This window comes from Talpa europaea, assembly GCF_964194135.1.
Source record: "Talpa europaea genome assembly, chromosome: 12".
In the NCBI taxonomy this organism is placed as follows: domain Eukaryota; kingdom Metazoa; phylum Chordata; class Mammalia; order Eulipotyphla; family Talpidae; genus Talpa; species Talpa europaea.
Genome location: NC_140079.1, coordinates 91,572,365 through 91,716,078, shown reverse-complemented (window position 1 = coordinate 91,716,078; position 143,714 = coordinate 91,572,365). Strand labels below are relative to the sequence as shown.

Sequence of the window (143,714 nt, the reverse complement as noted above, 5' to 3'; positions counted from 1 at the left end):
GCAGATATTTAAGTTTGCACTGAATTTTAATTTGGATTTAAAGTGGATCTGGCACATTGGAAGTGCTGAATTAAGAGTAACTATTATTAATAGTAATTGTGGTAATAATATGCAAAGAGCACAGCCCTAGGGATGGATAAAAAAAAGTTAGGACCTTTTTGCATAGCAATTGGGTAGAATAGTGATAACTCAACCAAATTTTCAACATGACACCCTCTCTTGCTCCTAATCAGCACTCTACCTTAGAATGTTTCCTAGCAAAGAGCACAAAATCTTTACCCATAATAGAAACAGAACATGTTGCAGCTAGGTGATTATTATTATTTACCATCACCACATAATTAGACATAATTTCAATAATTGCCCAAACAGAAAGTACACGAATAAATAGTCTTTAGGAAAACACAAATGAATGAAAAGAGAATCCAAGTTGGCTGAGAGGCCTGCAAAATTCAGAGGACATGTTCCCCTGCAGGTCAGGACGGGGTGATATGTACAGAGGAGAATCACCAGAGTTGCAGGACAGCTAGGGATTTGGGTCTTCTTGAGAATGGACTCAGGGCAGTGAGTTTCCTCTGGCTCGTCTCTAGCAAGGTGGCTTTGTTAATCAGCAGGAGGAATAATAATTTGGCTGAACTTGAATCTGCTTTTTTTTAATTAATAAATTTTATTTTTATATTCCCCATACAATTGCAATCCCCCCATTCTGACCCCAATCCCTCCCCTCCCGCCCCCCACCCCCCAAAAAGTGTCTCTGGTTCATAGTTTTTGTTGATTTTGATTTTCACTTTCTTATAGTTATTCATTTTCCTGGTCCCTTATTTAAGTATTCTAGATTCCTGCTATGAGTGAGACCATCCGGTATTTTTCTTTTTCTTTTTGGCTTATTTCGCTGAGCATGATCCCTTCCAGCACCATCCATGTTGCTGCAAATTGCATGTGTTTATCTTTTTTGATTGCTGAGTAATATTCCATGGTGTATATGCACCGCATCTTCTTGATCCAGTCATCTATTTTTGGGCATTTGGGCTGTATCCAAAGCTTAGCTATTGTAAACAGTGCTGCTATAAACATAGGGGTGCAGGTGCTCTTTGGAATGGATGTTTCTGTGTCCTTTGGGTAAATACCTAGGAGTGGAATTGCTTTTTACTGAACTGTGACTTTCTGTTCCAATTCTTTCCTTGCCTCTTTCCTCTCTCCCCCTTCTCGCTCCTTAGCTTCCTCCTTCCGCCAGGCACCCTCTCCTTAGCATCAGTTCTGCTACCAGGCGCTGTGGACGCTGTCCTAGGTGCTGATAGCACAACCAGGAGCGAGGGCACAACCCCAGGAGTGGAGCAAGACTTGTTGGAGTTTACAATGCGGTTCCCTCCTTTTCTTGGCTCTTGGAAGTGAGATCCAGTCTGTCATTCCACAAATTCACCAGATTTGTGACCCCTTACAGTCAGGGCTCCTGGTGCAGCGTAATCAGCAACAATCAAACCAGATACGGTTTTCCTCTCTTGGATTTCACCTTCTAGAGGGAGGAGGAGACCGATAAAATAATCACAAGAAAATAACACGAACTGACAAGTGCTATGATGAAAATAAAATGGAATTAGAGTAGACACAGTTACAGAGTCTCACTAGTGGACACTTCGGTTTTCTTCCCTCTCCAGACAGCCTGCAAGACTCCTTCCCAGTGGGTTCCATTCTTTGCTGCCTTTTTATCTTGGAGTCTGAAGTCAGAGAAATGTGGATTTGAAGCCCAGTTCTGCCTCTTTTATGTGTCCTTGAGCAGTTTTCTTAATATCTCCGAGCCTCAGTTTCTTTATCTGTGAAGCGTATGTAAGGAGAGAGGAATGATGAAATATTGCACATTGAGTGCTAATATGACTCCCAGCACATGTTAGGCATGTGCTCAGGAGATATTTATTTTTTTAAGTGAGTGATCTGTGTGTCCTTCTTGTGCTTCCAAGGTCAACAGAATCCTCACTTCCTTTGTGGAGAATTTTGGTTGCCTGTCCCTAGCTCTCATCACCACCACCACATGTAGTGCCTTTCCTGTTCTAGGGCCAAGTTGTGTATTGTTGATTTACTCTGTCTGTTAATTGTCTGTCTCACCAAACCTAACTAAACTTCTTCATTTCCTTTGCAACCCTACTCCCACGCACGGAGCACCCTACTGAGCCCTTGGCAGGCAGGCGCTCAATTGTGTTATTGATTGACAGCATGCATTGAGTTGATTTCTTTGTTTCGATGCTTCATAATCTTCCTCTGACCAGGTGAATGGGGAGATCTGTGTGTTGAAAGTTAGGATTTCATTAGGAACCCACTCACTCTTTATGAAGCTGCTGACTCTCACATGTGTAAGGCTATTAGGGCTACAGTCTTCAGAATTACAAGAACTGAATACAGTGGAAAACCCCACCTTTCTTGCATGAAGGAGAATTAAAGGATAATCGCAGGGCTTTCTTCAGCTCCATTTGTGTGTGTGAGGAGCGTTACACTGGCAGTAATTACAGAAAGGAAAGGAAATGGAATAAGTACCAAAGGAAGAATTAGTTGTACTCGACCTAATTAAAATCCTGTAGAAAGAATTCTCTTATTTGGAAGGGTCATCTAACATGACCTTGAAGTCATGGTATTAACCACTGTACTTTTCATTTTAAGGGGAATTAATGGCAGAAAGATCATTTAGGAAAGACAACCCTTCCCTTGCCTTTCAGAAATTAAATGACCTTGATTTCTGAACCACTTCCATCCAATGAAATTAAATTGCATTGAACCCTGTCAGTGAACAAGGGGAAGCTAATCAAGCCAGAGGAGTTTACCCAACTGATTGTTCAAGGGGTCTGGGCCTTGAGCAACACTGGCTGAGTTTTTCTTTTTGTTTTAAAATCACACACACACACACACACACACACACACACGAAAGGCAGCCTTTCTTCCTAAATGGTGCTGATACTTTAATATGTGTCTTAATGGTGGACAGAGATTTTTCTATAGTCTAGCACAGTTTGGAAAATTTGTATGAAGAATATCTACTCAGAGAGAGACTATTGCATTTGAGATACAACCACCACTACACCGCAATAGCTGTCATTTGTGTACTTCTGGTTGTACTAGGCTCTTTGTACACTTTGTCTCATTTAATTCTCACATCTATTCATACTAGCTGCTGTCATCCTCCCTATTTTTCAGATAAGAAAATGGAGGCTCAGAGATGTGAAGTAATTTGCCCAAGGTCACGCAGCTTAACTGAATGACAAGGTTGGGGCTAGAATCCAGGTTTGCCAGATTCTAAAATCACCATTGGTCTATTGTCCCAATGAAGCCATGTGCCCAACAGGAATATATTTTCCTCAGGCGAGATGTCAGAGCGCATTAATCCCTCATGGAAGGTGTCTTTGGCCCACAGTGCTCTGGTTTGGTAATGGTGATATATTCTGGATGATTGTTGGGTAGAAATTGGCAGGTGTGTGAGAAATCCCTTAAGGTTGAAAGAGACAAGATGACTCATCCTTCTGGGCTGATAACAGCATCGCCATTCAATGCAGAGAATGGAGCTGACAGCTGAGGTTGCTGAGAAGACATAGCTACTATGGCAGCATTATGAGTGTGGGTCTTGGGGTCTGGTTGCCTGAGATTAATCCTGGATCCACCTCTTTGTAGTTGTGCAACTTTGGGTAAATTACTTAAGCTTCTTTATCTTCAGAATGGATAAAATAATAATGATAATGACAATAAGTCTTCCTTACAAGGGTATTGCAAAGATTAAATGAGGTATTTATATAATTAGCTCACAGTAAGCATCTAGTGTTTGTTAGTTAGTAAGATGCAAACTTTGGTCCCTTGTCATGAGAAAACCTGAGCTTCTGGAAGAAGACAAATGGTCAATTTGCTGGAAGCTGATCACCCAGGGAGTATTGTTTAGGGATGGGGTAGATCTGACAGAGGGAGAGGCTGCTGCACAGGAAGCAGAAGCTAGGAACTAAAATGTGGAAGGGTTCACCTACTCAGCAGGTGTTCCAGGTAGATGTCTGTGAGAGAAGTCCTGCTAAGAAAGCCACTTAAGAGAATGCCTATGTCTTTTTATCCTTCAGTCTATCCATCTTGTCATTTTTCTATGCTTTGATCCTACCCTTCCATCTACTGTTCATCCATCCATCCATCCTTTCATTTCAGAGTCTCCTTTCTCTATTTCTGTTCAGCCTTCCATCATTGCATCCCTTCAGCATTCCATCCACCCAACCATCCATCCACCCACCCACTGTAAGGGGCAGGAATGGACACAGTGCAGGTTTCCTGATCCCATGCAGACTGGGTAAAGGAGGAGTCAGAGTCCTCAGCGGTTTTTTGCAGGTCTTTTGTTGGGGTTCACCAGACATATGGCAGGCAGGGGTTCTGGGGGGCCAGGAGGCTGGCACGCCTCCCGGCCCCCAGCAAGTCTTCACTCTATCTGGGCTCTCCGGCCTTCTCTGCTTCTCTCTCAGCTTCTGCTACTTCTTTCTCGGCTTCTCTTTCGGCTTCTACTGGCGTCCCCGTGACGCCGCCCTTAAAAAGCACAGTCTTAGCTCAGCTGAATCCCGTCTACCTATGCCCACACCCTATTCCAGGTGCCCACCATCAGGCATGCATTCAGGACAAGGATCCATCATCTATCCTGATGGCGGGAGGGCAGAAAAGCCTGACATTTTCTTTACCCTACACTTACCCACCCACCCACCCATCCATCCTTCCAGCCAGCCCCTTTGCTGTGAGTACTATACACTGGTTAAGAGGACAGATAGTAGGGATAGAGAGCCTGGGCTCTAATCCTATGTCATTTGCTGCTTTCATGACCTTGGGAAAATTCCTTAACCTCTCCACCCTCCAAGTTGCCCACTGGCAAACTGGGACTGCCTTCTGAAGGCCAAGGGGAGGGACTGGAGGGTTTTGAGCAAGCGTGCAGCACAATCATACTTAAGTTTTTGCAACTTGCTCTGTCTGTTGTAGGGAGGATGTAGTAAAATGGGGGTGAGACCAACAAGGTAGGTCAGATGGAAGGTGTTGCAAATGAGGCAAAAGATGATGTGTGTAAGTGAACCAAGTAATGACAGCTGCCCTTCAGTGGGCACATAGGTGATGTCAGAGGTGGTGCTCTGTGGTGCTCTTTGCCTAAATGATCTCGCTGAATTTCCTATTAACTCTAAGAGTTAGAAAATTTTCTTATTTCCATTTTGCAGATGTAGAGAATGCAATTTGAAGAAACTCACAACTGTCCAGTAGCTGGGGTTGGAATACAGATCGCTTGAGCTACCCCTCATGCAAGGACTTAAGAAGTGAGGATGAGGAAAGAGATCATTTCCCTGAGACACGGCTGATGGCAGAGCGTCAAGATGACCTGGTCAGGGATTGAGCAGGTGCTAGTGTGCTGGTAAGCTGTCTCTTGGGAAGGAAAAAAGCCCTGGTTTGTAGAGTTTGCCAGTTTGTAGGGTATAAATACTTTCAGCATGGCAGATACAAAGCTACTCAGCTGTTGAAACCAAATGTAGAGCAGGGAAGGAACAGTGGGGGTTAGACAGACAAAGGGTTACGGGCACCTCAGCAGTTTTCGGCTTGTAGCCAAGTGCAGACAGGTGTAGTTAACTCTTCAGGAGGGTTTCTAGTTTTCCTTGGGTCAGAGTTTTCAGAATCCCCTGAAAACTGAGAAACTATGCCCCAGAAAATCACTTATTGTCACAAACATTTCACATTTTTTATTGCCATACCAAAGCTCTGATGCTACATTAAAAAATTCAGTATCCTACTAGCATTTAATAAACAAGTCAGCCACAAGCACATATTTAACACCTGTATTTGTGACTATTTGTGACTGAGACGGGGTCCCATGGGTCGAGGCTGGCCATGTGTCTCTCTTCCTCCTGGGACTGGCAGGCTGCCCCAGGCAGGTCACGTAGCAATGGCAGAAACTCTTCACCCAAGAAGAGTTTGTCTCCTCAGCCCCCGGCTTGTCCTGGCACCTGTCTCTTCCACCTCATGCTGTTTGCCATAGCAAGTTACCACAGTCAAGGGGTGTGGCAATAGATTCCGTCCTGTTAGTGGAAGGAAGTCAACTCCCCTGGCAAATAACACACATAGGAAGGTGTCGGGGTATCATTGAGGCCAATGACCCAGTGTACCATGGGAGGCTTTTCCAGGGCAGCTGGGCCTGCGCCCTCACTCAGGAGACAATTTCCTCCCAACTTTATGTCTCTGTGCCTCCAGCCTTTACTCACTTCTCCTGTTCCTTTACCTTGGGGACAAGAGGACGGAAAGCCCTAGAGTCTTGGGCCTCCTCACTTTCCTCCACTGCTGGTAGGCTGGTTTGCTCTGCAGTTGAGGGACCTGAGCATTACATCATCTCAGCCATTTTGACAAGCCAGCGACTTTCCCCCACTCAGGGTTTCGAGCAAGCCCTTTAGAAAGGTGCTTGCAGATGCAACTTTCTCTAATGCATCTTAAAATTAGTGCCTTTTAAAAAAATATACAAATAGGCCTTATTTATACCATGCACACAACAACAACAAAAAAGGGAAGATAATTAGGCACACACACTGCAATCAAGCATACTGGGTTCGTTGGAATCATTAAACTTAATTACTTTTGCTTGTTATTCCTGGGGCTATAATATCAGTATTAAATGCCAATGGGATCTGCAGTATGTTTGATTTAGCTGAAACAAGGATTTGGTAATTGACTGCCTCTTTGAGAGATTTTTGTCAAAGTGAGGATATGCTGAGTGCCTCCTCTTGATTTTCACGGGACCTGCTTAAACACCTTTGCTTAAAGCCTGGGATATTGTCTGGCAAGCTGTCCCCAAGCCCTGCTAGAATCTCTCCTTCAAGAGCCTCTTATTGCCAGGTGGAATGAATCCCAAGTGCTGACACACTACTAAGCCTTCATCATGGGCAACTCTTAAACCCTAATCATTGCCCCCTTTTTGCAGGAGAAGAAACGGACTTTCCACCAGGCTAAGTAATTTGCCCGAGGTCCTACACCTTGGAAAAGACAGATCCAGGGTCTTTGCTATTAGGGAAGGTTCCTGAGTCCAGGATTGGTGTTATCATTTCTTTTGTGATTCCCAAAATTTTGGTGTTAGTTCCTCCTCCAACTTCTCGATAAGTCTTGAAAACTCTCTCAACCTGTTCTAATTAAAACCAAGATTCATGAATATGGGCCATGTGCCTGCCACTGCCCATCTTATGCAATCCTCCAACAATGCTCTATACTAGAACATACCATCAAAACATGTGGCTGTTATTATCATGATCGCTTGATACATTTATACATCTGTGTGTTGGGCTGTATCAGGAGTGCAGATGGCAGGTCAGAGCTGGCCACCAAATAGGGCTTTGTTTTTCCACACAACAGCAGATTCAGGCATTTAAAAATTTTATTTGTTTGTGCATAGAAGAACTGGGGTGCAGGCCAGAGGTGGGGGTGGTGGTGAGGGGATTCACCAGGAAGAATGAGGAGCAGAACAGGTGGGTCTACTGAAATACACTGCTGAGCGGAGCAGTGGGCGAGGCAGGAGAGGTCTGCTGTGCCATGTGGGCCAGCTCCCTGGCTGGGGACAAACTCAGTGATAGCACTGAGACTTAAACCCTAGGCCACCAGGGAGGCCCCAGATCCAGGCAGTTACGACTATTCACAGTGCCAGCAGAGATCCAAATTCCTTCCATTTTTAAGCTCTGAGGTTAAGTTTCTACTTCATAGTTTCAAAATGGATGCTCCACCTCCAGGTATTGCATCTCACTTCAAGAGAAGAAAAAGGAGGTGGAGGACTGGAGGCAGAAGTGTCCTAGCTAGTGCCTGTGCAGGGCAGCTCTCTCTGAGCTCTGCTGCCCACATCCTCTGAGCAGTATGTCAAGGGGTCACTCCTTCCTCTAGGGAGTTTGGGGAAGACATTTTATTTTAGTTGCTTACCTGGATGCAGTGAACAAAAGCAGAGTTTCTATGCTAAAGAAAAGAGGAAACAGGATATGGGCAGGAAGCGTGTTCTAGTTGTCTCTGGCATAACACCCTGGAGGAACAGACCAACAGGCTTTGCTTATCAAATGCAGGCTGAGGTTCTTCCCCTTGAAAAGTTTCATTTCACTCTCCATCATTTTCTTTAATCCTCAAGCAACCTTTTGAAGAAGTTAATCCACTTTCTTTCCCAAAAGCTCTCCAAGAACATTTCCTAGTCTTTTTTCTTCAGCTGCAGAAATGGGGAGTAGGGAGCAGGCAAAGGAGTGTCTCTGCTATAGACAGGCCTGAGCAGGGTTCATACCTGCTCCCTACAGCCCATCAAAATCAGAGTTGGCCAACCAGGGACAGCCCTTTGAATTGGGTGCTGGGATGGAGGATGGGTGGAGATTTAATTACGTGATTAGCTAGGCTGGAGTCAAACCTCTCACCATGCTCCTAATTAATTGATCAGATGCACCACCTGCCAACCTTCTTGCTTCCAAAGTCTCCCAGAATGCACTTGGGTGCAGGAGGAGGCAGAAAATCTGCTCACACTTGGGGAATTGGGGACTTCCCCATTAAGTGGGTATGCAGTCAATTAATGTAGGAGCCCAGGGACCCTCTGAGCATGCCTTGTAATGATCAATTAGGGTGAGTAGGTGAAGGCTGCTAGGAAGAGAGAGCTGTCTTAGTTTATTGATTATGTGTGTTGTGGGGAGGAGGGTTCTTGGTATATGGTAGTACTTTCCAACAGCTATTTTCAGCAAAGATAAATTCTATATTCCAAGGAGCAATGGGATAGGGAAAAACAGTAGCAACAAGCTCAATTATAACTGATACGTGTCTGAAGATTTGGTTTTGTTTAAGAATTTTCAGTCATGAAAATTATGTACACTGCTAATAACATATCATAGCATTTCCTGAATGGTTGCTATGAGTGAGACACTGCTCAATGTCTCACTCATGTTATCTCACTTAATGCTTACAAGAGTTCATGAGAAAGCTAATGCCCCAAATTTCAGAGAAGGAAAGAGACTCGGAGAAGTGAAGGAACTTGTTCATGTCACACAGCTGGAAGCAGAAGAGCTAGAATTGGAACCCAGTTTTATCTGACTCCAGAGCTTGTATCTTTAAACACTAGCCATTCTATCACCAACTCCTGCCATTTTAGGAAAATTGCATCATGCTCACAATCATAAAGAAAATAATCATCCATAATCCCAAAACAAGGGACAGTGTGTACGAGACATACCAATCTTTTCCTCCCACCACCTTCTTAGACTGCAGCCCCATTTTTACTTCCCTTTCATCCACCCACTCCTTTCACTCTCGCCAGCACTGTATGAAACAGGGGTAAATAGCTGACTCAAGCTGGGCCAGTTATATCCCTGTCACCCAGACTTAGAAGAGGCACAGAGACCATTAGTGGGGGGAAGGGCAGGTTGATAGAATGCCTGCAGACCCATTGTGAAGGGTGCCCCCAAGGAATCGTCACTGTGGCCTTGGTGATGAATCCTGTGGAAGGTGATGAAGGAGCAAAGAAGCTGGTCTGCAGGGGAGGAAAAAGGAGCAGATAGTATGAGAGACACACTTGAGACAGCACCAGTTTCTAACAATGTGAGGTGAGAGAGTACCCGGGATTACAACTCTGAGACCACAACTCTCTACAGCTGTGCCCAGAAGACCTTTATTTACTTACTCGATTCATTATTATTTTAAATTATTTATGTTTACTTATGCGTCATTGGTTTGTAATAGTACAGATTTCAGGTGCACAGCATTATAAATCAACATCTGCACATACTATAATGTTTGTCATCAAAAGTCTAGTTTTGATCCATACCACTGGACCCCTTTGATACCATTAACTCAGTCTCCCTGCCCCCGGTCCTTCTAGTAACCACTATTTTGTTTTAATCGTCAAAAAATATTTGTTTACTTTGTTTTATCTTCCACATATTGTTAGCGGAACAATGAGGAACAAACTTGGAGCCAGTGAGAGACGTCCTCAGTGGCTCCACCCCCATCTCCATGCGGATGAGATCGCAGGAGCTGAGGATTACAATTCCCAGCATGCCATAAACTGGACTACCGGAATGGGAGCTGCTGAGAAGGAGAGAGTGAGGTGGCCTTTTTGTGTGAATGGGGAGAGGGAATGGAAGGCCTGTGGGCGGGGTTCTCCTGGTCTTTACTCTTCTGGCTTTAATGCTTTGGATCTGGCTCTCCAGAGACAGCACGGCCTCATCTTGACTTTGTGGAGGATGATCTAGCTTGGATCGTACATTCTGAATTTCTGGTCTCTCCTTCTCTCCCAGCCCTCTGAACCTTGCCCAACTGATTGTTTATATTCCCCTGACTAGAGGGGCCTTGGACTTGTTCTGGCAGCTCATGTCTGGGCCCTGCCTGCTTGGCTGGGCCTTTGCCCAGGAGTGTGTGTGTGATTTCAGAGTTTGATGGGGAGTCTGTTATTTGAAATCCTTCTCATCTCTGTTCTTCTTCTCTCTATTAAAAACCTTTGAGCTGAAAACACTAGAGTCTGATTACCTTGCTTTGAGGTATGTGGGTGATACAAACCCTTAGAACAGGTAACATTGTTTTTTCCTTAGTGATTTGGGGTCCCTGGGTACCCCAAGGTTTTGTCTGGTACCAATTTTGTTTCCCTGACCAGGAATGAGCCTCCAAGTAACAATATGAATGAAATAATATGGCATTTTCCTTTTTTTCACTTAGCATTATTCCCTCTAGGTTCATTCTTGTTAAGACCAACCCTCTTTTAATTTAAGCTTCCTTGAGTGGATTTTTCTCTCTCTGGTAACCCAATGATCCCTGGCCAAATTACAATTCCTGGTCAACATTTTGGAATATTTCCTTATAGTGTTGACCCTCTTTCTTCTCTCCTTCTTTTCCTTCCTCCCATTTTTTCTCTAACCTAAGATGCAGAGAGCCGAATGCCTCGTCTTTCTCGTATCACAGTGTGTCATTCCTGGTTTATGCAATGTCCCTCTCATTTTACTAATACCCCAACTGAGTTTGTCCCCAGTCCCTATTCTCAACCCCTTTCCTCATAGAATGCCTCTTCCAAATGCATGTTTAGTTGTAGAATATGCAGAGGTGGCTTTTTCTAAAATGTGTATGTGGTTTGGATATTCTTAAATTATGGAATGTGTGATACATCTCAATCAGTTTTCTTCCCTTTTTTGTTGTTGACCCTGTAAAGTTGTATTGCAGTTTCCCCTCCCCCCATGTATCTTTTTATGATTTAAATCACTCTTCAGAGAGAGAATTCTGGGTCTAACATCAATTGAATTCTCCTTTGCTCTTCTACCTAGATGGCTTGCTGACTTGTGACTAGATGATAGAGACTTTACCCAAGCCTAAGCTTGGGCTTCTAGAAGTTCAGGGATAAGATTAGAGAATGAATTGATCAGGACTATGTTGATTGGCATGGTAGAAGCCCCCTTCAAGTTAGCTTAAGCTAAAGAAGGCATTGACTGAGTCATGCTCCTTGGTGCACTTGGTAGTCTGTGATAGTGCAGGTTTTGCACCTCACTGTGTACAGTGTTGAATATGAACTGAGAAGGGGATTGGGGGCTGCTCCCTCTCTTTGCTCTGCTTTCTCCATATTGACTTCATTTTACAGTAAGTTATTTCTCAAGAGAGGCAGGAATAGCCATGGGCGTCTTCAGACTTACCCTCCATCCCTTTAGCAATGCCAGGCAATAAAAAGAACCTCTTTTTCAAAAAATTCCAGCAAAAGCTCTTAAATTCATTCTGATTGGGCTGAGATGGATCACATGGCTTTCCCTGAACCAGCCAATAAGATTGTTGGGTCTGGGACATGAAAGCTCTGAGCATGTGGGTAGAGAAAAGTAAAGGGGTGGCTGGTTCTCTTACAAGAAGAAAGGGAAATGGGTGGTACGTAAGTAATATGTCACAGGTAAACATCAGCATGGACCAAGAGAAATGCAAAAATGTTCTGTATGTGAACATGTGAAGCATGTGAACATCCAGGAAGTAGGAAGAATAGGAATAAGAAGTAGCAGGTTGAAGCAGATAAGGTGGGACCTTGAATTTCACTAGCTAGTCTCTACTAGTGAACCTATATGGGGACTCCTTGGGGGAGTCCCCCCCTATATGGGGACTCCAACCTAAAGGCCAAGGTCAAAAGGAACCCAAGAATAAAGTGTAGTATTTAAATTCAAGTATTTAAATTCAAACAGATCTGCACTCAAATTCCTTACTATTTGACTCAGGTAAGTCACTTCCCTTCTATGTAAATTTTCTCCCTCATAATTTTAAAGTGAAGAATCATATGTAAATACTAGACAGTGAAATAAAGACAGAACAGCATAAAGACAACCATAGACTCAACTGTTATAGATATTGGCCTTTCAACATCGATGCCACTTAACATAACCTATCAAAACTATTTATTTGTGTATTTATTTCCCTCATTTCAGTCTGAGTGCTTTAAAGGAAAGAGCTATGGATAATTCATTTCTTTCTTGCCAATACTGAGAACATAGTAGGTTTTTAATATATATTAATTCAATAAGTTAACTTTGGGCTTTGACTCTGGATTAATTAGATGGGAGGCTAATGATGGGAATGACCCAGATAGTGTGATTCCTTGAGAAATTCCATCTAGCTATCATTTTCACCTTGACCAAAGCTTCATATCTTCACTTTAATCCAAATCTAAATCCTACCCTGAACACAACTAAATGCCAAGTCCCTGGTGGACATTAGCCAGTCCTTGAGATTTACATAGAGAAAGGTCAGATAATAGTGAAATTGGGGAGGGTTTAGACATAAGCAAGAGTGTAAGCAGTATTTTATGAGAACCCATATAGAGACGAGTACTTTTTGTAAATTTAGCATGGCAAGATTTTAATAAATGAGGCCATTGGGATGTGTGGGGCTTTATATATCATGCCCCGTATTTATATTCCTGTCAACTTTCCTCCTCCAGGCAATATATTTATTATAGTCCATTTCACCACTTCTCACAAGATAGATACTGTATCATGTCAGATAAAAATAAGTGAGGTGCCCTGTCCCTTCCCTGCTACAGTATACTGGTGTCTTAGGGAGAGAAATTCTATGAGGACAAAATCTGAAGGGGTGGGGGGAAGCAAATATTGTTTTTAAAAATAATAATAATAATAAAAGAGCTCATAAGCTCACAGCAAATACAAAAAAAAAAATCAGTGAGGTGGGCATGGGTCTGAAGTAATCAAAAGGCTAGCAGAAAAATTGGGAGCAGAAGATCTGGGAGCAGTTCATGTTTTAAAAAAATCATTCTCCTTTTTGCTCAAACTGGTAGGACAACTGTGAGCCTGGGTGTCTTACTATGTGGTCCCAAGAAATTCACCATCCATCAGCCCCTCACCCTCTTAATGTTGTTTTCAGTAAAGGAGAGGTTGGAATAATTCTCTGATAAGGGCAGCAAAGGTAAGGACTGTCTCCTTCCCTTAAAATATTAACACATTTTCTACACAACTTCATCACGTTCCTGAAGCCTGATTGGTCCAGCTCCAGTCAGGTGATCTCCCAAACGAATCAGCTGTGAGATCAAATTGTAAGCTTCTGACTGTGGCCATATGAGGATGGTGGGGCCTGGAGAGAGGGCTGAAAGGTTTCTAGGATAACAGGAGCTTTTGCTAGCAGCATAATTCTCTAGGCATCATCTCTAAAGTGTTTCTCATCAGTCTCTTCCTTCATCTCTCTCTTTATTCTCCCAACCCTTGAAAATGCCACCTTCCTAATTTCCTAGTTGCATTGTTGTGACATTGTGATTTATAACAAAAAATATATAATGTGTTTATTCTCATTTTTGGCACATAGTTCCTAAAATCCTTGGAATTTCCTAATAAGGATAGCAAATGGTATGTCTTTTGTTATGTTAATGGGGTGACTTTTCTTTTAAGAATGGGAGCTGGTTGCTAAGAGGACTGAATGTGTGATTGGAGGGTTGGAACTTTCAGTCCCTCACCAGGGAGGAGAAAGCCTGGAGGTTGAATCAATAGCCAGTGGTCAATGTGTAATGGAGCCTCCACAAACACCTAAAAAAGATGGAATTCAGAGAGCTTCCAGATTGGTGAACATGTGGGGATTTGCAGAGCGTGGTGTGCCTGGAGAAGGGCTGGAAGCTGCCAACATGCTTGCCTCCTGCACCTCTTGCGTCTGGTTATTCCTGACTTTTATAATAAACCAGTAGTTTAGTAAGTAAGATATTTCTTTGAGTTCTGTCAGCTGCTCTAGAAAATTAATTGAACCCAAGATGGAAATTGTGGAAACTGACATCTGAAGTGGGGAGAGATTAGTCTTGTAAACATGAGCCCTTAACTGTGGAATCCGACACTGTCTCTGGGTAGTGTTAGAATTGTGCCATATTCCTGGACACCCAGCTGGTATCTGAAAATTCCTGGTGATGTGAGGGGAGTCTGTTCCCCCCGGGGATTATTTTTGTCATCAGGACATCAAAACAGTAGTGATATGCTCCCCAACCCACTAAAACAGCCATTTCTGTCTCCCCTTTTCAATTTGCCCTTTTAAGTTCCAGACATAATGAACTACCTGGACCCGAGTTGTCCTTTATCCTTTATGCCTCTGTCTTTGTACACGCTTTCCCCCATGCTTCAACTACTGACAATGCTTAAAATAACAAATGGATTGCCTAGTTCAAAAATCCTTCCCTGATCGCTCTAATTCTCTGTCTTCTCACACCATACAAAAGCACCATATATCCTTAGTATTGCAATTATCTGTCTATTTATCTATTCCTCCTATAGACTATAAGCTTCTTGAGGTCAGGACTAACCTTTGTCTTTATCTTCAACACTTAACTGAGTCCTGAACACATACGAGCTTAATAACTGTTCATGAAATAATGAAAGACCTTTAGAACCCTTGACAGATCATAGGGGAAATCAGAAATTAGAATTCAGAGCTAGGCACCAAATGATGCAGGAATTATGACCCTGTAATATTTAGTGGAAAATTTTCAACAAGATCTTCTTTGGTTTCTAATCAGGGGAATTATGTTAATGAGTCAACTTGCAAAATCCCTGATAATCATGTTCCAAACTTACCCCACTGGGTCTCATTTAGATGGAAAGGATAACAGAAACACTCTGCTAATGAAGACAATTTCTGTCCTCAATTAGCACGTGCCGCCCTTATTGCACTCTGAGGACCTCCTATCCGCTGGACACAAAGAGCGAACTCAGCAAATCACAGACTTGGGGCTTTTCCAAGTCCACTGTTACCTTTTCCATTACAGTTACTAGGTTTCCTCACTCTGAGACTCACTATGTATTTCGCTCACTGATAATCTTTAAGGGTCTGTCTACTAATGATGTCAAATATTGATTCTTTGACTCTGTCTCAACACAAGGTCATTGAGTGAACCCAGGATCTGGGGTGATAGACTAGGGTCACCTGGAAGCTTTGATCTTCAAGGCATCGACACATGAATATTAGCCAGAATGCAAGATGACAGGTAAGGATGTGTAAATTCACTTATTCATTCATTCTGTCTTTCTGTTTTGTAGGAGGCATCTAAGTTTGCCCATTTAGTTTTATTATAATGTTCTTATAGGACTTTGGCTCCCTGACCACAGTGGCTTAATTCAAAATCAGCATTGAACTTCCCCAGGCATTGATTAAGAGAACCAAAATCTCTCCAGCTGTGAACATTGTAAGATACTTCAAGAGCAGTCACAGTGAGGATGAGTTGACAGGCAAAGAGAGCTGAGATAAAGATGGAGTTCCAGATGCAGGTGAAGTCAGGGTGTCCCTGCCCTTCATGAAATTGAATTTTAGGGATTATATGAAACGGTCAATTGCCTGGCCTTTTTCTGGTTGGGATCGTTTTCTTCTGACCTCCATTCTTTCTTTCTTCTATAAGACCCCTAATTTATAGCTGTCCCTATATTGCCCCAAATAAAGACCATATTTCCCACCTGCCCCTTGCAACTGGATGCTGATATGACTAAACTCTGGACAACATGAGGTAGCAGAAAGCTTGCGTATAATTTCTGGGGTTCCCTTGAACTAAAGGAATGGATCTTCCCCTTGCTGGTTTTACTTTTCTCCCCTCCTGCTGGCAGGAGTGTTGATGTGATAATAATCTACCTGGCATCATAAAGATGAGGACAGCACCCAGGGGATGGTGGAGAATGAGATCAAAAGAATCTGGCTCCCTCACATTGTCAAGCTGCTGTGTCAGTCCAGACATGCTTACATCCAGACTACTACAAGTCAGAGAAGAGAGAAATCTTTAAATATTTATTTTAGTTGAGCTTCTGGCTTGCTGATACAGTAGGTGAAATGATAATCTATTCTAAGTAATAGAGTGAGTTTCTGTTTGTGATCCCAAGAGACCTGAATAATTCCACCATTAATTGAGTTTCTAGTACATTTCAGGTTCTGGAGGGGTCTAGGAAAGAAGGAAACAAACTTGGTCCCTGTGGTCACAGTTTAGCAAGGGATGGAATCAACTAGTTACATGAAGAGTTTTGTCATCACAGTTGAGATCTATGTGATCAAAGAAAAGACACATTGAGAACAAACATCAGGAAAAGCTGAAAAACTTGGACATGAAGTGTCAATTTTTAATTGAGAGTTTGTCAAGCAAAGTCAGGTCTTGGGATCTATACAAAGGTCCCAAGAATGGAAGGACTTCCTTCAAGATCCGAGGAAGTTGAAGGAAGGAAGTTCAAATCATAAGGCTAAGGATAGTGAAGGTGGGAAGGTGATGTGGTAGGCCAGAGCCTTCAGGGCCATTTAAGACAATGTTAAGAGTTTGGGCTTATTTTAAAAGTAGTGGAAAGTCACAGAGCTTTTAGGCAAGGTCAGGTCCACAATTAAAAAATGTGACTCATGCTAATAGTGTATGGGATTAGGTTTAAGATGTGGGGAAAACAGGAGACTGTTGCAGTAGCTCTGTCAAGAGATATGGAGTCTTAGATTAGGGTGGAGGTGGCTGAAATGGGTGTACCTTGACTTATAAGGCCTGGAGAATCTCTCAAAGATGTCCAAATCAAGGCTGTACCTTGAACTCTCTATAGTGGGTGCCACTGACTGTCTTTCCTCACCCCCTCACTCACACCCTCCTCACCCCCAATATCCACTTATACCATCCTAGCAGACTCAATTTTGATTGGCTTCCCCTTCCTGACCCAGGCAGCACCAGGGGGATGCTGAACCCCATCTCAACACAAGAACTGAATCTGATTGGTCCAAGGGTAATTCTGTGACCCAATTAGGGAATCATTCAGAGTGAACAAATGACACCAAAGTAGCCAATAGGAGGCAACAGGAAATTTATTATATACTTCCAGGTAAAGATGGCAACTCCTAAAGGAAAATCACCGGAAGTAATCTTTCTTTTTCCCCTGATATTTATCATCTGAAAATAAGTAGCACCAACCTGAGGATGCCCATCCCCAGCATGACTAAGGGGAGAATTGAAAAGCACCTGAGTCCTGACAACACTACTGACTGGCTGAGTCAACCACTCCTGGAGCCCATTTTCTCTGAGATGCCCTCTTGGGGAGATGAGACATTTCCCAATCATGGAAGCCAGCTGGAGCACTGAATTCTCTTACTTGTATTTGAGATCACCATAATTGACACATTCCAAACACACACCAGGGAAAAACTATTGGGCACCCCAGGACTGTTTTGGTCAAAGACCTGGGTTCTTTCCCCCAGGGCATTCACTTTGCCAGCTCAACTTGTCTGAAGAAGAGATGAAACAGGAAAATGTGAGGAAATAGGAAAAGGAGGAAGGTTTAGGGTCTACATAGAAGGCAATGAGCCCTAAAAAAGTTATGAGAAGCTAACAGCAGGAGAGAGCTATGTCAGACAGACCAGCTGCAGGCTGGCATGGGGGAAGTTGAAGGGGAAAGCTTGGGAAGAGGATGGAAGGAGCTGAGGCCATAATGAGTATGAGGTAATAAGGACAGGGACTGAGATGGTGGCTGTGAGGGGAAAAAAGGTGTGGGTTTGAGAAACACACTGGTCTCTTTCATTTCCTTCTGCAGAAACAGTGAACAAGAGAAATGAGCTCTAATTGCTCTCGGAGATTCCCAGGGTCTCAGAATGCTTGAGCTGATCTATGTTTAGAGCCTTCTGGCTATTTAGGCAATCTCAAATACTCTCTATCTCAAGAAGATCCCCCCCCTCCCAGTAAAATCTCACTTATTCATGAATTTAATCTTTTAGTGTGGGGGGGGGCACTCTAACAGGAAGTACACACATAGTGTTCTTGTTATCACTCCTGTTTCCATACCCGCAGCAGACATCACTAATCAATTGTCCTTTTCTTTCCTGAGAAAATCAGACTCCTTCCATGATCACCTCCGAGGCACTACCAATTGATCTGAGTTGGATGAATGTGGTGAGATCCAGTGGTCTCCTTGACTAACACCTGCTCAACCATGGGCAAAGCCCTCGTGTCACTCTGGCTGCTATAACAGATGACCATATTGGTGACTTCAAACAATGGAAGTTTTTCCTCTCACAATGCCAGATCTTCTACCTTCTGTGCCTCAGTGTCCTTTTTTGTAAAATGGAGCTGGCAGAACGTTCCTCACTGGGCCATTGGGTGTTAAAGGGTAAGGGCTCAATGAACATTGGTGATTGGGATGGGTAGTAGCTCTGAACTACCAAACATGTCCTTGGGAAGCTAATCAGGGAAGCCAGTCTGATAAAGCACCCCAATTGTCTCAACCCAGCAGTTCCAGAGAGGGATAGGGGTGCTGCTGCTATAAGCAGATTCTAGGTGTTGTTTGTCCTCAACAGAGCTGCCATTAGTAAAGCATTCTGTGGAAGCAACCAGCTCGTGGGACTCTGAGAATTCACCTCCAGATTCGAGGACCCTTTGTCCAACTTGCAGGCAGGCCGCCTGGGCACTGAGGAGAGCCAGGCGTATATGCAGGGACTAGGCCGGGGTTCCATTTCCATTCTCCCACTTTTCCTTTGCACCCTCCCTCTCCCCCTCCCTTTCTGTTTTCCCCACCTCTCCCTCCTCCCGCCCACCAGGGAGGCAGCCGGCTGTGTCGGAGACTGGCGTATTCTCTTTGCATCTGCCAAACTGAAGCAGCATATTGAGGCTCGCCTGCAAATGTGAAATAGATGGGAAGTGTTTTGCACTTCAGTGGAATAACAGGTGTTACTTCTCCATGGATGGTGGAGGACGGAGCTGACACGTCTCCTGGGGTGCAGGGGAGGTGAAGGGAGCCTGCCCCTCACCTGGGCCATGGGTGACTTCTGGCCATGCATTGAGTACTTACAGTTTGCTTAACACTGCACATGTGGAAGCTCATTGGATGCTCTCCACACAAGCCTCCTGAGGAAGAAATGGTTATCTTCAAGTTCAAAGATGAGTAAGTTAGGGTGCTGCAGAGAGGCGGTGCCAAGTGGGGATTTCAGTGCAGGTGCACCTGAGGGCAAGGCCTTTCTCTGGTCCCCACGCCCCCTTGGCTTTGGGGAGATGTCTCAAAGGACTTTTAACTTTCTCAGGATATGCCAGATGACACTACCTTCAGGAGCTAGATCTTTCTGTAAAGGGCCAAATAGTCAATATGTTAGGTGTTTCAGACTATGGTTTCTGTCCCACCGCTCTGCTAGTGGGGCAGAAAAGAAGCTGTAGACAGTGAATGAGCAGATGGACATGGTTGTGTGCCAATCAACTTTATTTCCAAAACCAAACACCAGCTGGCATGTCGATCTCTGAAGCCAACCACCCAACCACCTGAGCTTAACACCTGTCTTTTGTAGCTACCAGCTGTGTGACCTTAGCTAGCCCCTCTGTGTCTCAGTTTCCTCATCTGTAAGTTGGGAATAATAACACCTCGTCAAAATCATCAGAATTGCAATGCCTCCTGAGGCTGTGAGGGTGAAATGAAAGCATGAAGAGTTCCCAGGTGTGTCTGGGAAATAGATAAAAATAGAAATAGATAAAATAGAAATAAAAAATAGAAATAGATAAAATAAAATAGATAAATAAAAAAATAAATAAAATAAATAGATAAGGTAAAATTAAAAATAGAGATAGATAAAAATAATGGTGCTGATGCCTACAGGTGAAGGCGGGGTCTATGCCAATCAGCATCAGTAAGCCATCATCGTGACCATCACCTTAAACACGTGGGAAGGACAGAGCTGTAAATGGGGGCAATACCTGCTTCGCAGGGCTGCGGCGAGGATGCAGTGAGAAAGGACAGAGGAACAATTAGGAAGATGTGGCGTCTCTACACAATGGAATACTATTCAGCTATAAAATAGATGAACTCATTTGTGACCATTTGGCTGGAACTGAGAGGCTGGTGCTAAGTCAGAAGGAGAAAGACCAACCTGGAGCTTTCATTCATGTGTGGAATACAGAGAAACAAAAGAAATAAAGTGGCAGAACTAAACCAGAACAAACCCTAGAAATATAACTGCAGAATTGAGGCTGCTGGGGTGAGGGGGGTTCAGTGGTTTAAGGTAAAGGACTCTGGGTGCTGCTGTGGGGAGTGTATGACATACATCTGAGGAGGTGGGACCTATTCCCCTAAGTCATGTACAGTGTTGTAAACCCATATTTTATCTCAATAAAATAAAAAGTAAAAAGAAATAGATAAAAATAATGGTGCTGATGCCTACAGGTGAAGGTATTTGGAATATTCACTCTGTAACAGATGGTGTAGGTGTACTGGATCATTTAATTCTTACAACAACCCTAAGAGGTAACAAACATAAGCTCCTCGTATTAGTTTCCTGAGGCTGCTCGAACAAACCACCACACATTTGTGGCTTAAAAAGCCAGAAAGCTAGTGCCTCCCTGGTGGCGCAGGTGGTTGAGTGCAGTGCTGTGAAGCTGTCCGCAGCCTCTGCAGTGCCGGTTCGATCCCCGTTGGCCGCGGAGAAACCCACATGGTGCAGCAGACCTCTTCTGTCTCGCCCGCTGCTCCCCTCAGCAGTGTATTTCAGTCAGTCTGCCTGTTCTGTTCCCCGCTCTGTCTCTGGTGAATCCTCTCACCCTCCTGTGCCTCTGGTCTATACCCCTGTTCTTGTATAAATAAATAAAATCTTTAAAAAAAAAACCCCAAAACCAGAAATCTATTCTCTCACAGTTTTGGAGATCAGAGTCTAAAAGCAAGGTGTGGCCAGGCTGTACTCTGTCTGGAAGCAAAGGTAAGAATCTCTCCCTTTCTCTGGCTTCAGTGGCTGCTCATATCCCTTGGCTTGGAGCCACATCACTCTGGTCTTGCTTTTCTGGTCACAGTGTGTCCTCATCTGGGTCTGTCTCAAACACCTTTATGAAAAGGGCACTTATGATGGGCTTGAGGGCCCACCTGGATGATCCAGGGTAACCCCTCACCTCAAGATTCATGATTTAATCATAGCTGCACAAACTTTACCACATGAGGCAGCACTTTTCAGGGAGGACCTGAGAGCTTTGGAGCCACATGCTGCCCACTGCACCCCCTTTGTAGGTTTCACAGGAAGTAGGTGGCAGAGTGGCCTGGCTCTGAGTCTGCACCCTCAACCACCACCAGGCTGCTTCCTCTGTGCTGCCACTCACGGCGGTTTAAGGATTTAATGACAGTGCACTGAAGATCTTTAGCACAATGAGGATGAAAGGTCAGGTGAGTGAGGGGTGGGGTAAGGGTCTGGGATGAGGCCTGATGTGCATTATTGACCTGGTAATGAAAAATCAGAGCCATGGAGGCTTTGCCAGGAAATCCCCACCATCAAGTCCAAACTGCAAGTACGTGGAGACCAGTGAATGCTGCACCCACGTGTTGGAATTGCTGTCACTAAGCTCTGCCGACATCTCTTCCTCTCTGGCAGTATCCTAACAGATTTTTGCAAGTCAGAAAACTCCAAAGTCACAAGATAAAACTCTCTTCCCCTCCTGACATCTTGTCTTGGCCTCTGCTTTGGTCTCCAAGCTCCTCCGCTTTTGGCTGAGAGGAAATGACTTCAGCCATAGGTGCTAATCCATGTGCATGAGACCGATGCTTTGGCATCAGAAGTCTCTTTTGCCCTCTTAGTCTGTCTCACCATATGCTCCACAGGCTCTGCGACCTGGTGTCCTCAGCAGACAGCCATGTCCTTTGGGGTGTGATGTGTGGCGTACGTATGAGTAAGACTGACCCCATCCCAGGTCACTGTCGGTTCCCTGAGGTCAGACACAAACCAAGAGCTTTGGGGTCCCTGGCATCCGGAACAGATGTTGTTCTCACATTAATGCATAACATTTCAGAAGAGGGATTTTCTGTTCCTGCTCGCTCCTAAGTGCTGCTCCTGCAGCATCCCGGGGAGGACCATGTGTTCCAGACATGAGGAGCAGCCAGCCAGGCATCGGGGACATAGAGATTCCTGGGGCTGGTATTTGGGAATATCTGAGTACTTTCAACTCTTCTGACCTCAGCGTCTCCTAGAGACAGTGGGTCCAAGTGGGTGGAGCGAGCATGCTTGGGGAGGGCCCCAATGCACCCCTGTAGCCCAGATGTGACAAGTGACACTAGTTTGTGGCTTGGATGCCAGCAAATACACAGGTGTTTCCCCCACAGGTCAACACTCGGTGTGTGTCTATTCTCAGGTGTTTCATAAAGGATGGAAGGTGTTAAGGCATTTCTTCTACAGAATCCATTCTGTTGGACATTTCATATGTCTCCTTGAAAGCAACAACCACTCAATGTATAGGGTGGGGCCGCTGTAAGTCCAAGGCCTACTTTACACAGCCACATGCGTCATGGACACACTGGCATCCACTTGGACAAGCAGGAGAGCAACCAACAGGAATGAAAATATGAAACACATGCAGTGTGAAGTCTTTGTAAACCGCTGATCACAATAGATGTGCGATCGTAAGTGCTCATTCACAAGCGTTATTGGGTCAAGGGGATCATATACCCATGCCAGGATGTGAGTGAGCATTAGCAGCATCAAAAGTAAAGCAGTGAAGTGACTAAGACCAGGCAGGCTCAGGTTCAAACCCTGATTCCACCAACCTGCATGGATTGATGGTTGGCACTTGACAGTTATGCCTGCAGAGGAGGTTTGCTGTCTCTAAGAGTGAGCTCGCCCTGGGAGGGGCAGTCTCTGCCAGGTCAGCAAGGCCTCGAGATATCAAAGCATCATAAACTACAGAAAATTAAAAAAACAACATGATTAATAGAACCGTCCTTGGTGGAGTCTCAAAGAGACACAGCAATTCTTGTACCCATGGGGCTTCCAGAGTAGTTGATATGATTTATGCCTATTTGCAATACAACTAAGACCATGAAGTACAGTGAGATGATTTTAGCAGCAAAATCATCTCTTCATAAACAATTTCAGGTAGAAAATATACGCAAAAATCCCCAGCGACTTTGCTATAAATCAGTAAAATTCGATAATAAAATGAACTTAGAATGTAATTCTGATCTCCACAGAAAAGTAAGATACCTAAACATAAACAATAAAATGTGCCTCTTCCATGTTGTGTGAAATTATAAATCTTTATTGAAGGAGATAAGAGGTAAATAAATGGAGCCCATATCTTCAGTATTGGGGTACATGCCAATTTATTCCAAATTATATAAGCATTTTGTAATGTTGTATTCTTTATTATTTGAAAAGATACTGAAAGAACAGCTATTTGAAAATAGTCAAGAATTTTTTCATTCAAGAGCAATGAAAGGATTGTTCTATTTGACTAAGAATGTATAAACTTGACATAAATATATTAGTAGTTTAATATATTTTAAATGTGGTATTTCAAATCAGAGGGAAGGGTTAATCATACATTAAAAGGAGCTGAAGAAATGAATTGACTTTTTAAAAAATATTTATTTATTTATTTATTTATACAAACACTGGGTACAGTCAGAAGCGCGGGAAGGTGAGAGAATTCACCAGCGCCAGAGCAGGGAACAGAACAGGAAGAGTGATGAAATACACTGCTGAGGGGATCACCGGGCAGCAGGAGAGGTCTGCACACCATGTGGGAACCTCACCCGCAGCCGGGGGATTGAACCGGTGCTGCAGAGGCTGCAGCAGCTTTGCAACCCAGCGCTCAACCGCTGCGCCCCCCGGGGAGGCCCTGGAAATGAATTAACTTTATGTAAAAAAAAAAAAAGAATTTAGATCCCTACCTCATGGCTTATACCGAAATAAATGTTATTGTTTAAATATTTATACAAAAATAAAATCAATATAAACTTTATGTAAAAATATACAGGTGCAGGCTTTCATTCTCTTGGGAGAGGGAAAGGCCTTTTGACATCTGAAATCAAAGTGAAAAAGCATGGTGGAAAATTATTGGGGCTTTGTTGGAAAGATAGATTTGAAGATGTAACTCTTGAAATAAGAACAGTGCTGTTGGGCCTCCCCTGGTGGCGCAGCGGTTGAGCGCTGGGCTGCGAAGCTGCCCGCAGCCTCTGCAGCACCAGTTCGATCCCCGGCCGCCAGTGAGGGTCCCATATGGTGTGACAGACCTCTCCTGCTGCGCCCGCTGCTCTCCTCAGCAGTGTACTTAGTCACTCTGCCTGTTCTGCTTCCCGCTCAGGCTCTGTTGAATTTGCTTACTCTCCCGCGCATCTGACTGTACCCAGTGCTTGTATAAATAAATAAATAAACAAACAAACAAACAAATAAATAAATCTTAAAAAAAAAAGAAAACATATTATCTCAATAAATACAATTGAAAAAATACCACTAACAAATTTTATGATCACACGAATTAAAATCTGCCTTGCAAAGGAGAGTTTAGTTAAAGGACAAAACACACATTAAAAAGGGTACTTGTAGCATACACATCTTTAACATTTAAAATGACATTACAGGGCCTCCCCGGTGGCCCAGCAGGTTGAGCACAGCACTTTGAAGCTGTCCATAGCCTCTGCAGCGTGGATTTGATTCCCTGTCAGTCAGGGAGATACCCACATGGTGCGGCAGACCTCTTCTGTCTCACCTGCTGCTCCCCTCAGCAGTGTTTTCGGTCTGTCTGCCTGCTCTACTCCCTTCTCTGTCTCTGGTGAATTCTCTCACCCTCTCATGCCTCTGGCCTGTACCCAAGTTCTTATATAAATAAAATAAATCTTAAAAAAAAATAAAGTAAAATGACAGTATATTAATTTACTCCCATGGGGGGAAAAGATAGATGTGCAAACCCATAAATGAAAAGATATGAATGCCTAATAAGCTTTTAAACTTAGTGTTAATGAAAACTATTAAAAATGAGATTCCAATATGCTCACCATTTTTTCTGCTATTAGATTGTCAAAAATTAGCTAACTTTCAGCAGGGGGGAAGTTATAGGGAAATATGCATTGTTGTGCACTGCTTGTGAAATAAAACTGGTTCTTTTATTGATGATGTGAGTGAAAAGACTTTAAGACACACATATCCTTTGAAGTAGCAATTCCACATCAAGAAATTTCTATGAAAGAAACAATAAGTGAACAATAATCATCTGTCTTTGGATGGAGAGTCACCACCAGATTGGTTCTTAAAAACGAACAAGTGGAAACAGCTTAAATGTACAGTGGTGATAGGAAATTGACTAGTTACGTCTGGGACTTTTATACCATGGAGTATTACACAGCCATTAAAACTTATAATGCATATTATACAAACATATATACACATACTGTAATTATAATTAGAAAGAAGAAGCCTGCAAAGCAGTATGCAAAATACAAACCCCTTTTAGTAAGAAATAGTAGAATCCTTTTTGGGAAGAAAGACCTAAAGACTAGACACCAATTTTTTCATAATTATTATTTCTGAGTGGTGGAATAGGGTGACCTTTATTTTTTCCTATATGCTTTTATATATAAATCCTGAACTTATTTCAAGGGACTTGCATTTTTTGCAATCTGAAAAATACTATAAATCTAATCAAAGGTAATTTTTCGGTGTGTTTCCCTTTAACAGGGGGCATTCAGATAATTGGTCATGGAGGGCATGAATGATGAAGCTGGGTAAAAGGATTTTTAGTTTCCTGCCCTTGATTCTAGTTGCCATCGACTGAAAGTCCAGAGAAAAATTCCTTTGCAGAGCATTCATTGCTTTGACCTTCACTGTTAAATGAAATTAGAAGGCCTGTTGAAAAGAGAATGTTTTCCCTCCAAGTTTGCTATAAATATTTAAAGTGGAAAATATGGATTATGTCAAATGTGGTTGAGGAGACCCACACAGAAAGCACAGGCTCTGTGCAGACACAAGTGAGAGGAGGAGGGTAACCAAGGCGAGACGCGGCCACCGGAAAGCTCAGCGGACTTGGGGTTACTGCCACAGATCAATGGTGCTGATGTGGGTGCGAAGGTGATAGATGCAGGTGCACAACCTGAGCTGATTATGCTCCACCATCAGAATCCAAGTTTCGAGCTCATGAGAGTAGCAACTGATTCATTGTGTTTTGAAACATCCCACTGGCATAATTATGTACCAGGACATGTAGAAGGGTGATTCCTGCTTGTCAAGTGGCATTAACTCCCCTAAGCCAGCCCATTTTGGTGGCCATCCACCATACCAACCTATTAGCAAGTTCTGTTTCTCCCAGGCCAGGCAGGCACAGAGATTAAGTTAAACAGTAACTCATCCCCTTCAACATTCCCATATATGTTTACAAATTAAATATCCTCCTTCCCAAATTGCCAGCTCAGCAGGTTTCTGGAATTTTGGGTGCCATTTTGCATTACAGGGAACTAAGATGCTAGAATGTTGGAAGCAGAATCAGAAAGAATAGCAAGGCTGAACACACCATTTTCTTTCTTTTTTTTAAAAAAAGATTTATTTATTTATATAAGCACTGGGGTTCAGGCCAGGGGCATGGGAGGGTGAAAGAATCCACCAGAGATAGAGCAGGGAGCAGTAAAGGCAGACAAACTGAAATACACTGCTGAGGGGAGAAGCCGGCGAGACAGGAGAGGTTTGCCACGCCATGTGGGAATTCTCCCTCGTCGGCCAGGAATCGAACTGGTGATGCAGAGGCTGAGGACAGCCACACAGCATGGTACTCAACCCACTGTGCCACCGGGGAAGCCCTGAACACACCATTTTTGTCTCTTGATGAGGCAAAGACTATGAGCCAGACACTGGAGCTTTGGAAATGACTGAGGTGTGATCCCTGCCCTCCAAGAGTTTATAGTCTAGTGAGGGAGATAAATATGTGAGCCAGTAATTTTTGCATCGTATGCTCAGTAAGTAAATACATACAAAATACCATAAACACAGAGAAGCAGGAGGCTGAATATGCTTTGGGGAAAAGGTGGTGTCAGACAAGACTTCCCAGTCGAAAGGATTTTGATGTGGATCTTGAAAGGAGAGTAAAGTTCATTGTGTTAAAAAGAAAGGCTGGGATTGGTGGCAAAGACACTCAAAGCATGAGAAGCACATCACCTGCTTGATACACTGAAGTCCACAGCATGTTTTGAACATACCAGAAATCCTAATAAACATTTGCTGGAGGGACGAGAGTGCAAATGAAGAAAGAGGTTGAATGAAGAAACAGTGTCTGAGGAGAGATTTGGGCAGTTGAGTCTGGAAAGGAAGTGTGAGGTCAAGTTGAGAAAGGATTTAAAAGCTCTTCTAATAAATCAGACTTTTCCTTGCTTTCATGTAAACAAAACTATACACTGGAAATCGGTGATGGTAAAGCCACTGCAACTTTCAGGTTCTCATCTGAATTTTTTGGATCATTCAGCCCAAATGATCTCCTAAACACCTCCAAATTACCACATTTGTGAGACTTTGAAATCGGAGATTGCATCAGTTAGTATAGGCTAGTGTGTAACAAACAGCCCCAAATTTAGTGCTTAAAATGGCAAAGATGTATTTCTTGACCACATGTCATTCATGGGTCACTGTCCTCACTTAGAGATGCATCCGAAAGTGGCAGGGACGTGATGAACTTGCCCCAGGCCTTCAAGGCACCCACCTGGGGGCACATTCATTCACCTTTCATTGGCCGCTGCGTCATAGGACCTCAAGGGGGGAGAAAGGGACTCCCATTCTATGCCAATGGGAACGACAACCAAAACACTGGTGAATGGTCCCTGTGAGCACCCAGAAGCAGGAGAACCTTTTCTTCTTCTTGACTGTATCATCACAGGCAAGTCACTGAAATCTGAGCTTTTTTTCCTTTTCAGTAAAAACAAAGTCCAGAACTTAAGGAGCTCCAGAATTCTGTTTTTCTCTCTCTTCTTCTCTCCCACCCTCTCTAAAAGTAAAGATGGGGTGGGAAGCGACTGGGTACAAAAGGGCCAGTGTTCTTAGAACACAAGCAGACACCCCTAGGAGCCTGGGAGCAAGTCATGAAACTTAACCTCAGCATCCATAAAAAATTTACAGAATTGCAAAGTGCCAAGCAAAAATCTGAAAGAGTTCTCTGCACTCCGGGAAATTATTGAAGCCATAAAGATTCCTGCTCTTGCAGATGAGGCAGTTGGTGAAGGGAGCAGAGCAAATCAATAATGTCATAGTTCTCGCCCGGATCAAAATACTCAAGGAAATGGCTGCAAAGTAAGAGGGGGACAAACTGTGTCTCAGTCAATCACAGCACTGGGTAATGCCACAGCAGAAACCAGCCTAATAGTCTGGCTTGGAATTTTAAAAGCCAGGAAAGCGCTTCATCAAAATTTGGAGCCATTGTAGATTCGAAAGGATAATTACTCAGCACTCTGGCAGAGAGAGGAGTCCTGGAGAAAGGAGCGGAGAAGAGGGGGTTGTGCATATTTAAATGGATGCTGGTTTCATAACTGTAAAGCATTCTCAGGTAAGGCAGGGGCAAGAATAATTCCCTTTAGGAGAGGTGAGAAAGGAGCCATCCCAAGGTGATGAATGTAACATTGCATGTGCCCTGCTCACTGCTGTGCCCTCTGCCTTAGCCCAGGCCCAGGCACATCCTTTCATTCATTCATTTATTCATTCATTCATCTTGCAAAATTGAACAGCTACTATGTGACAGCTGCATTTTTAAGAGCTGGGACACAGCAATGAGCTTGGTGAACAAGGTGCCTGACCTTCTGGAGTTCACATTTCAGTATGTGCCTTTGGGGAGGCTGCCCTGGAGGGGGCTATAGAAAATCAAAGGACAGGACCCCAAAGCACGCTGTTATGTGAGTATGGAGATAAAATTTTCATTTAGGCTGGGAGAGACAAAGGTCGGGGAGCCACAGTAGCAGTCTTCAGAGGTTGGGAAGCCCAAGTCTGATCACAGAGGCCAAAGGGCATAACTGAGCTAGCTGGATGGAAAGTAGTGTCAAGTTCAAACAGCAGAGGCTCTCAGAGTGGCTGGGAGCACTCAGCCAGGAGATACCCAGGCAAAGAAAAGTCACCCCAGAGCAATCTTCAGCTGGAAACCTTTGTCACTGGAGTCATTTCAGTGAATGGACTTGGGTGAGGGTTTCCCATTTTCTTGTGTTTCCCTGGCAGCACCCTGGATTATAGCATGAAGGTGGTCTTTGGGGGTGACTAGACCTGGATTGGACCCAGGTTCCCTTTCTTCACTGTGTGATTTGGGTGATTTCCAAATATTTTTAAAGCACAGTTTTTGTATCTGTTCACTGGAGATTAAAAATCTGCCCCACGGGATGGTTGGCGAGTCAGGAGGGATCATTTCCAAGTGTATGATCCAGATGACGAGCATGTGAGTGCCAGCAGGTTAAGCACCGTATGTCCCGACATGTCTCCCCAAGTACCTCTGGATGGAAAATAGTGTCAAGTGCTCCTCAGCCTGCTTCCTTGCTCAAGTTCCTTGGGGTCCAACTCTTTGTTTGTCAGAGTTGTTCTCTGTGGATGAAGCCTGTGTTACTCTGGCCTTGGGGAAGGGACACCGTTTTCACTCATACATTCATCCAACAAATTTTTATCAAGTGCCCATTATGTACCCAGTACTTTTCTAGGTAGTGAACACTGAGGAGTGAGAAAATTTGGACATGGCTCCTGTGCTGTGGTACTTAAAGTTTAGTAGGGGCAAAGAGGATGATTAGACAATCCCATGAATAAATGTGCATTAAAAGTCACAAATATGTTCCCTCGGGAGTTATGAGAGATTATCAAGAAGGACTATCAAGGGGGAGAGAAAATTCTGGGAGAGTTCTCCTGAGGAAGTGACCTTCTAGATTGCTCAAGATGAGAATGTGCAGGCAGAGATGGGGGAGGCAGGCATCCAGGCAGAAAGAAAGTGCAAAGGTCCTGTGGTCAGAAAGAATGTGACTTATCTGAGGAATTGAAGGGAGGCCAGAGTGGCAGGTCTACTTCATCTCAAGCATGGGACTGCCATTTTGTCTTCATTCCCCACATTAGAACGAAGACCAACATGTAGCTATTAACAAGCTTTTATTGACAATTTGGGACTAGTTGAAAGCAAACAGAGAGTAATTTACAATGACTGAACAGGTTCACATGTGTCCTCAGGGTCCCTTAATTGCCTGACTTTGTGTCTTTCACCTGCTTCTCCATGGTTGGACCTGAGTTTCTCCCTTCTCTTACAAGAAAGCTCCAGGCTTTTCTACATCGTGGAGTCCAGAGAGAGGAGACAATTAATCGTCATCCCTCCCTTTTAAGCTCTATTTTCAGAATCCTTGTTTCCTGTTCCAGTATTGACCGCCCTCCAGGAGGTTTGACTGTGGACACATCCTTTCTCCTCCCGCCCTCCCCCCAGCCCTACTCTCTACCCTCAGGATGATCTGACCCACCAGCAGGTTAAGCACCGTATGTCCCGACATGTCTCCCCAAATACCTCAGAGGATGCTCCTCAGGCTGCCTCCTTGTTCAAGTTCCTTGGGGTGCAACTCTTCATTTGTCAGAGTTGTTCTCTGTGGATGAAGCCTGTGTTACTCTGGCCTTGGGGAAGGGACACCGTTTTCACTCATTAATTCATCCAACAAATATTTATCGAGTGCCTATTATGTACCAAGTACTTTTCTAGGTACTTGAATGGGGGTACTTTAAATGTAATGGGGACACAGAGGAGTGAGAAAAGTTGGACATGGCTCCTGTGCTGTGTCTTTACTAAACTTAAAGTTTAGTAGGGGCAATTGTTCTGACCCATCCTGTATTTGGGTCATTTCGTATTATGTAGAGTTAGCCATAAGCCATGGACATCCCCAGTTGAGGTGAGACCATACCTCTCTGTTTTATTTTCAGCCTGTTCTTATTATAGATTCAAATATCCTGAGGTCAGGTCTCACTTAGGATCATCTTGAATGACACATATTGCTGGGGGTATCCCAATATCCCTTATTTTTTTCTATAGCAATAGAACCTCCGATTTCTAAGTGTGTCCATGTCAGCAGGATTAAAGGCTACAATTTCCAGCCTCCCTTGCAGCTGGGCATGGTCACTGACTGAATTCTGGCTGATGGGTAATGAGTAGCCATGCCACCTGAAGGTTCATGTTCTTAAAAGAAAGGACACATTCATGTTTCTCCATTCCTCTTCACAGAACATCAGAACGCACCGTCTTGGACAACGTTAATGAGGGCAACAGCTAAAAATGACAGAACAAGAAGACAGAAGGAAACTTGGATTTCCAATATCCTGCAGCTCCACATCAACCCTGCAAGAGCTAACTCTTTCACTGTTAAATGGAGAGTAATAAAATATCACTTATTTGTTGGAATGTGTGGGGGGTCTTTGTTTCAGTGACTGAACTTTTATCCTAAGTAAATATAATTTATTATTTTGTGAGATTCAAGGCACAGAGAAGGTGCTCACTAAATTATAGCTATCATTTAGTTCTAGAATTCTCCAGCTGAATGAAAAATGAAATTGCAGGCACTTTCAAGAGGTTTACAACAGGAATAAGCTTTAAAGGAGGTGCTTTAATGGAAATGGAGCAATATTGGATTAAGATAGATTTTTTATGGAAAAAATGCAAAAGACAGAAATACATTTGTTAAATCTGTGTGGATGCATGAGACATATTTGATGATGTAATGGGGATTTAAATATGAATTTCATCTCCAGCAAAATGGAAACATTGATTCTCTTGAAGGGGATTGGGGTTGGGAGGGAGGAAGTTGTGTAGACCGCAGGCTATTATCTTAGAGGCGACCAGTTGCTGCATCTGATGTCATAGCTCAGAGCATACCCTACTTTTCCCCAATGATACTAAGTTATGAAGCTATAACATCATCTTTCTGTTGACCTCTGTTTATCAGTTTGGGCAGTGGGCATGGTGAGAACTAAGGTTTTCTTACAATCCATTGCCTCTACGAGAAAGCAAGAAGGAGAGAGTTAGGGAGGGATTTGAGATTTTCATTGGTTTCCCCGAGGAGTCAAACACACCAAGGTGATGCTGGGCCTCCAGAATGGTGAAACCATCACCCCAGACCTTTCTGTGGGGGCAGAATCCCAGGCAGAGCTCTTTAACCATCACCTAAAATCCACTCTCAGTAGCTATGCACATAGGAATTCAGGAAGACCTGAGTTTGAGCAACTTCCCTATCAGCAGTGTGAACTTAGATAAGTAAATTCAGCTATTTTTTTTTTAGCTGAGTTTCTTTATTTGTAATATAGGATTAATAGCTTCTTTGTGTCACTGTTTTAAGTGCTTATTATTAACCCCCAGCTTAGTTTGGAAGCATGGAGTCTCAAGATAAATTGACCAGCTTATTGAAAATAAATATGCAAGCTTGATAGAGGATATGAAGTTCAACAGCACAGCAAAATCCATCATTGATCTTCCTTGTGAGAAATCAGGTGGGAATGGGCACGGACTTGGCAGAGAGACTCATTTCCATTCTGGACTCAACTGCCAGTTCAGGGCTTGACATTAACCATGTCCTTGCAAGCCCCTGCCTGCCATTTTCCTCATCTCTAAAATCCCTTCCATGATTCCAGCAAAAGCTGGGCAGGACTCAGCCAGGCTTCCAGAGAGAATTAGTAATGGTGAGCCTTGAGGCAAAGGGAATCCCACCTTTGCCCATGTCAATCCACTCCTGCACGCAGGTCACCTAGAGGTGGCTGACTTGCCAACACATCAGACCCACGAGATGACCTGAATCCCTTCCTTCTCAGCTAAAACCCTTGTTCTGTCAGGCAAGCAAACAATAACAAAAACGCCCATGAAATCTGCCCCCTCCATCACCTTCTCGGTGTCCTCTCTCTCTGCAGGGATGCTGAGGCCGCCAGAGAGAATATTTATTTACCCAAAGCTCTGAGAATCTCTGCATTCAGCCTGCGTTTTATTTTTTCTTCCTCTTTCAAATAGGCATTGTGCAACTGGGAACAGCAGAGATTGACTTTTGAAGGCAAAATTATATCCTAACAGCAACTCCAATTTTGTGCTACAAAAGAACTCTAAGGAGAGATGAGGCGAGCATTTCATTTTCTCATGGGGTGGGATGAGGAAGGGTCCAGCTCCTGAGTTTTCCCTCCGAAGGTCAGCGCCCTTCCTGCTGATGCTGGGCAGAGCCAGGCCTTCAGCATTCCAAGCAAGCTCCCACTCCTGGTGATCCTCATCATCTCATAACGAACCAAGCCAAGCAAGACCTGTCGGGAGGCAGCTGGCGAGATCTGAGATCCTGGTGCTGGAGGCCCAGTTTCAAAGCCTCTGCTGCAGGGAAGGGCGAGAGGGAATCAGGACACTTGGCAGGAGCCAAAATCTCCCAGGCAGCCAGGGCTGCTGCCGCACGATTGTGTTCCCTTTCCACGGGTGCCTTCCCGTGGTGAAGAATGCGTCCCTTCTCCCCACATCATTTTGCCACAATCAATTTCATCGACTGTTCCTCGTCCAAATCTCTGCCAAGAAGAAACTTCTTTAGAATCACTGGGTGAAAAATTAGGCTTAGTTGTTAGTTTGAAGGCTGGCAAATTTCACCATCTCCCTATAGACAATACATCAAACACAGCTACACGCGGGCTTCCCAGCACAGGCCCAGGAGCTGGTCACACACGTGGGACTGGCGGCTCAGACTGGGCTTGATGGGCAACGTCCTCTATAACATTTGGAGCATTTTTTTCTAGGCCCTGGTGGGGAATCGAAAGTCAGCTGCCTCCTTAGGGCATCCCAATCTTTTGGCTTCACACATTTATGGCATAGAAATCCTAGCAACCTTCTTCAGAGAACCCCAATTTGGAAATAATATACCCCCCACCAGCTGGTAAGTGGCCCAGCAAAAGGAGGTCCCTCCTCGCCATGCCATGCAAGCTACTTGGGGATCAAAAGAAACACCCCGTATGCCTGTCATGATGTGGTGACCTTGAAATCATTTTGAAAGTCATGGGGACAGCCAGGCTAAGAAGATGACACAGCGTCTGATTCCATTTATATGCAGTTTCTAGAAAAGGCAAAATTAGGGAGGAAGATGTTCTGTGGGTGCTTGGGGCTGGAGCTGGGAGTAGGACTGACAAGACGGGAGAGGGAGTGATCGAGGAGCAACGAGGCCATGTGATGTTTTCCGAGCTACGGACAGTTACTAAGACTTACTGAAGTGTGCGCTGCGGTGGGCTGTGCTATGCTATGTAAATTAGGCCTCGATGAAGGGACAGGACGACTTCAAAAAAATGTCCGGACTTTCTCTTTTTTCTGCATCCTTTCCTGGCTTTCTCCCACCTGGTCTTCCCCTCTCCCTTTTCTTCCTCCTCTGTCTCCTCCTCTCTTCTTCATCTCCTTCTCCCTGGCCCCTCTTGTCCTGCGCCCTCCCTCCCCCACCAGGCCCTCTATTTTCTGACTCTGCAGCCATTTATTTGTTTACTCATTCAGCAAATATGTACTGAGCATCTACGATGTGCCTGCACACACCTGGGCACTGGGTAGACAGCGGGGAATAAAAGAAAGGCCCTGTCCTGAGGGAGCGCCACTTTCATGGAAAACACAGACAAACTCAAACATCATGGCAGAAAGCCATGAGTGCTCTGCACGGAGAAGGACCAGAGAGAGGGGGTGGTCCATTTTGGACAGGGGTCAGGGGAGGAGATGGCACTTGAGCAGCTGCTGGAACAAAGCCAGGGAGCGAGCTCCATGGCTCTCTGGGAAAGAGCAGAGGGAGTGATCCGTGTTGAGCTGTGGGGCGGAGACTACCTCTGGGTGCCTGAGAACAGCAAGCCTTTGTGCCTGGCAGGAACAAGGGACAAGGCAGGCAGGGGCCAGGGTGTGGATCTTGTTCACCCTAGTAAGGGATTTGGGTGTTAGATTAAGAATGGGAGAATCATAAGATGCTTCAGGGCAGGGTAAGACCCAATCTGGCCTCAACTCTAACATGGATGGCACCAACTTTTAGGGTACCATTGAATTTTTTTTTAAGATTTATTTATTTAGGGCCTCTCCTGGTGGCGCAGCTGTTGAGCGCTGGGCTGTGAAGCTGCCCGCAGCTTCTGCAGCGCCGGTTCGATCCCCGGCCACTGGCGAGGGTCCCACATGGTGCGCAGACTCTCCTGCCGCCCGCTGCTCCCCTCAGCAGTGTACTTCGGTCCTTCTGCCTGTTCTGCTCCCCGCTCTGGTGAATTCTCTCACCCTCCTGTGCTTCTGACTGTACCCAGTGCTTGTATAAAATAAATAAATAAATCTTTTTTAAAAAAAGATTTATTTATTTATACAAGAACTGGGGTACAGGTTAGAGGCATGGGAGGGTGAGAGAATTCACCAGAGACAGAGTGGGAAGCAAAACAGGCAGATGGACAGAAGACACTGCTGAGGGGAGCAGTGGGCGAGACAAGAGAGGTCTGCCGCGCCATGTGGGTTTCTCCCTGGCTGACTGGGAATTGAACCTGTGCTGCAGAGGCTGCAGACAGCTTCACAGCGCTGCGCTCAACCTGCTGCGCCACTGGGGAGGCCCTGGCTTCTCCTCTAAATCCTTGTGTGCTGTCGAGCACAAACCGGAAGGCTTGGGGTGGGCACATGGAAGATGTTGGGCAGCTGGTATCTAGATGGGAGAGACTGGCAGCTTGTTGGCCCAGGTGGGGTGTGCTCAGAAATGAGATCGACTTTTGAAGGCAGGTTTGACAGGATTTGCAGATGAAAGAGCTAATAGGCTGGTGGAGGAAAAGTGCTGTAAAGGTGATGGTTGTAATGAACATTTATTGTGCCTTTTCTCTGCTAGACACGTTTTTCAATCCTCACTGTAATGGTGAGCTTGATGTTACCATTCGCACCATTTTACAGATGGAAAAATCAAGGCCCCCAATAAATGAAGCAACTCGGCCAAGGTCAAATCTCAAATAAATGGTATAGTAGGATCTGAAACCAGGCACCTCAATGCAGAGCGACTTCCTTGGCCATTCTGTCACGCTGCGTGCCAGAGTGGAGTGTGCACAGGTGTGTGGTTGCCGGCGTGGAAAGAAAATGGTAGCAAGGACTTCCTGGGGGGGAGAGCTTGGGTTGTGACTTGAAGGGAGGAGCCTCTAAGGAGCAAGGAGCAGATGCTATTTCAGACAAAAAGAGACATGTGCAAAGTCACTGGCATGATGAAGCTTCACTTGAACCTGAACCAGATCCAACAGGGGGGACCATAGGCTCCTGGAAATAATTCTTGAGAGGGAGGCAGAGTGGGTCTTGAAGGTTCTCATGGGCCTGGCACAGGAGTTTGGGGTGTGCAGGAGGCCAGTGTTCGCCTAAATAGTGGTTGCACGGCACAGGGGTTAAATAAAGTGGTTATAGGTGTGCAGGGTAAATGGCCGGTCAGACTTTCTTGCGCCCTCCTGCCACTGGCCTGGATCTGGGGCTGAGGGCATGAGCGCGGGGCATGTGCACCTGTAATCACGGACGCTTGCGCCCAAAGAGCACAGGTGTGCATGTGTAAATGTTTACACCTGTGCCTAGAGGTGAGGGGTAAAGGCAGCGGCTGCAGCATGGTGAAGAGGATCCCTCAGCAGTGAGATTATGAGACCACATAAGACTGAGAATGCCAGAGAAAGCCTGGAGAAAGTCTGGAGATTCTCAGGGAGCTGAGAGGATCAATTGCCTCCCGAGCCTCCCAGTGCCCCCATCTGGCCTGCCCGCCTAGCCTGCCCGCCCGCTGGCCTGCCTATGTACCTGGTTCCTGACAGAGCATTAGGGTCTGTGCAATTTATTGAGGACTCTGGGACTTTCCTTCCCATCTGCCTGAATCGACAGCGAACCTGCCCTGGGCATGCTTGCAGAAGAAGGTCACACACAGGCAAGTGCTTGGATTTAAATGGCTATGGAGTTCTTACCTCGCTGTATGATGGTGAGCTAGAAAAATATATTAACCTGTCAAATCTATGTCTTTGTAGATGTTACTATGAATGGTAGAAAAGTTTTTAAACAGTTGATTGAAAGCAAGACATTATCTCATTAACAGTATAACTGGAGGTTCATTTGTGCTGTGCTGTTTGCAATATCAAAAGATTCAGAACCATCAACTGGCTGAAAAAGGGGGCAGGTGAATACAAAACAGACTTTACAAGTGATGATGCTTTTGATTTGCTGACAGAGCACAAACGCTAAGGGGTATTGTTAGGTCATGAAAGTAATCGGTACAACATTATGTCTGATATGATGCTCTTTGTGTTTAAAGGGGGCTTGTGTGTTTGCTTGTGTGTGAGTAGACGGTCTCTGAAAAACACACATGGAACTGATAATGGTTGTCTTAATGTGCTCAAATTGCTGTAGCAAGTTGTCTGGGTGGCTCATATACAACAGAGTTTTATTTCTCATGGTTCTGGAGACTGGGCAGTGCAAGATGCAGTCCCAGCAGTGCCATGTTCTGATGGAAGCCCTCATCCTGCTGTGCAGCCTGCCCTCTCCCTATGTCTTCACTTGGTGGAAGCATCTAGAGAGATCCCTAGAGTCCCCTTTATAAAGACACTAATCCCATTCATGAGGGCTCCAGCTTCATGACCTAATCACCTCCTGAAGTCGCCATGACTGATACCATCAAGTTGGGAGTAAGAATTCCAATGTGAATTTTTTTTAGAGACATAGCATGTAATTATCCCGAGCAATGATGGCTATCTCGAGCAAGAGGACCTGGTTGACAGCTTGGGTGGGAGAGATTTTCTACATACCCTTCTGCAACTTTTGCATTTTGAACCACAAAGATACACTCAAAATCAAGTCCGATTATTTAATATTAATGAATGTAAGTGACATATATTGTGAAGATCATTGGGACAGAAGAGAGAGTTGGGTGTCTGAGATCTGTGTGGCAGGTAATAGGGCAGAGCAGAGCAGGTGAGGAGAGTTTTCTAACTGGTTTTCCTGAGTAATTGGTCATCTGCAATACTTTACACCACCTCTTCCTTCCACCATTTTTCACATCTATGTTCTCATTTTATTTTCATAAGAACACTATGGAGTGGTATTCTTATTCTCTGCAAAATTGAGCACTTTTCATCAGAGCATGTGACTGTGATTGGGCCTGAACAACCTTGCCACAGCCACATGGTCTGAGCTAACTGGCTCAGGACCTGGTTCCAGGCTCAGCCCTGCCTCTCACTTCCTGGATGAGGCTGAACAAGTCAATGCCTCCTCCCTCTTAAACCTCGGTTTCCTTTTCTGTAGAACTGAGATGAACACACTACTTCTTGTCCGAGGTTATTGTAAGAATGAAAAGAGGCAACCCATTCAAGGGATTTAGCACAGTTCACGGCAGAGATTGAGGATGCAATAAATCTCAGCTCTCGTGGGTTATGGCAAGTCAAAAATATTTCCTCCGAATCAAGAAACACTTGAAGCCTTACCGTAAGCTCTGTGTATACTTATGTAAGCATGTAGGAAAGTCTTTATCCTTGAGGATTTTGCAGTTTTGCTGGAGAGCTTGAATATCCTGCTGAAAACAAAGGGTGAGACATGAAACAAGAAAACTTGCAATGCTGTTGCCACTCGCAGGTCATGGCATTATTGCAGGCGCTGCCTGGGGAACCAGTGTGGCCACATCTCTCTCTTACATCTTCTTTGATCCTTGTGACAGGCCAAGGAAGAAGGCTCTTTCGTGCTTGCATGCCTGTAACATCCTTCTAACATTGCTGATCTCCTTTTCTAGCAAAAGGAGAGACATAAGCATTCCTTCTCACTTACCTTTTATTTATGGCATGGTTGCCATTTCTCTCGGCACATTTACCAGGTTATTTATGACTGTTTTCCTATAGTGGTATTGGATAAAATGTCCTTTTGAAATACATTTATATAAATAAACGGGAGAGAACATAGTTCCTTCAACTCTGGAGTTGGCATGACCCAAGTAGGGAAAACATAAAGGATGAACCACGAGTGGCAGAAGTAGGGGTGATGATCTGGGACCCCAGGAGGGACCCAAGGAAGGGGCTGTGGAAGTCAGCAAGCAGTCTGAATGGTCAACATGGGTTAGGACATATTTCTGAGTGGGGGCTGACTTGATGGAAGTGGTTGTAGAAGCAAGAGAAAAAGCATTCCAGGGGGGAAGTCAAAGTTAAGGCGTGTTTCCAAACCTCTCTGGACCTTCCCACCCTTGTCTCTGGATCCTTTCCAAAGTCATAGGCTCTGAGACCTCCCTCCGCCTTTTTTTTTTTTTTAACTCAGAGCACTTATCTCTATAATTATGTATTTTATGAGAAATGGATGAACAGGACAGCTGGTCTACTCTGCAGCCCACACCCCAGTGCATTATAAGTTTTCTAGAACAGTCGCTGCTTATTTTCTTGCCTGTGCATCATCACTGGTGTCCAGTCAAGTGTTTGGCACAAGCAAAGACTCACTTTATCTAATCCATCAATCTATGAATTCATTCGCTACAGGGTTGTGTTTGCCAAAGGGCAGGCAAAAGGGACCTGGCCCCTGGGGTGTGAGGCTGCTGCCTCAGGCTCCTAAGTGCAGAAAGAACAAGTCTTGGAGGCTTTTCTTTGCTCTTTGAAGTGTGTAAGCAGGTGGCATTCTGCGCCATGATCTATGTGTTTGCTTTAATCTAATAGTCATGTTTTCAACCACTCATTGATGAAATAATTTAACTTTTTCTCCCCTAAAACATCTTCTGGTAAATTGGCTTTCCAGGAAGACACAGCATCTTCCTCCTGAGGCGCCCATCACCCCACTGCATGCCCCATTCTGAGAAGCACATCCACTGGGACCTTTTAAGTTTTTTAACAGATTTCATAGCTGTGAAGCCAACGCACCCAGGGTCAAGGCCACAGTCTCCTCTGGATTCTTTAGGTCTCTTCTCCCCTCCCTCCATGTCCTGCCCCTGTTTTCTCCTGCTCTTTCTTTCTTCTCGCCGCTCTACATGGAGCTAGAAATTTTAGGGTCTTTGAGCTGGTCCTGTAGCCCAGCGGTCTTCAGCCTGGAGGATTCATCAGAATTCCCTTCACGCATCATTTAAACAGATCACCGGGCCCCACCTCCCACATCTCTGACTCAGTAAGTGCCTGGGAGGCCCGAGAGTTCGTATTTCTAGCACGTTCCCAGGCAAGACCAGTGTTACTGGTTCAGGGACTATATTTGCACGCTGGAGCTATCATCTCCACTCTGTACCTGGGAGGCTTAGAATGACCCAAATGTGCAGACTCCATCCCCCAACAGAGAGGAGACTGAATCACGTATGTGTTTTTTAAGGTCCCCTGGGAATTCTTTTTTTTGTAAAGATTTATTTTTATTTATACAAGAGCCAGGGTACAGGCCAGATGTGCAGGAGGGTGAGAGGATTCACCAGAGACAGAGCAGGAAACAGAACAGGCAGACTGACGAAATACATTGCTGAGGGGAGCAGCGGGGAGACAGGAGAGGTCTGCTCGCCTTGTGGGATTCTCACGGGCCGGGATCGAACTCGCAATGCAGAAGCTACAGACAGCTTCACAGTGCAGCACTCAACCACCTGAGCCACCAGGGAGGCCCCTCCCCTGGGAATTCTAATGCCCTAAAACGCAGAGAGGTTTTAGGTGTGGCAGAGGCCAGGACTCCTGTCTTTTAGAATAGCCTCTTCCCCTTACACCACCACGTACCTGAATTGCTAGACTGTCCTAGTGCATTCATGCTATAGCCTCACTAGCCAGGTGAAGAGGTTCTGAGAGGCCGTGACCCTTGTCCAAGGTAGCAAGAATGGGGCTGGCAGTCAGCACTGCCTGCTCTCAACTGCTGCCCTTCTGGGGACAGTATGAGAAGGACCCCAGTTTTGAAGGCAGAAACACATGGACGTGCATTCTGGTTCCACCACTGGTGGGACTTGGCGACCAGATGGACTTGACCTCAACTTCTTGTCTGTAAAATGGGACTCTCTGGCCCTATGGAAAGGAAATGCTCTGCTCCTCACAGACCCCATGTCCATCCCTGACACCTCACAACCCCCAAGACGCGCCCTTCCTAGTCTCCGAGGACCCTGAGATTCTAGAAGAAACCGCTTGCCTGTTTGCACATCAGAAGTCAGAGGCAAACTGTTTGAAGCTGCAGCTCCTCCAGCGTCTCATTTCATGCCTACAGCAGCCCTCCCAGGTGAACCCCCCTCTCCCCATTTCCAGAGGGAGACTGCTGTGTGGGGGGTTGTAGCTAACAGGCTGAACCAGACGCACGATCGCCTGACTGTGGAGAGCACGCTTTCAACAGGCACGTTCGCCACCAGGTGCAGGCAAATCTGTTCACTTTAAAGTCAGAGAAAAACAGGCTGCTTTGAGAAAATGTATTCAGCTCCCAAACCGAAGCCCCAGCAGAAGGCCACTGTGCTGTTAGTGAGCAGAGCCGCTGCCTGCTCTCTGCCAGCCCTCACCTCCAACCCCCTGCTCTGCTCCCCACCCCTCCCAGCTCCACCCACAGCCTCCAGGCACCTGGGAGTGCCAGCCCCTGGCAGCCTGGAGTTCTTGAAATCCCCAGGCTGGGGACACTGGAGGGCTGGCTCCTGCTCGCCGCCCCTCCTGGAAATGTCTACACTGTGTCAGCTCGCTCGGCTACACTGCAATGACCCCGTCCCTGCACCGGGAGGAGGTCAGACTTCAAAGGAAGTCAGAGGCCATCGGGTGGGGTCTCTGGACTGTGCAGTCTGAGATCTGCAGCTCCTGTTCTAGGGGAAGAAGCGCATCGCTTCGCAGGCGCAGTCGGGATGCAGGGATGCAGCGTGTGCATCCTCCCGGCTTCTTTTCTTTCTCCCCTGCCCCCTTCCCCATCCCCCCTTTTTTTCTTTGCTTTCCCTCCTCCCGCTTTCTCTCTCCCTCCTTCCCTTCTTTCTTGAGCTGAAAGTAATGACCAACTGCCCTCCTCTGACACACCCCCTTCAACTTAGGCTTGCTGAGTTCTCCTTCTGGGACCCCCCGGGAGGGTGAATAAGGTGGATCTTCAGGGTCTGACCAGCCTGCTCCCTGCAGCCTTCTTGGTCTTGACATGGGAGGCCGCCCCACCCCTCCGGGACAGGCCGCCCCGCTCGGCAGCCCTGCTTCCCCTGAGGACTCGGGAGTCAGAAAGGCCCAAGCTCAACCCCAGCCTGGTGCTGGGCCTTCGGTACAGCCTTGGCAATACACCTCGGCTCTCTGAGACGCCACTTCTGCCATTGAAATATGGGAATCCTATGCTCTTCGGGGCTGTCGAGGGGAAGAGGCCATTGCTTTTAGAGCTGGAAGGAACCTCAGAGAAAATCCGTTCCTGGCTGCCTGACCGGGAGGCAGTCTAGAGAGGAATTCAAACCCGAGCCTTTGACCCCCTGTCCAGGTGTCTGCGGCACTGAGGGGAGAAAGCGACACCTGGTTTCTGTACCACTGAGCCCTGGTGACAGCAGCCAGGAGGTTCCCCCAGCTCTCAGCAAAGGAGCTGAGGGGAGGCAGCTTTCGGTGCCAGCCCCCACCCAGCTCACTCAGTCAGAGGCTGTGGTGACCCTTGTCATCGCCCCGGGAGGCTCTGGGGTGTAAGGAGTGACCCCCCTCCCACACTCACACATGCCCCACTTGAGCCGAGAGGAGAGGGGAGGGGGTTGGCAGTGACTGAGAACTTCATCCAAGCATCGATCTGGCTCTCCGCGTTGTCATGGCAACAGCCTCTTCTGCGGGGAGAGATCAGCTCTCCACCACGAGGAGGAGACCTTCTTCAGCCCCTTCACCCTCCGCATGAGCCTCCCTCTCCCTGGCCCCCTAGTTCCCAGCCCCCCACTGCCCCAGAACCTCTCCCCTGCTCTTGACAAAGGCCCGTGCTGCCAGGACCTCCTGCATCAGGGCCCCCCACTCTTGTCCCTGCCTCCTCTCCCTGTGCTGGTCCCAAGTCCCACTGGCCACCCCTGACTGACCACTTGTGCTCAGCCCTGTAGGCCTTGGGGGCTGCCTGGCTCCTGGGCTCACACGCATGTGCACGCACGCACATGCACATGCACGCGCGCACACACGTGGGGGAATGGGAGAGGGTGGGACCTCTCTCTCAACCAGATGCTTCTTGTTGAGGCAGCTCCTCCTTCCAGCACCTGCCTCTTCTCCCTGCTCCCCATTCTGCAGGCCCCTCCAAGGGAGAGGCCCAGCTCCTAACTCCCGTTTGCCCAGGAGAGATGGGAGAGAAAGGAGCTCCCCTCTGCCTGTCAGAGAACTGGGGTGCTAGTCCTCCCCCCTACCCCCCTCCCCCGTCCCTGCCTCTGCCAATTCAGCTTTGCAACTTCTGGCAAGTGGCAACTTCTTTGAGACTGTGTTTCCTCAGCTAAAAAAGAAAAGAAAAATATGGCAACAGTTCCCCCCTCCACAATGGGGGGCCAATAGCAGCTCGCAGCTGTGGAGCCCTGGCTGGGTGCCAGGCTCTGGGCTAGGCACCTTATCTAGGTAAGTCAGTCCTTGGAAGGGGCCGCCTATGCTGTCCCCAATTACAGATAAGGAGCTAGCGCTCAGTGAGATGACCCGATTTGCCCAAGGTCACCAGCACGAGAGTCCTGAAGGCAATTTAATCCCCAAGAGACTATGAAGAAGGTTTTTCGATTCCAATGCTATGCTTGTCCCCGGTGTGGGGGAAGTGGCCTGGCACACAGTAGGAGGTGGATATAGATCAGGGTCTCCCCTGACAGTTCATTAATTAAATCACTTATTCTGTGCCTAATCTGTCCCAGGTGTTAGAAATACAATGATAAATTACGCAGAACTTTGTCCTTGAAAGCCTTGTGGGGCTGTAGCCAAGACAGCCCTGCAGACTCGGGCTAGGCGGCGTGGGGGAGCCCACACTCCCTGCGGCTGCTGCAAATGTCACCTCCTCAGGGCGCCGGCTGGGGATTGTGGGCATGTCCACAATTGTGGACCCTTCTTGTCTATACAATGGAGCCCACCTTCTAGACTTTTAAGAAGAAAGAAAATGTACTCATGATGTGGTAAAAGACCCATATGTGAAGTAGTCCCTTAAAAAGTCAGTATTTCAGGGCCTCCCCGGTGGCGCAGTGGTTGAGTGCTGGCCTGTGAAGCTGCCCGCAGCCTCTGCAGCACCGGTTCGATCCCTGGCTGCCGGGTGAGGGTCCCACATGGCGCGCAGACCTCTCCTGCCGCGCCCGCTGCTCCCCACAGCAGTGTACTTCGTCAGTCTGCCTGTTCTGCTCTCCCCTCTGGCTTTAGTGAATTCTCTCACCCTCCCGCGCTTCTGACTGTACCCAGTGCTTACATTAAAAAAAAAAAGGCAGTATTTTAAAATTTTATTTTTTCTTATTGAGGCATAAAGGACATATCATGTTAGTTTCAGGCCTGTGGCATAATAACCCAGTATTTGTATATTTGCTAAGTGATCACCACGAGAAGGTCACTGAGCGTCCATGACCACACAGTGATAAGAAATCTTTTTTTCCCTTGGGATGAGAGTTTTTAAGAACCACTCTCTTTGCCATTTTCAAATGTATGACACAGTACTGCTGGTGTCCCCCTGCTGTGCATGCCACCCTAGGACTTACTCATTTTATAACCGGAATTTTATACTTTTGACCCCTGCACCCATTATGTGCCTTGCCCTGCATGCCCGCCTCTGGTTACCACTAATCTGTTCTATGTGTCTATGAGCTTTTCCTTTTTATTGTTTCCCCTCATGTAAGTGAGATCAGACAACATTTGTCTTTCTCTATCTGACTTGATGCATAAAGGCAGAGTTTTTATTATCAGGTCAGTTCTGCTGGAATCCAGGGATGGGAGGAAGTGGTCAGCACTCTTGGGAGAAATCAGGAAAGGCTTCCTGAAGGTGGTGAGAGTCTTGCAGAATATTGGGAGAGGCCGTTTGCCAGGCAGTTGGGAGAGGCAGGTCATGAGGGCATCTAGTGTGTATGTGAGGAAGGACATGAAGTGTGAGCTGCACCTGCCAGCTCTTCTGGAGTATTTACTGTGCACCTGGCCTTGGCCAGTGGTTCTGCTGCCTGGCCATATATTAGAAACCCCTGCAGAGGCATCGGCCTCCTGTTTTAATATGAACCCTGGGCTCCAGCCTTGAGATTCTTATTTAATTGGTCTGGGGCGGCCCAGCCTTCAATACATTTTTTAAAACTCCTCAGATGATGCCAAGAAGCGACACGGGATTCATAAAATCTGTTCTAAGGTTTTAGAAGTATTAACTCATTTAATCTCTGTGGCAACTCCATGAAGCCACTACCAAAGCTCAGAGAGATTAAATATCTTTGTAGATCACACAGCTCAAAGTCATGAAGTTGAATGAAGGCAGAGCTGATTGTGGACTCTCTCTCCTGACCACCAGGCTGTGGATGGAGAAGAGGGGGTTGGGGGGAAGGCAGCAGTGGGGAGAAGGGCAAGGTAGACGGTGGGCAGGAAGGTAACAGGCACAGCAGGCAGCTATGTCAGGTGTGTGTCCCCACCTCCTCTGGGCTCCTTCTTTCCGCCAACACCTCTTGCATGTGATTCTAGAGATCAGGACCTTGGACAACTCATTGCTAACCACGGACTTCATTGAGTTGGATCGAATTTTAATGTATGTGTGAAACACTGGGAATCTTATTAAAATGCAGATTCTGATTCAGGAGGTCTGGAGAAGGGCCTCAGATTCTGCATTTCCAAAAACTCGCAGGTGAAGTCAATGTCTCTGACATACAGACCACACCCTTGCATGACAAGTGAATAAAAAGGCAAGTATAGCATGGCTATTCTGTCTGTGGGGGCCCACGTGTTCTTGAACTTGCAGTGACTACTGTCCTCTGCACGCCAAGGAAGCCTCCCCGGGCTGCAGAAACACCCTGCTTTGTTGGAGCTTCCCTGAAGTGAGACTAGTAATACGCACTAGTGATTCTCTTAGTGTGCATCTGGCAGATTGCTGGCCTCAGGGGCCTGAGAATTTGCATTTCTGATACATTCCCAGTTGCTGCTGCTGTTCTCATTTGAGGACCACAGCCTGGGAAAACTGCATCACGGCAGTACCTCCCGGACAGCACTTTCTTAACTGTGTCCACTGTGAGATGCTCTGATTAGATTCATTGTTATCCCAATGTCAGGAGCATCCAGTAGGAAGTCAGGATCCCTGGCTTTGAATCCTGACCATGCCACTAGGTCCCTTAGTGACCACATCCTTTACGGCTGCACATAATGGAAAATCCACATAACAATGGCTGCTATTTTATTTTTGTCTCACGTGACATAAATCGCAGATGTGGGTGATTCAGGGCTAATGTGGTAGGCCCTAGGTGTCATCAACATTCCAGACTCCTAATTTTCTGTTCTACTTCCATTAACATGTGGCTTCTAGCACCAAGATTGCCTCATGGGCATAAAATGGCTACCTCAGCTCTGCCCTTTAAACTCGTGTTCCAGGAGAAGAAAGCTGAAAAAGGCCAAGTATCCTTGCTCATTTATTTCACTATTTTAAAAATTCAAAAAATATTTCTAAAATAGTTTTTTAAGAAATTGCACTGAATGACTTTTCTTATTGTTGAAAACAAGTCCTGTGATCATCCCTCCCTCACACAGTCATTTTTCACCTGGATATACTCCTGCAAGCGACAAAATCTGGGTTCTGCTCCTGACAGAGAAGAGAGTGCTTATTGCTCAGGAAGCTATTGGTCCCTGCCACAGTGACCCTGGGCAAGGGATTTCCACTCTTGGGCTCCATACCTCCAAATAGAAAAAGTAGTTGGATTTCATGATCAAAGGGATCATGCAGTCACCATTCAGGGCCATGGGTATCACACTCCAAGACTCTGTGCCTCAACTGACCTATCAGTGATGCTCAGAGAACAGGAAAGAACCTGGTTATTACCCTCACACGAGTCCCCCACATGTCTAGCCTGATGAAATTTTGGGACATATCCTGTGCCTGTCCATTCATTCATCCAGAAGTGTGGATTGATATCAAATATAATTAAATTTATTTTTGAGCACCTACTGCTAGGTAGGTACTGCTAGGTACTAAGGTACTAAGGATGCAGCAGAGTGGATAAGACAGACATGGCCCCTGCTCTCCTGGCCCCCTTAGAGCTTACAGTTTGGCTGAGAACACAGATGTTGACAGATGCTACCAGTGTTCAACACACTTTTGAAATGAAGGGGAGGTACAACATGAGTGCTACAGAGAAAACATAAGGGTGTAATCTAGATGGGGAGGCAGAGAAATCTCCCCTAGAATTATTTTGAAGCTGGGATCTAAAGGAGGAGTCAGCAACGCACAAAGGCAGAGGAAGTGGCTTCTAGACACAGCACAGGTAGTTCAGACATAGGCCCTCAGGCAGGAAAGGGCTGGGCTCATTCTGGGAAGTGAGGGATGACCTGGTGTCTAAACATCATGGTGAGAAAGAGGCTGATATGAAATGAGGTTGGGGTGTTCATCAGATACCACAGCTTGATGGTCCACAAAGGTGCTAGGAAATAATTTGCAGTTTATTCCAAAATTAGTGGGAAGTCCTTGGTGTGCTTTAGGCAGAGGTGGGGCAAGGCTGATACATCAGATCTGCCTCTTGACAGTATTTGTCTAGAAGTTGTGCAAATAACAGACTATAGGGGAGGGGGCAGAGTGGAGGTGAAGAGTCCTTTAGGAGACCCCTACATGGCTGAAAATGAACTGATAATGGCTTGGATTGGGGTGGTGATGACAAATGGTCTCATCGAGAGTTATCTGAACATTCACCCATCTATCCACTCATCTATATCCATCTATGTACCCATCCATCATCCATCATCCATCATCCATCCATCCATCCCCACCCACTCACCATCTACTCATTCAACAGACATTTACAAAGTATCTTTAAGAGCTAGATACTATGCTGTATGTATTGAGTTCATTTCCTCTAGGAGTTCAGAGGCTAGAGGGCCAGAGTGAGGCACATAAACAAATCGTCACAGTCCAACACAGGCCATTACAGTAGTGAGATTCAGGAGGTGTGCGAAGAGGCTCCTACCAGTGGTAATCTGCTTGCCTCCTGTCTGTCGGAGGTGAAAAGTCACAGTGTGACTCACTGTCCTGCTGCTGAGGGTGAGGGCTTTTCTAGACTATAATGAAATAAACACTTATAAGAGCAAGAGCAAGATGAGGGGGATTGACAGCCTTGGAATTTAGCTTGGGGACAGACAAAAATCTCAAGGGGTGCGAGAAAGTAGACATGGCCAGAATGGACAGAGCAATCCCATTGAGTCGATCCTATAGGGTCTTTCTGCAGGAGTTTGAAACCTCCTAGTTGACAGCCCACTGATAATTTACTGGCTGAACTGCCAGTGGTTGTCAGTAAGGGCAGGGATGACTTGTCTCTGCTCCAGACACGAAACAAACCCTTCACACCAGAATGTCAAAGCACTGGGAGCAGAGAAACCATGGAGCTGAAAGCAGGTGGGTCCAGAATGGTAGTACCACATCATGGAACCCAGCTGGGGAGTCAAGCCTGCCTCTGCTGTGGTCTAGCGGTGAGTCTTGGCAAGTTATTTGACACCTGACTTAGTTTCCATCTCATGGAATACAACTGTGCCTTCCTCGCAAAGATTGAAAGATTTAATATCATTGTACTTAGAACAGTGCCAGCAACACGATACACACCATATTTGTGTTAATGAGGCCTGCCCTGGTATATATAGTTCTTTTGTTCAGTTCTATAGACAGACTTCCAGACCACATGCTCTTTGGCTCCCAGGACATTGGAAGTAGAAACTTAGGAATGAAATCCCAGGGGTAACTGCCCACAGTGCTGATATCAGGTGTAGAGTTGTGTCTGTAGGAAATCTGTATCTTTCCTTATAAAACCAGAGCTCCCGGAAATGGTTGCCCTAATGACCTTACTTCCTGCCCCCCCCCCCACCGACTCTAGGTGCCAGCAAGTGGAAAGTGAATTGCGTTGGAATAAGCTTGGGTTTGAGAGTCAGACATGTTTCAGACTCTGCTGAGTGGTGTGCAAGTCATTTAACCTCTCTGAACCTGAGTTTGGTTTAACTTTAAAAGAGTAAACTGTGCTGAGCTTGAGAAACTCTGGCATAAGGTCTCCAAAGCCCAAGTTCAGTCGCTGGCCTGTAGTTATGCAACAGGGTGGTCCCCAGGAAAGGGGGAGGTTCCAGGTTCCTGCCCCACCCAAGGGAGGGTGGGGCTGAGCAGGAAGAAGAGAAGCTAAAGAAAAGACTGAGAAAGGAAGGAAGCAGGATGGAGCCAGGAGACCTGGAGGAGGCGCATGGAGCCTAGAGACACGTGAAGAAACTGCGCTTGTCTTTTGGTCGTGGACTGGGTGACACAGATGTGGGTGAGACCCGTGGGAGGTGACAATGGCAGCTTTTATCTTGATGTTGATTTTGCTCTTTTCCTTCTGGGCTTGTCTGGTTGTTTCTGACCCTTTTCTGTGGGTCCCCCCTGGAAGATGCTTTAGACTTGGGGCAGGCTTTGGGGCCTTGCTCTGGGCCGATCCCATATGGATGGACTTTTACCCACGAGGGGACGGGTAACTTTGGGTGCTTCACTTAGAAACTAGACTCTTTGCCTTACCTGTCTTGTTTCCTAGTTTTATTAAAGTTCCTTCCCATTAAAGTCTCCTATGTTTTGTGTTGATGCGGCGGATGGCAGAACCCATGTAGAACAGGCAGGTTTGCGGGGTTTGGGCTGCCCCTCTCCCTGCCCTATAACAGATACTGAAGCAGAGGACGTGAGGGGACAGATGAAAATGGGTGTCTGGAAAGCGGGTGACATAGCAGCTGGCACTGAGGACTCTGGAACCTGACCTCTGGGTTCAGATCTTCCAGATTCCTCTCCTGTTCTACTTGGGTCTGGAAAGCCCTGTGCCCAAGACAGGGTGCCATGGTTGGGCCAGCGCCAGTGTGCTCTTCGGCCGTCACTCCTGACTTTCGGAGCATCTGGCCGAAGGTGCTATGACAGGTGAAGGGGGATCAGCCTCCTTTGGATTTGGTAACTGGGGCCTGTAGGATGAAAGAACTTGGGCCACCAGGTCCAGACAGTGAATTCGGCTACCAGCAGGCCACTAACAGTGTGATGGGGATGAAAGCTTACAAACTGGGTTTCATCCTTTTGTCTAGCTTGTCTTGAATAGAAAGTGCATGCCGCAAAAAGAACCAAGTCAGAATTTGGGAATCACTGTGAGCCAAGAAGAGGGATGCCAGTTGGACCATTTAAAGTTTATAACTAGTAATTTCAACCAATTTTCTTGATGGTCTGTGCTCGAAGTAACCTGGGTTCCAATCACTAAGCTACTTTTTTGCAGTTATCTGATTTTGGACAAGTGTCTATATTTCCTTGTCTGTAAATGACCTTAATTAATAATAATAATAATACCTACCTGGTAGGGTTGTGGTGAGGGGTCAGTTTGTTTACTTTTGTCAAAATGCCAAGCCAATGACTCGAACTCAGTAGAAACTCAATAAATGCTGTGTCCTTTCAGTCACAGGCACAACCTCCAGACTTAGCTATTGACAGTAGCAGATGATGAGCATCTTTGCTCAAATTGTCCCCCTCGCCCCAGACACAAAAGCCCAGGATGTTGCTAGGACCTCTGGCAGTTTTTTAAGTTTCTTCTTGACTTAGCCAGAGCGGGGTGGATTGCAAGGGCAACTGGTTATGAGTCTTACTCAGACAGACCTGAGTGGTAAAATATTTCCAAATTCAATTACCAGCTGAGCACTGGGGACATTCTGGCCAGCTGTGTTTGGGGGAGTCCTAGTTTGGACATATTCCCTGCCTTCTACTCTCTTCATCACCACTGCTCCCCCAAGACCTGACTCTTCTTCCAAGAAGTGGGTGGCATAATTTGGACTTTGGCAGTCAAGCGAACCTGAATTTGAATATTGTCCCTGGCACCTATTCTTTGTATCTCACTGAAGCTAACATGGCTTTGATTACAAAATGAATCACTGTGCTATGTATCAACAAGAGTGAAATAATGTTGCCCCCAAATTATGACATGCTGTCAGTTATAAGACATAATAGCATCAGAGATCAGAAAAGGTAAAAAAAAAAAAAAAAAGTGCTTTTAAGAGTCACTTTCCCTAATATTTTATAAGCACCTTCCTTAAATCAGAAACGGTTTCATTTTATCAACCCCGTGTGAGGTGGGTATTGTCCTCCTGTTCCCACTTTATAGAATAAGAAATTGAGGCTCAGAAAACTCTTCCACTTTCCCAGAGTCCCATAACTTAAGACTCACTGAGCTTAGAATGCCCAGAGACACTGCCTTCTCTGGATTGTCCTAGAGTGAGTTCCCTGTCACTGAGGGTAATCAAAGATAGGGTGGATGACCACGCGGAGACCATGTTGAAGAGGGGAGCTAATTAACAGGTGATGGTGCCATCATCTATAATCTTGTAAAATATAAACATGAATCCCTATTTTACAAAGGGAAAAGGGACCTCAAAGAGCTTAAGTGACTAATGCAAAGTCATCATTCGAGGAAGTAGACCGGCTGGGACTGAACACAGGCCTGTTGAGCTCCAGAATCTTTCTCTCTCCGAGTTCAGAGTTGGAGGATAGGAAGAGATCAAGCAGACAATAAATAAGTAGACAAATAAACAACATTGCTATAAACAATGTTCCTCCCTGCTGAGGAAATAAGCAGGCTGCTGAGATGGGGGGTGGGGGGGTAGGGTGGAGACTGAGATCTTTTTCAGTGGGGTGATCAAGAAGAAACTCCCAGGAGAGAGGGGGAAAGTGAAGCCTCAAACCAGCCAGGGCTTGAGGATTGAATCTGCTGTACTTGCAATGTGTTGCAGCACCCAGCAAGTCCCCAGTAATGGGTAACTTTTGTTAAAAAAGTAAAAGGCGTCCTCAACGATCATTGTAGAATCAAAGGGACGGTGTGTACTGTGTCTTCCCTCCAAAATCTAGTCCTTTGTCTCATGGAACCTGGGGAGGGAGGAAGGAGAAACCACAGGGCAGAGAGGGGCTTGGCAGACAGGGACAATGGCAGGCGGCTGTCTCCGCCAGAGCTTCACCCGCCCCCATGGAGCTCGGTCATCTCAGCCCCCACCCAGTAGCTGTGTGACCTTGGGCAAGTCGCATCTCCCATCTGGACATCTGTGAAATAAATGTTTGGGTCTTCAAAATGAAGGTTCCTTCTGGCTCTATCTCCAGTCTTGATGAGGGCCTCCCCTCTTCGGTGCATGTGTTCCCACAGTGCCCTCTGTTGGCTCTTCAGCAGACAGCAGGGACTGCAGCACTCAGGCAGAGGACAGGGCCTGGGTGTCTCCGACTCCCTGTCAGGGATTTTGAGACTTTGGGGCCACATATGGATCGGTCACCCGGATAACAGTCAGGAAATTTGACTTCCCCAAATCACAGGATTTTGAATGAAGGAAGTAGAATAAAAATGATTAGACACTAGAGGGCAAAGAATCTTAGAATGTTAAAACCACATGCCTGCTACAAGTGTAGCGTCTTTGGAAAACTGCTTGGTAGTATCTACTCAAGCTGAGAATATTCTCTTTACCAGAAACAGGTACCTGTGTTCCACAAAAGGCATGCACAAGAAAACAGCATGCTTCATAATAGCTGAAAACTGGAAATGGCCTGCATCCCATCAATAGGAAAGCGTCGATAAATCAGAAAGGTTGAGAAAGAGATTGTATTCTTCCAATAGAATAATGTCAGCAAGTGGGATGATCAAACTATAATTAAACACAACACGGATCAAGTTCATAAATACAACACTCAACATAGGAAGCCAGCTTCGTAAGATAGATACTGTGTGATCTCTCTTATATAAGTGCAAGAATCAACAGAACTACTCGATGGGACTAGAAGCGGGGATAGTGATTCCCTTTGGGAGGTGTAGCGGCTGGAGTAGCAAGGGAGGGTTTTTGGGAATGGGGAACTTTCTATTTCTTCACCTGGGTCCTGGTTGCCTGGAAGTGTTCATTTTGTTAAATTCATCAGCAGTTGTACACGCGAGAGTAGGGCATGATGTGTATATTCCACACCAATAAAATACAGTAAAAGCAGGTTACTATAAAGTGACATCACCTTTTTTTTATCATGATGCTTTTTTTTTTTTTTTTTTTTTTTTGCGGTGGTCACCACTATATTGTGAACAAACCCCTAAGTGCTACTTTGCCACCTGAGAAGTTCCTGCTGGCGGGAATCGTTGACAAGGTAACTAATTCCACCACATCCCCGAAGAGTGAAGACAGACTGGCCAAGAAGCTGCTCCCCTGGTTCTTCAGAAGCCCTTGAAGAACCAGGGGTGGGGGGGGAGTTTTCTCCCAAGTCCAGTCTGAGTTTGAACTGTCTCTCTGCCTGGCATACGAGGACCGAAGGTAGGGGGGTCTCCATCCATCAGTATTTTGACTGGACTCTTTAACAATTGTTTTCTCTGATACCTTTGCGTTTGGAAGTCCCTCTCTGTGACCATTGAAGACTTGATCGTTGATTGGCTTTTATATGTATTTAGTTCTCAATTTGGTCTCCCAAGCTCTTTATAGGTTTGGCCCCCCACTTCCCCAGATATTAAATTGTAATCACTCTTCAGCTTTTCTCAACTTGCTCTCCACCAGTAACTGCTGTATCAGTTCCATTACTGTCCTCCTCAATGAAATAATAAAAAAGTGCTCCCATTTCCAAACAACCCCCTCCATAAGTCACAGAAGATGGGAATTGTGAACATTATTTAGAACTCTGCTTAAAAGCGATTAGGAGGCTAGAAGTGGAGCGTCCATCAGTGCATGTGTAAATTGACAGCTGCAGGACACAGCATGCTGGCATCTTCTTTTCCTTCTTCCACTGAGGGTGGTCGTCCAGAGATTCTGAAGGGGGTTATATTGTTAGGGGAAAAGAATGTCCTAAAGCTAATTCCATACAGGCTTTGTGGACTCCACCCTCATCCCAGGCCAAAGCCAAAGACACTGGGAACTCCAAACCCCATCACCACCAAAGGGAAGGTGGCTGGGACCTGAGGGTGGGGTTAATCAGCCAGGTTGGTATAAAGCCAGACACGTGGGCTTTGGAGGGGTCCCCCATTTTGGCTCTCCACCAGCTCGCAGCATCCGGCCAGCTCGGAGAGTGATTTTTGGGTTTCCAGGTTGGCAGATCGGGTAGGACGCATTAAAGACTTTATTTCCCTATTTTCTCCCTGAGTTGTACATTTTCCTTATTTCCTTTTCCCTTGTAAATAAGCCTTTTATTAACCTTTTGTGTGTGCCTGCAGTGGAGTATTCATAAGTCCCTTGTAAGCACGCGGGTGAGGACCCACAGCCAGGCAACCCGTTCAATATCGGGGCCGCCCTATAACAGCTGGCGCCCAACGTGGGGCTCGAACCCACAACCCTGGGATTAAGAGTCCCATGCTCTACCGACTGGGCGCGCGTGGGTGAGGACCCACAGCCAGGCAACCCGTTCAATATCAGGGCTGCCCTATAATAATATCACCCCCCTGGGAAGTGTAAATGGGTTTTACCTTGAAACCATTGTTGGAGGCACAAAGGAAGCCATCCCATAGCCTCTGGGCTCTTCTAGGTTGGCAAATAAACAAACACATATCAGACCAACTGATAAGAAAATAAGTGGAAAGAATTTTAATAATGACATGCATGTCTCTTCTATCTGTGGGAGAGGCCCAGCATGATGTTAAATGCCATTGTTGATGCTAAGACAAAAGGACTTTGAGGTGAGAAAGGGGAAGGTGAGTTAGGGAGTTTACCAGGGAATGCACAGCCAACTGTGGTATGCAGATTTAAGTTCTACCTTTTTCATTGAGAAGACATAAAGAGACCATGTTTTCCTGGGATACACCCTGACATAGAGAAGTTTACATGTAAATATCTTTTTCAAATCTAACCTCTATGCAGCTTTGAGAACCCAGCCCATGAGCTCAATCTCTTGCCAAAAAGATGTATTTTGGCGTGGCAAATTTTTGCTCTCCTACAATACTCTCCAATCTGCCTTCTCTACTATTGTTTTTGTTTTTTTAATAAAACCTACTTGTGACTGTGATAATTGATTACTTTTGTTTGAGGTCAAGGGAACTCAGGGGAAAGAAAAGCAATAAAACAATGGGATAAGAGTGAGCATCTGGGATAAAGTCCAGAATTTCTGTTTCATGTTCAAATTTGGTTCTTTTACCATAATTATCCAAGTGAGAAAGTCTCCTTTGTTTCTGATACTAAGCTGTTTCTTCCCCTCCTGGTAGATGACATCATGATTTCTTTTAGGAAGTAAAGGAATAAGGAAGAAAGCTATAGCCTAAGTCTTCACTTACTCAGTAATGTTTGGATGGCAAAGCCTCTGTCCCAAAGGAGGAGCTGAGATTCTAGGGTCAGGGCAGATGTAAAAGCAGATAATTTCAGATGCAAATGATACCCATTGAAGGGAACAGAACTTGTTACTCAAAAATATGCCTCTTTGGCACAAACATTATTTTGAACTGTTTTTAAAAGAAATGGAAGACAAAAGAAAAGCTCTGAAAAATGAGTTAGGTTACCCTTTTGTTAGAGACAGTTACAAGAAATGCCTTCAAGACATGAGGGATGACCAAATTTCTAGAAACTTGTCAGTGGAGAAGAACATAACTTAAATCTGCATAACATCTATGTATTCACTTACTATGCTTTGCCTCATAATCTCCCATAAGCATCTTCTCCTATCCCTAAGGCCTTCTCTCCTCTTTCATTAAAGGTGGTATTTAAGTATGTTTTGGGCTACTTTGTAGTGTTTTCCATTTTCTTGGGTCTTTCCCAGGAACATAGGAGGTATACATGTGATGGAAGTATGCACCTCAAGACATGCCGATTTGATATTGAATGGTCCATGCCTCACCTTTCAGATATGTAGATTATTTATAGCTAAGGTCAATGAACCCCTGCAGGATCATGAGAAACTTTCATGTATCTCCTAACTAACGAAAAGAATGAAAATTTGGTATATTACCAAATTATATATAAATATAAAACCTAAAAGAAAATTTTCAAATTTTGTTTTGTTTTACCAGATACAGACTTTCTTTCAGAGAAACCTATCTGGATGGCAGGACAAACACTCAATTACAGAGCATCTGGTCATGTGAATCCCTCTTCTCTTCCTGAGATTCCTCCTCTCACCTTGAAACCCAGCTCTTGTCCCGTTAGGGAGAAATGATGTCCTGAGCTAATCCCATACAGGCTTTGTGCCCCCCCCCCCCACTCCAGACTAAAGCCATCAAGACAGTGGGAAAGACAAATCCCATCACCACCAAAGGGAAGGTGGCTGGGACCTGAGGGTGGAGTTAAGCAGCCAGGGTTGGGTAAAAAAACCAAACACGTCGGCCTTGGGGTAGCTCGCTGTCGCTCGCCTCCTGGCTTCATGGCTCGGCCAGCTCTCAGAGTGCCATTTGGGATTCCAGATCGGCGGATTGGGTAGGACGCATTTAAAACTTTGTTTCCCACTTTTCGCCCTGAGCTGTACATTTCCTCTTTTCCCCTTCCCTTGTAAATAAACCTTTTATTAACCTTTCGCGTGTGCCTGCAGTAGAGCATTGATAAGTCCTTTTAAGCGCGCGGGTGACGATCCACAGTCAGGCACCCCGTTTTGTATCGGGGTTGTTCTACAACAGTCCCATTCCTTAGCTCAGGATATATAGCCCTGTATATAGCTTTAGAATCCACTTATGTGTGAATTCTCCATACATATGTAATCAAATTTGTCCTTTTATCCTGCTAAATTGTCTGATGTGGATTGCTTGACCAGCTCAAGAAGAACCCAGAGGGGTGAGGGAAATTTCCTTTCTTCCCTAACATTATTAAACTTCTGCTTGTTTTTCTCCTGTTAATCTGTCTTTTATTACAGAGCATGTCTCAGTTGAGAATTTAGAGAGGAAGTAAGAAAAGTATGTTTCCTTGTCCACAACGTGCTATGAAGACTTGACAAAGTGGACTTGATCAGCTCTAGACTGGAGGGAGGAGTTGGAAGGTGTAAGGGAGCAAAATTTGCCTCTCTGAAATAAATGTCTCTTTGCCATAAGGATTATTTTAGGCTGGTGGTTTTAGGAAATAGCAAACATATTATAGAAGGTATTGGGAGGCTGCTGCCCTGAAGGGAGCTGGAGTTTTTGGAGAGGACCTGTCTACTCTGTGTGTGGAGTTCCAGGCATTAAAAGGTCTGCAAACAGAACTTCTTACAGAATTGACTCCTGGTCTCTGAGGACATGCTGGCTTGTGCACATGTTCCCTATTAACTAGAAAACTTGTTTTTAGCAGTAATTTATTAATCTGTATAAGTATAAACACAATTGCATGCTATTTTCTTATTCCTTTTTTCATATATTCCATAAAAGCTTGGGCTGGGCAAGTGAAAGGCAGAGCTACTCTCAATGGCACTCTCCCCAGCCTCCCCCTGCTGCAAATTCATTTAGACTCTGAGTCTTCATTAATGGCAGAGAACTGCATGGGCTGTCCTGACCGTGGCAAGAAGGGGCTCTGAAACCTGGATAGAGGTTTCAGTTTTGCAAGAGACATACATGGAAATGTTTCTTACAAAAGTAAAACCTCTACCCAGATATTTAGGAAAGAAATAAAAGGTGATTTATAATCCTTTATGAAAAAGAGTTTGGAGTACAGGCAGGGATTCTCAGAATGGGGAGCTGAGCGGCCTGCCTGACATCAACATGATGTTTATCAGCCTTTAATTGGGACAAATCAGATGTACTTAAAGACTATCCAAGAATAAATGTTCGAGGATCTTGTTCTGGCCAAGCCCCTTAACTCTACAGAAGGCAGAAGATGAGGCCCAGAGATGGAAGGTTAGGACCTCTGGGCATCTCTTAGTTTACTCCTGCTCAGGAATCCCTGTCTTGGGATGTGCTAGCTGTGAACCCACTAACTCACTGGGAAACAGGAAGCAATGCCTCCTAGGAATCTCCTTTTAAAGAGATGACTCTCACAGTGGCCTTTGGGGTGTCTGCCCAAGAATCACCCCCCTCTGTTCAGGGCCCGCTATGTTTGTGCTGGGTGACCCCACTCAGCCGGGCCTTGGAACATGGGCCAGGGAAGCTCTGGCTGGGTGAGTGGGAACCAGACTCCCGGGGGGGGTCTCTGGGTGTGCCTGCCAGGGCTTTCTGTGTCCCTGGATGAGGACCAAGGGGAAGCTGCAATGTCTTTATCCAATCAAGAGCTGATGCGCCAACAGGGAGAGCTGGTGTGAGAGGGAGGGCGAAGTGAAGGGGGCATGCAGGACAAGCAGTGAGGGCTGTGTGGTTTCAGGAAGAGAGAGGCGCAAAGGTGGTTCCTCTTTCTGCAGCCACACCTCCTCTGAGCAGGGAAGCACCTAGCAGAGTCCTCCCCTGATGAAAAACAGGCTCCCCCTCCCAAGCCCTGACCCCAAGCCTGTCATTTTCCCAGCAACTTGGAGGGGCCTCATATGTGCAGGTGAGAAGAAACATTTTCTGTTTGTGGCATCTTTGTGAAGAACTTTGTAGAGTTCCAAAAGGGGCGTCCGCTCTCCCAAGCTCTATGGCTACATCCCCATGGGTGATTTCCACAGGCACTCCCATCTTCACCTTCCAGAGCAAGCCCTGCTGCGTACAGCTAGGGGAGTGTCCCTGCACCCACAGCCAGCAGTGCCCCCACACCCAGGGCCCTGGGCAGGGAGTGCGGCTGGGGGCACAGTGAAGCATGTCTGTGGTATAGTAGGGCCCGGGGAGCAATGAAGACCTGTCTTTCCTGAAGCAGGGACTGTGAAAATGACCCCCTATAAGTTCCCATTGGAATCCTTGTGACCATGACAGAAATGCATCAGAGGAATCAGGGTGAAAGCAAATCAGTCCCTTCAATGTGTCAGCCATCAGGATGGGGCACTGGGGAAGGTGTCATCCCCTCCCTGCCCTCCAGCAACCTCACACCTCTGCCCTGGAGTTACAACACATGCCAGCTTCTGGTGAAGATGGAGCCAAAGACACCTGGCAAGTTTATTTTCAAGGTCTTGCTAATGAACGAGGAAGTCAGCCCAAGAGAGGCAGCAGAGTCCCCACACGGGGGTAAAAAGGGAAGACACGCAGAGAGTTAAGCCAGGGAAGCTCACCGCTTTCCCCAAGCCTCGCCCAGCCTGGAGTCTGTGGACACTGACACTGTCTATGTGATCTGAGGGAACCGGCAGAGCCAGAGGGTGATGGGAAGCCAGGGCCAGAGGGAAGTGAAGGCTGCTACCCAGTGACTTCTCAGAACAGCCCTGCTAGGAGGACAGGCAGGAGGAGCATGGGCCAGACCACCAGGAATCCTGAAATGCAAGAGAGATGCGTGTTAGGTGTCAGGCTCTGGAACTCAGCAGCGAAAGAGAACCAGCCCCCTGGCTTCTGGTGCTCAAGGGCGGCAAAGGCAGACGATCCAGCATAGGACTGGCAGGGAATAATGGAGCTGTCAGAAGCTACCAGAAGATAGGACCTGGGCCTCCCTGATGCAGGGGTTAAAGATAATGCTATCAAGCTCTCGCCAGCCACTGAAGCACGAGTTTGATCCCTGGTTTGCCAGAGAGCAACCCACATGGCGCAGCAGACCTCTCCTGTCTCGCCTGCTGCTCCCCTCAGCAGTGTATTTCAGTCAATCTGCCTGTTCTGTTCCCTACTCTGTCTCTGGTGAATCCTCTCAGCCCCCACACTACTAGCCTGTACCCCAGTTCTTTTATGCATAAATAAATAGATCTTTAAAAAAAAAAAAAAGAAGATAGGACCCAAATTCCTAATGACCTGAGGCTCAGAACTGTACCCCAGGGAGTTAGCGGGCAATAAACTATTGTCTAAATGTAGGGAGATGCAGGGAGTGTTTGTCATAGATACCAGCATTACTTCTTCTGACTAATACTGAAGAGGCAGAAAGACAAAGTTATGGAGCACTGCCTGCCTCTGTGGCCTGATGACAGCCCAGAATCTCAGCTCTACGACTAGCTGTGCAGGCCCAACTGAGCCTCTCTCTGCCTCTGTTCCCCTGAATACAAACAGACATATTACTAGCAGCTATTATCTGGGGGGATTTTTGTAAGACTTAAGTGAGTCAATTCCTGTCAAGTATTTGGAACAATGCCTGGCATTTGGTAAACATCACACAAGTGCTGATTTTGAAAATGAGAGTCTGGTTGGTTTTTGCACATTTCTTTACATTCAGTGTTCATGCATCCTGGGAGATCATGGCCTGGCTTTGGGGAGGGGAGGCACTAGGAGAAGCTTTGCACCCCCTCTCACCATATGCCAGATTACAATCTCCCCCCATGCCCTAAATTTCAAAGTAACTTGTTGTTTTCCTAGAAGGGAAGGGGAGAAGACTATTGTCATTATAATAAATGTGAGCGTATGACTGTCAGGTTGCAATTATGAAATGAATGTTGGTGTTCAATTAAATCCAAAACAGCAAAAATGGTTGTGGGAGATACACACAAGGAAAACCCTACTTGCCTTCTTGTGGTGGCTGCTTTATCAGAGTGAATCTCTCTTCTTCCAGATGCCTCTAGAATCTGCTATTCACCCCAGATATTAGTCAATTTGCAAACCCTACTGAAAAGCCAGGCTGTTCAGACACTGAGCTCACCTAAAGCACCGGGACTGAAAGGGACTGAGACCTCTGCTCTCAAGCTGCTTTAAGTCTGACCTGTAACTACTCCCTCCCATAAGTGCTACTTTTTTGAGCATTGTCAGAATATTAGCACTGAGCATGGGAAGTCCATCGCGAGCTTCTTGGCAAACTTTTAGATTATTGTCTAGCTGGGATTTGAAGATGGGTATAACTTCAACATATCTGGGTTATCGAATACAGGCCACTTTCTGGGGTAGCAAAATCGTAATAGTATTGCTTTCTTTTGGTCTCAAATATGTTCCTCGGACTTGCCTGCCACTTAAACTCTAATTAATTCATCAGAACTCCATTCAGATCTTACCACCTGATACATTCTTCCCTGATCTTTTCCAATACGGTTAATTACTTCTCAATGTGTTCCCCGTCCACTGTGTACTAATTTGGGATTTATTTGCTTATAAACGTGTCTCATTTTTGTAATTGTTCGTTTTGCCTATAGGCCTTGTTCCTCTTATATTTGCACACTGGTTCCTTTTTCTTACTTGGTGACTTTATGATGCCTCCTCTGAAAAATTTTCTGACTGATCATTCAATTGTATAGTTTTTCTTCCTATATTTTTAACAGAACATATCAAACATCGGTTGGGCACACGGCCACCAAAGATAAAGACTATCTTTCCCAGCTTCCTCTGCAGCCAGGTGTGGCCATTTGACTAAGTCCTGCCTAATCAGATATAAGCAGAGGTATAAGGAATTGGCTTCTTCCCTGTTCCTTCCATCCTGCTGCCTAGATATGAAAGTTTGAGCTCTGGCCGCCATCTTGGTCTATGAAGACCAATGGCCACACCTTGGAGATGGTGGAGGTGTGAGCTGGAAGAGCCTGAATTCTTGATGACTTTGTGGTGCCACCCCACTACCCTGGGTTGCTTACCTCTGGACTTCTTTATGCCTGAGGGTAACACACTTCTGTCTTATTTAAGGTGTCATTACCCAAGCTGGTAACTTTCCACCCCATCAGCCTCTTTTATTTTTAAATCACCTTAACTTTTCATTGCCTGTTTCCCAAATGGAAAGTAAGCTCCGTGAGGGCCTGTGTCGGTCACCACTCCATCTTCAGTACGTAGAACAAAGCATGGCACAGCGGCTACTTGATAAATATTTGTTCTAAGAGGACTGGCTCCCTGTCAGACTGAGCATCTCGACAGCCAATCCTGGGTCTGATCCATTTCAGTCTTCATGTTGCCTAGCCCAGGGCCTGACACTAGAAGGGACTACTTGAATGTGCACTGAAGTTAAAGGAAGGAGAGAGAGCCCGGGGGAGGGCTGAGGGGAGCCAGCAGAGCTGTGTACCTGCAGTGTCAGGGCTGCCACTCACGAGACCAAGAGACTGGGCTGGGTCACCTGAAGACAAGAGCAGAAGGAGAAGGTTTGCTTAGACTGCAGTGAGTGTGGCACGCGGCTGCTGCTCCAATCCCTCCTGGGCCTGCCATCACACCACTGGCAATACACTCTGTGGGGCACCTGCTACTAGCAGGCACCTTTCTAAATGCATCCCATTTAGAATGGATTTGAAATGCAATCCCCCTAACAGATCTATGAGGGCAGTCTTATCCCCACTGGACAGATGGGAGACTGAGGTTGGGGGTGGGTAGACTTACTATGCTGACCTGGCTAGGAAGTAACAGGGCTGGGATTTGAATCTTAGTTTGATTTCAAAGTGGAAGTTCCTCACCCTTCATCTACCCTGTGACACCCCACGGGGCTTCAAGGTGAAGGCCCGGTAAGGGGCAGGACACCCAGGGCAGAACCTCCTTCATGAGACAGGCTCAGTTTACTCATTGCGAGAGTGGAAGGGGTAGTGGGGTTTGCTTCACAGGCTACTGTGAGCATTCCATGTGCTAATTCATAGGCTGTGTCTTCAGCTTAACACCAGGCTCAAATCATCTTCCTCAACATCGCCACTCCTACATCCTAATTTCTTTAGGACAAAAACATGCTTTCCTTCTTTTGAGTTTCTTGACTCCTCCATTCTGATTGGAATAAAAACCATGACCACTAAACTGCAGGTAGGATGGGTGAAAATTCTAGGAGCCGTTGATAAGCTTGCCCACCCTCCCGCCTATCATACTGTCAGTGGCCTTTGAAAACCAATTGTTCACCAGACAACAGCACAGTTGGGTCAGGATTTGGAATTTATCCCAAAGGGACTAAGAACATGGGAGCAGGCAAAACAAGGGAAAGGACTCAGGATTTGGAATGAGACCCACCTGGGTTCAATTGTTACTCCAGCTTCTCACCAGTGGGTGACCTTGGGTACATCACCTAATCACTCTGAGCTTCAGTTCCTCACCCATGAAGTCAGGGGAGGATTGAGTGAGGAATGGACACTGAGAGCTCAGTCAGGCCTTTAGCAGTGGAGAGGCCCGGCACAAGTGGTCAGTGCTGGGGCATTGTCACCCAAAGCCCCTCTTGGAAAGACAAACCGGCACTGAGGAGGCAGAAAAAGACTAGGTTTTTGAGTTGGTGACTGCAGGGACCTGTGGTCAACTGTCAACTCTTGTCCAGCTGGCCTTGTCTCTAGGACTCACCTTTCCGAGTGATGGGTCCCAAATCCAGAACCTGGTCTGAGTCAATGGCTGTGATTTCACTGCGGAGTTGTTTTCCTGAGCAAGACTACAGGGAAGGAGAACTCTGGTTATGCGACAATTTAAAGGCTTGGCTCCTGTCAGATTGCACCTGCAGTGGGGGCAGCTCTGGCCTAAGAACCAGGCCCACCCACCCTGTGGCCCTAACTAATGCTGCTCTTATCTCCATCTGGAATTCTTGCTGCCGTGTCATGCACACACAGGTTTGAAGTTCATCTCCATTCTCTTAGTGTCCAATTTGAGACAAACAACATCAATTCTCTACACTATTATTCAATAGTACTTTTCTGTGTGTGATAGTTAAGACCAGCTATGTCTACACATGCAGGCACATAGTATTACCTGACAAAGTCAGCCATTAGCAGGCAAATGGGGGTCAAGAACATGGGCACAGGAGTCACACGACAGCCGGGGCAGATCCTAGCTGATCTCTTCTACCTGTGTGACCTCTGGCAAGGGAATGCTCTAAGTTTCATTTCCCTCATCTGTATAACAGGGCCGAGCAAAGAATCTACTTAAAGGGTTGTTGTGAGAACTACATTAACTATGGCATATGAAAGTTTTAGTAGTTCTGGGATGGAGTAAGCACCACACAAGCCAACTATTATTATCTTGTGCCAAGGAAACTTACTGGACAGGTGCCTCCATCTGATCTGCCTCTTAGGGACACAGTGACAGTTTACAGGTAAGCTTTTAGGAAGACTAAAGTCCAACCATTCATCCTTCCTTCTTCTCTTCATCACTCCATCCCTCCACCCATTCATCATCCAATTCTTCAACTCTTTATCCATCTGTCCAATCTCCTCTCCTCTCCCCTCCTCTGCCTTCCCAGGCCCTCCCCTCCATTCCTTCTGTCTGTTTGTCTTTCTTCCCATTCATCCAGGATTCCAATAAATACGTATGGAGAGTCTACTAGGTACCAAATCCCACGCCAGGCTCTGAATAGCCCAACCCAGAATGATACTCACTGGCTTGCACTGTTGAGTAACAGAATCACAGAGCTGAATCTCACAATGCAGGAATACCAGGTCATAATGTCCAATAAACGCAAACATCTGAACTGAGAACCGGCCTTCCGAAGAGACCCCATTCTCCTCCACGAAGATTGTGGAATCAATGCGATTTGGACAGCTGGGAGGGAGACAGGACAAAGTTCTAACTTCTAGACCAGCTCAGGAGTCCTGAGCCCCTTGCCACATTTTAAATCTGTCCCCAGTATAAAAACACCATCAGAGAGAATGAACATCCCTTATACCCCTCCACAGACAACATGGACTCTATTCCTGCAGGTTACCCTAAGCCCACATAGTTTAAGTTTTGGGGGCACAGTCTTTGGAATGAGGCAGACTGGTTTCAAGTTCTTACCAGCTCCACTTTGCAGCTAAGTGATTATGAACCTACTACTTAAAACTTATAGTGTCTCACTTTTCTTATTCAAAAAGTGGAGGCAGGAATACTCATCTCCGAGGGCTGATGTGAGCGAGACTGAATCAGCTAATTCATGTACACCACTTAGCACAGAGCTTGGCACTGTAGCTAAACTCAGAGAGAAATACCGATGAGTATTATTTCTGTGGTTTGAATCATGATCTATATACATGCTTTTTCTCTTCGTTTTCACCAGTTAACAACAGTCAGTATTTTGTCCCATAGCACTAGCCATTCTGTTTTGATCATTCATGTTGATCATTCAGTATTACTATCTGCACATTGTCCCTCATTACTTAATTGATAACCCATTTTTGAACTGCGAGCCTACTGCCAAAGTTATCCAGAGTACTGCAATGAAAAATAGTTATTATTTCTTTACCCTGCTGACCTATTTTGCATCAATGCTTTAGGCTAAAAGTTCAGGAGTGATATTCCTGGCTCAAGAGGGGTAGACATGATATGCCACACCAAATGATTTTTCAAAAGGGCTCAACCAGGGGCCTCCCTGGTGGTGCAGGCGGTTGAGCGCGGCGTTGTGAAGCTGTCGCAGCCTCTGCAGTGCCAGTTCAATCCCTGGCAGCCTCGAAGCAACCCACATGGCAAGCAGACCTCTCCTGCTGCCTGCTGCTCCCCTCAGCAGTGTACTTCGTCAGTCTGCCTATTCTGCTGCTCACTCTGTCTCTGGTGAATTCTCTCACCATCCTGTGCATCTGGCCTGTACCCTGGCTCTTGTATAAATAAAAATAAAATATATTAAAGAAAAAACAAAAATGTTAATACAAAAAAAAAAAAAAGGCTCAAACACTTTACTCAACTTCCAGGCAGACATGAAGGGATCATTCCACCTCATCCCCCCCCATGTTGGCCCAAAAAATAACCCCAGAGGACCTCTGTGGTAGCACAGGGGTTAAGTCTCAGCACTGGGAAGCTATCCACAGCCACTGCAGTATGGGTTTGAACCCTGGCCAGGGAGCTGACCCACATGGCGCAGCAGACCTCTCCTGTCTCTCCCGCTGCTCCCCTCAGCAGTGTATTTCAGTAGATCTGCCTGTTCTGCTCCCCACTCTGTCTCTGGTGAATCCTCTCACCTCCCCACCTCTGGCTTGCACCCCAGCTCTTGCATGCATACATGCATAAATATTTTTAAGAAAACAACCCAGAGTTGTCCCATACCCATTTTTGATGATGAAATATTTCACAGGGTCATTCTTCTTGCTCGTGGGCGTGGCGTAGCAATTCTTCAGCACCAGATTGAAGCGGGACTTGTCCCCTCTCTCCAACATGGCACCCACATAGAGCATGGATTCTACCGGCAGCACAGCCTCTTCCCCTTCGAAAGGAGACACATAGTTCCCGTCCTTGAAGAGGGCCATCCTGACGACAAATTCACCCTTCCCATCCACACTGATATTCTGAGAGCTGAGAAAAGCGAAACCACAAAAGGGGAAACATCAGGTTTTGAGCACCGAGAACTAAGTAAATCGAGTCCCATGCGTGGGCATGGTTATAAAGGCAAAGGCACATCTTTGATTCCTGAGTGAATTTATTCAAACATTCATTGAAATCAAGACATTGACAGAGAAGTGAACCTCCCGGCTTCCCACTAACTCTTGTCTGCATCAGGGCTCACCCCTCTTTCCCCGCCTCCCTCCCCTGGTGGGTGTTCCATCTCCTCCCCTGCAGGATGGGGCTTGGGACCAGTTTTGTGGATTCGCAATTTTCAGCAGCAGGTCACCTCCCTACAGCCACAATCTTGAGTGGCTTGCCAATTTTAAGACCATAAACGATGGCTTCGATGGATCTTGTACCCTAACACAATGCAGTCAAAAACTAGAAAATCGAACTAGAAAATTTCCAATCCTGCCATTCTGTGAGCCCAGGGGGCAATGAAGGGAGTGCTAAGGGCAACCCTGGGCTTCTGAAAACTCGAGAAACTCCACTGGCAAGTCTAGAAATGCCATGGAATTCATTGAACAGGGCCTCATTCTAGGCACAGTGATACGGCAGCAAACAAAATGGGCAAAACCCCAGCTCAAAACCAAATTGCTACTTGATTCTATTTCTGGTGAATTCGGGTGCTGTTTGTCTAGTGAAAGCTGATCTAGGCTTAAATCCTACTTGCGCAGGCTTAAATCCTGCTCCCACCATTCTCTCTACCAGGATGAGGTCAGAGGCCCTCATTCCCTTATCTCTCAGCACCCCACGCTTCTCCTCCACTGCGTTCATCCCACTTGTAAATAATTATTGATATAATTAGTTGTTTAATGCTTTTCTTCCTCAAGAAAAACGACTTTGCTGTGGGTTTTTGTTCCTAAGCATATTTAATTAAGTTTCATGTTGCTGCATTGCTTCATAACGATAATCTTTAATATCCACAAAATATTCCATGTCTGCCTTGTTCCTGCTGAACATTACTATGTGATCAGCAAATATTTGTGGATCAGTGCTCAAAGGAACAGAAGCTCCTGAAGGAGGCAGGTGGGCACCGCAAGTCTTGCTTGAAGTGACCCATGCCAAAGGCATGGGTCAAAGGCCAAGGTCAGCAGTGTACCTTAAAATGGGCCGCAGAGCAGTCTGGAGGCTGTGGTACATGGTCAGCGGGTAGGCACACTGGAAGTTGATGTTGACGTTGTTGTCCCTGATGATGACATTGCTGGCCAAGGAGAGGGTGTTTTCGTAGATGGCGTGAGTTTCGTTTTTCTTGGGCATAAAAACAAGGCCACATGTCTATTTGTGTGTATGTGTGTAGGAGCATCTAGAGCTCACAGCCGTGTGATTCCACTGTTGGCGTTGCTCGTTATGGTGCCACCTTGCCTTCTGACCTCAAGGAGGCACGTGGGCCTCCTCCCTGTGGCAGTGGCACCTTATGGGGACGGGAATGAGGATCCTAGATGAGAAACTAGAACTAGAACAGTAAAATACTGACCCTTGAGAAGAGTCAGAAGCACTTGGCTTACTCGTCTGTTGACCCCTCCCACATCACCCCTAATTAAAGTAATCATAATCATCGTGGCTTACCTTTACTGAACTCAAGCATCAGACCTGTCCTAAGCTCTGTTCGTTGACCAAGGTGTATAATCTCACATGCCTCCTAGAAGCCCAGAGAGGCTAAGTAACTTGTCCAAGTTTGCACAGCTGCTGAGAGGGGTCCTACTAGTCCAACTTCCACCTTCTGGCTACAGTTGTGTGAAAACCCACTCACCTCCAGAATGTTCCCACAGGCAGCCACCTGTGTAGGACTGGTCATCGACAGCCAGTTCCCTTCCTCTTTTTGCATGAAATTGCTGCAGTTCGAGTCTCGCAGGTAGCCAATGACCTGGTCCTCAAAACCCAAGGCTTCCAGCTGACACTTGTCCACGAACACTTTCATCTCCTCAGCCCCACAGTCCAGCCGAGGATGCATATTTTGAACATCTGGAAAGTAGAGAGGGGAGTAGGTAGAGTGGATGGGGATCTAGAAGCAACAGACAAACCATATTCCTTGCCTTTGGGGGAAGTCACCACGCCCTCCAGGAGGTGGGGTAGAGTAGAAGGGGTCTGGGACTCAGGTGGGGTTCAAGCCTGGGTTTGCTGCAGTGAGGCTGACAAAACAGGCCCAGGTTCAAGATTTCCAGGCACCTCATGTACAGGTTTTTTTTGAGGGCTTTCCTCTCTGATTCACGTGGGGAATTGTGGTCTCTGGGGAAACAGGGCTGTCCCAAATTCCAGACCGGAATCAAAGCTAGATCTGCACTGGAGAAGCATGCACCTTCCTGGGTTTCCAAAGCCGACATGTCTGATCAGGTCCAGAGCCCTTGTATTCATTCATTCGTTCAATCATTAATTCATCCAACACTATTCAAAGGAAACTTCTCAAGCATCTGCTATCTGCCAGGGACTATTCTAGCACTGCTAATCAAAACTGACAAAACCTCACTCTTCTAGAGCTAGCATTCTGACAGGGGAGGTAGAAAGTAAATCAAGAGAAATAGAGTTTCTGAAACCCCCTAGCCCCCTCTACCACCTACCCAGCACATCTCCCTCCTCCAGCCCAGAGCCTTGCAATCACTCACCAGAGGCTTGCAGGTCCTTTCTGCAGACACAGCCCCAGACGCCGCCGTCGACAAGCTTGCACTCCTCCTCTGAGCGACAGGTCTTGTTACACTTGTCCGGCACAGTGGTGGGTTCTGGGGATGCAGCATGAAGGGAGAGGATGAGGATGCAGAGTAGGGTGGCCCTGAGACCACCAAGGTCAAAGGCACGAAAGTCCTGCCCCAGGCCAGAAATTCACCATGATTCTTAGTGGCAGGTCAAGCCTCAGTCTCAGATTTCTTGACTCCCCAAGTGGTGAAGTAAAAGCCCTGAAGTTGCCTTCTTAAGACTGACCACATGGCAGACACCGTTCTGAGTACTTGCCACAGGCTAGCTCATTCACATGCCCTGCTGGCTACGTGGGGCAGGCTGGCACGAGGGGAAGCATGTGGAATATGGGGCCTGGGGCCCGGGGTTCACATCTCAGCTCTACCACAGTTTCAGCTCTGTGATATTGGGACACATCACTCTGTCTCCACTGAGGGCAGTTATTATAGTGCCTGTTCTATGTTGATTAGAAGTTTGTTTTTTTTTTTTAAAGATTTATTTATTTATACAAGCACTGGGAACAGCAGAAGCGTGGGAAGGTGAGAGAATTCACCAGAGCCAGAGCGGGGAGCAGAACAGGCAGACTGACGATGTACACTGCTGAGGGGAGCAGCGGGCGGCAGGAAAGGTATGAGCACCATGTGGGACCCTTGCCGGTGGCTGGGGATCGAACCAGCTCTGCAGAGGCTGCCAGCAGCTTCACAGCCCAGCACTCAACCACTGGCCACCAGGGTAGGCTCCGTCGATTAGAAGTTTAAATGAGTTAATAACCTGCAGCCCTCAGGATAGGGACAAGGACATGATAAGCACTGTACATTACCCTTTTTTGTTGCCATTATCCATTTTTTTTTCAGGTCAGAAGACAGATGTTCAAAAGGGTAAATTAAACTGAGCCTGAGACTTAATAGGATCCTACACATACATACAAATAATTATATAGGCCTTGTTAATTAATGTTAATTAATGGTGTATTCACACAAAAACAATCAGGAGATTTCACCTTTGAATCTGAATTTTTGGCTTTACCAGAAACATAAGAGGACCGTGTCACCTTGGACAATCTCCCAGGGGGCAGGAAGGGCCAGGCGCTGGGTGGGGGCTGTTTGCCTAGACTCCTTTAGATCTGCCCCACCCACCCTCCTGAGCCCTGGGCATGTCCCCCAGCAGCCCTGACCCGCAGCTGCCAGTGGCTCTCTCTGCTCACCTGTGCAATATGCCAGATTGCAAGCGGGGGCGCCCTGCAGTCGGTACACATAGTAGTTGTCCTGGCAGGCCTTCACCTGCACCTGGCTCTTCCATAAGCAGCAGTTGCCGCTCCAGTGGGCACAAGCTGTGCGGTTGACGATGCCCTCCTCGACCATGGGGTGGGACCCATTGAGCCACATGGGAGCGGCTGTCTGGCATCGGAACGGTGGGATGCAGACCTCGGGCATCTTGCTTCCTCCTTCCCCCACAAAGCGGTACCAGCCGAACAGGTTGGTGTCACACTTCAGGGTGCTATCATTTTCGTTCTCTATGCTTCGGAAGGGTTCATCCAGGACGGTGTAACTCTCGCAGGGGTCAAAACAGACTCCGGCCTGTGGGGTGCCAGGGTCTCCACATTCCAAGTCCAGCACCTTGGAGCTGGCCTTCTCCTGTTTTCTGTAACCTGGGAAGTGAAGTGTGCTGTTGTTAACTGAGCCAGCCCAGAGCCTGTGCTATGTTTATCTCCCCGACATGCTCTGGTTTGGATGCGCTGAGGGCTCTAAAAAAGGACAAGAGGCACATAATCCATTAATTAAACATCAGTCCTGGGGTCAGAATAATAATGAGGTCTTCGGTGGGATTTTATAGTCATGAGAACATCAGAGTTCTGACCATAAATAAATAAAATTGAAAAAGAATTAAAAATCAAGAAATAGGGCCTCCCCTGGGGGCGCAGCGGTTGAGCGCTGGGCTGCAAGGCTGCCCGCAGCCTCTGCAGCGCCGGTTCATTCCCCGGCTGCCAGTGAGGGTCCCACAAAAAAAAAAAAAAAAAATCGAGAAATAAGGTCATTTTTCCTGTTTTTCTCTCTGCTAGTGGGGAGAAAAGGGAAATACCTGCACAACCCTGGGGGCGTCAGTCACGCTGAACTGGCCCCTGGGCTTGTGCAGTGCACGCCTTAAGCAACTGTACATGTGCTCCTGTCCCACCAAGAGTTGCTCTTCTCATGCTAAATGTAATACAGGCTCATTGGAAAAAAGCCTCAAACATTATTGAAATGAATAAGGTAGAAGTGAAAGTTGTTTTAAGTCCATTCTCTCCCCCAGCATGAACTGAAAATATGTTGTATCATCTTCTGGTCTTTTCTAGGCGGATGTTTAAAATATAAGATTTTCTTTTAAAATAAAAAATGTGTTTGATGCTATACAGGCTTTTTCCCCTTTCATTTTTTTTTAATTTAATGTTTCATAGATGAGCTTCCATTATCAGCTCATCTAGTTACAGATCTAACACAGGAACTGTCAGACTCAGCACTGTTCTGTCCTCACCACGCTGTTGTGGGGGGTCATTCTGTGTATTCGGGGATATTTAGCAGCGGTCCTGGGATCTTTTCATGTGAAGCCAGTAGCACTTTCCTCCTAAAGTTGCCTCCAGTTGCCAAAACTCCTCTGGAGGGCAAAATCACCCCCATAGAACCACTGGCTCAAAGGGACCCCTGTGTGATTGCAAATCACAGAATTTCAGATTTAGGGACTGCCGTGTGAAGCTGCAGAGGAGTGAGAGGGAGTGGGAACAGGCTGATCAGTCTGGGTTTAAATCCATTTCAGCACCTGCTGACTGGCTGACCTTGGCAGATGGTTGAACTCCCCTGAGACTCATCTGCAAAACAACACCTGTGAGCTAGTTGTTCTCAAACTTCATGCATTCCCACGCCCCAGTGGCAATGTTTGCCACACCAGTGCTCTGTCCTATTATGTACTAAATATGTTTCATTCAATAATTGTCTCTAAAGATTCATTTCATCCTAAAGAATAATATCTGTGCTAGCCTAAGTATGATGTACTAGTTATATATTTTAATATCCATGGGAATATATATATATAATATTATATATATATACAATCCTTCAAAAAATTATTTAAGAGTCCACCAAGCACCCCACCATCATCTGGGATATATTTACCCTGATTTGGGAAATAAAGCCCAGATCAGAGGAGAAATAAGACGGTAGGTGGAAAATGCCAAGTACAGCATCTGGTTGCTAACAGGAGTTCAAGTTAGTTCTCTAGTTCTGATTTGTTCAATACAGCGGGCACCTGAATGGTGAGCCAATGCTGGCAGGACCCCATTGTCTTAATACAACTCTGAGGGGCTTTTAGCAAAAGCGGTTTGTAAGCCTCACTTATGTATGTGCCTGCTTGAGGGAACAGAGTTGCCGCACATGTTACTCTTGGCCTGTTTCCTGCTTACACTGTATTTTCCCAAGGAAAGGTAGGAGCCGAGTCCCTTTCTCCTCCCTCCTAAAACCCTACCTGCAGGTGATGCGAAATTTCCATCCTGGTGTCTAGCCCAGAACATTTCCTACAAGTTCCTAAAATGCCCAAGCCATAGATCGTTGGAAGAACTGCAGAGAGATGATCAAATCTAGTTCATTTGTTTTATAGACGCGCAAACTGGTTTGGAGGGAGGAAGCACTTGCTAAAAAAAGGATACAAAGAGCCTAGATATTCCAAGTTCTCATAAATCCTGGAGCCTCTCTCTCCCCCATATCTAATAAGGGAAGTTATGTTAACTAGCTCTGATTTTCCTTTCAGGGAGAATTTCTGATTTGATTCTGAGAGACTATGACTTGATTCTGGCTCCTCTTATTGTGTCCCCTTGACTTCTAGCTTCTGGGTCACTGCTTCAGACATACCCCTGTTCCTTTCACTGACCCTGAGGCCCCTTCTCTGCTCACTCCCCCGGTATGGCTGGGCTTCTGTGATACCAGGCGAGTAGAGCACTCACCTTCCTCCTGTGTGGATGCCAGGGTCAGAATGTAGGAGGCCAAGGCCAGCCATAGAACAGAAGAGCCCCCCATACTTCCCAAGAGCCAAGACACGCAGGTCACTCAGCAGTGTGCGGTCTTTCCATGCACCTAGGGGAGGGGAAAGAGCCAGAGATGATCAGGATGGCAGAGGGGGTCCTCAGGGTACCAGGGTAAGAAGAGAAACACATCAGTTCAGTATCATCACCCTACTAAGCCCCTTGCATCCCTTGGCTCATTTAAGGTTCTCAACCACCCTCCAGGGAAGGTACTATTATTGTTCCCATTTCAAAGAGGAAGAAGCTGAGGCTCTGAGTACATTCATCCCAGAAATATTTACTGATTATATTAATCCCAGAAATATTTACTGAGTGCCTCCCATGTGTAGCCACAGTGTTGAAAGATAAATAAGTTGCATAAGTTGCACACTGAGGTTCTCAGAAACGAACCCAGGATTGCCCTCAGAAAGGGCTGTATTGTTTCATTGCAGGCATGACTTACAGAAATAAGGTGGGGTAATAAGAGGGGTTATTGCCAATCTCACTTGCCAAGGGCGTAAGTTTCACAGCAAGAAAGCTACAGGCTAGCTTAGAACTGGCTGCCGGTGCAGAATGTCCTAGAAGGTCTCAGGTTGGTTCCTATTCAGGTGGTGATAGAGCTTTTGGAGACTGACTGGAGGGGAAGCTTATGGTGCTGTGAATACCTACAGAGAAGAGTCATGGCTGCCCCTGCGTGGTTCTATGCATCAGGCACTGTGCTGAGAGCCCCCTGCAGTGTCCTCTATGGGTATAGATTTCCATGAGGCTGGGCCCACGTCAGACTAAGCTCCTTATCGCTTCCCCTAGCACAGTGCCTGGTGCACAATGGCTGCCCAATAAAGGTTTAAGAGATGAGTGAATAAATCAGTGTGTGTGGGGTGGGGGGTGGGGAATGGAGGTAGAAACAAAGTGCTGTGAAGGGCCTGCCAACTCTCAAATTAATAACATTTCCTCTTCTGGGAAAGTCTTTCCTCAAGTGAGCACGTCTTTGGATGATTCTTAAAGCCCCAGGAAGACTTTGGTTGAAGATAGAAATCTGTTTCTGGAAGGGATGTCATGGCTATGTTAGAGAAGCACCCAGGACAGCTAATTATTAGAGATGAGATCCTCCGTAGAGGCCCATCTTCCTGGTAGGGGTGTCTGGGGATAAGGGTGCAGGGGCATCTTGAGCTATGGAGCAATCAGCGGGCAGCTGGGATCAGAGCTGGACACGAAGGGCTATCTGGAGTACCTGACTTAGGGCCAAGGTCTAAACTCCTCGCTGGTTCTGAAAGTCTCCAGAAATAGATAACCCTGGCAAGTCCAGTGAGTTAAGTGCAAGGGAGAACCCTCTACGGTCAGAACACAGTCTTGCTGGGTCTTAAATCAGGACTTACCTTGGAATAAGAACACAGAGTGATCCTTCTCCTCTGGCCAGCCGTGGGAATGTGAGCCTGCTGTGAACTGTTGTTTTATTGCAATTCCCGCCCATGTGGCTCCCCATGATTGGTGCTGAGCTCTGACTGCAGTTAAGCTCCTAGCCATACACGGGACTTGCTGAGTGTAGGTAAGATAAATGATTTGCCACAAAGGATGGCAAAAGAGGGAATCTTTGCTCACCCCAATGGAAACCCTTCTAACAGTCTCACCTTCTCACGAATGCTTCTGCAGAAACCATGGGCATGTGTCCTGAGTGCTGAGTGCGCTGGGTACTGCATCGTAGCCCTACTTCTCACATTTAATCTTCACAATAAACCAAAGAATCTGATGCCATATTTATGACCAGAAACCAAACACTAATCAGAAGGAAGCCAAATACCCGAAAGGATGTAGAGAGAAATCAAACAGGCACTTGTTTACACAGTGGCTTTCCAAATGTACCTTGTGTTCTTGTGTAATCCCCTTAGAACACTTTTGCTTCTGTCTGAATGCCACTTAGCTTTGTGTCTCCTTTGAATCATAAAGCATTCCCCTCCATTCTCCACTTCCTCTCCCAAGCTGATTAGGCAACATTCCCCCTTTTCAAAGTCAGTTCCTCTGTCCCTCTTCTGACTTCTTCATTCCAGTCTGAACTATGTAAATGTCATCTCTTCAGCCACTTTATTGGGTATTTGTTCCCAGCACTGGGTCACTAGATTTGTTTGCTGTTTCCTCTGGGTTCTCTGCATTTCCTTGACTCCCCTGTGCCACTGTTTTTTAGAGTCTCCTCTATCTATTTGGATAGTTGTGTTCTACCATTATCCTGATCATTACCTTCTTCCTCCAGCTGTCCTGGAGAATGCTGGCAAGTCTTATTTTTTTAGTCACTCTGTATCCTTCCCCGCGGGGGTGTCAAGTTATCACATGGTTTTGAGTATCATCCATAGTCTGGTGACTTCCAAATCTGTATCTCATCCCTGACTACCCCCTCAAACTTCTGATCCATCTGCCTAGTTGTCTGCTGCACCTCTTTGCTTTGGCTGAGATGCTTGAGGTAGTTGTTCCAAATCTGAGCTCATTGATTGCCTTAAGATGCTCCCTCCTCATTGTATCATCTTATCCCCGTCACTGGCAACACCACTCATCTGGTCACTAAAGCTAGAAACCTGGTTTCTTCCTATTAGGTTCTTTTCCTTTCTTTCCTTTCTAGGCTCATTTCTTTCTCCCTTGGTGCTCACCAAGTCTTCATATATTTCTTGAATCTGTCTTTCCTTCTTCATCGTCACTTCCTAATCCAAATTGGGGGTCACCACCATCTCTAATGGGGTTGATTTTAAAAGCTGCCTAATGGTTCTCCTTGCTTTCATTCTTGTCCCTCTTAATACTGCTCTCTCCCCTGCAGCCAGACACAGTATCATCTCTCAGCATCCTCTACTCCTAGCACTCAATACTTCCTGAGATCTGACCCCTCTCCACACCCCCTACCTCATCTAAAGTCTCAATTAGCTTGAGGTTCCGTGCTCCAAGCCATTCCTTCTGTCTGGCTCACTCTATACCAGCTTCCTACTATTTGTCATTTAGGGTCACCTCTTCCAGGAAGCCCTTCTTAATCTCCTTCTTAATCACAGGCTCACTGGTGGTTCTCTTCTCTGCTCCTCTGCTTCCCTGGGCTGATTCCAGTCCCACCCAGTTACCTACTATCTTATCTGTCTCCCTTTGAAGGCAGTAAGGGCTTTGGGCACAGGAAGCCTGCTCTGCTGTTGTAATCAGCATGTAGTAAGTACTAGCTGGGTGAATAAAGGGACAACAGCACAAAATGCATGAGATCTCCCCTGTGAGTAGAGCCCCCAGCACATGACTGTCCAAGTTTCAGTCACTGTCCTGCCTCAAGCCTTGGCATTTGCTGATCCCATTATCGCCACTGTTCCTCCTCACACATCTCCTTGATTAACTCCCTTTTCTCAGCTGCATTTCAGAAAGACCTCCCCTAACCAATCTATGTAAAACAACATTCCCATTATTCTATTGTCTTCCCCTTTTTTCTTATTCCCCAAAAAGTGCTGTCAGCACCTGACATCTCACATCGTCATAGTTTAAATGTGCCCTCTTTGTAATTTTTTTGGCAAAGAGTTTTATTAATTAGCACGGCATGACATCTTGTATTTAGGATATAACTTGCTGAGCACTTATGATGAGAAGCTAGGACATAAGGTCGTATTTAAAAGAAAGTACGATACGGTTCATATAAACAAAACAGACATGGAAAATGTAATTTAGTTTGTGCATGACAGTAAAAATGGCAGCTAATTTTACCAGTGTCCTATAGATAAAATGTAAAATGTCTTCAATTAGGGAAATTTTAAGTGGTGTTGTTTTATGTCACACCCTTTTATATTGTTCTGCTACTTGCCAGAGAAATACAAACCAGGCATTGCGGTTCCTACATTTCAGAAAACATATGATTTGCCATCTTCAGTCAATAAATGTCAATCAATCCCAAGTAGGTTACTTGTAAACCAAAATAGTTTCCTACCCCTCTTTTAAATCCAAGTTCCTTACCAGCAAGGGGCTCTATTCTGATTCCTTGCTGTTTCCTTGGTGCCCTGGCCGTGAACATATGCTCAACATATCTGCTATATATTGAGCCGAATAACTAACTGATGGAAAACAAGAAAGGAAAGAAAAAGAGAAGGAAAAGAGAAGGAAAAGGAACCGAGTGATAAGAAAGTTTCATTCTAATGTGCCTCCCCCACCCAGCCCAAGTCTTGCTTTTGGCCCTTGTTTTTCTTTGTCCATATGTTCTGTTGTACCAGAGTCAAGGTACAGATGAATCCGCATAGGTCCCAGCCAGGCTAAACTGACCGTGCACTGACCACCGACGGGGCTGGGCTCAGCCTCGGGGTCCTCCTCTGATGCAAAGCTCTTATGTAAAGACAGCAGGCGTGGTGCTTCAGTGCATGTCTGTGTGTGATAAGAGGCTGTTCCCACAGCCCCTGTTTGCTGATACACACGTGTGGTTTTTTCCTGGGACCAAAGAACTTTGACAATGAAACAGGGACTTGGGATTTCTCGGAAAGCCACGGACAGAGTCCAGAGAAGCAGCTGGCATCAGGGCAGACATTTCTCATTGGCATTGGCTTCCTTTAGCCCATTTCACAAGGTCATCCATAGGCCCTTGGGATATCTTGGTCTCCTAAGTCCAGCAGGTTCTTGATTTCTCACTGTGGCTCCCAGGAGCCTCCTGGAGGATCTCTTTTGCAAAGCATCCCCTCCCAATGGGGGTAGTTGGTCTGCTCTCCACTGTTGCTGCAGCTATAGCTCTGTAAACAGGCAATGTCTTCTGAACTGAGAGGGAGAAATGTAGCATTGGAGGGGGTCCTCAGGATGTGCCAGATACAGATGTTTATTCCAGTTGACTCTAAGGATTGTGAGATTTCTGAGGGCAGGGAATGCATCTGTCTTTATTCATCAGTGTTTCCCCAGTACCTAGCACAGTGCCTGGCACATATTGGGTACTCAAAGAAATGTTTCTGGAAAATGGAATGAAACCCATGAGGGCATCATTATTAAACCATTAGGTAAAAGGAATAGTACCTATTATACCCTTCACTTGCAATGATAGACACACTTATACAAGCTCCCCTTTCCCTCCAGACTATACGCTACAGGAGTGCAAGTAATTGCTCTGATTGGTTCATTGTTGTTCCTACAGCAGTTGACATAGTGCCTAGCCATAGCAGATGCTCAGAAGATATTTCTTGAATGAATGGATGGAGAGAGCTCAGAGACCTTTAGCTAAGGTCACACAGTGAGCCAGAGTTGAACCCAATCTCTTTGACAAAACTGTGAATTTCATGAAGGCAGAGATGGAGTCGGATTTTTCCCATCATGGGATCGTCAGCACCAAGGACAGTACCTACACACTCTAGATGCTCAATCAATGCTTGTTGAATGAATGAACAACTTCACAGAATGAGCTTTAAAAATTATTATTATCTTGCCACACTCTTTAAGGAGATAGGGACCCATTTTGAGAGAAGGCATTTAAAGACACTGGCTGTTTTTTCGAAGCAAATATTAAAGGGGAGAAAATAGGAGTATGAGTTCCCTTTTCTGTGACTAAAGCACTAGCCTACATCCCCTTCCCAGTCAGCAGGAAGTGAGTTGGTAGCCACACAGCACAGGGGCTCCAGCTTCCCATCACTGGGCCATCAGGGTCAAGGTGGCCGACAGAAGCAAAGGCAGCCAGACCTTCAGAAGCCCTGAAAGAAAAGCAATTACAAGATTGTTGCTAGCACGATGTGTCTTTGTACAAAATTATCAGCAGATGCCTCCTATGGACTGACCAATTAGGAAAACACCCTCTCTGGGCTGACCAGTAAGAAAAGAAAAATTTCTCTGCATCTGCCCTAAAGACCAATTAGAAGACCTGTCTACTGTAGGTGGAAAAATAATTGGTCTTCTAAATATCACAATTTGGGGGAAAGTAACCTTTTCTCTGGCACTGGGCTTGGTATCCCCTTAAAAGGGCACTCTTATGCAGTGTCCAACATACTCAACCATCCTGGGCAACCTTAAGGATACAAGCGTCTTAGGACTCTTGTGCAGTGTCCAACCAACTCAACCATCTGGGGCAATCTTAAAGATACAAGCCTCTTAGGAGCACGAGGGCAAAGGTCTCCAGCTCCTAGCTCTCCAGTATTGGGTAGAACTAGCTCAGGCCAAACACTAGTTGGTATCAGAACCTTCTCTGATCTAGGTGCCAGGAGCCAAGAAGGGTAACAATTACATGGAATCATTTTTAATTTAGATTTTTAGACAATTCAGTAGCCATGTAAATCAAGGGCCACAAAAATGCCACCAATCCCTGGCCTTTGTGGTTGGAGGAGCAAAGCAGGAGAAAAACAGGGTTTTCTCTTTGTCTGTTGGGTTCAGGCTGGGACAAGGCATGGCACTTGGCATGCAGTAGCACTCAATATATGTTTGTCACTTGTTGAAAAAATTCTTTTTTCTTTATTTTATATGTTTTTTACATCATTTTTTATTTTTGTTGAAAAAATTCTTGAGGCATTAGAGATGAACCTCAGGGCTTCATGAAGTGCCTGACATGCAAACCTAGAGCAGGTACATGACCTTTGTGTACAGGTTTGAAACAGGCTTGTATGTGTCTTTTTTTTTTTAAAGATTTATTTATTTATACAAGAACCGGGGTACAGGCCAGATGTGTGAGAGGGTGAGAGGATTCACCATAGACAGAGCAAGGAAACGAACAGGCAGACTGATGAAAGACACTGCTGAGGGGCACAGTGGGAGAGACAGGAGAGGTCTGCCGCACCATGTGGGACCCTCGCTGGCTGGCAGAGATCAAACCCGTGCTGCAGAGGCTGCGACAGCTTCACAGTGCGGTTCTCAACCGCCTGTGCCACCAGGGAGGCCCAGGCTTGTATAAATCTTTACATGCAAATATACAGGCATGCAACAGCAATAGTTTATGCATCTTTGTGTGCAAATATAAATGTGTTCCTGTGATTTTGTATGTGTATGTATGTGCATGTGTGTGCAAGCATGTCTAGGCCATGTCAGTGCACACCTGTTTCTATGTGCATATATATATTATGAGATATCTGAATAAATGCATGTGTGTATGCATTAGTATATATGCATATATACAGCCCCTGTTCTAGGTGTTTCCATAAATACAGTCACTTCTTAAGAGTTTAGACCAAGCAGACCAGGCACTCCAGCATACCCTGCGCCCACCAACAAAAATCTCAGAGGAAGATTCTGCTGCAGGTTCCAAACTTACCCCAATTGCTGGAAGCAGCTTTGGAGACTATGACCTGGGCAGCTGCAGAGGGAAAGAGAAGGATCAGTGCAAGGTAAAGGCATACAACTGGCCAGAAGCCTGGGAAGCACCCCTCAATCTGCTCTTCTTGCAACCAGGGCGGTCTTCGTGAAACCCAGATCTGATAATGTCCCTCTCCCACTTTGGACCCTTCAGTGGATCCCAATTGCTTTCAGGAGAAAAACCCAAAATCTTAACAAGAACTATGAGGGCCCACATGGTCTGGCCCCTCCTGCACCATTTTCACCCCATGCGGATCGCCTCCTCCCCCCAATCTGTCTGGCTTTCTCTCAGTTCCTCTAGCAGGCTGGCTTCCCTTCCATCACAAGCCCCCTACCCAAGCTGTGCCCTCTGCCAGGGATTCCCTCCCCCTCTTCCTCTGACCCTCCTCGATTTCCACATCTTCCCCAGCTCTCCAGATGGGGTCTGATTCCCGTGTTGTAAGAGCTCAGCGTTCCTGATACATTTTCTTCATTTTTTATGCTTTTATCACAATCACAGTTAAGCACATATTATTTTAATAACGTCTATTGGTGCATGTAAACTGAGTCTGTGTCTGGTTTTGCTCATCATGAGATCCCCAACCCCTAGCACAGGACCTGGCACACAGCAGGTACAAGAATATATTTCTAGGATGAATAAATGAATGAATGAACAAATGAATGGGAACTAGAAAAAGAAGGCCGTGTCTATGCCACCTCACCCTTAAGAACCTACTTGCTTCAGTTCTTCAGACCCCAAGGGCCAGCTTGCACTCCCTCTTCCTCTCCAGAGAACACGCCTTACCCAGGGAGAGAAGGGCACGAGCTGCTCCCTTACCTCTCCGTGTGATGGGACCCAGGTTCAGGACACGGGTGTGGTCTATGTTCCCCCCGCTGCGGAATCTGGTCCCCGAGCAGGTCTGCAGAGAGAAGGCAACAAAGGAAACTGGCCGTGAAGGAGACTGCCCGTGGGCCTGCCGCGGGGACCAGCTGCACCCCTTCCCAGGAGCCTCCTCCTGCCTGAGTTTGGGCTTAGGATGGTAGGGGCAGGATTTGTTAAAAGACCTGGGCTCACGTGCCAGCTCAATCTATGGATGCATAAGCTTAGATGCATAAGCACCTGTTCTCTGACTTACTCTCCCCTACTAGAAAAAGGGCCAACAAGACTTCCCTTGTTGAGTTTCTGGGTGGTCTTAAAGACGCGACAGACAGAAGGTGCACGCAGGGTTCAAAGGTCAGCGTCTGTGGCTGGAGCACAGGCCCGCAGATAAGCTGGAGTGAGCGCCGGCCTCTGCCAGCCATGACCACCCCATTTCGCACGGGTTCAGGCCTACCCGGGCCTGCCCACCCCCTCTTTCTGCTCACTCTATCCCGGTCCTGAGGGGGACACTCAGCAGAAGGGTGTTTCCTTTAGATCTTGTGGCCAAGTGTCAGAGATGCGCCATGGGGAGGGTGGGCGGCGGCTTACAGGCTTGCACTCTGCATGCATCGCGTCGCAGAGATGCACTTCGCAGTGCAGGTAGACCAGGTCGTAGTTTCCAGCAAAACGGAACATCTGGACCGAAAACCGACCCTGGGGGGACTCCCCATTCTCCACCACTTGGATGGTCGAGTCCTCAGTGCGTGGGCATCTGGGAGGGGGAAGTTGTATAGCACGTTGGTTAAGCAAAGACTCTGGGCCAGACATCCGGGGTCCCCCACGTATTATCTGCGGCCTTGGGTCACTGACTTAATCTCTCGTGCCTCAATTTCCCTATCTGCATATAAAGAAAAAATAATTGTAACTTATACCACAAGATAGTTAGGTTTTCAGTTCGTTTACTGAAGTGTTGGCACAGAGTGGGTGCCATGTATTTATCTGTGATGCTAAAGTAAAACTGTCATCAACACAGAGCTGAAATTATCCTAAAGCTAGCACTTTCTGATTTCGAAGGAAATGGCATTTAGGAATCATCGACTACCAGGTATTGGTGACCTACTATGTGCCTGGTACTAACTATAACGATGGCACCTGAGCACTGAGGGCCACCCTCCTCACCGGTGTGTGCACCCACCTGCACACATACACAACGCACCCAGACACGTAGGGAGAGAAACTCCAACCCGAACATCAAAGACTCAGCATGTGCACCAGGCTGGATCTGGATACACAGGCCCTCTGGGCAGGCAAACCGGGTGCCCTGTGCCATTTATAGTGCTTGTCAAAATTGATGAGGAAAGAACAGGGGCTGAATGAGGATGGCACAGAGAATGAACTGAGGAGGGAACTTCTGGGGGTGGTGTTTACTCTCTGCTCCGTGCCCCCCACAATTCAGATCTGACTCCAGAATGACACACAACACTTGGAAAGGAAAGCCCTGCTGTTATGTGGGTCCACGAAACAGACTTATAGAGTGGCATCTGGCAAGGCCATGTGGCTGCCCCACAACTCAAGGGGGGCATTTGGGTGCCCCCTCCAGCTATGTTCCATGTCTTCTCCTCTACCTGTCTCCTCCTTACTCATTCTGGAATATTCTGACTCCTCTGGTGGACCTCAACCCAGTGCAAACCCACAGCTACTCCCAACATTTCTTCCTGCTTCATTGTCAAAACTCTCTAAGCTTTCCACAATGCTCTACCTTTATACTCAAAAAATAAAATAAAAGGTACAAATCCCCACATCACAGTTATTATTCATGCCTATTTGATATATAAGAACACGAATTTTCAGGGAGAGGAAATGATTTGGGTCTCAGAACTAAGAAACAACAAAGCCAAAATCTGAACTGAAATCTTGTGATGCCCCATCCAGGTCATGCTGATGTTTTCCAAATTTCTGTTCTTTTTTGCCTTCTCCAACCACTTTATGAATGTTTGCCTTGATGCATGTATCGATGTAGGTGACGTGTGCGTGATGTAGGGGTGTGTGGTGTGTGTGTGAGATGCGTCCTGCAGTGGAAGGGCATCCTGTCCAGTTGGGTTCCCCCTAGACCCTGAACTGCAGGGTTAAGTCTCCAGTGACCCATGATCCTGACTGGGGTCAGCAGGTTGGAAAAGCATGAGTGAGTGAATGCAATTGAGTGTTTTATTGCTAAGTGTTTGGGTATTTAGAACTTTGGTGATGTTCTATGCACTGCAGGAACTTGTTTCTATCAATTAGCCTCTGGCAATATTGCTTCATTATGTCATTTCACTTCAAGTCACAGTTTCCAAGAACCTGTGGATGTCCTCACACGAGGACTTACTTTTACTTCACACAGGTCCAAAAATCCCCCATCCCCCTGCCAGTCTCCACCCATGGCCCCCGGGAAGGGAAGCTTCGCCTTGCCTGTCTTGGATGATGAAATACTTCAAGGGATCGCTGGCATTGTTGCTGGGTGTCGCATAACAGTTGGTCATTAGCAGAGCAAACCGGGCCAGGTCACCCCCATCCAGCATGGTGCCCACGTACAGAAAGGCCTCAGTGGACAGGGTCACGGAGGTGCCCTGGTAGGGCTGCGTGTAGGCGGGGGTCTGGAAGAACACCATCCGCACGGTAAACATGCCTGTCCCACCCACGCTGATGTTCAGGGAGCTGCAAGGGGAGAGGGGCTGGTGAGACCCCCGCGGCCCCGGGGCAGCCACAGAGGGACCACCCTGTCTACTCTGCAGTCCTGGGCAGGGCCTTGCAGCTGTTTGCATTTTTATTGGGTGGTAGGACAGGAACCCACCCACCCGCATTGCTTTGCACACTGCAGGGTGCATTGCAGTTGCCTTAGGATCTTGTTGAAATGCAGGTTCTGGGACAGCAGGCTTGGGGGTTGGATTTAAGTATCTGCATTTCTAACAAGCTCTCCCACATATTTTGTGACCCAAGCACCCCCTTCCTCAGCCCTCTCCTTCAAGATGGGGAATACATTCTCAAGGGAAACTCAACCTAGGGCAGTCTCGGGGGGTGGGCTGGCCAGCAGCCCGGGCCATCTCCTCTGGATGCACCTGACCATCGGCTGCAGGGTGGTCTTCAGGCTGACTCTCATGTCCAGGGGGTAGGAGCAGGCAAAGTTGAACTTGTTGTTGCGGTCCCGGATGATGATCTCGTCGGCCAGGTAGAGAGTGTTGCTATAGGTGACGTGGGTCTCGTTGCTCTGTGTTGGGGTGGGGGATGGGACGGAGGAGAGAGGAGCATGAGGAGCTGTGTAAATGGCAAAATCAAAGGAGTTTTCTCTGCCCACCGGTGAGTCGCCTCCCAGTTTCCACGATCAAAGGTCTCCACAATGATGACGCCACGGGAGTGGCCTCCCGCCAGGCCCTGCACTCAACACTCCTCCGGCCTCACCGCTTTGGCCCCTTCACAACCCCCCAAGGCAGGGCTACTGACTTGCTGCCTCGTGATGAGGAGGTTCAACCCCTGCTTGCTCTAGTAAACACTAAAAATCAAGGCTTCAGGAGTGGTGAAATTGCAAGAGCCAAGCTCAGCAAATGACAAGGACTACTTCCTGTCTTTTGTCTTTTTTTTCTTTGGGGGGGTGGGTGAGGGAGATAGGCAGAAAGGTGCTCTGCCCTTATGCAGTGACCCCTGGGTCCCGCAGGAGCAGGCCACGCAGACCCTGCCTCCCAGGACAGACCCGCTTCTAAACCCAGTGCTGATAGCCACATGGAAGCGCCACTGTCTGGCCTGAGCCCTGATCTTCCCGTCTGTGACATGGGTCACTGTCACCGTGGATGGGCCTCGTCCCTTGAAGTTGATGTTTATTCAGCACTTACTGTATGCCACTCACTGCCCCACTCACTTCACACACATTTAGCTCCCTCGACCTCTGAACAGCCCTATGAAGCAGGTACTAGTGTGACTCCCTTTTACAGTCGAGAGAGCTGAGGACTCCGCCCGCGCCTGTACCCCGCGTCAGGGGCAGAGCTGGGGCTTGGCACGGCCCCACCCTGGCCGGGACGCACCGTCATCACCGTCCCACAGGGGCCATGCCTGGCGGGGGTCACCACGGACATCCAGTCCCGGTCGCCCCTCTCGGTGAAGCCGGAGCACTGGCTGTCACGCAGGTACATGAAGACCTTCTCGAAGCCCAGGCTCTTCAGCTGGCACTTGCTCAAGGACAGCTTGATGTCATTGGGCCCACACTCCAGCCTGCGCTCCAGGAGGGTGATGTCTGAAACAGGCAGGGTGGGACATCGGGCCTAGCACGTCCCCAGCGCCCAGCTCCGGGGGGTGCTGAGTCCCGTCCATCTAATTTCCCGGTGGTGCCCCCTCTCAGAGTGAGAGTCACAGACTGGACACCGGCATCGCTGGAGGGACCCACTGGCCACGCCTCCTCCCTATGTTACCCCATGTGTGGGTTGTACATAAAAAAAAAGGAGTGATTTTGGGGGCTTGTTCCCTGCCTGGGCATTAAATAGCTGCGAATCCCAGTAGCACATAACAACAAGCAAACAAAAGATGCTAATAAGTTCGTCGCCATTTCTTTTCATCCTTTCTACACCAAGGACAGCCCTCACTTGCTGCTATTGTTTTTAACACCAGGCACACCTTTTAAAATGACAGCACAGGCCTCAGGCTGAGTGGGGTGTGCTGACAAGGAGATCCAGTGGGATGCTTTCTGAAACTTTTGAAAACTGGAGTATCATACAGCTATTGGAAATGAGCAGTTTTCATTTTTTACTGCGATCTAGCTTAGGTGTTATCAGATGGATGCAGTCTAGACGCATAGATGCAGTAGTGACCATCGTCGTCCCAAATTTACTTAAAAGAAGGGATTCAAGTCAGCAACAGAAATGGCATTATAAGTAATCCTTGGAAAAGGCAAAGTTGTCAGATTGGTACTTGGATGTGACAAACTGCTCCAATCATTGTACAAATGGGGAAACTGAGGCTTCCAGAAGGCCCCATCCTCCTTGAGCCTGCAGGGGGCAGTGGAGAGGGGCCCAAGAAACTACAGCAGGGTTTCCAGTCCTGAGCAACAGGAATGTGACTCCGTAGCCTGCGGCAGTCGGGTGTCCTGTGTTGTGTGGGGCCCTCAGAAAGCACCGTACAGGTGCGGTGGGCCCTCAAGCTCTGGGGGCTTTGGGGTCAACCAAGGGGAGGCTCGGGGAGTCCAGAGAACATCTTGCTGTTTTTAATGGTTATTCATGGAGAGGTTTTCACTGCGATCGTGTGCCCAGCAAGCCCTGAGTCATCCCGACTGTCCCCCAAGCTCACACTCAGGAAATGTCCCTCCACCCCACCGCTGGCATTGCTCAACACCTCGCCCCTGCTGGCTGGCCTCACCAGTTACATTGATGTCCTGTTTGCACTGGCAGTGCCATCGGCCATAATTCGATTTGCAGTCCTCGTCTACACGGCACTCTTCACATGTTCCCTCGAGGGAGCTGGGGTCTGCAGGGTCACAGACACTGCCAGTCAATAAGGACAGAGGCCCCCCAGATCCCTGTGGTGTCCACCGAGGACTTGGGGTGGGGCGAATGGGGGTGCCCGCTCACCTGTGCAGTAGGCCAGATAGCACTCGGGGGGCGCTGTCAGGTTGTAGACATAGTAGCCACCGGCACAGGCCTTCACCTGCACGGGCGCCTCCCACTGGCAGCAGTGCCCGCTCCAGTGCGCACAGGCCCTGCGGCTCACGATGCCCTCTTCAGTGGATGGATGTGTGCCATTGAGCCACATGGGCGCGGCCGTGTTGCAGCTCAGGACGGGCACGCAGGTCTCCGCCATGCGCACACCGCCCTGCCCCACAAAGCGGTACCAGCCACTCAAGTTTGAGTCGCAGATGTAGCCGGGGCCGTAGTTGGTGCTGCGCCAGTAATCGCCCAGGGTGCTGTATGCCTGGCATGGGTCAGCGCACACCAGACCATTGCCCTGGGGCACGCAGTCCAGCCCCGGCCCACAGGAGCCTGGGGCGCACTCACAGTGTTGCCCATCCCCCCAGTAGCCCATGGGGCACACGCACGAGTAGTTGCCTACGCTGTTGACACAAGTAGCCAGGGTGTGACAGTGGCCAAGGCCAGGCTCTGCGCACTCGTCGACGTCCGTGCAGCCCAGACCCGGCATCAGCTGGAAGCCTTCGAGGCAGGTGCAAGTGTAGGAGCCCGGGGTGTTCACGCAGCTGCTGTTGGGGGTGCAGTTGTGGGCACCTGGAATGGTGCATTCGTCAAGGTCCACACACATGAGACCGTCGCCAGTGAAACCCGGGTGGCAGTAGCACGAGGTGGCTGCTCCAGTCTCCACACAAGTGGCATTGGGGTGACATTCATAACAGCTTCCTGTGGACGGAAGAGAGGGGGTAGCTGCACAATGATCACTAGAGACTCGGTGTCCTGGAGGGTACTCCTGTTCTTTAAGGTGTCATCCCTAGGGGACCCGCCAAACCCAATAACCGGCACCCCCCCACACTCGTATGTCTCTCCTTCCAACCTCGTTCTCCTGCGCTGAGCATGGCCTTCCCCCACGCAGCTTCTTTCAAAGCACCCATGTTCCCACAGCCCCAGAAATTAGGTGGTTCTTGACACTTTGTAAGGTTCTAGGTGAAGCTGTGACCCCTCCCCCATCTTTGCACATTTGGAGCTTTTGCTCAGCTTCCTGGTCCCCTTTCTAAAGGTTTCCCTGACAATCTGCTCCGTGACAATGAAAAGTTAAAATGAATGTGTTGTCCCTCACTCAGCACTCACTGCACGCCAGCCACCGGGATGGCGCTTGTCATTTGTTGGCTCAGTGGCACCTTCCCAGTGTGGGCTCCCTATTGCATTGACCCTAATGTTCTAAAGACGAAGGTTTAAGCCACTTGCTCTGTTGGTCAGCAGCTCAGACTCAGATGCCAGGACTACAGGGTGTGTGCTGTTAACCACAGACCGCAGTGGTATTTACCGAGTCACAAAGTCATCCAGATGGGGAGGTGCCCAGCTCCCTCCTCCAGGGAGAAGCTGGAAGCAGGTGAGGGCTGTGCACAGCCCTGTGGAAAGGCCTCTGTGGGGTGCAGGGATGGGACTGGGTGTGTTTGGATCTCCAGCATGGTTGAATATGTTCCTGACCTTCCAGTAAAGTGCATCTGGGGTGTTCTGGGCACTTGCCTTTCAGTGTGTGGCCCAAGGAGCACAGTGGCAGCACCCCTGGGAGCTTGTTAGAGACGCAGAGTCTCAAGCTTCCCTCTTGCCGAATCAGAACCTACATTTTTAGCAAAATTCTGGGTGAGCCCTGTGTACATTAAAGCGTAAGAAATGGATCTTGAATAAAGACTGCAAATCCCAAGCAAGATAAGAGAAGAATTGAGACCTCTTCTGCTAAGAGTGATGTTCACACACACACACACACACACACACACACACACACAGACCACTTACTTGCTTCCACGGTATCATTGACTGCAGCTGTGATGATCCACAAGGTGATCAGCACCACCATGCGTACCAAGGTTGGAGAGAAAAGCCCACTCATCCTTGCTGCTCTTCACAGCTACTTCTGGCCCAGGAAAAACCTGTCCAAAGGGAAGAACCAGTTGGCCCTTGGGGTTCCTTCCTGTCCCTGATGGCTGAAGTCTTGTGAACAGGGGTGGATGGAACAACTGAGTGACCTAACTCCCCTCCCCACATCTGGGAGGAGGGCTTCTGTGGTATAGTCCGGGAGAAGCTATTGTATGAACTGCAAGTGTGCAGCGCTGTGGCCCTTGCTTTGGAGGGGCCTTCCCTGTCATATATGCCCCCCTTATTCCCATGTACAACCCAGCCTTGACTCCCCGTCTCAGCACGTTAGGAAGAAGTGAATCTCATTTGGAGCAGGGAGCCATGAAGCGAGATGGCATTTGAGACACATCATCTCGTTAGCTATGGCTTTGGGCTTTAGCAGCCAACTCCCGATCTCCTGCTAGGAAACTTACAACTTGTCCAGGTCCCTGTATTTATTGAACAAACATTTATTGAATAGCTGCAATGTGCCAAACAGGGAGTTAAGCGCCAAGGAAAACAATGAACCCAACAGATAAGGATCCAGCTCACTGTAAATAAAAGGCAATTAGCTTCACGCACCAGTGCAAGGTGTCCAGGGAGGTCCCTCACTGTGTGGGACCTGGAGCCTGCAACCAGGATTCAAAGCCCTTTTTCATCAATCACTAATGTACGACATTGGACAAGATATTTCAATTCACTCAGACTAAGTTTCCTCATCTATGACATGGGGATTGTTACTCCCACAAATCCAAGGCCTATGATGTGCCAGGCTCAGGTTGAGGTCTCTGTGTTCTAGAACAGTGACCAGGTCCACTGTAAGAAAAATATTTTATGCCTCGAGCCCCGTGCAGTTGCTCATGTATGTGCCAACATGCACGCACATACACGCACACGAGATAAAAGTTTTGTAAAACAATATCCTTATGGGCCTCCCCGGTGGTGCAGTGGTTGAGCACTGGGTTGCAAGGCTGCCCACAGCCTCTGCAGTGCCGGTTCGATCCCTGGCTGCTGGCGAGGGTCCCACATGGCACGCAGACCTCTCCTGCCGCGCCCGCTGCTCCCCTCAGCAGTGTATTTCGGTCAGTCTGCCTGTTCTGTTCCCCACTCTGGCTCTGGTGAATTCTCTCACCCTCCCGCACTTCTGACTGTACCCAGTGCTTGTATAAATAAAAATTAAAAAAAAAACAATATCCTTATGATGGTGGGTGTTGCTTGCGATATAATCTATTACATCTGATGAAAAGAAAATTGTGGATACAACACACCCGTGATTTCATGGGTTGTGACCTATCATTTGACAACATGATACAGGGTATGTGATATTGTCATCAGAGTGATGAGTGAAAATAAAGTTTAGAAAGCAGGAGCCAGTGCAGAGGAAATGTCTTGTTCATTGCTGCCTCCAGTGCCTGGTGTGTGCACAGGGCATGTAACTGGCACATGTTGGATCAGTGAAAATATGGAGGATGCTGTTAGGAGAATGTTCGCTCAAAGAGAGGGAGGTTGACTTACCAAGAATCACGAAGTCAATGTTCAGCAGAGTAATGATTCTATGTAGGTGTCCCAGCTCTCAATTTCCTCTCCCCTCTTCTTCAAGCAGGATGGAAACCAGCAGAAGACTAGATGGGGGAGGCGTGGGAAGGAGAGCTGCAGATAGTCTTACCTGCAGGAAGGTAGAATTACAGGTGTGTGCCCCTATATATACAGCTGCCCCTCGCTGCCAACGTCTCCTCCAATTATTGTCTGGTTCTGTTTCTTGAGACTGTTTTCTTGGGGGTGGAATATTTTTCCCTTTGGGTACTCTGTTTTCCTTTTCTGGCTGTGGGGTGGTTGTTGTTCTTTTTCCTAATAGGTAGAATCCCAAATGATTTGACATGGGTGGTCACACTTGTGCCAGTAAATACAAGGCCCCTGTTTTTCCCCCCTTTGGATCAAGAGATTCCTTAGTTAGAAATTAACTGAGAAAGCAGTGCCAGGTGCTGGCTTTTCTTTGGGCACTCACAAGGACAGGGTTTACCCAAGTTGTCAGGCAGAGGTGGGTATCTGAAGTCGGTATGCTCCAGGAGAAATCCGATGTGCATCGCCCCTACTGGGATGTGCACCCGTGGCCACTGGGGTTCCCTGTCCTGAAAAAAGCAGCTTCTGAAGGAACCCCATCTTCCTGGGCTCAGTCAGGTCTCCTGGGGTCCAGACATGAGCAGGAGAGGAGCTGAAAATGGCTGAAGGTCAAAGCCAGAAGGTAATACAGGGCATCATGGGACCAGAACCGTTCTAGCAAGCCGGGATCCCATGAGAGGAGGTGCTGGGGGATGTGGGCATTCATGATTGACTTTGGAGCCAGGCCATCTGAGTTGTGACTGGCCATTTGTTGTGAGCCAGCAGGCTAATTTCTTAGCCTTCCTGAGATCGTGTTCCTTATCCATGAAGTGAGATACCCATGTCTGGAGTTTTTATGGTGCTTAATGGAGATGATGCAAGAAAAGGTGGCAATTTCATCTGTGGAATGCTTTGGGGTCACGGGGGTGGTATATGGCAGCCCCTGGCTTCACCCCCACTTCGCCTACCCAGGTCCATGTGAATGGCAATCCAGGATGAGGAAAACCAAGCATGGGCTGAGCAGAAAATGTCGCAGTGACCCACCGCATTTGCTTTTTCAAGTCCTTTCTCTTCTTGTATCCTGTGTGAGGCCTGAGAGCACAATCTCCTTGGCACTGTTTCATAGAAAAGCAACTTCTGGGTCAAAGAGGGAGCCCAGGATTAAAAATTTTGATACCTGTTCCCAAGCAGCACCCTGGAGAGAGTTTTAAAAATTTATTTACAATCCCACCCCACTACTCACAAAACTTGAGCATCATTAACTGTCATTTTTTTTCCAAAAAAGCAAGCAATCACTCATTAGTACTTATTTTTGTTATTCTTGGATGAAGAGGGAAGTTATTTTTCCATTTGTTTATTTATTTATCCTTCTTTTCTCAGCTGGGTATTTGTATCATTTCCCTTTTTTTCCCTAGCATAAGAATGTTCCCCTTTTTCCTGCCATTGCTTCAGAAGAAAATAAAAACTCTTTATATTTCTCCCCTCCATTCTAGTTGGTGACTATTGTTTCTGGTTAGTACTTCTGAGGCCCCAGTTTGGGCATCTTTAAAGGATTAAAGATGGAACTCCAACTGTTGTCTGGACAACAAACCTGGATCCCTGTAATTTGGGGCTGGAGTCTACTGATAGCCTAAGAACCATATTATTCTAGTTTCTGCATTTGATGTTTTTATGTCTTGAGGTTTGGCTGATCCTGGAGGCTGGTCCCTCTCAGGGCTAACCCAGAACTAGCAAACCAGCCAATCCAGAGCCCAGCCCTACCCTCCAGGCTCACACTCAGCTTCCATCCCCTGCCTCCATCAGCCCAGCAGCAGGTAGCTGACCACCAGGGCCAATTCCCACATCCCAGAGGGTGCTGCAATGACTCCAGCCAGGCAAGCCTTACCCTGCCTCTTTCATGCTTGCAAAACTAAAACAAAGGCTCTAATCCACACTGCCCCCTCACACCCCCCTCTGCCTCCTGGCTAACCCTGGTCCCCTGGGCAATTTCTCCCATGCCCTCCCCATGGTATGGGGTGACCCTCCCCCTGGGTTCTGTGAGTATAATAAACTGTCTTTGCAGGGGCAGTCCTCGCCTGGTTTGTTGGCCTTGGCATAGCTGTATAATAATACAATCTGTGTTTTAAAACTACAAGCACCATCCTAGCTTCTCACAGTTGGACCATCCTGGGGCATTCACTACCTGTCCATTTTTCTACTCTTTCTCTCAAAACTCCACCCCTCCCCTGTCCCTACATGCTTGATGTCTTCACAGCATATTTTATTGGCATCACTAAGGGTTTTCCCAAATTCAGTCAATGTTTTTCTCTTTATTGTAACTTTCAGGGAAGATCAAAAAAAAAATCAATCTCAGTAGTTCCTTCCCTTTTGGAACATTCTTCTCTCTTAGCTTTTAAATATGGAGACTTGAACTTAATAATCTTGACACTTGTCACTTACTGTGTGCCTCTCTTGGGTCAGACACTGTGATGGGAGCTTTTATATCCATTGTCTCGTGCATGGAAACACAGCAGCCGTGTTACTGAGAAGGCTATTATTCAGCAAGGTTGAGTAACTTCCCCAAGAATAATGCACAACTGGCTAGTGTGAGCCATACTATCTGGTGCAAACTCCAGACTAAAGCTCAGCTCTCTCAGATTTACCCCTATGATCTATTGCACTCTTTAGTGTAAAGAACATTCCATGCTCAGCCATGAGCCTTAGAGGGATAAGATTTTGTAGATCTATTTTGAGTGAGTGAAGCTAAGGTCTGGAGGCTTCTGGAAAAAGGCATCAAACAGAAATCACAGGATGAGAATGGGTGTGTGTGTTAGAGGAGGCAAAAAATGAGCAAATGGTGAGACCCCCCACATGGAGGGGTATCAACTGCTGCCCTCCATATACTGCTTCTCCCATTCTGAGCCCCTGGGGGACCTGCAGGTAACACAGCCAAGCCCTGAGTCGTGGCCAGTGGGGGCTCCATTCCGCATGACTAGTCCCAGCAGTCACCTTGCACCTCTGCTTTGACTGGCAGCCATGTGGCCTGAAGACTGAGGCAGGTGAGCCCTGTGTGTGCTCTGAATACTAACTCCTGTGCCATGGAAGCGTCAGGCCCCAGTGGAGGGCCCCCGGCTATTCCCTGCTGGGATGTGGACAGGTCAGGGTTGGGGCAGGTGGCGGTGCAAGAACTGACTCTAAAGGCCTGAAAAAGCACAAACTGCCTTTATGTTACACGATGGGTGACAAGTAGAGAGGACGTATGGAGACCTGGGTCCCTAAAATAATAGCCACTCTATAGTTGAGAAGTGGTGGGTGGCTGTAAATGCAGGTGGAAGTGGGTGGAGTCACATGGAAGTGGGTGGAGTCATGTGGGGGAAATGGGTGGAGTCACATGGACTGGTGTGACTGCTTCTGCTTCACAAGGAAGGGAACTGAGGATTCCCCTAGTCCCTCGCTTGAGAGAGTGTGCAGGTCACTTACTGAGATGTGGAAGACTGGAGACAGGTCTGGAGTTGGAACTTCATGTCAAAATACAGTGTAAACAAGTAAGTCCACCGCATTTGAAAGGTCTTAGCCAAACTCGGAGAACTCAGGTCTGCTGGAGCTGGCTGCAGACTTTCTGGAGTAAGACTGCCTGGGATCGTAAGGGCTTTCTAGCTGTGTGATCTGGACTCTTTGCTTTGGCTTCTTCATCTCTGTAAAGGACATCATGAAACCAGGCTCCCAGTAATGTGAAAACGAGACAAATGCCCAGCATGTTGTAAACCCTCATTAAGTGTTGCTTTTATGGCTTCCCTCACAGCCCTGTCTGAATTCCAGGTCAAACAGCTCTTCCAAGCCAGCACCAATGAGGAGCAAGAGAGAATGAGTAAAACAGGACCAAAGCCATTCTAAGACCTTTATTATCCAGCCCCCACCTAACCACCAAAATGATATATAATTTTATTGAAGTAGATCTGCTCAGAAAATGATGCCAGAACCTGGAAAAGTGGCATCTTCTCTCTCCTGGCTTTGGAAAAGCTACAATTCTTCCTTTATTTCTGGTTTCTTCTCTGATCTTGGAGGCCCCTTTGGCTTAGCCACTTTCTCCTCCTCCTTAGCTGCTTCCTTCTGCCCAGCTGTCTCATCCAGCTTGGCTGCCTTCTCCAGCACAGGCAGCTTCTGTTCAGGTAATTGCTGCTCCATGAAATGCACCTCCTCTTCCTCAGCTAATATCTCCTCTTCTATCTCTTCATTTTGCTCGACAGATAGTAGCTATTTAGGAAGGGAGAGGTGGAGGGAAAGAGGAGAATAATGAACTTGAAAGACAAGAAACGTGTGTGATAATCGTGATTTCGCTGACCAAGCCCTCCTTCTCTGAAGTGCCCAGAGAGAATCAATCTTTAAACTCAAGGATCCAGGCCCCCCAGTGGTACAGCGGTTGAGCGCTGGGCTGCGAAGCTGCCCGCAGCCTCTGCAGCACCAGTTTGATCCCCGGCTGCCAGCGAGAGTCCCACGTGGCACGCAGACCTCTCCTGCCGCACCCGCTGCTCCCCTCAGCAGTGTGTTTCGTCAGTCTGCCTATTCTGTTCCCCGCTCTGGCTCTGGTGAATTCTCTTACCCTCCCGCACTTCTGACTGTACCCAGTGCTTGTATAAATAAATAAATAATAAATCTTTATATAAAAAAAATAAAGTCAAGGATCTTCCTCTAGGCAAACATCCTTTTGGTGTTGGGTGTGGAAGTGCTCAACTGTGGTTTTGCCCTTCTGCTAGCAGGACTTGTGAAAACCACCCTTCCTGCTTCTGTGTCAAGGTGTGTCTTATGCCAGGTTCCAGGGTGGGTCATGTGAGCCAAGCCCAGTTAATGAGATCCTTGTCCAGGACATTTGCTGGGACTACTAAGAAGTAGGTACTTTCTAAGCTGGGAGGATGTTGTTTTAGAGCTTTGGGGCAAGCTTTGACCCTCCATAGGGAAATAACTGAGCATGAAGCCGGCATAAATAAAACAGAGATGGGGAAACAGAAAACATGTTGGAACTTCTGGATCCACCCAGACCTGATGTTCTACCAGTTTTATGGGTTAAATTTCCATTGTTGCTTAAGCCAAGGAGTAGTGTTTCTGACATTTGTAACTTAAAGGGTCCTGACTAATACCTATGGCACCTTTCAGCAGATGGCCTCACTGTGGGATGCAAGGGTTTAGGAAGAGAACTAGGTTTTTCAATCCACTAGGAGAAAAATTCCAGAGGGCAGGACCCCATAAAAGCAACTGGTTACCAATTCAAGTACAGTGGACCCAGACCAGGGAAGCAGCCACAGAAGCTGGATGAGACCTCAGAGCCCCTGCCTTTCCCAATTTGTCTAAAAGTCTGCCATTTATACTTCCTTGCAGTAGTGCCCTTGAAATAAAGTCACCCAAACTGGTGGATATTCATCTGTTCTCTGCTCTCTCCAGATTAGGAAGCTCTTGGAACACTCTTTCCCAGTCTCTTTGAGTTCTTGGTGATTCAATCCATGGTCCTATTTCACCCTTACCTCATCTTCATCCTCAATCCTGGTCTTGACTTGACTTTCCAGAAAGTCAGAAAAGCCCTTCAGAGTGTGTTCTCCCTTATATGGTACAGCCTGGGAAGAAAACGGAACAGGATCAAAATGTTTCTGCAAAACACAGGAATTGCTGTAGGTAAATCCAGGGTCAAATTCCTAGCAACCTGAGTATGCTGAGTAGGCCTTAACTTCTCTCAACCTCCATGACCACGGCTTTAAGAGAATATAGAAATGCTTCCACCATAAGACTGTGATATAACAGTTCAGAGCATGGACTATGGCAGCCCTTCTAGGCTCTGACCTTGGCTTCACCGCTTAGCAGTGTGTGGGGTCTGGTTATTTAAACTCTCTGTGAATCAGTTTCCTTATCAGAATATGAAGATAATAACACCTTGCTCATCTTTTTGTTAGAAGGATCTAATGAGTTGTTGGATGAAAAATACATAAAACAGTTCCCTGGCTCATGGTGAACAGTATGCATTTGCTATCCCTATATCATCATCATCATCATCATCATCATCACAGGAAGAATATTTTACAAAGCATCTGTACATAGTTGTGCTGAGTCATCATGAGTTCCCTTTCCTCTTTTGGTCTTTAAGATGATTAGCAAACAGCTGACTGCCCACTGGTTGTCTAAACCCCTCTTCAGATAACTGCAGATCTATGCCAGCCCCCCTCTCTCAACCCAGCAGTCTCATCTCCCCATGACTCCCCCACATGCATCTTCTGAGCCAGGAGGATGGCATCTCCTTCGCTGCAGTGCTGTGGTCACCCTTCTGCCCACCTCCTCACTCACATTATACTTCCTACCTAGAGTTCACATCCCTTCTTCTAATCTGACTTAAATCCCCGCTGTCCTGCAGAGTCCCAATCTGCCTGGAGACTTTCAGCCATACCTGCCCTTCAGAATGGCCCCTCCAATTCCGACTGTGCCTCGAGATGGACCTAGATCATGTCAACGTCTCTCCCACACTCATCCTTACTTTTCTGGGGGCAGGGACCTGGGTTTGCACTTCTTTGCCATTCTTTCTCATATGACAAAGTGCCATGGAGTGTGTGTTCCCTGAACACTGGTGATGTTTGATGACTATAATTTCCAGTATAAAAGGCATTGATTGTCTCTCATGCTTTCTTTCTTCATCTGATAGTACCTTAGACCAGGTACTCATGTGGAGACACCCCCACCTTATTCCACAGAACCTGGCTAGAACTCAGCCCCAAATACTATAGGGAACCATGTAACCAGGGTCTGACCACATGCACTTGGCCACAATGATTGGGTCAGGGGTGAGCAACTGACCTAAACTGGACACCCTTGGTGCAGTTTGGGGACATTTTTAGAAACTAATCAAAAATATTCTTTAACTTGACAATGAAAGAATAATAAAGGCTAGAGCTGAAGCTTCTTTGGTAGGAAGCAATCTGGAGGTAGGGAAGAACTGAGTTTGTGATAATAACATAACATTTTCAGGCATGTGCCCCCCCAAAGGCCCTCACTTGTTGAGAATCAGTAGGGAAGAGTTGGAAGAAGGGGTACCGGTCCAGATACATCAACTCTATGTCGTTGGCAGTGATGTCGATCTTGGCGATGGTGACTGTGGAGTGGTTTTGATACTTTGTGCCCATCTCTTCCCACAGGGGGAACAGTGCCCTGCACTTCTTAGACCAGGGTGCATCTGGAAAAGAAGGGCTGATGCTCAGGCGTGAAGACTCGAAAGCCAGTGCTCCCCCATAAACACCATCCCTGTGTTCTACTCATAAAAAACTCTACCTCTTTGCAAGTCACATACTCCCTCTTTCTTTTAGTAGTATACTAGGCTACCTTACATTTCAAACATAATACCTGATCATTATGAAATAATTTAGGAAAAAATTAACTCAGTTTCCTCCCACCCAGACACTAACGTTTAACTTACTGGGATATTTTCCTCTTTGTTTTCTCTTTAATATAGTTTTCTACAACATTTGAAGAAAATCAACAAGAAAAAATGATGCAAGGTGATTCCTCACAGTCTTCCAGAAAATGTTTGTGTGTGTGTGTGTGCACAAGAATTTTCCAACAGTTTGATGAAGTGACCCAGTTAAGCAAGCAGAGAAAGTGGGATGTGAAGACAGCCTTGACTTGTGACCATTACACCACAGTACCTTGCAGGTCAATGGAGGGGAATGTGCCCAGAACTGAAAAGGAGGTTGTATCAAGCACAATTGCCCTTTGAAAGGGATACCAGACTTCCTTGTGGACAGTTCCGTGAGACTTGGGTTTGGCTGAGGCTCCTGGTAGTCTGGAGAGAAATCTGGGACTAGCTCCAACACAGAAGAAACTGGACGTTGCCTGCTTTCATCCCATTAAAGTTTCTGACTATGTGAGAAGAATGGCTTCAAAGACCCCAGCACTCTACATTTGGATGATCATCCTTCCATTTACAAACCAGTGCCTCCTGTCTGCCCCCTCAGCCCTCCTGGAGCCCGATGGGCCCTGGGTCAGAACAGATGGGGGCATAATGGTCATAGCTCCAGGAGGCCGATCTGCCAGCCATGCTTCCCAGAAAATGAGGTTGCTTTCTCCTTTTACCAGAACAAAATGGGCATTTTCCTAACCCTGGGTGTCAGGGAAGTGCAGAAAGGCTGTCCCCAGCCTCTCATGGCTATTCAACCATGCAGATCTTAAACATCTCACCCTGTGGATGAGAGTCCATTTCAGTGAGATTGAAAAAAGCTGAAGGATGCAATCCAGCCCATATTTTACCCTCCAGGAAGTGATGGCATCAAAGTTCATTTTGAACTTTTTGCCTTGCAACTCACAGTGAAACCTGGGATAAGAAACCACCAGTCTGAGACTGAGTTCCCTGATCAATATCGTGGGGAAATCCACTGGATTTTTTTGAGGAGGAAGTGACGGCACAGTCATTGTCGATGCTCAGTCGGGGTAAACCCCGCCTCTTAAATAAAACTTCCATGTTATCCTTATCTGTGTTTCAGGGCCAGGAGAGAACGCCCTGCTGCTTTGACTCCCACATGCAAATCAGGAACAGTGGGCAAGGTTATGGTTCTTACTAGAGCACTGGAAATATCAATAATTCTAATAATAGGAATAATAGTGGCACTAATAGCTGTCACTTATCAGGTGATTGCCATAAGCCCAGCACTGTGTTAATTACTTTCCTTGCCTGGTTTTGGTTTACCCCTACCCCCCTTTGGCCACACAAACTCGGGTGGATGAGATCCGGGTCATTTGGTAAGTCACAAAGAGGCAGAAGCAGAGCAATTTCTCTCAGTGGTTCCCAGCAGAGGCGCCAGAGTCAGGGAGTAAGGTTCCAATTTGGGTTCCAGCACTTACTAGCTGGATGACTTTGGAAAAGTTTCCTCCCATCCCCGAGACTCCTTGAGTCATTCTGTCAAGTGGGAACAGTAATAGCTGCTTTCAGAAGTATGTGGTGAGGATTAAATGAGATCATGTCCACATGGCCTGCCTGGGATACCCAGGCAGTCAATCAGGATGATGATTTTTATTACGATAAACAGTCACAGGCCTGGGATCATGTGGTGGGCCAATTCTTGACCCAGGAATCAACTTTGGGGGACAGCCACATTGTAGGTGACAGCATCTGGATGCAAACTCTTTGGCTGTATGAACACCATCCTCACACAGACCTTTGATAGGTCTTGGAGATCTGGGTACCCAAGAAATCAGGGACAAATTTGTAATGTCAGGGTCCCTGTGGAGATACTTACAGAACATCACAAATACGTCCCTGTCCTTATCAAAGACCACTAGGTTGAAGTTCTTCCCCACAAGCTGCTTAACCGGACTCTGGTCCCAGTATTTTGGAATCTCTTCGCTGGGCTGATGTTTCTAGGAAGCACATGAGAGGTCGATAGTCTTGGGGGAGAAGAGGTTAGCGGGGGATGGTGGTTGGGGGGTGGGATCCCCGCCGGACTGGAAACAACAGGAAGCTTTCTCTCGTTCTTACCCAAGAGCTGGAGGAAAAGTCAAAAGAGTCTGAAGTGCTGAGATATTACGTGACTGAAACCCAGGCTTTCCTGGGTTGTCCTGCCTCAGGGTTGAGACCAGAGGGTGGAAGGGAAGACAAGGCTCCCAGCCAGGCAAGATTCCAGTATTTTGTTCTAGTTTGGCCCCTTTGGTTAGTCTGGTAACCCTTTTGTTCAGGTAGGTTGTTAGAGAATGACTGAGCAGGACACCTGTTCAAATAGGACTTTTGGGGAAAATTGACAAGAGTCAATTTCCCTGTTTGAGCAGAGGCTGGGCAACCCAGGGGTGGTCCAATTCCCATGTTCAAATGGAAGCCACTTATGTAGCGATCCAATTTCCTCTGTTCCAACGGGCAACTCCCATCTCACCAGCTCAAGATTTCTTTTATCTCCTAAACTGGCTCAAGGGGATTGGAGCTCATGGAAAGGGCAAGGGATTATAGCAACGTGGGTGCTGGAGAAGGGAACTTAAGATGAGGCTTTCAGAGGGGCTGCCATCTCTAAAGAGCGACTGCAAGAGTAGGTGGTTAGGATGGCATGGGCATACCAATTATGAGAGAAGGCTAGGGTTTAGAAATGGTGGCATAATAGGGTTGGGAGGCAAGTTGGCATGAGGAGCTTAAATCCTCAAAAAATGGACTTAAGATGATCTAAGCAAGCAATGGGTCAGGGCAGGTGCAGGTGACCAGAAGTCCAAAGGCAGGGGATCTAAAGGATCTGGGATATTTGGAGGGAAGAGGAGAAGAAAAGATGTGAAAATGGCAGGGAGAACACCACCCTCACCAGCTGACCCAAGATAATACTGAGCATATGGGAAAAAAACAGCTTTCACTTGAGAAATCTACAGGAAGTGATATCCATGGGGAACTAGACAGAAGGTAATGAAAGCTCTCCAAGATAAGGTGACCCTATATTCCAGTTTTCCCAGATAGTTCCAATTTATTCCTGTTGTTCTGGGATACTTTTTTTTTTAAGATTTTTTTTTTTTTATTTATACAAGGAGCTGGGGTACGGGCCAGAGGCTTGAGGGTAAGAGGATTCACCAGAGACAGAGTGGGGAACAGAACAGGCAGACCAACTGAAAGCACTGCTGATGGGAGCAGTGGGCAAGACAGGAGAGGTCTACCTCGCCATGTGGGTAGCGCCCTTGCTGGTCGAGAATCGAACCGGCACTGCAGATACTGTGGACAGCTTCACAGTGCTACGCTCAACCTGCTGTGCCTCCGAGGAGGCCCTGTTCTGGGATACTTTAAAAGAATGCCCACATTATTCTCAAAAGTGTCCCATTATGGGAAATGAACAATTAGTTACCTAACTCAGCAGGGTCGTTGAGGAAATATCTGGTGCTAAATAAACAGCAAGTGCTATTGCATTAGGTGATCCTTCTGCAGTCTCTTCCTTTCTGCAAATAGACACTTTTCTAATCCCATGCAACCAAAGGCCCTCAAAGCCTTCGAGACTATTCTCTGTTGCTCAGTGTATTCCATCCCCTTCCCCCCGCCACCCCCAAACGAACATCTGTCCTTGAGCCAAGTAAATCTTTTACATTAGAGTCTGCCAGGAGGATACGTCCATTTTAGAGGACATAGATTTTAGAGGATGTTAGTCCTGGGAGTGCTTGTATCTCAACTGGAAATTCCCACAAAGGAAATTCTTTAACTTTTAAGAAAAAAGAATTAATGGGTAAAAACTAGTGTTACTGCAATAAAAAGAAAAAAAAAGGAAGGGGAAAGAATGGTGAAATTATAGGGTCAGGACAGGTCAAAGGTTGACCAGATTCTAGGCAGGAAGGTGGGGTATTTCCCCACGTTGAGCCATAGATTGACCTTTTTAATCTGTGCTCCCACTCAGAGGATCAAAGTCAAGGAAAACAGGCAAAAAAAGGTGATGGGGAGGTTCTGGATACATCTGGAACTGGGGAGGTCCTGGAAACATCTTGTTCCAGAAAAAACTTACCTTGGCTCTCCTGTTCAGGAAGTTATTGCTGAATTTCTTGAGGTTTTCATAAGTTATCTCATCAGAAGGCATTTTGTACCTCGCATCTGAGCTCAAGTTTAGGATTTGGACAGAGGGGATGTCAACCTCTGTGACTTGGAAGTATTCAAAGACACGCCCGTTTCTGGGTTCATCCGCATCCACGAGGATGAAGAGAATCTGTCAAATCAAAGGAAAACTGTGTCTGGGTGGATCCTTTACTGTGGGATGGGGGCTTTGGGGAGGCCATGGGAAGGCCGGAGAGGAACAGGAATATCAGGGTCCAGAAGAAGCTCTGGAAGACTCCATAGAGGCACCTGCCCCCCAGCAGCCCTGCGCGGGGTCACACGAGAGAATCCACCTGCAGGCTGGTGTCACCTTCCTTGGGAAGACAGTCCACACCATCCTAGGCAGTCAGGAGGCGCTGAGCTTTCACCTCGGATCCTTGGGGGAAAGAGTGACTCCCCTCTTTGAGCCTCCATTTCCTTATTTGTAAAGTGGTGATGGTAATAGTACCCCCCCTTCCAGGTTTGCTCAGAGAATGAAAAAGAGCGATGCCTATAAAGGCGTGGTTCAGCGACTGGTAGGCACAAATGCTCCATCCAGGTCAAAATTTCTCTTTGTCCTAAATTATGCTGTCAAGAAAACTCATTCTCTCATTCACTTGATAAATATTTGTGGAGTGTCTCCTATGGGTTATGAATTTTACTAAACACCGGGGATACAAGGCTGCCCAAAGCAGACAAAATCTGTGATCTCATGGAGTTTATGTTTTAGTGAAGAAAGACCTAATGAGTATCTAAAAAATTTAGATAGTGAGTGCCAATTAGACCACAAAATAGGGCCCAGTGATTGAGAGTGACAGTACAGGTGGGTGAGGTAGGGGCTCAGCATTGGGCAGGCAGGTCAGGAGGAATATCTGAGGATGTGACATTTTAGCTGGGACCTGAGTAAAAGTCAGAGGAAGGGCCTCCCCGGTGGCACAGCGGTTGAGTGCTGGGCTGCGAAGCTGTCCACAGCCTCTGCAGCACCAGTTCGATCCCCGGCCACCGGCGAGGGTCCCACATGGCGCGCAGACCTCTCATGCCACCCGCTGCTCCCCTCAGCAGTGTACTTCGGTCCTTCTGCCTGTTCTGCTCCCCGCTCTGGCTCTGGTGAATTCTCTCACCGTCCTGTGCTTCTGACTGTACCCAGTGCTTGTATAAATAAATAAATCTTAAAAAAAAAAGGCAGAGGAATGTTGATTCAGGCAGTGGAAACTGTTGATGCAGAGGCCTTGGGGTAGGGGGGGCAGTAACTTAGAGCTGTGAATATCAGTATTTAGGACCCTATTGAAATGAGGTTGGGAGATAAAATGTACCCAACCATGCTAAAAGCATAGGACCCAACATGCCTTGCCTCTCCCACCAGAAATGATGCTATTTCTGCTCCAGTGGAGTTGAGAGGAAGTCCTGCAGGTTATTGAAGGGGGTTTTGTTAGTCTTGGATTTGGAGAAGTGCACAGGGGTCTTGCCATGAATGTACCCTCCCATTCGCCCTCCCTTCTGCTGTCTGCTTTGAAAGAAAGCCTGCTTGTTGTTGCAGTAACTGATCACTTTTGTGAGGTCAGTAAAGTATCCCAGGAATAGAAAGGAAAGGTAGTGTGACTTTTGTCCCATGAAAGAGAGCTGTGAAGTGTCAGAGACAAGGTCAGAGCACCAGGAAGGAACTTGGGTTTAGTCTAAGGAGCTCGGGAGGCCACTGAAGGGTAGTCAGCCAGTGTGGACATGATCATTTAAAAAAGATCATTTTGGTCATAGAGAAGGAGTAGCAGCCTGTGGGCCAGTTAGAGGCCATAGCAGACAGTGGGAACAGACACTCGCAGGTCATTCATCTGTCAAAATATGAAGAATCCTACTAGTGCCATAAACACTTGTAGGTCCTGGGGAGGATGTGAAAGCAAAGCGAATATATTAAGCCGTCCTTGTATACTTTCAATAAATATAGGTTAGCAGTGAACAAGATACAGGGGTGTGATCGTTGATGAAACATTCATCCAACTGTTTATCTTTCACTCTAAAATGGATCACAGTCAGTAAATGGCATGCTATCTGGTGTGAAGGTGATTTAGAGCCTCATCATACAATGTAGGACAACATCAATTCCACCTAGGGTAAAGAGTTAATGAACAAAAAATCTGGAAAAAAAGAATAAGCATTGACTAACGAGGTGAAAAAGAGGGAAAATAATCAAATTGTCAGAAACTTAATTACATCAACAATCTCAAAGCTAAAAATGGACTAAACCAAGAGACATATTTACAAGAGGTATTTCTGCCATTGGAACCACCTCTTGGAGAGTAATGAGGTAGGACACAGCCTGGTTATACAATATATTTATGCCCTAAGTTTATGCCCTCTGAGTTTGAGTGTCAAGACTTTTGTTTCATTTGATTTTCAGAATAATTTTCCTCAAAAGAAAAAAAAAACCCAGTTATTATAATGGCCTCCTTATAAAAATAAGGAGAAAGATTGAATAACTAGCCCCATAGTCCAGGAGGCGGTAACTACATAAAATGTAAGGAAAGTGTTTAGGAAAATCATGACAGTTACAGCATGTGCTTTGCATGCAGGGCAATGCCTCTAATTCTTACCACAACTTTGCATTTTATACAAGGGACTGGAGACAGAGGTAAAGAAACTCACCAAGACAAAAATCTCTTGTAAGAGGAAGAGACTTTGAAGCCAGGCCTGTGTGAGGTTAACACTAGAATCTCAGCAGCGACCTGTCAGACAATCTGTTTCTTCATACCTTCAGGTTTTTCATACTCCCTGGAGTGATCTCTCCTCCTTCTCACCTCCAGGCGTAAAGTTCCCCCCATGGTCATAATTCACTCTTAGCGAAGCTTGGTCCATCCAAAATAGCATTATGTTCCAATGGTAGACTTATCAAGAAGATGAGGAAAGAAGGAGCATAGATTTGACAAGAGAGGGAGAGACCAGCAGAAGGAAGGGGGATGGTTTAAAATTAAATAGTAAATGACATATAACATTGATATGAAAATAGGGCATTGCTAAAGAAGTGATTATGCAAATTCCTCCCTGCTTAATTTAAATGCAGCAGGGCAGGTGAATGAAATGCTGTCAGGGCCAACAGGTATGGGGGGGTCGCAGTCTGAGAGCCCTAAAGGGCAATGGACTCTTTCCACAAACCTTGTTTTGAAATTCCTTTGATGCCAGCTTATAATGCTGCATTATCATTCCAAATGACTCTGAGGCTTTGGAGGCGAAGAGCAGCATGTGATTCAGGATGTGCAATTCGTAAATCAGATCCTTATTCTGAAATTACAAAGACAAGTCATCCTGTGCACCTTGTTCCCTGGGACCTGACTATCCTTTTGTCACTGACCTCAGAGTTGTATTCAATCACCAGATCGGTGAGTTGCTCTCTTATGACTTGATGGAGGATGTTTTTGTTGTTGCTGTCATTAATGAGCTCCTGGCGGTTCACAATTTTCCCCTTGGACAAAAGAAGAGAAACAGAGGAGGGCAGTAGCTTCCATGATCTAGACACTTAATAAATATAAATAGCACAATTTTCCCAGAGGATAAAAGGGAAATACCATGGTGACAGGGTAATCCATAATCTAGGTACTTAATAAATATGGATGGCTGGGCAGAATCGCCTGTGGGTAGAATATGGGTATGAGGCAGCCATGAAAATGTCTAATCTACAAACGGAGTATAATCAACTGAGAGCCCTCGCTGCCTTGCTCTGACGTCCCTCACCGTGTCTATGCTGATGCTGTGTAGCTTTTCTCCTGCTGCTCCTAAGCAGTGACTGACTGTCTGGGATACTACAGCAAGTCCATTTCTGGCCGATGTCGGACTTCTCTGAGAGTTCACTTTGATGAACGTCCTGAGAAGGCCACTGTTGTCTACAACTTTTCATCCGAACTTCCTTCCTTCCAGAGGGTCCTTACATGGTGTTCTGACAACTCTGAATCTTTCTCACCCTGTTGTCCTTTACAGACATTTTCCCTGATAAAGCTTTGCTTGTCTAATCCTGCTTGGTGACTGCATCTCAGAAAGACCTGACCCAGCACAGGGAATGATAAAATTCTCTGTAGCCCAGGAGCCCAGTCTGCAGGGGATGGAGCAGCAGCAATCACCTCATTTTTCTCTGCTCCATCTCCCCCTCTTCATCTGCACTAGCCCCACCCTCTAGTCCAAGCTTCCCTGGACTGCTAGAAAGTCTCATCACGGTCTTCCAATTCCTCATCTTGTTGGCCTTCAATCCATTCCCACACTTAGCCAGAATGATGTTGTTAAAACACAAACATGACCCTGTTATTCTCTTGCTTAAATACATCATAACCCCCGCTGTCCTCTAGATAAGGTGCAAACTCTGTCCTGTTATGCCCATAGTCTAATTGAGAGCTCAGGCTGTACCAGTTCTAAGCATGCTACCTGCGCAAACTCACTTAATCCTTGCAATACCGCGTGGAGCTATGTGTTATCATCTCCCCCACTTTACAGTTGAGAAAACTGAGCTGCAGAGAAGCGAGGGACTTGTGAATTTGCTAAGGGAGTCAGAAGTGGAGGCTGCATCTCACCTAGGCGGTGTGACTGCAGCGCCCATGCCTGCGATCATTGAAACATACAGCTTTCATGACTGAGCTTTCCAAGTTTGCTATTTGGCTTTTGATTTTGTGATGGGGTTTATTCTGCAGAACTTTTACATTTTTGCATGGTCCAAATTTATCAGTACCTCATTTCATAGCTGCTTGGCTTTCTATCATGTTTTATAAAGGGGTTTTCCTATGCTAATTTTAACCAGCAAAGTCCCCTGTGGCTTCTTCCAATCTTTCCATGATTTCATTCTTATGGATTCAGCTTTAGTTTAGTTTTTCAAATAGCTACTCATTTCTCTCTACTCTAGTCACTGAATAATAAATATTTTCTTCACTGACCTAAAATACCATCTTTATCATATACTAAATTTCCATCTGTATTTTAATCTGTATCTAGACTCCAGGTTGTCACATTCAAAAACACAAATCAGGCCATTTTATTCTCCCACTTTAAACCTTTCAATAACTCCTATGAACCCAAGTAAAAACACAGTGGTTAAGAATCTTCTCTGAAAGTCAAACTGATCTCATGTCACTCACTGACCTCCTGTGTGGCCTCTGAACCTATCTACAAGCATTTATGGTTGTAGTAAAAGTTTGGCTTTGTGTATGGAAGGAGTAAGGCAGCTCTAGGAAGCAGACCACTGTGTCTATTGCAACATTGTTCAGTGCAACTTTCTGTGTTGATAGAAATGCTCTGTAAGCCTGGGCAGTCCAGGTCATCGGCCACTGTCCACAGGTAGCTGTTCAGCACTTGAAATGTGACTAGTTTTATTGAAGAACTAAATTTAATTTAATTTAATTTAATGTACACAGTTGCATGTACCCAGTGGCCACCATATTGAACAACTCAGATCTAGATCCTTGAGTGGAATCTAGACTAGAAAGAAGTCAGACTATAAAAGGTCTTCTGATGTTCATTAAGGATTTGAGTCCTCATCCTGAGAAAAAATGAACCATAAAAGGGAAGGAAGTGAGAAGAAAGAAGAAAATGACTATCAAATCTGAATTTGGGGAAGACTGCTCTTTAGAGGGTGAGAAAGAGTATGGAAGACAGTTGGGTGGCTGTTGCAGGAGGCTGTGGAAGATGAGGGCCACTTGGTTCAGGATAGCAGCATCAGAGAGAAATGGAGAGATTTTAGGGGCATTTTGGATATAAAATCAATAGGATTGAGATGTTGGGTTGGTTAGGAGGGGCGGAGAAGAGGGAAGTGGTGTTAGATTGATGACTCTGGCTCTGTGAAACTAGATGGGACAGATGGTGGCACCATTCATTGAGAGATAAAAGACACTGGAAGAGGATTTTGGAGAGCAGTACCGAGATAGCTGGTGATAGATATAAAGTTCTAGAGATTAAAGAAATCTGGACATGGAAAATTTTAAGTCATGGGTGTGTGGATGATAATTGCTCATGAAGGGTGCACAGAGGAGCATGGCCCACAAGGAAAAACAGAAGAGAGGGTTGAGGCTTAATGAATGCCATTAACTGGTTAAGGAAAGGAGAAAGAGCTTACAATGGAGAATGCCTAGGAAAGCTAGAGAAATATCAGAAGGCTGATTGCACAATAGTCCATGAGTTCAATGCCATGAAGCTCCCATGTGGCAGAGCCAGAATTCGTACCCCAAATCCATACATAATATATGTAGCTCACTGTTTTGAACTAGAGACCACCTTCATTGCAATAGGATCAAAGTCTTACCTTTTTGAACACCAGGACACTGTCCAGTGTGACGTGGAAATGCCCCAAGGCATTGTGAATTGATATTGCTCCAAATGTTAGCTCTGGAAAGTCTTTAATCATATCATAGAACAACTGTGCTACTTCTTCCTCTAAATCCTGTTTGGGGAAACATGTTTGTTAAGGTTTCGGTAGCAAGCAAATTGCCTGGCTTATTTAAGGAGATGGTGGCACTGGTGACCAATTCTCTCACCTTTCCAAGTGCTGGAGTGGCCTAAATCCCTTTTCAAGGATGTTTTGTATCCATCTTGCTTGTCTGGTTCTGACTAAGGTCAACATGGGCAAAGCCACATACTGACTGAACTGATAAACTTGATCTTTTCTATTCTAAGTATTAGAGTATGTGCTCTGCTGAGACAGGGTGAAGACTTTTTTTTTTAAAGATTTATTTATTTATTTATTTATTTATTTATTTATTTATTTATTTATTTATTTGTTTGTTTATACAAGCACTGGGTACAGTCAGAAGCGCGGGAGGGTGAGAGAATTCACCAGAGTCAGAGTGGAGAGCGGAGCAGGTAGACTGGCAAAATACACTGCTGAGGGGAGCAGTGGGTGGCAGGAAAGGTCTGGGACCCTCACCGGTGGCCGGGGATCGATCCAGTGCTGCAGAGGCTGAGGGCAGCTTTGCAACCCAGTGCTCAACCACTGCACCACCGAGGAGGCCCATGGGTGGAGACTTTTTAACATTTATTCCTTAATTGCTTTCTGAATAGGCAATTGATTTGATCATATTTTGTACCAATTACAAAATATGACAAAATAAGGCTGTACTGTCAGCCTTCATCTTTGGCTTGAAAGACAATTGGGGTTGCAAACACTGTCAAAAAGTGGGGTAGTAGAGAAAGAGTCACATTCTCTTCCCACATATAATGCCATAGTTCTGACCTGGGAGTAAGGGAGGGGTTATCAAGTTACAAGAAATTAGTTAAGACATATAAGAAACAAATTCTCCAAAAGGAAACACAATTTGTATATTAACACAGTGGTGTTCTAAATGGATCCTCCTCCCAAATTAACGATATTGTTAAAACCAATCCAAGAAATGTGTTCATCTCTTCTCCTCTCTTTCCATTCTTTTTTTTTTTTAAAGACTCATTTATCTATTTATACAAGCACTGGGTACAGTCAGAGGTGCAGGAGGGTGAGAGAATTCACCAGAGCCAGAGCGGGGAGCAGAGCAGGCAGAAGGACCGAAGTACACTGCTGAGGGGAGCAGTGGGCGGCAGGAGAGGGCTGCGCGCCATGTGGGACCCTCCTCCGGTGGCCGGGGAGCAGCCGGGGATCGAACCGGCGCTGCAGAGGCTGCGGGCAGCTTCGCAACCCAGTGCTCAACCGCTGCACCACCGGGGAGGCCCTTGCTTTCCATTCTTGCCCTTTTTAGTTAGCCTCCCTATTACTTCAACTCCCTTTTCTTTCTCCCTTTTAAGCCTGTGGATTTTCTGCCCCCTCCCAAAAAAAACACCCCCAGCTCATTGGGTAAGGAATCATGGGTATAGAATTAAACCAGGTGAAAGACCTCCTTTTAGCCCATTCTTCTCCCAGATATAAGTCTTTCAAGTCAAAAGCCTCCTCCCACCTCTTGACCCCAGTACCTGAAAGAAGCCAATGATGACCAAGGGCCTGGATTTCACAAACTCTGCCACCTGTTGGGCATTAGTGAACAAAAATGCTTTCTGGCTAATTTGTCTTCTCAACCAAACGACCAAGGCAGTAGATTCAACCACTCCTGGAGAGAGACATAGTTAAATGGATCCCACAGAAGTTTTCTTTTGTACTGGAGCAAGATACGTCTTGAAAACCAAGGTCAATTACTCCACTTCCCCCTCCTGTGCCCCCAAATTCCAAAGCATGAACATTAACAAGGGCAACTTAACTTTAATGACTGCTTTCCAAGGACCAAGCACTGTGCTTCATGCTTTTCAAGTATCACATGCCCACAAGAACTCCATGGGATATTCTTACTCTCCCCATTTTGCAAAGGAGGAAATTGAAGTTCAGCTTACCAATGGCCACCCTATGAGCAAACCTGGGAATCAAACACTGGAGGAAGCATGCCCAGGGTCTTATCTACTCTCCAAAGTGACAGGAAGATGGATTTGTTTTTTTTTTTAAATATAAATAAATAAAATGTAGATTAAAAAACTAGCTAACTCTGTGACCTTGGGAAAATTCCATTATCTCCCTGAGTCTCCAATTCTTCAGCTGACACATAAATGTCTGCTGAGGTCACAGATCCTGACATCCATTTCTCAACTCTCACATGGGAGGTGCCAAACACATAAAAAAATCTTAGCTTCTAAAATTGGAGCACATATACCATAACTGGAGCAACAGAACAGTGAGCCAGATGCATGCACATTTACACAGATGGACATGTGTTTGCTAGGATCATTAATTTCACATGATGGCAAGTAATGTAAAATATTATATTAAAGTTGGCTGTAGAATAGCCTGAAACATTTAAAATGAGTTTGCGAGATCATGCAATTCCTATTTGTGAAGAACTTGGGATTACATACAAAGGACTATGTTCCTTTACCCATTCATTTCATCACTCATTCATTCATTTGACAACTATGCATTGAGTGCCTATTAAGTTATCAAGTGCTATGCTTGGTCCTGGGGACACAATGATGAGCAGGAATAAAGACATTGCCACATTATAGCTCTCATTTCTGTTAAGTTGTCAAAGAATTACACAAACAAGTATATAATTAACATTCAAAGTAAGTGTCTGTAAGCAAAGTTCTATGAGCCTGTAGCAAAGATATATGACCTAGACTATGAAGACAAGGAGGGTTTCCTGGAGGAAATCACTTGCGAACTGAAAACTGAAGGATGGTGTTCTGGAGGCAATAAGATAAGGGAAAGGTTTCCAGGTAGATAATCAGCCCAAGCAAAGGCCCTGCAACAGGGCAGCTTGCTGCATGGGGCTTGGAGAATGCACACTGAGTTACTAAATCACAGGACTCTACTTTCAGTATCTTTGCTTTTATTTCCCAAGAACATTAGGCCATTTTAAAAACTTGAAATTAAGTCCATTTCATGCAGAAATGTACAGTGACTTTTCATAAAATAAACATACTCAAGTAGCTACACCTAGATCAAGAAATGGAAGGTGACCAGCCCCTCAGAAGTTCCTCTGGTGCCCTCTCCCAGTTGCTCATCCACCCCCCACTAGGGGTAAACAATATCCTAACTTCTAGCAACCTGCACTGGACTGCCGGCTCTGAACTCCGTGTAAGTGGACTCATGCTGTGAAGATGCCACAACTGGTGTATCCACTCTCTGTTGATGGGCATCTGGGTTGCTTCCAGTTTGGGGCTGTTAAGAATTAATTTTCGTGGATGTCTCTGGGGTCACATTGTACAACTCCACTTTGGGTACGTGCCCAGGAACAGAATTTCTGGTCATACGGGATGCTGTGCTCAGCTTTAATGGATACAGGTTAGGTCATTTTAAAAACCGCAGTGAATCAGGCCTTTCAAGGTTCATAGGATGGGGATGTGGTGGCCTCAAGGTGAAAGTGTGGCCGATCCACCCTCTCAGCAGGGAGAGCTGGGTGTGGTTAACTATGTTCTGAGCTGGTTTTCACAGAAGCAACAAAGCCTGATGCTCTACAATGAATCTTCTGCCGTAGCTAAGAGCTCACCGGCTCGGAACCAAAAAGAAAGGAGGAGCTGCCCGGTCCGCACTCAGAAGCAAGGGGTCCACGCGCCAGGAAGATCCGGTCATTTGAAAAGAAACTTCTCTGCTTGGGCTGACTTGTTATTACCAAGGACCTCCTGCCAAACCCACATTCCCCAGCCAGTGGAGTTCAATTCTATGATTCTCTCAAGCTCCACTTCTCAAGATATGGTATTAGTCCTTTTCTCCAGCTTTTGGGGGAGGTGTAGCTGAGTCTTGGGCTTACCTCCTGCTGACCAGGCTCAACATTAAAGTTTTTTCTTTCCCCAACCTTGAAGTAGATCTTTGACATTTATGTGCATCTCGAAGATGAGACCTTGATTTCTTATTAACAAAGGGACGGGGAAGGGGTGCTTCATGCCACCCTCAGGCCATGACCCTGCACCCCACTGCAGACTCCCCCTCCTGGATTCCAGTTCCCAGGCTGAATGTGTATTTTCACAGTGTTCTGAGCCATTGTTCTAGAAGAAATGGGCACAGATGCAAAATGTTTTATAGGTTTTTGTCTGAAACAATTATGTTGTCAGTGCCCTAAAAAGAAGAGGTTTAAAGATTCTGAAAATGTAAAGTAAGGTGAACAAGTTCCTCTGAGTGCAGGAATTTTGGGTCTTCAGGACCTTTGCTCGGCTCTCACCTTGTACCACTGTCCTCCACTATCCTTGCCGTGGTCACTCCCCTTTCCTCTGACACATAAACCTTTGACATCCACCAGCCCCTCCCCTTGACTCCTCAGTTCTTCAAGGTCATCTCCTCCTGCTTACTCTGTTCTCAATTTGGCCTTTTCTTACTGCCCCCCAGCCCAGCCCATCATTATCTCATGACCTGCTGTCTGTCTCTTTCTGACATTGTGCTGTTTTCCTGACTTGCCCAGAGGCTCCTGAAACATCTGGCTCATAAAAGGTGCTCAAGAGATAATTACAGGATGAATGAATGAGGTGAATGAATCATTAGATTAGCTGGCTTGAGGGAACTTGCTCTTGGGTCGCCTTCTCTGGGATGTCTGAGCTCCATTTGCCCTGCTGGACCCCATGGCAGTGGATCTGAACTTGGCAAATAATTTGTTCCCGAGTGTCCGAAGATTGGGCAGGCCACAGTTCCTGCTGGGCAGGTGCCTCCTCCAGCACCCTCGCATTTGGCTCTGAGCCAGAGGACACAGTGCCAACCCAGGTGTGAGCATTATGTCAATGATTGACTGGGGCCACGGCTCTGTCGCATGTTTCCAGGCACAAGTTATGAATGCATCATTAATTGTGGCCCTGGAGGCAACCTGTGTCCCGTCTTCCAGGGAGATCGCCAAGGCCAGGTCTCTCACCATCAATCCTTGGAGATTAGAGGAGAAGGTGGACGGGACTCACCCCACCTTCTGGCTCCTAAGGAGGTTCTCATGAAAGTCACAGTGCAGGAGACAAAGCGAAGCACTCGCTCCTTTCAGTTCAGGGAAGCCCAGTCCAGTCGAAAGAACTGACACTTTCCCTTCTGTTTGGGAAATGAGAAATTAGAAGCCTGGCTCAAATCCCCCTAGCTAGTCCTGTCCTAAACTCCAGATCTGGCCCCATCCTGTATCTCGCTGCTTCCCTCCCTGGTTGGAGGGGGAGTACCGAGGAAGAAGGATCGGCAAGGCCAGTAGAAATTGAAACTGGCTCCTGACCCTGGCTTGCCTGCTCTGGTCCCTTGGAATTCTATTCCTTTCAATTCAAAAACCGCTCTTTAATTTCCTCCATGTTCTAAGCAATGGACCAGGGGCTGAAAATTCATGGTTTAATAACGCTAATAGCTATGGCGGCCATTTACTTGGTATAGTACACTGTAGAGCAGGGTTGAGTCAGTCATAGTGGTGGCCACTTCCTCCTGCTAATCGATTTTATAGAGAAACTCTTATTGGAGCACAGCTCACACTATGTTGAGTTCTGTAGCCACAACAGAGAGGATCTGGCCTGCAAACTATCAACTATTATCTTGAATGTTTGTGACTCTCACTACTTATGAGGTTTGAGGAAGGTGTCCCACCACTCTGTGCCTCAGTTTCCCCACCTGTAAAAGCACCTCCAGTGTGGGGGTTTTATAACATATGAGCAGAGACCAGAACAGTGCCTGGAACATGGCAAAGGCCTTTCAGACTTATTTCCTCTTTCCAGTAACCCTAGGAGTCAAGTGTGTTCACCATCCCCATTTTATAGATGAGGAAATTGAAATTCAATAGGAGGAAGTGATGGTTCCTTAGGCATGCAGTGAAGACTTGAAGGTGGGGGTGTCTGCCAGGAGGGCCCAGGAGCAGAAGTGAAATCATAGAGCGCGAGGAACAGGTGCAATCCTGTGAGGTGAGGGCCTTGATGCAGGAAACACAGAACCTGTGAGACCACAGAGAGGGGAAGGCACCTTGACCCAGTCAATCAAGGGAGACTCCCTGGAGGCTGTGACGAGGAAGCCTGCTGCATGGCCAAGGAGGACCCAGACACTGGCTCCTCCCATGAAGGGGCTCTGGCAGTCTGGAAGTGGCCATATTGTCACCTCTAAGTGGAGACAAATCTCCTCTGTCCGTCAGGAGTGGAGGCACCGAGAACATGAGCCAATGCATGAGCGGACTGGCTCTGAAGAGGTTTTCCACAATCGCCCTCAAAGCCAACACATTACAAAGGGCTCCCCTCCTGGGAGTGTGGGTCACCACTGCTGAGACTGTGACTCAGTCTCCCTAGGAAGCATCAGTCTGTGTTCCCTCTCCCGCAGCTCCTCTGGCCTCTCCACATCTCTTCTCTCGCCCCCTCCCTGCTCAGTGATTTCTCAGCACCTTCCTCTGCACATCTGGGCCATGGGTCTCCTGCCCCCTTGTGTCTATCCTGAGAACTGCAAGAGAGTTCTGAAAATCCAGAAAGGTTTTTCCCACGTCCACCCCAACTCCTCTGGCACTTCAGGTCTTGCTCAAACAGATTTTATCACAAGCTTGCTAAATTCCAGGACCCACAATGCCGTCTCAGTTTCCTGAGATTCAATCATTCAACACTTGAGAACATTCTACTAGCATAATAGGGGCTCTGCTGGGGGTCTTGGTTTTTTCAGTTTTATTCCCTTCATCCATATGTCTACATTGATGCACTCATATATTTAAGATTTTTAAGATTAGGAAACATTCTCCAAAGCATGATGGGGCTTGACACACGGCAAGTTATCCATTAAAGGGTGCTGAAGAGGTGAATGAAATGGAGGTTGATAGAAGCAAAAGTGTTTGGTAGTCACCTTTCCCAAGCCTGTCCTGTTCTATCATTCCCCAGTCTCCCTTTTGGCCAACCAGTGCTTCATGGGCCTATAATCATTCTAGATCCCTGGCAAAATTAAAGTTTTGGATGTGGAGAGAAGGAATTAGGGACTTGCTGTTCTCTGGTAGTTTATAAGCCTTGCTCCTCACCCACTTTCAGGGTCTACCAGCTGAGATGCAAGCTGAGGTGAAGGCGTCTAAATTTTCATAAACATCTATTTTCTTTTCGTTAGGGACACAGAGCGGGCCATATTTCTCAGCCTTTCAGTTGGGTGGGGCCATGTAACAGAATTTTGGTACTGGCGAGAAAATACAGGGATGTATTTTCCTGGCCAGGGGTTATGGCCACCATCACTGGTGCTCCATCCACCTACTTGCCCCAACTTCTGGCCACCCAGAGGAAACTGCAGGTGGCTCAGAAGCCCTGGAGGAGGGTGGAGACACTAGGTGGAAGGAGCCTGGGCCCTTGAAAGACAGTGTGGAGCAAAGCCCCACCTCCAGCCTCTGGCTGCCATCTGCAAGATGGTTTTGCAAGAGCAAGAAGTGAACATACCCTGTTGCGTCTCTGACATGCTGGTGTTTATGTATAGGTGGTGTCCCCTGGATTGACACACAAGCACCATTACCTGTGCAGCTGATGGGCTCCAATCTGTTGCCCTCAAAAAACAACTTCAACTCTGGGGCCTTCTTAACATCAAACTCCTTTCGAAGTTCTGTCTCCACTGTGATATCCACTTTGCCAAAGCCGATTCCATTCTTGCCTTTGCCCATGATCTCCATGGCTTTGCCCAGCTCCTCAGCCATGTTCCTCGATTGCTTTGTGGATGGGTTGTCTACAAGAGCCAATAGGAAGAGACAGAATTTGCTAGATACTCTCCTCTCCCCATCTCCTAAGGAGGAGGTGTGGTGTGGACAACTCAGCTCCTGGGCTTTCTCATGCCCTTTGAACTGTGACAGGGTGTGGGGCACACATGACTTAGGAAATGGATCGATTTGGGAGACCCATGTCCTCAAGGTTCCTTGGGGTCAGCAACAATGGAAACAATATCACTTTGGACATCCCAGTCTAGCTAAGCTCCACATTCCTCGTGGGTAAAACGGGAAAGTCATAGTGGCCACCGCATGGAGCTGTCAGAGTCACATGGGATATATTTAGCAATCAGGTAGACAGGGATTACTATTTTCTAAGAGCTTTCCATGGATTAAGTCATTGAATCCTCTAGTACCACTCTGGGGTAGATATTGCTAATATTATCTCAAGTTCCTAGATAATGGAACTATTGCACAAGGAAATGACCTATTATACCCCAATCTCATGGGGCAGAAAGAAGGATGTAATGTGTTTGCGTAACTGCTGTTATTATTATTATTGTAAAATTTCCATGTTCAGAAATTATAGGAAAAGGAGAACGCAAATGAGAACATGGGAGGCCACGAGCGCCATCTGGTGGAAGTTCAGAGACTAACAGGCCAAACCGAGCCCCTCTGGTTGCCTTGCAGTGCAACGTGGCGGAGGCGCTCAAGGAAGGAAGAGCAAATGTGAGAAGGCCCAAGAGGGTGGGAAAGGCTGATGGCGGCTGTGATGCCCCCCTAGCCCCCTCAGAACCACCCATCTTGGGAAAGCACACTAAATGCTATGAGAAAAAGATACTGGGGGGCCTCCCTGGTGGCGCAAGGGGTTGAGCACCACACTATGAAGCAATCCGCAGCCTCTGCAGCACAAGTTTGAGCCCCAGCCAGCCAGGGAGCAACCCACATGGCGCCGCAGACCTCTCCTGTCTCGCCTGCTGCTCCCCTCAGCAGTGTATTTTCAGTCAGTCTGCCTGTTCCGTTCCCCGCTCTGTCTCTGGTGGATCCTCTCACCCCCCGCATCTCTGGCCTATACCCCAGCTCCTGTATGCATAAAGAAATAAATCTTAAAAAAAAAAGAAAAAGATTCCTCTGTCCTCTTCCCCATTGTGGTGTCACTTGGGGTTGTGGGTATGAGCAGGGGAGCCCTTTTCTGCAGTCAGCCTCAGGAAGTTGGCTCTTGATCCTGGTAGGGGGATAGGACTTCCAGCCCAAAGGGGAGGGGACTAAAAGGCACTCAAGTGTGCCCTCCTTTCTCCTGATAATATTGTGAGCCTGTGGGTCCTCAGCTGACTACCCCAATGCCTGCCATGGTCAATAGTTCTCTTCAAGGCAGAGAACTGGATATTTTATCTTTTCAAGCCCTCAGCCCATCTGGAGTGCTGGGGGTGGCGGGGAATGTAAATCACCTCCACTGCTGTGGGAGAGTTCCAAGCCCAATAGAGAGGCTTTTGTAAAGCAAACCCAGAAGGCTGGGCCAGGACAGCTGGCACCCTCCCGCCCCACGGCCACTCAGCACACCTGCCCCTGTGAGAGAGCCCGAAGGTGAATGATCGCTTTCATTAAATTCCCAGTCAATGGGCTGGAAGAGGACTCATCGCCTCCTTCATAGATCGATGCCTCTCCACTGCCTGCTTTATCACCTTCATTACCTTCGATGCCCCTCCATCCATCACCTCCTGCAGTGCTGGCCTATTGCTGGTTTCTCTAGTTTCCTTGTGGATCTGGCCATGCCTGGCTCAGGGTTGCTGATTGACATACTGTCCAAATCTGAGTTTCTAGGGTAAGAAGCTCAGGTGAGTGATGTACTTGGACTGATTGTCCAAATGGGGCTGTTAGAGCTTCACATTGTGTCCCAAAGTAGAAGTGGGAGAAAGGTTTTGAGAGCCAGAATGTTGGGACCTGAGGGCTGGACAGGATCTAAGTAACAATAATAGTAATGAGGAGCCTCCATCCATCCATCCATCCATCCATCCATCCATCCATCCATCCATCCATCTATCAGTCCATCCAACCTGTTTTAGGATCCTCCATGTGCCAGGGGCTGTTCTAGGTACTGGGGATTTAACAATGAACTGACCAACAAAAATCCCTCTCTCATTGGAGAGAACAGAAAATAAACAAAATAAAGTATGCCTCCTCCCTTAGATGCCCAGTGCTATGGGGAAAAAAAGAATTGGTAGTTGGGAGTGTCAGGGGAGTTCTGATTATAAGTAGGGAGGGTAAAGAAGGCCTCACTGAGGAGCAACATTTTAATAATGACGGAAGGAGATGAGGGAGCAGCTCTGTGACTATGTGGAGGGAGTGCATTCTGGGCAGAGGAACTGTAAGGGCACAGGCCCTGGGGTGGGCCTCTGTGTGACATGTTTGGGGCACAACAAGTCTTCCAGGTCTAGCAGAGTGAATTGAGGTGAGGATAAGATGGTGTCAGCTTTTGAGGGCCATCGTGTAAATGTTGACCTTTCCTGGGGAGGTTGTGTAGGGCCCAGAGCAGAGTTAGATGAGAAATGACTGTTAAACTGGGTTGCTCTGAATGTTGTAGGACCAGACCACAAAGGGGAAGGAGTGGGTCCAGAAAGACCAGTTGGAGGCCACTGCGATAATTCAGGTGAGACACAGTAATGGCTTGAAACTGGGTGGTGGATTTAACGGGGTGAGACATGGTAGAGTCTTGAGAGATTTTGAAGGAAGAGTTGACTGAATGTGTGAATGGATTGGACGTGCAAATGAGCAAAAGAGAGGGGGTCAAGCATGACTCTGAGATTTTGTCTGGAGCAACCAAAAGGATGGTTGTTGGTGATAATTGTGGTGGTGATGGTGATGATGATGATACAGTAATAACATTTACTGAGCACTCACTATGCCAAGCACTTTGCTAAGAGTTATATGCATTATTTTGATGATAAGTTACCTACTATTCTAGGTGAGGAACATTACAGATGCAGAAATCGAAGCTCAGAGACATTACATCTAGTAAGTGGTAGGCTGAGATTCAACTCTAAGGCTGACTCCAAGATCTATGCCCTTGTGCCCTAACTGACTGCCAGGTAAGCTGGGCTGAAAAATTTCCCTTTTTCCTGGAGGGGAGAGATAGGGGTGCATTTCCCATCTCTGCTCTGCCCCCATCAGGGCAGAATCTGTAGAGCTAAATCCACTCTTTATGATTCATAGTCCCACTTTTTGTCTTTTTAAAATTTACAAATTTGTTTTACCCCTGGGGATCTGAAACACTGGATTCTGAGTTTGTAAAGGTGAAGTGAATGCATGCACTCCCTCAGCATGCAGTGACTGTGTTCTACAGGAAATGCCACTTGGGGTCAAGGCAGGGAGACGATTCATTGCTGTTGGCAGACCAGTGTCCAGTGGACTGTGGATGAGCAGGGAGTCCTTTCCTGGGAGGGCAGGAGCTCCTGTGGGTACATCCTTCCTCAGCTCCTGAGCTCCACCCTAGTTCATTGTCTGGTCCATACAACGAACTTGAATTCCAGAGATTATATCTTAAAACAGAGTTATGGTGGCGTACAGCACTTGTGGCCTTGGCAAGATGTTTTTTAAACTCTGTGCCTCAGTTTCCCTCATCTGTAGACTGGCTATGCGGATAGGTCCTCTACCTTAGGATGAGCCCACATAGTAGGCAAGTCGAACAAAGCTCTACCACAAAAGTGCCAATAAACATTAACTATTATGATGCCATAGGTGGGGTCCTGCTCTGAGTGGGTCTCTCTTGGAAGGGAGGGTCCCTTGGAGATATCAGACTCCTCAGCAGATCTCCTGGTTTTTGGGGAAAGGAAAACAAGGGTGACCAACGCCCAGTCACCCAAACCAAGACCCAGGTCTGTTGTGGGGCTCACATGCTTACGTGCATTTGGAGGTAAGTAAAGGGGACGTGGATCATGTTAGACTAGGCAGCGACTCTGCCTGGTGTGCAGACCTATTAATGGCTAATGATCCTAGAGTCAATGTTTGCTGGGTTTTTAGTAGCTAAGCCCAGATTCCCTTTTCTGAGCAGCTGGTGTGAGGCAGGGGAGGGGCTGATGCATGGGGGAGGCGGGAGCACAGGGAGTAGAGATCAGCTTCTGACAGGGAACTGGAACTTGCCTCTCTTTACACAGTGTTTCTCAGCAGGGGACACTTGACCATGTCTGGGACATCTTTGGTTATCGCCCCTGGAGTGCTGTCAAATAAGGCCAGGGAACTAACATCCTCCAATGCACAGGACAACTGTCCCCTCCACACACAACAAAAATCACCCAGCCACAATGTCAGTAGTGCTGAGGATGAGAAATCTTGCTTTAGACCAAGTTCCAGATCGAGCATGGAAAAGCTTTCTGAGAACAGCCCTCTCCCCATTCCACGGGGCCATTTGTTATTAACAGGCATATGCCGGGTGGTAGGGACTTCAGGATGGTCATCAGTTCCTCTCATTGCTCTGAGGCCAGCTGACAGAGTTCTCTTTCATTGTCATGACTTACAAGGTCCCATTGTTCTGAGCTTATTTCTGACTCTCTAGTTAGCAACTCAGCTTTACATGAACCACCCTGACACCTCCCTGCCTCAGAGCCTTTGCACTCACTGTCCTCTGCCTGGAAGGCTCTTCTTTCTCCCAGATATCCGCCTGAATTGCTGCCGACCAGCCTTCATGTCTGTGCTGAATTGTGCCCTTCTCAGGAAGGCCTTCAAGGTCCCCCACATAAAATCTCAACCCCACCTCTAGCCACCCTTGAATGCTCTTATTTTTCTCATGTGCTTTTCTCCCTTGTACTTTTAACCAGAAGCCATTCTCCATCTTTTTCACTAATTTATCTGTTTATCCTGAGTCTCTTCAGTCTTTTCAGGCTGTAAGTTCCAAAAAGCATGGAGGCGTATCTGTTTTCTTTCCTACTCGGTACCTAAAATAATTCTGATATATGACAAGTATTCAATAAATATTTAATGAATGAATCTTCCACTTATCAGCACAGCTTTGGTGTCAGACCTGACCTAAAATCCAGGCTTCATCACTTACCAGTTGTGTGAGCTCAGGCAAGTCATCCATCATTGTATGTTAAATGGAACAATGAGGCCAAGCCCAGTGCCTTCCTCATCACCACCCCTGTTATCATCGTCATAGCTGTCTTTATCACCAAACTCATCCCTGTCACCATCACATCTAACCTGCTCCCAGGGAAGGCTTCCTGCTTTGGGGATAATTACATGATCCTCTGTGGGTCTGCTACTCCTAGGCAGCCTATTAGGCCGCCATTTTGTCACCTAAACAAGGTCAAAATGGTCTGGCCAGTTAGGTATAGGAGCCCAACCCTTCAGCCCTTCAAATCAAACAAGAGCACAAAGCTGGATCACACTGGGAAGGTTATGCATCACGAGGTATGACCGGAAACACCCAGGGGGCCGAGGACCGATGATCCATGACAAGGGACCCCAGATCAGTGGAACGCCTTGTTGATAAGATTAGAACCATGGCTGGGGATTAGGGTGTGTCATCAAGTAGATAAGAAGTGCCTGGAGGGCAGACTCACAATCCCTAATCTTCTACACCCTTCCCCTTTCTTTAATCTCCTTCCCCTTAATCTCTTTTTGCTCCTCCCCATTTTAACTAATATCATGTGTCAATAAAAGGGCCAGGATCTAGCTCTTCAGCAGCATCCTGCATTATGTAGCCTGCTCCATGACTCCCATTTATCAGTGTGATGTTGCCCGATGCAACAATCCTGAAGATAACTGAGTAATTTCATTTTGACTCTTGTCTCTGAACATCACCTTTTCTCTCTGCCTCATTTGAGAACACTATGGGCCAAAGGAAAGCCCATTCATTCATTCATTCCTTCACCCATTCAACATCTCTGCAGCCTACATCAGCCTCTGCAGATGTTAGGAAGCAAGGTGAGTGCAACTTGGCTCCTGCCCCCTATGGAACTCACAAGTTTATGAGATTTTAATACTGTCCAGAAAATTCTTTGAGAAGGAGGGTGCAGAAGCAGGGCCCATGGGTAAGCACATGGGTGGCCCTTCTGGCCAGGCTACGTGGGGGTGAGGGTGGATAGATTCTCCATGAACTTCAACCACCCAAATCAGACAAAGAGCTGGAAGAACACTGCAGGCAGAGGAAACTGTGAGCACAAACCCTGAGCCCCAAGTCTGACCTATCTATCTGGAGTGGAGCTAGATCCAAAGTAGATCAGGTAGAGGACATTGTGGCCATGTGAAGGAGTTTGGGTCTTAGGGACTCTCTGAGGGTCTTTCACTAGGAAGATTTGCATTTTAGGAAAAAAATCTCAGGGTATGCCATAATGATAGCCCTGGAAGAACTCCATCGAGGGAGAGGCTGCAGCATTTCAGGTGGGTTGTTATGAGACCAGACTAAGGTCCTATGGGGGCCAGGGGAGTGGGGGCGGAAAGTGGAGATGGCAGCGGCTTTAGGAGGTGGTACCAATAGGACCTGGTGACAAATCAGAACTGAGAATAGAGATGAGTCGAGAATAACTTTGAGATTTCTGACTTTGACATTGGGTGGGTCGTGATGATCTCAACTGAGGCACGATGTGATCTCAGTTATCATCAAAGGTTGGGAGCACATCAAAGATGCCGAGGTCTGCTCTGGATATATGTGACACTTGAGATGTGACAAGCCCAAGAGGAGAGATGTGCCTCGCCACTGGCACTTGAGCCAGCTGGGGGAGAGAGGAGGAACTGGGCGGAAGCTAAAGATATGAGAGGTCTGTCCCCGGGGACAGTGTTGGAAAGTTCCTTCTTGTAAAGAGTCAATTTATCCCTGGAAGAAAGATTTTGAATGTTTTCCCAAGTGATTAGTTTTTCCAAAGGTCACTTTAGGAGGCCTGCAGGTCTTTGAAAACTCACTTTGATTTAGATAGTGCATTGGGAGGGCTTAGAACTATTTTGATGGAATTTTATGCAAATTGCTCAAAGTCCTTACACCTCAGCCTTCTCATCTGGAAATTAGGGCGGATGCCACATACATGTTAACTTTTAAAAGATATTGATAATATACGCCCACAGTATTTAGACATACATAAAACTCTGCTGGCCCTCTGGAGCGAGGAGGTAGTTCTCAGCCCGGCCGGTGCCCCCGCCCAGGTATGGGGGACACTCACGGAAGAGCACCATGAGGAAGCGTGTCTGGTTCAGCATCTGGGTCAGGCCAGCCGCCGTCAGCACCATCAGGTTGCGCTCCACCACAATGTGCAGGGGCCGGGACAAGTGGACGCCAGCCTCCTTGACGTCCACCTCTGGGGAGCCCTGGATGGCCGACGCACACGAGGCCACCAGCAGCAGAGTCACCATGAGCAGCTCCATGGCTGTCCTGTGGGGACAGGAGGAACAGGAGCCTTATCAATGCAGGTGGCCAGGCCCCATGTCACTACTCCCTCCCTGTCAGCCCAGTTGGGGATGGAAAACAGGGTCCTGCCCTCTGCTCAGCAGCCACACTGGAGGAGAGGCTGACTTAGGGGTGCATGGAAACCGTGAGGGTATAGATCAGTATAGCAGGGAGCAGTGGGAAGCCAAATCACAGGCCGGTCTCTGAGTCTACTGAACCCCTAGACACAAGGTGAGGATGGTTTAGATGTGAGCCCCACTCCAGACTCTGGGGTGAGCCTCTGCACCTGAGAGATGACTGAACCCATCTTCCCCCTGCACATTTTCTGCTTCAAGCTTCTGCAGCTCCTGCTTGAATGCCCCTGGTGACGGGAAGCTCACTACCTTGCTATCTATTCATTGGGTTTTTGAATAAATTTTCTGCTCAAATGGACATATTTCTTTCAAAAGTCATCCTCATAATATATACTTGCAAAAATTATAAACAATGCAATAAAAATATGTTAAAGGGAAAATTAAAAGCTCTCTCATAACCCCACCTCCAAGAAAACTGCTGCTAACCATTTGGAATGAATCCTTACAGATGTCCAAACGCCTATGTGAATGTCCATTTGAATGTGCATATTTAAATCAACATTGTTGGGTGCTCTAAATTTCTTACTTGAGGATATGAAATATGTGGTAGATTCCTTCCCAGAAGTCTATCTAGTAGCTCTGTAGCATAATCTTTTCCCCCACTGCTGACTGACTGACAGAGGAGTTGACAACTCCTAACTGTTAGCGTGGTCTGGACCAGCTGCTGCCTGTCTCTAAGTTCCAATCCCCTGATAACGATGTCTTCCCCAACAATTTTGAACACCAGGTCACTTCCTCAGGTTTTGGCTCCTCAAACACTGAGCCATTTTCCTGGGTACTGTACAGACAGCATGAGTGTCTGAAGTAAGAAGACTTTACAGGTATATCCTAGGTCACCCCTTCAGATTAATTCTATAAGGACCCTAACCTTATTGACAGCTGTGTTCCCAGCATCTGACCCTTATAGTAAGAAAATGAAGATAGATGAGCGAGTGAATGACTGAATGACCTGGGGGATGTGTTTGGCAAACTGTCTGGGGACATTTAAAAATAGATATTCTAATGTAATATTTTTGCCACCTATGCAGAGAATTGTGATCAATTCTCAGTGCTAAATGTTCTAAATACCTGTAGCTGTACATGAATTTTCCAAATACATGTACCAGGTTACTCTTCTAGAGCTTTCCATGTCATCAGCTGTCTTAGGACAACCCTATGACCTATAACCCTAATATTGTTATTCCCATTTAGTGTGTATAAAATGGGGCACAGAGAGGTTAAGTAATTTTCTCAAGATCACACAGCTAATAGGCAACAGTCAGGATTTTATTTTATTTTTTTTTTTTTTAATAGAGGCATGTTTTTATTTATTTATTTGTTTGTTTGTTTGTTTTTGTTTATACATGCACTGGGTACAGTCAGAAGCGCGGGAGGGTGAGAGAATTCACCAGAGCCAGAGCGGGGAGCAGAGCAGGCAGAAGGACCGAAGTACACTGCTGAGGGGAGCAGCGGGCGGCAGGAGAGGTCTGCGCGCCATGTGGGACCCTCCTCCGGTGGCCGAGGAGCAGCCGGGGATCAAACCGGCGCCGCAGAGGCCGCGGGCAGCTTCGCAACCCAGCGCTCAACCTTTGCGCCACCGGGGAGGCCCAACAGTCAGGATTTTAACCCAGGCAATTTAGCTATAGACTTCATGCCCTGGAGCACAGTGATGCACCACCTCTGCAGCGTGGATGTGGTGGACAGTGTTTTAGACTCTGACATAACCCCGCCCCCACATCCTATGTCCTCTTTCCATTATTCAATCTTACCCTGCCTCAGAAAAGTGGGCAGTGGCTGAGTTTGGTCACCGAGATTGGAAGTATATTTTTGGATTTTGTTTACAAAGCAGACCCTTGATATTCATAGCAGGAAGGGGTTCTGAGTCCCCATTCTGTTGTGGGCTCTGAGTTTGGAAGAACATGTTGGCAGAGGAGCAGTTCCCTGCCCCAGATGAGATGCAAGCTTACCTTCTGATGGGGAGGAGCAGAGTTTTGGTGCTGCTGGGGTCCTGAGAGAGAAATGCTCCCCGGGTCATGAGAGAGATGTGCTCCCCTCTGTCCCTTCTCTACACTGAAATCCTGACCCCATCACTTTGACCCATCACTGAGCACCACGCCTGCCTATCACAACAAATAAATCACTCTTCTAAGTTAGGATTTGAGCCTTATAGTGACCATATCCTTAGTTCTCACTGCACGTCTAAGAGGTAGGTACAATTACAAGGCACACTTTACAAAGGGGTGACCTGTCCAGGATGACCCAGCTGCTAGATGGAAAAGCAAGATGGGCTCAGGTAGATCTAAGCCCAGCGTCTTTGTTTAAAGCAGGCGTCAGCACTCTCTGTCTGTTGCCTGTTCTTATAAACCCAGTGCTGTTGGATCCCAGCCACACCCGCCCCTTTACTATAAGTTATGACTGCGTTAAGTATTTGCAGCAGAGACCATATGTGATTAGCAAAGCCAAGCATATTTATTATCTGGCTCTGTACAGGGAACGTTTGCTAAGCTTAGGTCTAAATCACCAGGCCGCACTGCTCCTGTGCCTACACCTGGGATCTTGGATGTTGGAAGTGGCCCAGATCCTCAGGTTTGCAGAGTCCACGCTCAGAGCCGAATGTCCCCATCTGTAGCATAGGTGGACAGTCCCTGCTTCCAGAAGGTGATAAAGAACTTGTGCTTAATTAGCACTTTTAATCCCAAGCGCACATTAAACTCCTCTGGTGTACTTTTAAGACAATCTTGGTATTTGATTTCATCCCAGACCCACTATTTAAAAATTGCTCAAGATTTCAAGGGTCCAGTCACCTAGATGTTTTAAAATCTCCCCAGAGGATTTTTTTTAAACTTTCTATTGGGCAAAATGAAGAGACACACACAAAAAAAATGGTATGATGGACGCCCAGGTGCCCACCTTTACCTCAGTTGTCACTGCCAACCTGACTTCATTTACACTCTCATTGACTCCCTGCCTTTTATTACATTTCATCCATACATTTCAAAGTCTTTAAAAGGTAGGGATTTTTAATAAACATAACCACATTACCATTACTGTGCTTAACAAAATTAGCAGAAACTCTTTCATATCATCAAATATCCAGACGGTATATGCATTAACCCAATTGTCTCATAAATATTCCATTTGTTTGAATCAGGATCCAAATGAGATCCATGCACTATCATTGAGCCTGTGTCTCTGCAGCCTCCCAGGTATTTCTGCTGGCTGAGGTTGAGAACCACGTAGTTAAATGAAATCAACAAAGGCAAGTGGAGATCAGATGGAGGGTAGGCTGGAGAGCCTGGCTTTCTAGAAAGCTGATTGGTGCATGTGATTGGAATCTGTATCTCAGTCAAAGGGATCATGAACCCCTGTCACCCCTGAAGGGTCCCTAATGCTCCCCAGAGCCCCAGGGCCCGCACTATGTGGGTGAGTCTGGCACAGTGTTACTTGGGTAACACACAACTTGGGGTGAGTCTGTTTGTGATGACTGTTAGAACTTTTGGTTTTCAAATTAATTTACCTGCTTACTTATTTGTTCATTGATTCCTTTACTTGGAAGAGAAACTGTTATCTAAAAATTTTTTAATGAAGATGGAGACATCGAAGTGCTAGCGAGGTAACTTACTCTACAGAAAATCTCTAGAAAACCCCTTCTTAGTTATGTGAACACAAGGCAGTGAGGGCCACCAGAAGCTTCCTAGGCTGACTGGTGCTCCTCCCAAACCTCCTTGCTACCCAGAATCCCTTGCAAATGTGCCCAAGGGTCTTGTAGGAAGAACCCCAGGATTCAAGGTTGTGAGACCCTCTCTGAGAGGTCTGGAAAGGCTTTGTCAGAGGGAAAGGGAGGCTGAGTCTTGCCTCAGTTCCAGAGCTTTCAGAATTGGTGCTCGGCCACGCCAGCCAGGTGGGTGCCTGTGCATCTGAGTGGCAGCTAAGGCAGTGGGGGCTGTGGAGGGCTTCTCCATCTCAAGCACCCCCTCACAGGGACTCGACCATTTCATGGGGCTCTAGGAGGCCTGAAAGGAAGCTACCAGGTTTCCTGTTGCCTGGGCAGGTTGATACTTGAGCCCAGAATACTACCAGCACCCCAGGTCTTTCTGATAGATATCCAGTTCCCCTGGCCCCCCAAGTTCACCCTCTTGCTTCAAGGCATCAGCCACAAATCCTGTTCATTCATTCATTCACTTGTTTGTTCATTAAATATCATTGAAGGTCTTAACACATGCTAAGTACCATTCTGGGGATGAGGGATGCAGAAGGGAGTGAAAGAGACAGCAGAGCTCGTCTTCACGGAGCTTAGAGTCTGGGAGAGGCAAAGTGAGGTGAACATAGAATAACTATGTCCGATGATCTAAGTGACAGGGACAAAAGTAAACAGGGAAGACCCGAAAGTGATAAGGGGGTGGGGAGCAGTATTGCAATATTGACATTTTAAATAGAGTGACCCTAGCAAGCATTACTCAGAAGCTGACATTTGGCAGAAGGGAGCAAAGACTTCAACTATTTGCATTTCTAGGAGGGAGAAGTGTGGGAGTAGGGTTAGGAGTGTCTCTCTCTCTCTCTCTCTCTCTCTCCTTTCCTCTCTTGTCTTCTCTTGTGCTCTCTCCTGAGACCCTCTGGTTATGGCTCAGCCTCACCTCAGACAGGATTCCCCTCAAACTCTGCACCCCATTCTTGTTCAAGTCCTGCTTTGTCCCCTCAGCCCCTCTTATCTTTCATTCTCTGGGCCTGCTGACGCCCTTCTCCCTGCACCTGCTCCTCCGACCTGGCCTCCTTGTGGCCTCTGTTTCCTTGGCCCACAGATTCCAGGCCTAGCTGCCGGCAACAGCCGAGGGAAGTGCCACGAGAAGCTCACTCCTCAGAATGGGAATCCCAGTCAAAGCCAGGAGAGCTGACATGGGGGACTCGCTCCTGGCCGCCTTGCTGAGCACCCCTGTGGGCCTCCACCCCCAGGACTCCTTCACAGGGGCTCTGCTCCCTCATGCTCTTTGTCCCCACAACACCCCCCCACCTTCTCAGGTCCCTTGGCCTGGGCGCTCCATTCTCCCCACTCCGCTGTCTCCTTCTCTGTCCTCAGCACCCTTCCTGGGACCTGGGCCTCTGCTGGGCACCCTGACCCGCATCTTAGCCTCTCTGGCCACTCAGACCAGCAAGGACTCCAGCCACTCAGGGGGTCCTGCCTAGGCCCCACCTTCTCCATCTCCGCTGCCTGCACTCTCAGCCACATCACCCCTGTTCGCTTCAAGTTTTTTATTATTATTTCTGGATATACCTTGTTTGTATGTCTGAATTTTAAATGTCAGTGCCTTTTTTCATGGCTGTTTCCCACCTCCTCGCCCAGTGTCTGCGCCAGGTTGGGAACTCAGAGAATGTTATCTAATTAGTAGATGAACAAATGACCTAATTTAACCCTCCCATGAGCCCCAGGTCCATTCCAGTGGTTCTCAAAATGTTCACACATTAAAATCCTTCAGGGGAGCTTTGAAGAAGCGCAGATCCTGGCACCCAACCCAAACATGTGATTGCTCTGGGTGGGGAGAGTCTGAGCATTTTTTTTTTTTAAGGCTCCTAAGTGACCCTAATGTGTAGCCATTTATGTCAAAATCCACACTTTAATTTGGAATGACTTTGGCAGAGAGAAAGCTGCCAGGCAGGCCCTGAGGGTCAGTCACCATTTTCACACAGTTCGTACCTTCAGGGAACCTGATTCCTCTCAGGTCTGCTGGGGCCCAGTCAGGCAGCAAACTCTGTGGTGCTGAAGGAGAGAAGCTGCAGCCTGAAGAGCAGGCTCCTAGCTCCCCTTTGTGGCCAGAGCAGGCCCTGTAGGAAGCTGGACGTTCTAAAGAAATCCGGAGGCCGAAAAGGAGTTCTTTGCTGGCCACCCTGAAACTGCAGCCGCTCACCAGCACTGTTCTGAGTTCTGGGATTCTGGAGGACCAGGGGTGCCTCTGGAGAAGAATGGGCCATTGTTGAGTAAGAGGGGGCCCTGCCCTTCCCTTGCTAAGAGGAGCTTGCCCAGGGATGGGGGAGTAGAGGTGACTGGGAGGACCACTGTTCTCTGGGACACTGGGTGTAGCATAGAAGGTTCCCGAACTTGGTGCTTATGGATTGGAATTTGAATTCCGGCTCTGTTCCTAAGTAGCTTTTTATCTCTTGTGCTCTCTGAGGCTCAGTTTCCTAACTCATAAAGTAGCCTATGGCTCATAGGGGTGCTGTAAGAGTCAAATGAGATGGTACAGGCACGCGGGATAGTACCTGAAAAACAGAGTAATCTATTTTGCCCTCACCTCTTAATGATAATCATTTACACAACATTTGAAATCATCACACCCTCAATAGATACAATTTTTTTCAATCATACCCTCAAAAAGCTGGAAAAAATATATTGGATGTTAGAAAGATAAATTCTAAGGAGGAAAATCAAGCAGGGGATGGAGGCTGGGACATGTCAGGAGCGACAGGATTGCAATTTGGGGTCAGTAGGTCGTTGGTTGAGACCTGTGGGTGACAAGGTACAGGAAGAGTGTGCAAGGGACCTCCTGGCACAGAGACAGGCTAGCTCCAGGCTGAGCTGGCTGGAGCCAGTTTGCTGGACGCAGGAGAGACTGTTGTTAGTCGGGAACCGTGCAAGCCAGTTGTTAAAACTTTAGCAGCTTAAAATTGGCCCTGGTGCGAATGTTTAACCACAGGTATTGGTAAACACAAGTCATGTTTGCAGTGGCTGGTCTCAGATTGCAGTCCCACTGTGAATGCAAACAAACAGCAGGGAGATGAGGGGCTGGCAGTAGAGTGGGGCTGTGGGGGGCGGGGGGGGGGGGCGGGGGGGGGGGGAGAAGAGCCTTGAACCCAGTGGGAACTTGAATCACCTCTGGGGACTTGGACTTTGACCCTGAGTGAGATATGGAGGTTTTTTGTTTTTTAAATAACTTCATGTAGGTGTAACTAACATACCATACAATTCACTCATTTTAAGTGTGCCATTGTGATGATTATGAATGTATTTTGTAGGAAATTTACAGAGGTCTGCAGCCATGACCACAGCCCAAATTTAGAACCTTCTGTCATGTCAAAGAGACCCCTGGTGCCCGTTTTCAGTCATGCCTGCTCACAAAACCAGCCCCAGGTGACCACAAAACCAGCTCACAAAACCAGCCCCAGGTACCTCTGTGTACTAGAAGGCTTTGAGCAAAAACAGGCCATGATTTGACATATTACTGCCACTATAGTATCTTTTCTGCTGAGGCATAATGCAGTTCTTGTCGTCCGCTCAGGTTATGTGGTGTCTGAATTTTCAGGGAAAACACCCATTAGATCAGGCCTCCACGCACAGGTAGCAGAGCTGGAATTCAACCTCCTGACTGCTGCGGGTGGTAAGAAGAGATTGTGGGGTCACTCTCTCTGGCTCCCAGTGTGCTGGCCCTGGGAAGCCACTGCGGCTCCAGCTGGCTGTGGGCAATGCCCTCTCTCTCGGCCACGGAGGCTCTGGGGCCAAAGTTCCTGGTGGGAGGCCTGGTCAGCAAATTGCCTTCACCAGCACCCGAGGAGTGTTTACAGACTCTGAGGCCCGCACTCAGCTGACGCATCACATAGAAGTCCTTGCCATTTCTTGGGTTCAGGAACAAGGTAACAGAGGGAAACCCTTCAGCTAGTGGCAGGTGTCAGCTGCCCCCGAGGCCTGGGCTGTTTAAGTCCTGAAGGGTACAGGGTCTGACATGGGCTTCTGTCCTTGGGAAGGAGGCCTGGGGATTCCAGGAATCCTGCGGTGGAGGGTAGAGGAACAGGCTTGCGGCAGAGTTCAGAGAGGTGACCAGTTGGGGCGGTCAATAAGGGGAGTCCTGAATCTGGCAGTCCCTTCCCTCAGCCCCCATAAGTGGCCACAGCAGAGGCTGAGTCCTAGGCCTTTCTGGGAGTTGAGACCCAGAAGTCACTTTTCCCCTCCAAACCCTGCTTTATCTATGAAATGGAGAAAATAACACTAACACCCTAGTGTTATTATGAGGATTTAAGGAAGTAATATTTATAAAACACTCCCAAGTGCTTGCTATGAGGTAAGCCTTTGGCAGATGGCAGTTACTGTTGCAGTAACAATGTGACACTTATTTTTGGTTATTATCTCAGTGCATTTGGGCTCCTGTAACTAAAACACCATACACTGAGTGCTGTCAGCAACATTGATTTCTGGCGGTTCTACAGCTTGGGCGTTTCCGGGTCAAAGATCCACTAGCAGATTCGGTGCCTGCCTCCTGGCTCACAGCTAGACCTGAAGGGGAGGAAGCAGAAGGGGGCCCCCTGAGGTCCCTTTTGTAAGAACATGAATCCCGTTTATTGGGGATCCTCCCTCAAGACCTAATCATCTCCCCAAAGCCCTACCTCCTGATGCCATTGGTTTGAGGGTTAGGATTTAACATATGAACTTGGGGGACACATTAGTCTAAGTCAGTGCTCATTACCATCCTCACCATTATTATTACCAAGAAGAGCTTGGGGAGGGGAGCTGGAACTGGGGATCCAGCCCCCCAAGCCAGCATTTCTCAAGCTTCTGTGTGCACAGTTCATTCGAGGGCTCTGATAAAGAGCTGGTTCTAATGCCACAGGTCGAGGTGGGGTGTGAGGGTCTGCAGTGGTTCCACACTCCCAGGTGGTGCAGGTGGTCCAGAGACCACTCTTTGAGTAGTCAGAGACTGGACCCCCCCACTATCCAATGTACTGGTCATGAGCCTCATGGGCTTGAAGTGTGGTGGTCCACCGTGACTAAGTGGAAAATTCACATCAGATTTCAAGGACTTAGTACAAAAAAAGATGTAAAATAACTCTTTAATAATTTATATCTATTGATTACATGTTGAAATGACAGGATAGCTAGTTAAAGAAAAGGTCTTTTTTGATAGAGTCCTTTTATTTTTATTGAGGTGATATTGGTTTATAACACTAAGTTTGAGGAGTACAGCTTCACACTTCTTCAAATGTGAAAAGTTTTTGAGAGTAGTTAAAACATTTTTTAAAAATCATATTAAAAAGATGGTTTCTATTTTTTTCACCAGATGTTCATAATTTTATTTGCAGCCTTTACCCACCACAGAAGTTCAATCTCCCCATAAAATGTATTATTAAAATTAATCTCATTTTTTTTTACTTCCTTGAATAAGCTACTAGAAAATTATGTGTTCGGTGTGCAGCTCACATTATATTTCCCTTGGACAGTGCTGCTTGAGAACTTTCTCAGCTTTGTCAGGTCAGTTCTGGATTTGCCAAAGGCTTTTTGCAGGATTCCTTTTGCAGCACTGAGCCTCAGGAAGCGGGCTCTGAGTTCCTGACCACAGATCCACAGAGATCTGCAGACAGTGATGGGGGAGGGAAGGGCTTTGGTCTCAGAGACGAGAAATAACCAGATGCCCCGGAAGAACTAACACTAAGCCCAGACTCTGTTCTACAGCATCTACCACAGCCACCCTAGGCTGGCCCAGGCTTCCCCCAACCTCACTTTATCCCCCAATCCCAGAACTCAGGGTAATGTCTCCTTTCCTCTCTGGTTACTGTCAGGAGGCAGCACCATGTGGCTGTGGTCAAGAGGCCTGCTCCTCCAGACACTCAGGAGTGCCCGGGGATTCTGTGGATCTCACAGGCAGCCTCCACCTGCCCCTCAGAAGATCGTGACCACCTGGGAAGCCATCAGCCTGGGGAGGCAGCCGGTACCTGAGTACTTCAACTTTGCCCATGATGTGCTAGACACATGGAGTCAGCTGGAAAAGGTGAAGTCCCCTGTGTGCTATGTCCACCCTGGACATCAAAGGGCGCCCTTGACTTCCCTAGGGAGATGGCGAGGGGATGGGAATTTTGCAAATTCTAAATTTAAACTGTTAGCCTGTAAGCCTTCGAGAAGAAAATGATGACTGAGGGCTGTGAGCCTTAGACGCTCATGCTAGAGCAATTTCCGGTGGGTCTCACATTCCTGAGCTCAAATCAGTTACATGCAAGGCAGTTAGGCGCCTTTTAATTCCCTTCTAATCATTCTGAGCAAGTGAAAAGAAAGTTGTGTTTTGCTGTTATGCTGTCTTTCATCTCCCTCTCACTCTCATGCACTTCCCTTTTAAATAAGAGTGCTGCTCGGGCTCAAAGCTTTTCACAGATCACAGCAGACACCTGGATCTGAACCAGGTTGTCTTACTTTCTGTGGGTGTGTGTGTGTGTGCACATACCTCCTTTTTTACTTCCCCTTCCTTATGTGTCTTTTGGGTCTCTCTGTATACCATGCTCTCTTTTATTTACACTAAATGATACTAACTTTGCATTCTGGGAATAAAATTTTATTTAAAATATATTTATGTTCATTTTAGAAGAGCTTATTTTAAAAAAAAGTTAAATAGCTAAAGAAAAAAACTAAAACTGCACTTTGGTAGATAGTGTAAAGTTATCCTGTTGGTGGATATGGAAGAAATTTAGAAAGGTGCTGTGAGAAAAACTAAGATGTGAAAGCAGGTTTTGCATTCAGCTAGGTGGTTCTCCTGCTTGAAGTGTGACTTTGGACAAATGCCCCAAGTTCTCTGGATCTCAGTCTTCTCATATATCAAATGGGAGTCATTCCTTCTGTGCTTAGAGTTTAAGAATTAAGTAAGACGTGTCTGGGAGAGACCATGATGTTCTATTCCTGACTGTCTGTAAAATATCAGCTCTTCTAACTCCTTAGTAGAGATTTCCTAATGATAAACAGAAGCCAGGTCATCTCAGCAAATTTGGTGGAATAAGGACTTTCAGAAGTTCTTTTCACCATAAAAGCAACACCAACAATAGCAACAACAAAAATGCTAGAAAATTTGCCAGAATCAAATTTTTCAGAACATTAGAAACTAACCAAAGACTAGAGTGACCCAGGAAGTGTTGATTAGAGAAATGTGTGGCTAAAAATTGAAAGATTTGGCTAAAGATTTTACTAAGAACAGCAAGCTTTGTAGCAACTTTAACTTGCCCTAGTCCCATCCCCTACTCTCTGGCTCTGTGGTAACCTTGAAAAATAATAGCCTGCATTTCTAGCCACCAAAAAAATCAGAAATGAGTTGGGGCTCAAAGAATTGGCATTATTTGTCCTTTATAGTGGTTGTTTGGAAGACCTTTCTTGCTCTTTGTATTTGACCTTAGGCCTCAACCTGTGAGGAAAGCCCTTTCTCTGGGTACAATTTGATAGAAATAAAAACAGGCAAATGAGGTGGTGGACAAAAGTTGGGACAAACAAGAGCCTAACTAACTAAAAAACTTTTTAAAAATGGGGAATGACCTGTCCACAGGAATTTTGAAAACCTCATGTTGCCGGGAATTTAGAAAGCAACTTGCAGGAATAGGACTGTGCATGCCAAGGGCTTTGGAAATGATTAGAGAAGACCTCAGAAAACCCTAACTTTCATCCCTGGCTGACCTTGAGGTATGAGCAAGCAGGTGGTTAGAGCTAAGTCCTCCTTGTCAACTCTCTGACTGAGGGTTGAAGTTGGCCAAGACTGGGAAATTCATCGGTCCCAAATGTTTAAAAAACCTCTGTCCAATCATAAGTTGACCACAAAGTTAATCAAGTAGACAGGTCACACATAACCAAATAGTCACACATAACCAAGAATATTAGATTTTACAGCATTAGGTCCTAAAAATCACTAAACCCACAAACCACAGCAAACAGCAACAATGAGAATCCCTAGGAAAACAGATAATCAAATTTCAAGAGTTGCAACATTGTATGTCTTTAAATGACTATTTTCAGGGGAAAATAAACCAACTTCAAGTCATATAAAGAAAGTAGGACTTTCTCTGGCAAAATAATGTCATTCCCCAATACAGCCACACCCTAATCCCTGACACCTATGAATGTAATACCTTACATGCAAAAGGGACTGTACAATGTGATTATGTTAAGATGTTGAGATGGGAAGAATAACCTAGATTGTCTGGGTGGGTTTAATATAATCAGAAGGGCAACTACATTTCTTATAATTATTTACAGCTGCAATCAATAACTGATACAGGTTTTTCTACCAAGAGTAGTGCTAAGTATGGTAACAGATATCTAAAAAATGTGGAAGTGGATTTGGAGTCAGGTTATGAGTAGAGATGGGAAGAATTCTGATGATCATGATAGAAAAACCTTGCCATGAACAGACTGCTCGTAGAAATACAGATGTTAAGGACTTTGTAAGACCCAGAATGAGATGCATGGCAGAGAAAACCTCTATTGTGTCAGAGAAAAACTTAAGTGTTCATAAGAGACTTGGTAGAAATATGAACATTAAAGACATTATAGTTAAGAGAGAATGAGGATATGTTACTGGAAACTGGATCTTATACACAGAGCCAGAAATCTCAGCTAAATTGTGTCCTAAAGTAACGGAGAGAGCAGAATGATCGGTGATAACTTAGCTATTGAGCTGAGGAGATCTTCCCAGTGAAACATTGAAGATACGACCTGATTACTTTTTTGGTTATATTAAAACGCTAGAGGGAAAAAATAGAGGGGAAATTTTTGAAGCAAAAAAAAGACCAACACTTGATGATTTGAGTTCTCAACCTATCTGTAATGCATAAGACAGTAAAATTAGGGTATTCACTGCCAGGAAGGTGTGTTTTGGAAGAAAATCCAAGGGTATGACTGGACAACCTTTTACTAGTGATTAAAGTATCTGAAAGGCAGTCTTACAGAGGGTTCTTTGAAGAGATTATGTATGCTCTTATTTTATGCCTGCCCCATCATTGCATTTTAGGAGCAGATAACTTGATATACCTATGTATATTTTAATGAATATCCAAAAGTGAAATTAAGAAACAATTTTATTTATTAAAAATGTCAAAAAATTACATACTTGGAATAAATTCACATACTTAGAATAAATGTAACCAAAGAAATATAAGACTTATATGCCCCAAAGTACAAAATATTGTTAAAATAAATTAAAGAAGACCTAAATAAATGGAAAGACATCCCATGTTCAGGGATGTTAAGGTGGCAGTACATCCCTGTGTATGTGTGTGTGTGTGTATTCAATGCAATCTTTATGAAAATCCCAGGAGATTTCTTTGCATAAGTAGATAATCTTGTTCAAAGTCCATGTGGAACTGTGAAGGGTCTCATAATAACAAAACAATCTTGAAAAAGAAATACAATACTGGACTCAAACTGCAACTATGACAGAATTACAGTAATCAAGACTTTGTGAAGAAAAAAAAAATGGCATGGCACTAACTGGAGGATAGACATGGATGAATGTGATAGAATTAGAGTCCATCAATAAGTGATTGGATAAACAAAACGTGATATATTCATACAGTGGATTATTACTCAGCCATTAAAGGGAATATAATACTGATACATGCCACAATTTAGATTAACTTTCACAACATATGCTAAATGAAAGAAACTAGATAAAAATGCCATATTTTCTACAATTCCATTCATATGAAATATCCCAAATAGGCAAATCCACAGGGACAGAAAGTAGATTAGTGCTTGCCAGGGGGCTGGAGAAGGAGAGAATAAGGAGTCACCAAACTCTGTACCATATTCTTTTTAGGATAAGGAAAATGATCTGGATGAGATAGTGGTCATAGTTATACAACTTTGTGAATACACTAAAATCCCTAGAATTGTGCACTTTAAACCAGCAAATTTTATAGTATGGGAGTAAAATCTCAATTTTAAAAAAAGGGTGGACATAGAACAATGTAAATTGCATGCTACCTTTTTTGCATATAAATGTGGTAACACAAAAAAAAAACATGCTTCTATTTGCTTAAAATAACACTGGAAGGATATTCATGAAAGTGGTAATATTGGTTACTTGTTGAAGCAGGTGAAGCAGGGGTAGGATTAGTAGGCATAAGAATGGGAGCAAAGTCTTCTCAGTGCATATCTTTTCATAATTTTTTGATTATTGAACACTGTGACTGTCATAACTATTGTAAAAAGTAAAATTAAATATACAACAACCAAACAAAAATCCTCAGCAAATGGTTTCGATTTCTTTGCTGCCTACCCTGTTATCTAGGCTGGACAGCGACCCTTGAATCCTGCGTTCTGGTGGGTCGATGGCAAGGGAGCAGAGGTCAAGTGGAGCTTCGAGGAGCTGGGGGAGCAGTCCAGGAAGGCGGCTAATGTGCTGAGGGATGTGTGCGGCCTGAAGCCTGGGGACAGAATGATGCTGGTGCTCCCAAGGGTCCCAGAGTGGTGGCTGGTCAGTGTGGCTTGCATGCGGACAGGTCAGTGCGTGGGGCTGTCAGTTCCCCATTCAGGCCGACACCACCTGCTAGAACTTTGCTGTGTCCACAAGGGAAAATGGAGCAAATTGAACTGTGTGAAGTTTTATGTATTGCCCAAAGCATCTTGTGTGGGGGGCCCAGACATTGATGTAATTGATTAAAGCAGGCCAGCGCAAGGCAGTAGGGAGTGCTGAGGACTGTGGTGCGTTGGCAGTGACATGCCATGCTAAACAGGGGCAACTTCTTCTCAATGCCAACCGAATGTTTCCATGTGGCAGGAGAGCCAGTGTTACTAGAACTCTTAGTTTGTAATAGAAAACTCTGGATTTTTATTTTAAAAACCTCCAATGTTTTAATGCTGACAACTAAACAAATTGTTTAAAAATTCTGAGTGAGACAGACCAAAGATAGTTTCTGCTGGTTGTGGTCTGGGAGTGGTGAGCAATGCAGTTATGGATGAAAGAGATACCTTTGCAATAAACCCTTTAGACCTTAAGGCTCTCACCATCAGAGCATCTTCCAGCTCCCAAGGAAAGGTCAAAGTAATCAAAGCAATAAAATTAGTGCTTGACAGTCCCTTGTCCTGCAGTTATGTAAGTTCAGGCCAGAGGACCATTAATTTTCTTGGGGATCTTTGTCCAAAGGAAGGCACAAAAGGACACAGGCTATAGAGTCCAGAACATCCACTGACCCTGATGCATGCACTTTTAAGGGGCCAGAGCTTTCAGGCTGATTTTACAAAGGCAACACCACTACTTATAGCGGAGAGCAGGTTTCTCCATCTTCTGGGAAATTCCTACCACTCTCTTCCACTCGTGTCCCAGAATATGCCCCACTGTGCTACCTTCCCCTCACCCTGAGCAACCCTTACCCAACACTGGACAGCTTCTGTTTGAAAGGCATGAAAACCACTGAGGTCATCTCTAGGATAATATAACAATGTTCAGGATCATGGACCCCAGGTTTATCTCCTTCTGGGGGCACAATTCCAGCTCTACAACATACTACCTGTGTGGTGTTGGGAAAATTATTTCATTTAGTCTTTAGATAAATGAAGGGCTAAGTCTAAAGGGCTAAGTCTCAGTCTGTTATCTGAAAATTGGAAGCAATAGTAACATCGACTTCCCAGTGTGTTAAGATTTAAATGAAATAATGCATGGAAATTTCTTAGCACATGTAAATGCTCCCTCTGGATTTCATCACTATTATTGTTGTTGTTACCTTTTTCAGTCCAAGAATTCCAACCCTCTTGAGCCCTTCCTGCTCCTCTCTCAAAGGGGATATTTGGTCTGGACCTGTTCACAAGGGTCCTCTCCTGCTGCCCAGCCAATGTCCCCTCTCTGTGTGGTGTCAGGGGCTGTGATGATTCCGGGCATCTCTCAACTAACCGAGAAGGACCTCCGGTACCGGCTGCAGGTGTCCAGGGCCAAGTCCATTATCACCAATGACTCCCTGGCTCCTAGGGTGGATGCCATTAGTGCCGACTGCCCCTCCCTCCAGACCAAACTGCTGGTGTCAGACAGCAGTCAGCCAGGCTGGGCAAACTTCAGAGAACTCCTCCGGTAAGTGGGGGTTCACCAGACGACAGAATAAAAATGAAGCCAAGACACTGCCCCTTTAAGCTACAAGAGGTGGAATGTATAGCTGATTGCACACACAGAGTAAATCAAAAGGGAAGTCAGATGGACCTGAGACTAATTCTGGTGACCACCTATGGTCTGTCAAAATCACTCGCTCATAAGTCCCGGATGGACTGACTTTGCAAGCCTTACCAGGTGACCTTATGGTGCAACCAGATCTGAGAACCAATGGGTTAGATTCTCCAGATCATAGAACTTTAGAAATTACCCATATCTCAAAATCCCAAATTTGGAGAACCCTTTAGAAAACAGCCTCAAATGATCAGGAATCGAGGTGGGGAGATGTACCTGAATGTGAAGTTTGGTACAGACATGTGTGGGTCCCACCAGAACATGAACTTTTTTGAATGAGTCATTAGACATTATCAACCTCAGTTTCCTTATCTGGAAAAGGTTATAATGACAACACCTGCCCCACGAGGTGGCTGTGGGGATCAGCGATAAACATGCCAGCTGGCACTCCCAGCAGGGTGTCTCATACAGAGTATTTATTAAGATGGCAGACGGTGTTGGTGTGATACATGTCCTCGCTACCATGACACTCTCTACTACTGGCAGTGCCAACTCATGTTCTCATATTTTATAGGGAGGCATCCCCAGAGCACAACTGCATGAGGACCAAGAGTCAAGACCCACTGGCCATCTACTTCACGAGCGGCTCTACTGGAACCCCCAAGATGGTGGAGCATTCCCAGGCCAGCTATGGGTTGGGTTTCGTGGCCAGTGGAAGGTACAAGGGGAAACTCATCTGTTGGGTTGGTGGGACAGAAAGTAGGCAAAGGAGTGAGTGAGGGAGAAAGTGGCTGGGGTTGAGGTCAGAGAGTCAACAGGGGTGCAACTCAGGTAGGATCTGGTTTCTCTGATGGAGAAGCCATTAATGGTATTTTTTTAATGGTGGAAAAATATATGCAACATAAAATCCACCATTGTAATCATTTTTAAATGTACAGTTCAGGTCCTCAACTACACTCAGTTATTGTGCAAACATTCTTACTGTCCATCTCCAGAACATTTTTGTCTTGCAAATCTGCAACTTTGCACACATTTCACCCTCTGAAATCTATTTCACAATAATGCCCCATTTGCTCTTCCCCACAAGACTGGCAGCAATTTCTCTACTTTCTGTGTTTATGAATTTGACTTTTCTGGGAACCTCATATAAGTGGAATCACATAGTGTTTCCCCTCTTGTATCTGTCTTACTTTACTTAGCATAATGTCTTCAAAGTTCACCCATTTGTAGTGTGTGTCAGAATTTCGTTCCTTTTTAGGGCTCAATAATATTCCACTGTGGTATACACACAAGGTTTGTTTATCCATTCATCCATTGATGGATACTTGGGTTGCTTCCATATTTTGGCTCAGGTGAATAATGCTGTTGTAAACATGGATTACAAATATCTGTTCAAGACCCTTCTTTTAATTCTTTTAGGTATATAGTCAATGTGTCATTTAACATCAGGGATGTATTCTGAGAAATGCATCATTAGATAATTTAGTCATGTGAATATGATAGAGTACACTTGTACAAACATAGATGACATAGCCCACTACTCTTCTAGGCTATTTATAAGGACCAGCATCCTGTATGTGGTTTGTCACTGACAGAAATACTTTATGCAGTACATGACTGTATGCCCAGAAGTGGGATCAGTGTCATATGATGATTCTGTTTAATGCTTTGAGGAATCTTGGAGTATACTGAACAGAGAAGTAACAAGATTTATTTGTTTTTAAATGAAACACTCAGGACATTGGGTTGAGAATGAGAGTCCAGTACATTACAAAGTTGGTGCTTGCCCAAGCAGAGTAGCAGTGGAAGGACTGCAAAGAGGCAAGACTGGATGTAACTAGATTTGTTGACAGATTTTCTGTGAGGTGAGAGACAAAAATAAAAGTCAAGGACAACCCAGCAACCGAACAACCCAAAGCATGACCAGAACAACCCAAAGCATGAACCAATAAAGGAAAGACTGGGGAAGAGCTGTCTGATGGGAGGAAGACAAGAGTTCATTTGCAGACTGTAAGGTTGAAGTGCTTATTAGACATATTTGAGTTCAAAGGAGAGATGTTGAGTAAGCAGTTGGATAGACTTGTCTAGGGTTAATGAAAATCATGCTGGGTTACCAGCATAAAGAAATGCATTAACACCATCAGTTTAGCTGAGATTAGCAAAGAGTAATGTAAGTTGAGAAGAGAAGAAGTCTCAGAACAGAGTGCCTGAGCATTTATTTCTATAATGAAGAGGGATGTATAGACAATTCCATGAAGGAGACTAAGAAGGAACCACCAGTGAGTAGGATGCAGACCAGGAGAGCATGTGTTCTAGAATCCAATTACAGAACATGACCAGTCCCCTCTTTTCCATGCTTGTAGACTCTGTTTCCCATGCTAGAGATGTGCTTCTTTCTCTGCCTCACCTATGTTATTGCTACACAATGCTTATACTCAGCTCAGGTATCACCTCCTCAGTGGAAGTGTCTCAGACCCATCTCCACGCTTGCTCTTGGCTTGGTGCCTGTTCTCTGCAATTGCATAGAGTTGCAGTTGCAACTCTATGAAAGGTTGGTCTCTAGATATATATTTACTTAGCTATAAGTCCCTCAGGGCAAGACTCATCATCCATTTCTATATCCCTAATCCTAAATCCAGAGTAAGTGCTGAATAAATGTGTACTAAATAAATAAAGGGCCCTTATTAATTGATTGAGATTATTTATTCCCTTATATGTCACTCTCAGTATACTGCAAAGTCCTTGAGAGTGTGGAACCTGTCTTTTATACTCTGCTCAGGCACTTTTATACTAGGGCTTAGGCACACAGAAGATGCTCAGTAACTGCCACACAAGGTTGACTTATAGAGATTAGTCAAGTGTGAGTATCCACTGCGGGCAAGGATCCAAATAAGGTAACTTTGATGATGTAATTCTTTTCAAATCTAGAAGAATCCCTAAAGGATCTGACTTCCTCTGATTTTTGGCAGGCGCTGGGTGGCCTTGACAGAATCAGATATCTTCTGGAACACAACTGACACTGGCTGGGTGAAGGCAGCCTGGACCCTCTTCTCTGCCTGGCCCAATGGGTCTTGCATTTTTGTTCATGAGCTGCCTCGAGTTGATGCCAAGTTTATCCTGAATGTAAGAGGCCTCTCTAAACACCTTTTATGTGGTAGGTGTAAATACGCCAAGTGAGAAAAGGCAGGAGAAAAAGGCATGAATGAATTAATGATCAATAAGATTTCTTTAGTGCTAATATTAATGAAAAAATCTTCCCAGGACCTTCCATAGTCTGGTTCTTACCCACCTGGCTCCCTTTGATCATTATTTATCCCCTATACAGAGCTCTAGACCAAAGACCACTTCACATCTCCAGACCTTTGCATATTCTATTTCCACTGCAAGAGTGCTTCTCCCCCCACCACTTTCTTCCCTATGCCTCTGTCCAAACTCTAGTCATTTTTCAAAACCTTGGTGAAAATCATAGTCTACTCCCCACTCATGTGCATTCTACTCAGCATGCGTAGTTCACCCAACCCTCATGTCCTGGTGACTTGTTCCCAGCCTTCCGGATGGCCTCATGATTGATGACCCCAAGAAAGATACAGGACATTTTTCTTCTTCCTTCCACATTCTAACTCCCTCCCTTAAAACACCGGAGAGGCCATCTACCCAAGATTTTGGTATTGAGGCAATCTGTTGCACGCAGTAGCTAATAGCACAGGCTTTGCCTCTGACTCCGACCTCTGACTCCACATTCTCCATTTGCTACATGCTACATGCTCCATTTAGGAAAGTGACTTACTCTCCTTGAGCCTCAGCTTCTTCATATGCAATATGAAAGCAATAATATAGTTCTCTAGAGTTGCTGTGACAATTACGCAACACTAGGCACATAGCAGGTTCTTAACATATATTGAGTATTACTATCATGCAGTATTCATGTAGGGTGATCAGCTGGTATGTGCCTTCTTCCCCCATTGCCCCTGCCCTGCCAGAGTGTGTATAGTTATCTGTTTTTGTGCAGCAAATTACTCCAAAACTTTGCAACTTAAAACACAAACATGTATTATCTCACAGTTTCTGATGGCAGCAGCTTAACAGGTACTTCTGGACTGTGGTCTTTTATGAAGTGTTGGTCTTGATGTCAGCTAGATATACTCATGTTCATAGTAATATTATTTATAATAGCCCAAAGTGGAAGCAACTCGAGTCCAATCAATAGTGGATAACAAAACGTGGCACATACACACCATGGAGTAATATTCAGGCCTAAAAAGGAAGCAAATTTGACATGATGCACATAGATGAGTCTTGAGGACATTGTACTAAGTGAAATAAATCAGCCACAGAAGGACAAATACTGTATGATTCCAGATACATGTGGTACCTAGAGGATTCAATTCATAAATGGGTCAGTTTATGAAAGTAGAGCAATGGTCAGGGGCTGGGGAAAAGGTGAAATGAGGAATTATTGTGTAATGGTAAAGAGTTTCCATTTGGAAACATTTGCAAAGATCTGGAGATGGATGTTAGTGACGGTTGTACAACAATATGAAAGTACTTCATACCACCAGACTGTATTCTTAAAAGGGTTAAAATGGTAAATGTTGTGCTATTATCTTTTAAAACACACACACACACACACACAAATGTTAGCCAAGGACTGCAAATTACCTT

The 143,714-nt window shown here is 46.3% G+C and overlaps 4 protein-coding genes across 5 annotated transcripts in view; 1 reads left to right on the top strand and 3 right to left on the bottom strand.

Annotated features, from left to right (window-relative positions):
• Positions 1 to 59,327: 59,327 nt before the first annotated feature.
• GP2 (glycoprotein 2) lies at positions 59,328 to 72,910 on the bottom strand (the record flags this gene model as incomplete). Its single annotated transcript, XM_084250227.1, has 9 exons — positions 59,328 to 59,386; positions 63,261 to 63,345; positions 64,286 to 64,448; positions 65,922 to 66,167; positions 67,300 to 67,448; positions 67,951 to 68,162; positions 68,801 to 68,914; positions 70,072 to 70,515; positions 72,838 to 72,910. 9 exons carry the CDS (start codon positions 72,908 to 72,910, stop codon positions 59,328 to 59,330), a joined length of 1,545 nt encoding a protein of 514 aa, XP_084106353.1.
• Positions 72,911 to 78,492: 5,582 nt separating this feature from the next.
• Positions 78,493 to 88,477, bottom strand: UMOD (uromodulin; the record flags this gene model as incomplete). Its single annotated transcript, XM_084250226.1, has 9 exons — positions 78,493 to 78,554; positions 80,924 to 81,038; positions 81,587 to 81,749; positions 83,426 to 83,671; positions 84,073 to 84,221; positions 85,030 to 85,238; positions 86,354 to 86,461; positions 86,566 to 87,342; positions 88,417 to 88,477. The coding sequence occupies 9 exons, from the start codon at positions 88,475 to 88,477 to the stop codon at positions 78,493 to 78,495; spliced, it is 1,890 nt and encodes a 629-aa protein (XP_084106352.1).
• Positions 88,478 to 93,920: 5,443 nt separating this feature from the next.
• Positions 93,921 to 123,042, bottom strand: PDILT (protein disulfide isomerase like, testis expressed). Its single transcript, XM_084248915.1, has 11 exons — positions 122,838 to 123,042; positions 115,506 to 115,712; positions 109,535 to 109,668; positions 107,901 to 108,038; positions 104,976 to 105,086; positions 104,780 to 104,905; positions 101,571 to 101,768; positions 99,357 to 99,477; positions 97,122 to 97,300; positions 95,610 to 95,699; positions 93,921 to 94,347 (listed from the first exon to the last, which is right to left on the bottom strand). Exons 1-11 carry the CDS (start codon positions 123,037 to 123,039, stop codon positions 94,114 to 94,116), a joined length of 1,740 nt encoding a protein of 579 aa, XP_084105041.1. The 5' UTR covers positions 123,040 to 123,042; the 3' UTR covers positions 93,921 to 94,113.
• Positions 123,043 to 132,722: 9,680 nt separating this feature from the next.
• Positions 132,723 to 143,714, top strand: part of ACSM5 (acyl-CoA synthetase medium chain family member 5) — a gene marked incomplete at both ends in the record, with an annotated part of 18,838 nt that continues 7,846 nt past the window's right edge. For both annotated transcript variants that reach the window (XM_084249801.1, XM_084249802.1), the window contains 5 exons: positions 132,723 to 132,920; positions 137,190 to 137,400; positions 138,755 to 138,962; positions 139,627 to 139,770; positions 142,022 to 142,175. In XM_084249801.1, the coding sequence (XP_084105927.1) occupies positions 132,723 to 132,920; positions 137,190 to 137,400; positions 138,755 to 138,962; positions 139,627 to 139,770; positions 142,022 to 142,175 (915 nt within the window). The remainder of the gene's footprint in view (positions 132,921 to 137,189; positions 137,401 to 138,754; positions 138,963 to 139,626; positions 139,771 to 142,021; positions 142,176 to 143,714) is intronic.

Bases quoted from the DNA above. Each gene is read 5' to 3' on its own strand.
- PDILT (XM_084248915.1), bottom strand. From the start codon at position 123,039: ATGGAGCTGCTCATGGTGACTCTGCTGCTGGTGGCCTCGTGTGCGTCG. The intron at 109,669-115,505 runs GTAATGGTGCTT...GTCTCTCTCCAG, and splicing joins GGAGCCCATCAGCTGCACAG to GAGTGGTTGAATCTACTGCC. The intron at 101,769-104,779 runs GTTTGTGGAAAG...TTGATTTGACAG, and splicing joins CAAAGGAATTTCAAAACAAG to ATTCTCTTCATCCTCGTGGA.